We start from the raw sequence: 128,569 nt of genomic DNA on the forward strand, positions 1-128,569 counted from the left end.
AGCGGCTGGGGCCTGAAATTTACCGAATGCGAGATGAATAGGAGTCCAGTCATTTCTATCAACAACGCAACCGAGTTCAGGAATCTTTTCCCTCTGTGCCTTAACGAGCTCCAAATTGTCGTACACCACAGCCAAGTGTAAATTGTTCCGAGTTTCCAGATTTTTTTTTCAAGTATCCATGTTAAGATATCCAGCCGTTTCTTCTCAATCGCACTGTAAACCATATATCTGGCGTAAACATTGCCAAAATCAGGAGGAATAAAGTTCAAGTTTTCTTTAACCGTTTAGCAAACTTGTTGATGTGTTTGCACCATTTGGATTTTGCGTGTAATCCCCATAGTGACAATATGGCAGTCAATGAGACTAACAGGATAATAGAGAATAGGGTGGGCGGCTGAGATAAATTGAGAAAGAGTGCAGGACCGGCGTTGACAGGCTAAAGATGTGCTGATTCCGTTGATTCTTACAGCGGTTAACGAGCACAAAATCCTGCGCAAAAGTAACCTAATCCCCAGAAGCTAGACATTGGTTTATACAGTATTGGGCTCCTAAGAATCAAAGGGTTCCTGGAAGCGCCCAATACGCTTATCGCGTTAGAATAGCTGCATATCTGTTCGAGACGTTCATCACCAGGAATATGCGGTCGGTGACATAGGAAGGCTTACGATGCCCGATTATATTTGGTTATTTTTTTAGCAACACTGCCATCGATTTTCCACTCTCTCTGTTTACAAGCAAGATACAACCGTGACACGATAGTTATTTCTGATTTAATTTTTTCTTGCCGTAATGAGATATTGTCAATCTATGGGCCAGGGACGAGAAAAATTTAATAAAACGCATGACGTGATGTAAAACAGATTTTAACAAAAATTCAAAAATTGAAGAGAGTTAAGATTTGAAAGCTACTTTGAGCGCATCCGTCGACTATCATCACATATGCCGCAAAGAGCCTAGCATTGCAACGTTGGCATTTCCTCAACACTGAAGACGGCGTTCTGGCATATGCTGGCGTCAAACAAAACTACGGCACCATCCTGCCTAGCTCCGAAGGCAACTCGTACGAATATGTATCGGGGACGAGGGAGTCAAACATCTGAATGAGGTATGGTACAACACTTGTGTCTTTGCAAAAGGTAGAAAATGCACACGGTAAGTAAGAAATTCTTCAAATCCTTGAAAAGACGCGTGAACTGGCGAGATATCTTATTCCTGTCGGTATTAGTTGCAAGACAGCTTTCTTATAAGACCAAGGGCAAGAATCTCGGAGAACCGATATTTCCTGGCTTACTACTATGATTCACGCCTTATATATTAACGTTTCTAGCTTTGAATCACGCACACAAGACATTCGTCTTCTCAGATGATACCTACTTTCACATAAGACATCATGGGCGTGTATTCGAAATTGACTTGGGTACCACTTACTCTCGCATAGGGGTATTTCGCATTGATCAGCTTGAACACATTGCAAATAAGCAGGGAAGCCGTATCACCCCTTCATTGGTCGCCATCCAGGGCAGTCAGTGCCTGATTGGGGACGCTGCAAATTGCCTACTTCCGATGAACACACAGAACACAGTTTTCGATGCCAAGCGTCTCATCAGCCGACGCTTTCATGACCCCGAGGTCTAGGCTGATATGCAGCACTGGCCTTTTCACTTTATCAACCAAGACTCGAATCCCGTTGTGGAGGTCGACTTCAAAGGTACGACTAGGCATTTCACGTCCGAAGAGATCTCTTCCATGATTCTTGCCAAGCTTCGTGATGCCGGGAAGGCTTATCTGGGTGAATCTGTTACCGACGCCGTGATAACAGTCCCTGCGTCTTTCAACGACTCCCAGCGGCAGACAACGAAAGACACCAGGCTCATTGCTGGCCTCAACATCCTCCGAATCTTGAACGAGCCCACTGCCGCAGCGGTCGCCTATGGCATCAGCAAAGAAATACCTGAAGAGCACCAGGTTCTGGTTTCGATATGGGCGGTGAAACTCTCGACGTGTCGCTCTTAGCGATCAAAGACGGAATTTTTGCGGTTCAGGCCACCGCTGGTGGTACTCACCTTGGTGGCAAGGACTTTGACATTTGCCTCGTAAATCACTTTGCCCGCGAGTTCCAGCGTCAGCACAACAGGGACCTGACTACCGATTCCCAGGCCCTGCAGCGCCTCCGCATGGCCTGTGAGCGCGCCAAGCAATCATCGACATCGACTCCCTTCTTGACGGGATTGATTTGAACACCTTCCTCACTTGCAAACATTTTGAGACTCTCTGCCATGAGGCTTGTCGAGCAAGTCCTCCAGGACGCAAAGACTGACAAGCAATTCGTCCATGAGATTGCTCTGGTCGGCGGCTGAATGCGGATCCCCAAGATACCGGCGCTAATTTCCGACTTCTTCCCAAAAGAGGCAAACCAATCTGCGAACTCCGATGAGGCCGTCACACATGGTGCCACTGTCTAGGCTGCTATAGTGTCCGGCGAATCCTCTCAATCAACCAAGAGCATTCAACTTCTTTAGGTCTCTTCATTATTCCTCTTCATTAAAATAGCAGACAGGGACAAACCTCTGAACAAGCTTAGCATTACAAGTCCCGCGACGAGATCTGTGACTTCTCCCCACACCCAGTCCAGTATATTGATACAGGTTTTCGGAGGCGAGTAGTCCCGTGCCAAAGACAGCGGATTGCTTGGTAACTTTGGACTCCGTGGACAAACCAAAGCATGGTTGGGTGCAGCCCATATTGGAGTCATCTTTACTGTGGATGCCGACGGTGATCACGGTATCTGACGACAAGGGCCGTCTGAATATGAAGGATGTTGGACGCATGCTTCTAGGGGCTAAGAAGTGTAAAGAGGACGACGAGGCTGAGATTGTCCGTCTCCAAGCCATGCGTAGCCTCAAGTCCCATTCCTATGCTTTTAACAGCGCCATCACTGCGGGAAAGTCACCCAGGTCCAACGAACGAAAAAAACTCAAGCCAAGATCTTCGAGACCATAAGTTGGCTTAGTACAAACCAGACTGCTGGGCGAGATACGTTGGCATTGATGCAAAAGAAATTACAAGACATGGTCATTGAATTGAGCTTTCCTCTCTTGCAGTAGGTAGAAATATAGCTCTATGCACCCATCAACCAACCCCCAAACTGGCTTGGGTTTTCTTTGCAAACCTGGCTCTTATTATGTTTTCTTGTAACTTTCCTTATCCCGTAAATTGAGAGACATTTGTAGAGAGGTGACAATCTTTTCTGTTCTCGTGGGACCATAGAGTAATCATAAGAACATTATGGGTCGTTGGACATGTTAGAGATGGCGCTATGTGGGGTATAGTTCGCAAATAGTAACTTAAGCTTTCCGCCTCAAAACAGTGCTGATAACTTATAACAGACAAAGCAATGGAGCTCATGGTTTCTTTTCCGAAAAGTGCTTATTGCTGTTGAGATTTATGGTGGCCGGCCATGGTTTATGCCATGAATGAGCCATGACGGCAACCGCAGTGATTCATCACCTGGGAAATCTAATTAGGACTAGCTTAAGGCAGAGTTTTTTTGGTATATAAGGAGGTTCTCATACAAATGAGAATCTCCAGACTTAAACACCTCGGTAATCTATTGTTAGATTATCTATATTGTACGGTCGTACCGGTCATCATTCCTACTTGCCTCGTAGCTTTTTAACAATTGCAGCAATTGACTCTTTCATCGCTCTTCTACGTACATGGCTATCCTTTCATCCTTCCGGGTTTCCAGGCAATATTTTTATCAGCTATTGTGGTGATATATTCTCATCCACCCATCGAAGATTCACTTTAACACTAGAGAATATGTCAAACCCGGGTTCGTTGCTGGAATAACCACCTATGATTACAGGTGTCCACGAATGTATGAACAGGTCTAAGCGGCACGGCACCTTGTAGCGCAGACGCCGGTAATAGAGAAGAAATCATCCCTTCAGACAACTGGGTCGGCACCGGATCATCAATTTTAATCTCGCTTAGGGTTAGAGCACCCCCAGCTAGAATGCAGATGAAGATGACCAGGATGATAAAGTCAATAAAGCGATGTCGTAAAATCTGAAGCTCCCAGTATCCCTCGGCCTCGAGGTCAGGATGAACGCTACTTTTTACTTAGCAAGGCTACCGAACATGCTCGGAGGCTCCTACTCACATGTTCATCTAGATCTTTTGATTGAGCTAGGGTTGTGTCTAAAGCAATAATGGTCCAAGCTAGTCCCAACGTCCGCCCATCAAGATCAGGTCCTTTCTGTGCTGGAGTTATTTGGAACCAAAGGAGATCGCACTTTGTGGGTGGTTGTTTCTTGATGTTCGAATTTGAAGTGCGAGAAATCTGGGAAGCTGCACCGATGGCCCTTATATATATCCGTTGCATACGGTTCGTATGACAGACCACGGTCGGCAACACTGGCCCGTGAAACCACAATAATACCATTACAGAGAAAACTAGACATCAAAGCAGCTCTAGCTTTTTACCAAACCGTATTTCATCAGTGTCGGGTGGGCCATCTCCAACCAGTAAAGGGCAAGCTTCACGGAGTGGCTGTAAAAGTGACAAAGAAAATGAGACGTCGCCCTTGTAGCCTGGTATACTTTCCAATTAGGAGGCCGACCAGATAATTTTGATTGCCTACACTTGCAACATGATGGAAGAAGCCCATGTCTCAGCACAATAGCTACTTGATTACAATTACTAAAGACTTTTACTTTGCTCCGATCATAACTTCCACAGGGGTGTGCAGCCATGACCCATTGCGATGATGTAGGCTCTGACATTTTTACATTATATGTTGTGAATGCATGTGAATTTGTCCACAGCCAAGTCTAGCTCCATCTTTGCTCGTTAAACTTTTCAGGGTCTATATGAGCAACGAGCTACAGTTTTCAAGCGGGCTTTGAACCGAGAAAATGGGGTAATAGCATACAGTTCTGTAAATTAGTGAGACGTGCATCTCCAGAGGAGCATGTGCCCTTCAGGGGGCATCCAGGCTGTTTGATTGCTCTCTGATAATGGCTTTTATCGCTACTAGAGAATGACAAAAACTAATGGAATAGTGCACGAGTCTGTCAGCCTGGGTAAAGGATGGGTTGCAGGCGAGAACGATTCAAACTAACTTTTGATCCCGGAGCGATTGTTGATAGCGCTAGAAAGATCCCAAAGGCATCGAAAGAAACCCAAATCTTGGTAAATGAACTTCAAATAGTTCTCCAAAGTTATCCAGTATGGCTCCCAGGGAGCCAGATGCTTGCTTCTGTATACCTTTCAATAAACCTCTTGTATCAAATAACTTACTGCAATCGCCTCCACCAACATGGAAGGGCAATGTGAAAGCGCGATGGTGAAGAAGTTGTGCGCATGTTCCCGCCCTCCATGATGCGTGATAATCTTTCCGCTGTGACACTCAGTAAGAGTAACCAAAGTGGCAGGTAGGGGTTTCAATACCAAATTCACATTTTCTGTTGATCAGAACGATGTGTGATATTTGATTTTTCCGTTGTCTCTCCATCTCCTGTCTACTGGCTATACACCTCTCGAGGTTTTTCATATCCTCCAGCGACTGGCAATGAATGGCGAAACGGCGGTTCCAAAACTCGAGGTTCTTAAAATAAGATGTATGATCGCATCGGTGGCAACATCATTATATGGGCCTGCGAAAAGCGCCGCGTGCACGGCCTGCACGAGTTTCTTCAATTCTTGCTGCTGAACTTGGTCCATCCACCCAGAAAACGTCGGAAAATTAATATCACTGAATCTGCTAGAAACTAAAATTTTATGAAATCACGGAACAGGAAATACAGAAAAAAGAAACAACTGGATGGGGAAGTGAGCCAGGCTCAGGGGTATCGACTTCCATGTAAGTCTTTTGAGGGGGCGGGAGAGATGTCACGTATTGGATATATAGCATATGAAAATTCACTCTTACCTCAGTCTCACGGTTATTCGATCACGATTGGCTCAATAAACTACCACCATGTTCTTGTCTACTGTCATGCTAGGACTTTGGTCACAAAGCCAGCTTATCATCCAGACCTGAGTTGGCGATGGATCGTCTTCAGCAGTTCAGTATTATGATTGGTTGTGTCGAACGATGAAGTCCAAAGACGTAAACGTTGCCAATGTGTCCAAATTTTGAAAGTCTGTTCTAAATTTAGGGGCGCACTACATCCTGGAATGGGTCTTGGGCTCTTTCAACAGGAGGATCATATATTTACCACGATGGATGGAAAGTATTTTCTGCCAGAGCACATCCTATTCAAGTAATATGGAGCCTGAAGTGTCACTTTGGCAATTAAAATTGTTTCTTCGACGGCTATCTCGGACACCGCAGCAGCCACTTTCATTTAAGAGTAACAAGACAAAATGCGTAAGTCCAGTCTCGACTCCTCCACTCTACTGTTGGCTACGTCATCCTGATTCGCTCTCAGTCAACCATTCTGGTATCAATGAAGGAACGACTGGTTGTGATGGGAGAAAGGCAACGAATGCAGACCACCCACAGATACGATGCTCTTACGTGCCATATCAATTGTCTGTACCAATTATTTACCCAAGTACAGGATATTGGCTTCCTTCTTGACTTGGCAGACCATATTCATCATGCTGTAGGCACATCAAGATCGGAAAAGGTTCTTGCATATATGAACAACACAAAACTTCTTGGTCGCGTGTTAAATTACCTTGAGCGAAGGCTGAGTCTGACGAGTCACAACAACTTCATATCTGAATTGCAAGAAGCTTGCCTCAAAATTTATGTTTGGCTCAATCGGATCGAGAATATTGTGCCTATAAGCGATGAAGCGCTGCTCAAATTCTTGGATAATCACATTGGTTGGGCAATTTACCAGAATATACAGAGTGCAAAGGTTGTGTTAGTCACGGCTGGGCTTGCAGAACCCAAAGACTTTGAATCCTAGAAGGTGGTATCTTCCGAACATCGCAAAGTGGAAGACCAGCCTGACATGCTTCATTATAGTACACTACATCGACGAGCCTCTCACGATGAGGTGAGGACACAAGAAAAGGTTTGGGGTTCTGATTTTGTCTTCTTTGAGAATTTCCATACATAAGAGTTTCAAAATAATACCTTCATAGTCAAAGTATCTGACATGGGCAGTTTGCTGGCTTTTCATCTCACCTATCAGATCACTGACAGTTGTAATCCCACATTGTTCAACGTGATCGTAACACTACAGCTAAAGATACATGAATTATTCTGATACTTGCACGTGCTCAAAATTTATCATTGGTAAGCCCATGTATCGAGGTGTTATGATCATTTGTGCTGCAGATGCTTACCGGCCGCGGGGGAGATAGGAATAAAACCCCGAAGATAGCTAAAGAGGGGGGATCAGTTTAACGGACTCTACATCGCATTGGTAATGAATCTCTGAGAGCAAATGATGGGTCATGCTCTTATCTACAGCATGCTCTCTTTAACGGCCCAATCACTACCTGTCGCCTGATTTTCTTGGACGTCAGTTCTCATTTAAATCAGCTTGATGGCCGTGCATGGACAGAAAAAATGCATGTACGCCCTTTAGTGATGCTAGGCAGACGTTTCTTACAAGTCTGTGTTATGTGTATCCTGCAGAAAGGTGCCAGCCTAATCTTGGGTCTTGTTCCAGGAGTCATTTGCGATCTCCTCTACTCTAAGATGTCACGGTGACCTACCTAGATAGATATTAACAGGCTTTCCCAACACACTGGCTCAGATGGAGAATGTCAGGATGGCGTGCGATATCCATTGGGGCAAAGGGCTAGCTTCTTGTGGGTCAGACCGCAGACATCCACGCAAATCCACTATGATCTTCTCGTTGGTGGATAGCCGTTGGATATTGGGTCAGTGACACAAGAAGATGCACATATATATAAACATGTGATGTACCCCCTCGATGTTCAAAATCTTTCCTTGGGCATACTCCTGCAAACGCGTGCGTATTTGTCCCAACGATCCTCAGCGAAGGCCGAGGAACGACCAACTCCAAGATGTCATCCAGACGCTGCAAAAGCAACCAGTCTGCTTCTTCAATCAGTAGTTTCTCGTGTGAGGCTTCTGAGATATGTGGAAAAAAAGACATTTTTAGCAGCCGGCCACCCCTCAACTCCCTGTCCTCGCCAGGTCTCACACAACGGCCGATAATCAAAACAGAGCCAGGGGAAGCAAAACAGGCCCGGAAGCAGCCCACGCATAAGGCACCGGTCGAAAGTGCGCAACCGTTCGTCCCGAAATGGCTTCAGAAGAGTGGGGGAGGCCAGGGATCCATTCCTGGTGTAGGTGGTCAGACCCATTGAACAAACTCATATCGCTTACGCTCAGCCAAGCATTTCATCCTCGTGGCCACTTCCCCATCGTCTCCATTTACTCAATGGGAGGGTCCAGATGTGATGGGGAACTCAACGGGGATAGCAGATATTTTTGAGTATATCAGGGAGCAGTTAGGTGTATTCTGGATGGAGTGGGTGGAACTTCATATCACTGGATTCTCTCCCTCGCAATTTCCACCGCGTCCTATCTGGGGACGAGTTGATACGTTTCATGAGGACGTTCGTTCGCATCAAATGGGGTGTGATGATCTGGGTGCCGTGCGGGATGGGATCTTGCGCCGCAATATGGTCTACAATACACCATATCTCCAAGTGATTATTCGGGTTCGCCCGCCACGGTTGATGTGGTTGGCTCCCAATACAGTTCCAAATGAGCCGCTAGGCGTCTAGCAGTATCTGATCTCTTGTAAAATTGCAATGTTCCTTCCGTATTCTTCGGTTCGTTTGCCGCCCGACCGCTTCGCATACACGAAGTTCATTCAGTCGCTGTGGGGGTTTAGCAAGAACGTCTCTCCTACCTATTCCCGAACTTGTCCCCTACCCGTGGGTATTGTTCACAAGTTCTTGTGCCCACTTGGCTTCCTTCACAAATTAGGTAATTTGCTTGGATGATAACTAATAATATGGCCATGCATATTCTACATGGTAGCCCTACATGCGGTTCAGAACCTGAGTTGAGGCATACAGCAGTGTTCATTCGGTGAAAAAGCCATGATAGCAGTTCAGATTATTTGAAAGCAAAAATATACATTATCTTTTGCCACTTTGTGGAAATGGGGGCAGAGGTTGGATGATTTAAATTGGCCAGTTGGCTGGCGATAGGCCAATTCAGAAACCAATACTTCAAAACTGATAGTTCAATAAATCTAACATGAAGCGCAAAGTGAGGATGGTAGCTGAAAGTATCCATTCATGAATCTACAAAGCCACTTCCTGCAATGGGGTTGGAAGTGTGATCGTGCAGAACTGGCCAGTTGACTCGTCCTGGGAAACCGATCTCCAAAAAATCACGGAAATAAATTACTACATTGTACCACAGGGTTAGAATAATAGCTCATAATATTGGTTAACAATTACACAAAGCCCCGTCTTGTAATTGAGTTCGACATGCGATCGTGCAGAACTGGCCAGTTGATTGGAGGAGGAAATCCCCGCATCAAAACTAACATTGAAGTAAATTGGAACCTGGAAACGGTCGAGTATCCAAAGTAACGGTCAGTCCAAGTATCGCATGGGTCATAGCGTAAGATCTTCTGGCTTCACTTGGGACTGACCTGTTTTATCGACAGTCTCGTATCGACGGTCCGAAGCGAGAGAGCAAGGAGCCTCGTGCCTCTCTGCGTCCGACCCATCTCCTTCGACAATACCCAATGAGACGTGGGTACCTTGGAGGCTCAACTTGTTTCATTGCACATGTCATACATGGTCGGAGCCTCGGGCAAATAATTTCTAAAACCAGGCGTTCGGGACCAGGGCTTGTAACCACAACATGTGGGATGCCGTTGCCTGGAAATGCCATCAGGATGATTGATTGAGCTTCAGCGTGTCTGCGAAGAAATCGAGGTTGGAATGGAATGCCCTGACTGTACACTCGACTTGATAAGTTTCTTTGTTGACAGTGGGGGAATTGCGACTTTGTTTGTGTACTAGGTTACATCTTGCATCCCTGGCCCCAAACGCACCGTTCAAAAGTGGCACATGATGAGACGCCCACTTTTGGTCTATTACAATCTTTCCACTGACAAGCTAGGTTTGTGAATGCCACGGGCGGCACCGAGACCATGGTCTATGCTCTTCAACGTCAATCCAACTTTGGTTCAATGCTCATGTGCCGGAGACGTTGAGAAGCGCACACCACTCCACTCATGTGCTGGGGTCGTCCTACACTGCCAAAATGCCTATTATGAGCATATGCACAAGGAAGAAAATGTGTGATAATGTAGCCAAGCCAGGATGTTTCTCCGTATGTGAAGGCTCGACAGCCTGCGTGTTCCAAATTTGGAGCGCTAATAGGAAAGACCCGGTCCAAACGTTTACTGGTTGGGAGGAAAAGTGATGACTCGAAGAGATATCATCATGCAGTAATTATGCCAATCTTTTTTTACTGAAGAACGTTTACATCAGATTCGTCAGAGAGTAGAAGCTACAGTAGCAGATAGATTATGTCAGGTGAAGCTGGACACTGAATGAAAAATGAGGAAATTTTGAACTACGAACAGCGCGCCGGGGGAAAGATCACCAATAGAGTCAGTGGCTCAGAACCTACGCATGTCGCCCACCTTATCGCGACAGTCCTTTTGGAGAAGTGGCCGGTGTGCTACCGGAGCGACCGTCGGCATTGAGCCCCGGGGTCAAGAGCGCCAAGTATACTTGATGGAGCCCGCCCCTTATTATCTGCGTCGGATCAAAATGCTTTTTCTTTAACAGCAAATACCGCAAAGTCTCCCAAACCTGCAACATACATTGGCCTTTCCGGAAAGAAATATTATGTTTCTGGATGTGCGTTAGTACCGATGCTTTGAAAGTGTGCACAAAAGGCAGAATTTACCCGAAGCCACGCTGTTTGGACCGTCAATTTCGAGGGATCCAGCTCTCTGCACTCCATTTCGTTGCAAAATCGATGAACAAGCCCAAATCCCTGGAACATCTCCCAATCTGTAGCTGGTGACTGGGGATGGAAAACCCACTCTGCCAACCTCGTGCAGATTTTGACCAGGTTTCTATCGCTATCTCTACTGTCGCTATGCTGTACCGGGACTGGTTTGGATCTTAAATAATCTTTGAGGTAGGGGATCTCATCATTGGCAGGGAAAAGCCCCGAAAGCGATGGCGGAAGTGGCACCAGGCCGAAGAATCTTTTCAACAATAGCCAAAAGTCATGTTCATTAATGCACCTGGGTTTTGAAACGTTGCACAGTCGATTGTATCCCGAAAACAACTTTCTGATACCCCGCGTCATGCGGAAGGACGAGAATGGGAGAGACAATGGGAGGGACGCGAAGACACTGCGCTGCGATCGTCCTAGAGCTGTGGCCTCTACCCTGCAGTACATCCGCATTGATGTCTTGCTGTACCGTGACGAGCTACGGTGGCTTTTGGTCTTGTATCTACGTGCTGTTGTAAGTAGTGGCCGACTCTCAGACTCGTTTCCAGCATCGTCGCATTCCAGAGGCGCTTCCGTATCTGGAAAGCATGGCTGGCATAGATCTTGAAGCTCAATTTCATCCGCAAACACGCCGTGGATATTATCTGCTAGAGTAATAGCATTCCAAGATGAGGGGAAGCCTTCTTGGTCGTCTTGAGATTCGAATGACCGTAATTGCCATGCGGAATTTGGCGTGAGTGGCAGAGGCTTACTTCGGCAGCCCTCCAGTATACTGAAGTTCTCCGCGCCGACTTTGACTTTGCTTCTGGATGGGGACTGGGCACTGAGCCGTTGGGGTTCTTGATGAGTGTGCAAGCCGTCGCCTTTCCTTTGGCGGAGGCTGGCTGAAACGAACAACTCCTTTGTTGGCATCATCGGGGTCAACGATGTTGATGGCATATAATTGCCAATGCTCTCGGCTGACAGATTTTAAGATGTTTTCGTGTGGCGTTCTAGTAAGAATGATACCATAGAATCCTCACGCTGAGCCGTGACTAAAAGCCACGATACCTCGGTTTACTTAAGCCGTTAGAAAGCTGATGCCTGGCTTGGCTCTCGCTGGCAACCACCAGGCTATTTAATTTTGGGACTTCCAAGTATGGCGAGGAGTCATTCAAGAAAATCCATCCCGAGGCAGGCACGGAGGTGACAAAATACGATATAATTGGGAGGACAAATAGAGTTGCGCTGGGGTAGGGTTTGTGCCTTTGAGTAGCTGTGTGGCTATATTAGGCCCTGGAGCTAAAGCCAGGTTTATCATGCTCGTGAAAAAGCAACACCACTGAAGGGTTCTCGGTCCAAAACCGGCTGTTGAACAATTATTGACTTCCCACCGCTGATGAATTTGGCGAGTATAGAGCACCTTGTGACTAGTATGAGGGACGGAAGCGGAGGCAGAAGCTCGACAGCAATCCTTTCAAAGATTGCTTGGATCTAGGTAATTCTTGTTTGAATCGAGGAAGATATTGATTGTCACGTAGAGTAGGCCGAGGCAGGAGACTGTTTTTATCATACCACTTTGTTGAGTGAGGACAGGCACGAATGAGAAGATGCTGTGGATTGAATCTGCCTGCTCTAGGTGTGTACCTCAGATCCTAACTTCAAGCAGGCCTTTTAAGCAGGCCCTTTAAGCAGGCCCTTCAAGTATGCCTTCAGATAAATAGGCCCTCGGATGAAAGTGCTAAGCTGTTTCGTTCAGTTTAGTTCGCGAATATAGAAGTATAATAGGGTTGATATATAGGTATAGTGAATCAACACGGAAAGTATAACGGACTACAGGGCTGCAGCATCCCTGCCATTCAATTTACTTGTCTTGCCATTCTACGCAAGCTTCCTCGAAAAACCTGTCAATACTGGATCCATCCCAAAACGGATGCCCCGTGTTTATTAGCCCCGTCAGATATTGCTGGATTTCTCCCAATCCGCGTTTCATGAATCCAATGACATTTCCTTCTGCGTGAAGCTTTAGCATGCGGCCGCGATGAGTATACGAGATGAACTCCACACGAGCATGCCTGTCCGGTCCTGGCCTCCGTGTCTGTTTTAGGGCAGAATGCTGTAACAGTAAAGATTTCAGGACATGCCAGATCTGAAGCATGTGCTCTGTTTCCGCCGGCTGAATGTCACGGTACTGAGAAAGGAGGGCGCCAGGCGTGTTAGTTAAGAATTTCAGAGCAATAAGAGAAACGAAGAGAAGGAATTGGAGACGCCGAACAGACAATGACTAGGGAATATTTACCTGAAACCATCGGAGCTGGTCCTCCTTGTTTGCTGCATCGAGATTGCTCCTCTCATTTATTGCACATCTGGCTTTTGAACCGCATGCTTCCACAAAGTCCCACAAAAGCCCGAATCCCCGGTTTATATTGTGACTGGCATTGTCATCCAGCCTCAGGCCACGCAGTCGCCCTCGATCAAGGTTCAGCCGATACGGAGAATCAACAATGAAATTCCTTAACCAAGCACATGTGGCAGTTGGATATCTCTCGCCATCGACCATCATATCCGGGAGCGGCTGTGAAGCCAAGTAATGTCGAACCCGACGCAGCCTGTCATTGTTGAGAAGATGGGACAGACCCATCAAATCAAATCCGAAGAACATGCACAACAGTCTCTGCTCAGACAGCTGCTCCGGGCTTGGCAAACTTGGCTGGCGAAAGGGCTTGGGAGATGGACGAGGGAAGCTCTGAGCGGCGATTTGAGGCTGTGCTGAGGATAGCCGGGGCCGATGGTAACGGTCGGCATTCGCTGGCCCGAGTGGTGCTTGACGGTCATCAGCAGGAGGGTAGAATGGCTCCAGAGGAAGAGGCTTGTTTTTCTGATCGTGGTCTTCGCTGACACTGGACTCTGCCAAGCGTCCGAAACATGAATGAATTTGGAGATTGGGCTGGGACTTCAAAGAAAAAACTACATTAGGCTTGTGGTGATTGACACGCTCGGATGGATGCTGTGAATCCCTTGACTATTCCAAGCTAGCGGTGAGCTTAGCTGCTCTAGCTCGAGAAGATAATCCTGTTGCATGTTAGAGTATTGCTACTTTTCTTTGAGAGCCATGTCTGACAAAGTTACGAAGTTAAGGATCGCATTTGTTGCAGAACTGCCTAAACGAATCTAAATGTGGAATGTGAACCACCAGAATTGGAAATGACACGTCCAGTTTAGCCTACAGTAGAGCATGCTCTCTTCGGTAAGGAATGGTTACGGAGGTGATTGTAATTGTAAGGTGCCGGTCAAGCCCCCTGGACAATATCTCTGAATATCGCTTGCATGTCTCGACCGAGCGTGGTTTGTCTGGTGACAGAACCGCCACCTCCGCTTCACCAGTCCTGAATCCGCGCAGCCAGACAAAAGACAGACAAAAGACAGACAAAAGACAGACAAAAGACAGACAAAAGACTGACAAAAGACTGACAAAAGACTGACAAAAGACTGACAAAAGACTGACAAAAGCACTACGCGCATATGGATAAGTATTTGGTAACATTGACGCCCCATTCCTTTTTCCTCATGCAGGCTTCGATCCAAACCAGTCTCCGCCCAATATATGGCCATGCGATAGGCGCACTGGTCAACCAAAAGACTACAAGTACTGAAGAAAGCCCACAAGTAAGTTACTGTCCATAAGCAGATTTCACGAGAGCATTTGACTCACTGAACATGTGGACTTCAAGGCTCTCACGTAGTCCAGTGACGAGACGTTTGTGGGCTATGTGTGTTGCTTCTACACGAGCTATTATTACCTTGTGAGAGAGTTATTGTAGTAAGTAGTTGTATGGGCCAAACCTCACGATAATGTACTATCATTTTCTGCTCCATGCCGTTCTTCTTTTAAGCTTAATTAGGAAAGTGTCAGAAAATAGCTGCTATTGTTAACGTGGCAATGACCTGTCTCGATATATTCGCGTAACCGAAGATCACAGTAGCCACATAATACTTAGCTAACAAATTTCCGACCAGAATTCATTCGTTTTACCCGCTCCTCAAGGCTATGGTAGCTACCAAATCTAACAAATCGGAGAAGCTCTATGATTAGCTCACCATCAGGAAACTCTTTCACCCTTGCCAATATCCGTCAATAAATCGTTAGGAGAACGAAAGAGTTGCGTGGGAGTAGCAAGCCAAATTGATCACCAGGATAGGCTGAACGGGCTCGTCCAGCCTGCGCATATTCCGGATTAACTGCCAACCACAGTGCTTGATAGTGCCCTCAAAACGTATGGTGGGAATTACACTAGCAGCATACCTATTGAGTCTTGAAAATACAGTGCAGTGTAGCAAAAGACTAGGCTGGTGAAACCAAATATGCAGAGACGGATTATTGCAGATGGCGTTTTATTTAGTTCTTGAAAGATTCGATATGCTTCTTTTGGCATGCTTTTTGTGACCGCGCTGCTCCTCTGCGGTTTATTTCCTGGTTTAATTGCTCCACGCCCACAAGCAGCTGAGAGGACAGGACAGTATCATATTATGCTCTGGGAAACCAGGCGAGGGCTTTGACTATCACTGTAGCAGCTCCAGTGAGGCAGCACTACGCCCCCCGAGATCTATTTTTGCTGCACTTTCACGGCAGATGGCAGATACAAAAGAACTACAAAATACCTTTTCAAATAATACTCATCATGAGCCTAGTGGAGACAATCAGGTTGCCTACTCAATGTCAGACAGCTCTTTCTATCTGAACGGTCTTCACACATGCGCTGTGATTCTGTGGATTCATAGCCCAGCAAAAGAAATGCTTCCATTCAAAGTAGCCTATGTCACACTTTTGATGGCTTATTTTCTGGTCTTGTAGCCAGTCAGGGATCTGAAGCGCACGCCAGATAAAACTCCCGTTGCTCATGAATCATACTGGGCACGCCAGAGGGACAGTCAAGCACCAGGACTCTACGCGATGTTCATATAACAATCGTCTATATTTATGATGTCCGGCTTCTCTAGCCGTGGGATTTCTGTAATAGCTGACTCTCATGAGAACCCCAATCTGATCCCACCTTGAGCCCTTTGTGACCTTCAACCAATCATGTATGTGACTACACAGGTCGAGTAGCCCGGTCACACTAGGTCTCCAAAAGCCTGACTAGAGCATTTTTTTCGGTCGTTACCGCAAAGTGCCCCAGCATCTGGACGTGTGGCAGAAGTCCACGTACTGGGTTCCAAGCCTCAACCGCCAGCGTCAAATACCACAAGTGAGCGAAACGGCGAGTCGCGGCACTTTGGTTTGTCGAAATCATCCATTGAAAAAAGACCCGAGAGTCGATGCTTACCCGGGTACTCTTGGACAGTGTGAAAACTGCTTTCTGAGAAAGAGCCGCGGGTGGTTCTTGAGATCGGTGTTGGACAGCAGCATGACCTGCTGTCTGCCGATTTACCAGCCACATCGAGGCCGGCGCTCCGCTTGAAGGCCATACGGACATGCTTGCCGTTTGGCCTCGCAGCTTTCTTCGATGTGGACGCAATCTTTCCAGGCGAATTTGGCGTTCTCAGATCAAGACTGTGCTTGAGAGAGGGCCAGGTCGGCCGAGTCTCTAGCTCGGAAAAGGTCCTCTCGTCCCGAATTGCAGCCTTGGTGGGCGGGTCTCCTTTGACCATGGTAGCGAGAACAGGGACGGAGGAGCGTCAAAGACGGAGAGGGATTGAGAAGAGGCAATGATCTGGGAAAGTATATGGTGTGATCACAATCGATTTGGATGGCCTCTTTTATATTCGCGAAGACTGTCCTCAGCATGGTCCGTTCTCCTAGTCTAGATATTGTCCATTGTTATTAAGATCGAGACACATGATTGATATCTAGCCCCACCGGACAATCTCATTCTTTGTACTTCCAAAAGGTACCACGGTGGCCGTCCTTTCCGTCTTCAAGCCCCATGCCCTTTTTCTTTCGTAAAGACCAAGTCAAGCATGATCATCCGGTACATAAATCGATATCAATGAGAGTGCAATTGCTGCTTGTGCAATTTTCACCATTTCTTAGTCTGTCCAGCTTTCTGCAAAGAAGTGGCAAAGGTCGCCTATCACAGATTGAACTATTCTTTGTGACAGCTCGGGTCACTAGCGATGTTCGCCTTCCTGGAAGTATCCGCAAGAATTAGCAAAGATATGCCAGGCAGGCTGCGTTCCATTCTGTGTTAGGGTGTTAGGGTGTCAGGGTTTCGGGTTTCGGGTTTCGGGTATCGGGTTTCGGGTTTCCGAGACAAGCCCAACCCCAACCCTAAGCCCTAAATGTAATCCAGGCCAACTAGTCACCTGAGCTCTTTCACTGTCCAGAAAGCAGTATGGCGATGAGAAGCTATTGTCTAAAATTTATGCGGGGATTATACCATATCAACTGGGAAGGGGGCCGCATTGAGATGGGTGTCTGAATCGTGTTTGTCCCAGCGACCGGGACTCAGTTTGGTTCTGCCACACGTTGCTGTCTAGATCCGAGCAGGTTCTTTGTTATCACATACAAAAAGCACATGAACAGCCCCAGGATTGCCCAGCAAGGCCATAGGTCACGACACCACCAGCGCATCAAGTGAAGCCACACTGTCCTGGCCACGATGTTAGGCCCTTAGACTGTGCCGCGCACTGATCAAGCATAAGGTGCTCGTGAATGGGGCGTCGGCTAGAAGGGCGCGGCGTTGTTGAGCACCATTGCGTGTTTCTACTGGCAGTTTGAACTTTCCTGCTGCCATTCTGCCTGACACTTTCCAAATCCATACCGCTCCCTCGTAATGCACGAGCGCAATGCCTACTTCAATCTATATCACAAGACTGCATCTCGTTCCGGCTGGGATCAAGCATGTACCTATCAATTGGCAACCCTGGCACGTTGTCACGTTCTACAAACCAGGCCCGCTGTCGGTTAGCGCAGAACCTCCACACTATTACGAAATACCGAGTGACTCAAGCTTTACAAGATCCATTTAACGATTGTCTTGCAAACTCTTTAATAACTTGCTCCAAATGCATAAGAACAAACGTGAAACTTCCCTGATCATGATGTATGGGTTCTGTGAGGACATAGCTCCAAGTCTCGTCCTGCAATAGGAAGTGGCCGCCTGGCTCGCCAATTATGGGCAATGCTGTTGTTCACTAACCGGGATCTTTGCAAAAGCATGTGGTATTGGTGTGGTGTCTGTTGCGGAGAAAATTACACTTGAAGTACTCCGATGCGACACACGAGGCGCTTGCACCTGATTTTCTACGTCTAGTCTGTCAATTCAGGTCCGAGTCCAAAGCACGGCCAATCGCCACCATGGGCTGCCTGCATGGACAACGAGGAACAGCATCGCAATAATCCGTCATCCGGCGATACATAGGTCCCGTGCGACAGCAAAAATCGCAATCACAATACCGCAGAGAAATTCAAAATCTGCAGTTGCAATATGTTATACTAGCTAGGTCAGTACGGTATCTTTGTTCGTAATGATACCATGTGTTGGGCGGCGGATGAGCCCACACCTTCCCCACCACCCAACTGTAATGAAGCTCTTCCTGAAGCATTGATCGAAACCCGCGCGCTTCCCATAGCGGTATTGACCTTAGCCTCGCCATCCAGCGTGTGAAGTGCGACATTTCTAGACAAAAATGGTCCCGCGCCACTCTGACAGCCAACTCCTTCAACTCACCCATCAAGGCGAATCTTGGATCTTGAAATAGCATGCGAATGACTCGCAAAGAAACGCTTCCCCAGTTCTTGTATGCTCTTTTAACGAAGTGGCGTCGTGCGTGGGTCAATATTGCAAGATCTCTGCGCCTCATTCCATACCAATACATCTCAATATCCAACTTGACCCGTCGATGCACGTAGCCTGTAAATGCATCAGGAAAGTAACACTGGGAAGTCTGATACAATTTGGAGTAAATGGCGTTGTCGCGAAACGTTTCCTTGCGTCTCTGACCTTTTTTTCCCCTCCGGTTCCGTTTCTTCACGCGAGCCACCATAATTCGAGCATTCATAGTGACCTGCGTGGCTTTGAGACTTTATAATGGGCTAGAAACATCATTCAAAGTAAACTTGCCAAATTTGAAAGCCCGAGGTAGAGTAATTTCTCTTGTCATCTCTTTTTTCCAGTGCTTCATACTGTCTATTCCCAGCGCTAAGTTTGCGACACTTGGGCCAATGAACCTGGTGGCTTTTGCAGTAATCGGCTGTCCCTTCATAGAGAAGCACCGCATCATGTCCTATACAAGCGTGTTGACTTTGCAAATCTAATGCGCGGCTTCCCTGAGAGGTTCCCTGCTGGTCTGCAGCCGGGCTCTCAATTACGGCAAGTCGGTAAATTGTGGGCTTCAGTAATGGGTCAGGTCTACAAAGTAGAATGGCCGTGCACCGATCTTTGGCACATTCCAGATTTGGGGCAAGAACCTGTGGAAGATGTAGGACAGGCTATACCGCAGAAAGAAACCATTGGCTGTAGTAGTCATGCTACTGCAATACGGCTAGTAGATGATATGTCCGTCCTTCTATGATCGCTCACAATATAGGTACACTAGCAACATCCAGTCAACATGTCCAACTCCTCAAGTAAAGGAAAAGATTCAGAAGTAAGAAAAGAAAAGAGACAGAAGAGAACGAGGGCACAAAACACGAAAAAGCCAAATTTGAGCATGGATCTCAGCAGCTACCTCGAGGCTTCAGGTCACCACACTGCGTTGACCTCGCCCAGACGTGTTTGCACAATGACTCTCTATATATCATAATCCACACTCATTACCCCGGCTGCCTCTAACGCATCGTCCACGGCGGACGTGTATAGTTTGGCATTTTCGAAGTGCACAACGCCATCCCACATCAGGCGATAGGTGGAGCCTCTGACATAGCAAATCAATGTCTCCTGTTTCCAGGCTCCAAATGGATTGTGTCCTCCTGTCTCCGAAAAAAGCGGCTCCGCAATCGGCTCAACATGCTCGTAAGTTCTCCTGTCTAAGCAAAATGTGGCCAGATGTCGGCGCAATCCCTCCACAGCAGGGTCTCCTATCAGGGATCCTTCGTAGAACACCATGATGCACCAGTGGTTCATCGGCCTGAAGAAGCCCCCAACGACACGAAAAGAGCTTTTTCCTTTCAACCCGTCGAATGCTGCTGATTGTTCCACCAGTAGCGGGACGCTGTCTCGCTCATTGCCCTCCCCGAGGAATCCTACCAAGACGACCGTGGATTGAATCATGAAAAAGGCAGCAGTCTGCACAGCTTCAAAATGGTAGCCAATGTTTTGATCTCGTACCAGCAATGTTGACTGGATATGCGGATTGAATTTATTTATAGCTGTAAGCAAGACAAGGAAGGAATGAAAGTCGGCTCTGTCAAAATGCCTCTTTCATAAGGTACATCTGCGTATTCTTTCATGATCCATGACTAATTCTGTACTGCGCTACGGTTTTAGTCTAAATGTAAAGAAGCACTAAATGGGGTAGGCAAGCGCGACCGGAATTTGAACTAGCGCGGGTTGGGCTTAAGGTATCCGTCGCAATCCGCCGCGGCATAAACTTGCAGGTTCACCAGCTAGTGGACAGGATTCCTTGGGGCAATTCTTTTTTCTCTCTGTGCGAAATCCTTCGTACAATGCGCAGCATAATACCGCACCATTATGAGAGTCGTCACAGGAAGGCTGTTCTATGAGGGATAGGAGCTATTCAAGGTTTATTTTCCTTATGCATAAAAAATGCAGTCTCGAAATTTGGGCGCGTTCGGAATTCATGCGGCACTTTTTCCCATGCGTCTGTAAAAGAAATTTTGTAGAACTCGAAGGGAGGGTCGCGCCATGGAACCCCTCTTATCGAGCCATCAAAGAGATGACGGCTCTTTGGATCATGTGTATCTCGTCTGTATTCGGACCATCCTTGGGTTGAATGCAGCCTCTTGGTTCTTGGAAATTTGCGGATCGACATAGTCAGCATTCGGGATCAAGCTAAGCAAGGGACACGTGTTCTACATGCCTGATTCTGGTCGATGAGCTGGTCCAAATGGCTGCTGCACCTTTTGCAGATTCTCGGGGCTCTGGTGGTGGGATTGGGAATGGTTCCAAGCAATTATGTTGACCAAATATCCAATAGCCCACAATAGACAGCAGTCACAATTGTATTGGGCACTGTAAGACAGCGTGACATCTTTCCGTAGGCAGTAACATGCCCTCGATGAGATATAAATGACAGCACAAGGCATTGAAGTATGAGGCATAAGCCCTACGCGGCAATATGTCGCTGCCTGTCCTTGCCGCTACGGCCCACTACTCGGTCGTCCTCATTATCTATATGCATATACCACTTATCATATAAATGGGGGCAGTCATTCAGACATTGAGGTCTAGGGCCTTGGAGAGCATTAGTTTTCGAAGTATGATTGAGTAAACAGGTGTGGTTTATCTTGGAGTCAGTTGCTCTACTTGACTGAGCGCATCTGGCCAAGTGTGGACTCTTCGCTTATTGATATAAACAAATGAATGGCTTGAACATGGTGGCATCTATTGGAAATATAATTATCCAAAACTAATGGAAATGTAGACTCAATTATTTGAAAAACGCTGACTGAGCTTGTGATCTGAGTAGCACCAAGCTGAGCAAGGAGCAGTGGATTGAAGCCATCCACGCGCTACTAAGATACATGTCTCTTTTATATCTTTTGCTTTTACTCTTTCCTGGATCATTTTCAATTTCAACCTAGATTGGCCGACAAGCCGACTTTATGCTTCGGTTTCTGGCATGTTGACATAGCACTGGAGCTGGTGTCGTGTAATCAATGGGGCAGTTAGATCCCTACTTTGATACGCGAGTACTTCCTAACCATCGTCTCATACAAAACTTTGTCTAACATTTACCACCCAGTTTGAATCAGACAGTCAACATCGGTCTAGAAGCCCGTGAGGCCAGCTGAGTCTTTGTAGATATACTGATAGCTTAGCAATCATGATAATTTTGAACTTTCGGTTTTGGAGAGTACCAAATCAGCTGGTGTGCATTAATGGCAAATCTGCAGCAATCTTGAGCTGTTCTTACTAGGATATGAGCAAAGTTGGGATATGTCTTCCAGCTGATGTTTCATATGTGGCCACCCAGTTGCAAAGCCAATGGCTTAGCGACCGCTGCTTTTTCTATTTGAAAGGCACTCCGCGCGTCCAGATTGTTCTAGGTGCAGGATGGCCATCATGAGACCCAGTTCCCGAGCTAGACTAAACCGAGTTATTCCCATCGCAGCATTGTCCTTTCCCGTCGCCGTGTTGATTTGCCTGGCAATTGTATTTGTCGGCTGCACGTCGCCATTTACGCCATTCAACTTGTACTTTATGAAGGTACACACTACCACTCTACAGGCTGCGGTGAAATATTGACTTCAATAATCAGGTAGATCTGAACAACTTCCCACAGATCGCTAATGCCGCGGCTCGACGTTCACCGGATACTGTCGGTATGGGCTCTGTGAATGTCACGTATGCAATGCAACAGTTTTCTAGAAATGCAAGAGAAGAGGCACGAAAGCATCTGCATCTAGCAAGGGGCGCAGCGACCATCGTTAGTCAAGTAAGTGATACTCTCGACACATTGCTCAACGACATCAAAGCAGATCTGCCCAGGTACTATCACGTTGGCCTCCTAAGTTACTGCGAAGGCCGAGACAATATCATCAATCGATGTTCCGATCCAAGCACTTCGTTCGTATTCAACCTGCGAGATATAGTTAGGTCTCTCACCGGAGAGATTAACGGGCTGTCAGCGAGTGGCGGAGAGGTCTATCTCTCAGGAAATCTACGCAGCTCACGAGCCATCATCTGCATATATATATCAGCCTATGTGGCAGCATTCTTGACATTGGTCTTTGGCATCAAAAGAATATTTATTTCTCGTGGAAGTGCATTGCTGGTGATCTCATCCCTTGTAAGTTCGCACCAGTCAGCGAGACACCGGCTCTACTAATTGGCGTAGATTACGACGATTCTACTCACCGTTGCAACTTCATGGTCAATCAGTCTATACTATGTCTACACGCAGCACATTCAGGACGTTTTGGGGAAATATGGTGCGCAGGCCAGTCTCGGAACTCACACTATAATTTCCACATGTATGGCAGTTGCCTTTTCTCTTGTATCAATTGGAATGAATATCTGGGTCACTCAGCTAAAGTAAGGCAGCCATTGGAGCGAAGTCCGAGCAGAGCGCAAGCAATAGTTAGCAAGTCGGACATATCTGACACTTCAGGCATACGACTGCACCAGCTGCTTTGAACTGCTCTTACTGGACAGTCAGTCTGGGGTGTGCCGATATCATTGGAATGATGGGAAAGCACATTAGGAAAGTTTATGGTGCTGTATTAGACGGATAGTGCAATGTTGTTTAGCAGTAAAGTATTAGGAACATCAACCATAGAATCACACTCAACGCTTCAAATTCTTCTATATGAGAAAAATGGAAGGGAGGGAGGGCTTTTGTCTGTATTTGCAACGATTTCTGAATGTGAAGCTATACTCACCACGAGGCAAGTTAAGCAAAGCCAAACGCAGTCCACCACATTCCTTTCCGAGGACACTTAACCAAAGTCCCTCGTCGTTACAAGAATGCGATAAACAGCCAACCCGTATGACTTATCATTGGGTTTGCACTTGGCCATGGTACAAATAATTGATTCGGGAGATACACGCCGTCTTGGCCCGTGGGTAGCGCTACGCAGGCGAAACTATACAGCGGACTCGATACTAGGAACAAAGTACGTCTGGCACGAGCTTACCCCTTGAAACTGGTCTTTAGACTTGTAGGTATAAGCTTGTTCACCTTTGATATCAGGGATGAGTACCACAGACCGAGGCTCCAAAGATTGCCAGCAAGCCAGGTGTATCTGAGCCTACGTCAGATGCTGAGATGAGACCCGCTGAAGCCTTCGCCCGCAGTGAGCTTGTTTTGTTCTCTTTCACAATGATGCTACGAAAAAAGTCAAGCTTGTACAAAGTGTGAAGCAGGGTTAGGCGGTCCCGGGAGAGATGATCCTCAGTTAATCCAGTCGACACACGTGATATTACCAGCCCTAACCGGCAGTTGCTTGATGAACCCGACTCAGAGAAATAGACATCACAGCAGTAACAAGACCTCTTGGATGCAATGTAGCTAATTAATCATCAGAGAAGATTACCAGCGTCTTGTTTTCTCTCGCATTTCTCTGTACCGCAAGTCCGGGAAAGTTCTATGCTAATTTGAGGACGATAGCTGTTTCGCAGCCCTTGGGATACTTATTTGCAGGTAAACAGTTCATTTCTCATATCTGCAACAGAATGCCTCCAACAAAGAGCGATTGTGGCAAATCCTTTTGCTGTCCGTCATGATGATTGCAGCTGTGCATATGAACTAGGGGTTGAGCTTTTCGGTCAGACTTATTGAGCTATTAACAGACCTATGCGACGTATCTTACTGTATAAAATACAAAGAAAATGCAGGTCGCAAGTTTTCCTGTTCCAGAATGGCAGTAGTATCTCATTTCACTGGTGCTGATAGGGCAGCAGCAGCAAGTGACAGTCAGTTTGAATGGGGACGTGACCTGCCGCGGTGGTTTTGATCAATAGCTGCGACTCTATTCAGTTTGATAGGTGTATTTATCACTAGCAGCCAGTTTATGCAGCAGAGCTTACGCGAAAGTCATCAAACAATGCCGTTGGATGCTAGCCCTCGCCCAATTAAGTGAAAACAGCCAATGAATTTTATCAGGCTGTGCGCGATTACACTAACAGAGATAATACTAGGAAACGTACCCCAGACACGATATATTCTCTTTGTTCTCAGTGACAAGCAGATGCCTGATAGCCAAAGTCATAGTTTAAATGTAGAACGCGGAGAACTTATCATGATGATCTTGTTTAACAGTAAGAAACCAAGTACCTGACTGCGAATCTAATGATGACTGCTCATCTAATGAATCCAGTTGCGTCCGCGCGTATTCTTCAAGTAAATAATGTGAGGGATAGTGGTCTCCGGGGAAATTTCGCCGTATCTAACTATATCCCGACATTTCATTTGGAGTAAAGGAGAGATCTAATAGAATTTCCATGACACACTTATCAAGCTCTGGGAATAGACAATAGTACCCAACAAAACTCTAACACAACTGCTGGGCTAACATCTCCGAGATTGCACCAGTCAGGGAGGCCAGTGTGAGTACAATTTGCTCCTTCAGGAGTTATCATTCCGTTTCTCATTTCTCATTTCTCATTATGAGGTGCTGGCACTGTTACTCGTTCAATGTTCCGGAACATAGTGGCTCACCAGCGGTGAGCCTCGACAAAGGCTCAGCCCTCACATGCTCAGCCCTCACATGCTCAGCCCTCACATGCTCAGCCCTCACATGCTCAGCCCTCACACCCAAATCGGATGCTCTAGATTACTGGGTGATTTGGTCTTTGGTGGCTTATCTTCCATTTGTAAATTGTGGAGCTGCTCGCAAGGGCAATCTTGGCGGGTATATTGTCTAGCAGTGCCGCGAGAGCGTAGCCAGATGACGGCAGCATAGCAGACAATCTGTGACACAGCCAAAGCTAGCGCAGCTATCACCATGTTGCTGATCGTCAGGTCGTAGGCGAGATGTATTGCAAGGTTCAATACTCCGAAGAGGCCCGCCGTGAGACATAGTCTAATATCCGGAGTCAGCAACCCAGAATGATACTTTTCTAGGATAGCCGACCGTACCTGTTCCCTAGAAGTAATATTCGTGACCTGAGCCCCGTGAACGGAAGCATGAACAAAGGCAGAAAGCCACATGCGGCACATGCAAAAGCAGCACCAATGCTGGCATTCTCCTTGCTCAGATTGTTGGCCAAAGAGCCTTGCAACACCGGCGGGAAGAGGAGGAAGCTGCATCATAGTCAGTAGTGAAGAGAGATCGGGGAGGTCGCGCTCCGCCTACCTTGTGAGGAAGAGCCCTGGTGGTAAGAAATTGGCCGTTTTCCAGAACCACTGGCCACAAACTACACGCAATCTGTCTCCTTGCTCTATACTTTTAACCATTTTGTCGCCGTCTGAACCTCCGTACCAGGTGTTCATCGTCGGCAATATCGTTTACTTGGTAGAGTCACAACCTGTAAAACTATAGAGGAAGAGAAGAAACCAACTATTTTTTAAGTTTGAAACAGCAAGGGATGAGTAGGACTGCCAAGTCGCGCTTGTGCTTGTAGGTGACAAGTTTAGCTTTTCATCATTAGAACTGGACCGATCTTCGTTGCCTAATTCGGTTGATAGCAGCCTACCCTTTGCCATGTGAGCCCTGAGTCTAGGTTATTTACTCAAACCCAAGCTGAGACACTACACTTCACCTGCCGCCACCTACTCACTTGCCGGTTTATTTCAACATTTCTGTCAAATTCCCTCTATTCAATAAACTTCTTCATTGACATAACCAGCCATCTTTTTGACGAAAGCATTAGCTACATCTGCGTTTGTGTTTTATTTCATCTCTCTTTGCGTGTTTTTCCGTAACTGAATCGATTGTATTGCCCTGTCAGCTTCTGCCCTCCGCTTGGATGGTATATCTTTTTTCGTTGGAATTTTGAATAAAGAAAACGTCTCCTAAAATACTAAGACTTCAGGGAGAAAAGTGACGGTGCAACCGTTGTTTGGTTCATCTCCTTTCCTCACCCCCGTGGTCATGTTTAATGCCTGACATACAGCTCCTCTTATAACGACACTCGGTCAGCGCTGCTCTGACATATCTCAACCTTCGATTCATTTAGTTTGCATTACATGTCTGGGTTTTCATGATGCTACGCACATTGCGGGGCGCCTCACGAACAATAGGCTTCACCATAGTACTTGCACTTCTCTTCTTTCAGACAAAAATTATTCTATGTGATCGATCTTCAGCAACAAGGCTTGATCTCGGGAATTCCCATCACGGGAAAGGCCAAGATGCCGTGGATTGGTCGCGATTTGCGTACTCGCAATATGCCACCAACACTGCTTACTTGTGCAACTCAGTCATGATTTTTGAGACTTTACATCGCTTGCACAGTAAAGCTGATCGGCTCTTAATGTACCCGTTGAGTTTTTCGGCTGATGAGAATGAAAACGGGACGGAGAGCCGATTACTTCGCAAAGCCCGGGATGAATATAATGTGAAGCTAGTGCCTGTACGCGTCCAAACGGGAAACAGAGAAGACCGTACGTGATGTCTTGTTTGAACTTGAGAGACCAAATGAACTAACACAATCTAAGCTACGTGGTCGAAAAGCTTTACAAAACTCCTCGCTTTTAATCAGACGCAATATAGTCGCGTTCTTAGCTTAGACTCGGATGTTACCATGTTACAAGTATGTATACGATGAAGCATGGATCGTAGCTTTCCAAGATTGTATCACTGACGTTCGGCAATCTAGCATATGGACGAATTGTTCTTTTTGCCTCCATGTCCTTTGGCCTTCCCTCGAGCTTACTGGCTGGATCCTGATCATCGCGTTATGACCAGCTATCTTATGATAATTGAGCCTTCTGAGCTCGAGTTTGACCGCATCGTAACTGCTACTGCAACATCACAAACATCAGACTATGACATGGAGATCGTGAATGCCATCTACAGAGACCATGCGCTCATCATTCCCCACCGACCCTATACCCTCTTGACAGGAGAGTTCCGTGAGGTTGTCCACGCCAAGTATCTTGGGAGTTCACGCGAAGTTTGGAATCCTCAAAAGGCTCTTATGGAAGCAAAGACCGTCCATTTCTCCGACTGGCCGGTTCCAAAGGTCCGTATCCCTTTGGGCCTTTTGCTGTGCCCAAGAGATTATTCGAGTTCATCCTGCTGATAGACCCTGTATAGCCTTGGGTTGATTTCCCTTCCAACGCTATGAATGAGCACAAGCCTTCTTGCCATTGGAACGTAACAAGCGGTGGAGATGATGACTGTCGCGACCGCGATTATTGGCTTGGAATCTACTTTGATTTCAACAACAGAAGAAAGGTATGTGGCTTTGCTGCGGCGCTGTTTGAAGCATCAGCTGACCGATTCAGAATGTCTGCGGTGACATTTAGTAGGTCGAACGACGTTGATCACGCTAGTGTTTTCTTGATCCTGTATTATTCTGTAGATCTAGCGGGCTACCCAATTCCGATCCAGGCAACAATGCTTGTGACATTTTGCCCTGAGCTCTGGCTTGATTGACCGGCTCAGTATCTGTCAAGGTGATTTCGCCCGTAGCGTGGTTCTTGTTTTAGACAGTTTCAAATCGCCCGTTGCCTATCGTACCTATGGAAGCGGCGGTCCTAGGTATCCCAGAGAACCCAGGCGCCCTTCAGCTTTCCGCCGATCTCAATGCTTAGTGTCTTTCTATGAAAGTATTTGAATTTGGAAATAAGCAGAGGTGTAATTAGTGAACATCAATACTGTGTTGAAACTATTCTACGTACTGGAAATGGTCCATCCTCGTTTAAGGTGCTCACTGCTTTATTTTCCAGGACCCGCTCTTTGTTGGTGCTGATTCTTTTCTTACTTCTCTCAGTTGCCATTCGTCTCTTGTTCAATACCTTCTATCTCTCAGATATCAACTTGCGAATCAATGAAGGGTTGCAGAGTCTGCACACAGCCATATAAAGCAGCATGTACAAAAGCACATCGACCAAGCTCATCTTGTAGATTGGGACCAGCAAGTTCCACAGGGATGGTGAACCACAACGTTTTCAATGAAGAACGTGGGACCAGCGAGTCAAGCTATAGCACTTTGGATCACACTAGCGGCCGAGTATATTCCTAGGGAGATAATTATTCGGGAGGCCTCAAATGGCAGGCGCGACTATGCGGGGTTAATCTACAGAGGTAGGCTTACACTACCTCCAGGCCATTAGGCTTTGGCAGAGCAAGCCAGATTCTTCCGTAAATGGGCCTGAAGAATTGGAGTTCCAAAAGGATCAGATCAAATAGGAGACAGATAGTTACTCAGTGCTCAGCTAAGAGGACATCTGATCAGTCTCATCAACCAGGAGAGCCATATAGCTCGAGTCCTGTGCAACAGACTGTTTAATTTCGGTGGCGAGACAGATTTGATTATATATATGGTGCCGAAGTCCAAGGCTCCTAATTCAAACTCTTCCGATCCTCATGACAAGATAGTTGGGTTGTTGGATACGTGTGTATAGACTCGGAGAATTTCACACGACAAGAGCACGTAACACCCGGCGCAAGCCGTCGTAATCGGGCTCTTGGCCGAACCCAAGCCGTTTCACCGAGCGAAGGAATTTGCACAGAGGTTCCAATCCACCGCAAAGCTCCTTGGTCGTGATAGCGGATTTCTTCGCAAACATCAGATCTTTGGTCTCGGCAGGGAGGTGTTGCCAGGGGAGTTGTCCACGAACAAGATACACCAGGACATAACCAAGAGACTCCATATCGTCGCGCCGCGACACTGAATGACCACGATGACTGTTCAGACTGGCGAAAACAGGCGATCCTACCATTTGAGTGGCTTGCCAGGGCGCATGCCTGTGGGCCGTGGTGCCCCGATACCTTTCAGCAACGGAAAAATCGATCAGCAGCACTCGCTCTCGAAACCGATCATACACAATATTTCCAGGTTGAACATCCCGATGTATAAAGTTCCTGTTGTGTATAAGTTGCAGCGCACAGATCATCTGATCTCCAATGCTCACAACCTCCTCCAGGGAGAAGAAAAGTCCGCTGCTCGCCAGTCGAGGTCTTCCCAATCTATGGTGCATGGTCTTGTAGAGACTTGGGCCCAGCTGCTCCATAATCAAATAGCATCGATATCTATTCTCACCTCTGTATCTGTATCTTTCACGGCAGTAGTCATGGACAATCGGGATACCTTCACCGCGGCCCAGCTCTTGGAAAACACTGTATTCGTGGTTCAGTGTGTTGCCTTTAGCACTAGATGACCAGGGGATCCGTTGCTTTTTGATGGCGACTTTCTCCTGGGTGCAGTGGTTGGTCCCTAGTGATAATCAACATGGGTGAAAGTGCGGGACGAGGGGCCGATGTTTCTACCCACCTAGATAGACATCGGCAACGCTTCCTTTGCCTAGTTCCCGTCCAGGTAAGCAGTCGAACGACCACTGGGCGTTCAGTCTTTTGATCTGCAAATTCGTGAGATCAATGCCTTCTTGGTATGATGCTTCTTGCTTTTACCAAGATTGGACCGACCTTTGTTGACAGAGACATCCCTTAATGTGCAGGTAGAGTTGATTGTGAAGGGTATTCAGCCACGATAACTAGGCCTTGGGTCACGCCGGGCGAGTAGCCAGCGGGGGATTGCGCACCAGTGGAGAAGGGGAATCTGAAGACTCGGGATATTTGGCGAGAATCACTCAGACGGGGTGTTTTGACCACATACCAGGCTTTAGGGAACTGAGTTATGATGACGTTGCTCCCATAGTTCGGCGCAAGGATTTCGCTATGCACCACGTCAACCCCGCTTTATCGTGCGCCTACCAGGTACGGAACGAGGAATGGACGAGCCGCTGCAATATAGCCCTTTCTTTGAACAGTCTCTGCTTATGGATCGATATCACTTTCCTTTGAATTATGGGTGGCTCACATCCCGAGCATCTAGGCTTTTACGGCTGGCGCAATCGGCCTTGGGAATGCCATGGTCTTATGCTCAGACGGCTTCACAGTATTTCATTTTAGTGACCCTAAAAGCACATCGGAATATAATGAGCCTCATGTAGTGCTTTGCAGACGTGGGTACCAGGACGAGAAATGGCATGGGATGGGACACCGCCGGATGCATATGACGGATGAACCATGTCGGCAACGTATCTTGGAAACGTTGTCTAACGTAATATCTAGAGATTTTCACATGCATTAACCCCCTTCTTGTGTCCTCAGTTTCTACGCGCCAGCTTATTACCAAGCGAGCAATTTAAGGAAGCTCCTGATTTCTTATTCCGTTTACTGTCAAAAATTCCAAAAGGCTAGTAGTATTTAGGCGATCCCAGGCCAATATAAGCGAGATTTCGTCAAAATGTGAAAGATGCCGAGTACATCACTTATCATGGAAACAATTGATCCTATAAGTTACACACTTTTTTTAAGCTGATAAACAAACGTATGCAATGCCCCCCTCCGCCCTATCTCTCAGCACATCCGCCGTCATTTCTTTCCCCTGCCCTGCCAAGTCTTCTGTCCTCCCTCTTTCTTCACGTGCAGAAAGTACTGTTCTCGTTGCCGACGCTGTTGTTGCTTTCACTGGTTCCACCTCTCTCTCCGTTGCTAATCTCAGCTTGAAACATTGTCGACATGAGGCCGACCAGTGTGGCTTTTGCACTTGGGTCCTCCAAACTACTCCTCATGCGAGGCTTATAAGATATTAGCGTCTAGAAGCGTACGATCAAAGAGGCTTTCATACGTATAAGTCTCTGGCACAGTTCATGATAAATTCGCTTAGCACTTCGTCAATGAGCGCGGAGCTGATTGGATAATGGCCCTGATCGAACATGGGCCTGGCCGAGAATCCAGAGGTGCTGTAGGTAGGACCCTGCGGGAACATGTTATCCATGCCCCCAAACCCGTCAGGCATAAGTTCATCCTGGCTACCCTGTTGTGCAGTCTGGCCTTGGGTGGAGTTTCGCGTCGTGTACGGCGGAGACAGTCCTTGCTGTTGGGCTTGCCTTGGTGTATGCCTGTCAGTGTTGTCATACAGCGGCTGTTGGCTACCATCTGCACTCGCCCTTGTTTGTCGTCCAGCCATTGCGGTATATTGTAGTAAAAAGAGGTGGTAAGTAAAAATTGGATCGTGCCGTCACTTTATAGCACGACATTTACTTTCTCGTCCTTCCCCGATAAAAGCGAAGTCTTCTGAATGGATAAACCAGGGTCTGCGTACATTCGTACTAACGGTGGTTTAGCGCGCTTTCTGCATTAGCTCCATGACAGGGATGCTAGGCGGGGACTGAATGACATGAAATCCAGGCTCTTCCCAGCAGCCTCTCTCATGGTCGTAAGAGGCATAATAAGTCAAGGATCGATTTTTGAAAGACCCTATTGCGATAACGTCATTGCTTTGGTAGAATTTGATCAATATCAAGACATATCATCTCTCATTGTCCTCTATTCACGCAAAAACTAAAAAAAACCGACCACCTCCTCCAGTGATAGGCTCGGAAAGGTATTCGCTACTCTGCTACTATCGGGCAAAAGAGCTGAAATTGGAACTGTCTCTAGACTCCTGCTTAGCCGTGCCCAGACCTGGCCAACGACCTTGGCTCAACACCTCCAACCGATTATATATTGTGGCGAACTGACTGGGTCTCAATTCAAGCAATTTTAAGACATGTACTTTTGGTTGCACTTTTGATATAACCCACAGTCTACCGGTGCTCTCCTCCGCCTGCTTTACTATCCAGAGCATGAGAGACAGACAGAATGTGCTCGGTTGTCTGAGAGCTGAGTGGTAGAAAAAAAAGCAATAAAAAAAGCAATAAAAAAGAAACAAATAAAAAGAAACAAATAAAAAAAGAAACAAATAAAAAAGAAACAAATAAAAAAGAAACAAATAAAAAAGAAACAAATAAAAAAGAAACAAATAAAAAAGAAACAAATAAAAAAGAAACAAATAAAAAAGAAACAAATAAAAAAGAAACAAATAAAAAAGAAACAAATAAAAAAGAAACAAATAAAAAGAAACAAATAAAAAAGAAACAAATAAAAAAGAAACAAATAAAAAAGAAACAAATAAAAAAGAAACAAATAAAAAGAAACAAATAAAAAGAAACAAATTGCTATTAAAGAATGACAAAAAAACAGGAAAAAAAAGTAATAACTTACCTACCCCTGACACGGAATAAGCCAATTTTTTTCCTTCGCGGTGTAATCGCGGCAGTGCAGTCAACGTGCAGAAAGGGTTCGGTCAGATCGTGGGGCTAAGTCCCCACCATTCCGATTGGGTGACGGAGGTAATTGGATCTGACAGCGCTGGTCCTGCAAGGAAGATACAACATTCGCAGTTTGCTTTGAGGAGATTCGATCATCGTTCGCAGCTGAGCTTACGCAGGCCCTCGATCACAATGCAGAGGATACAAGAACAAGAAAAATCTGTAATCTGAGACAATCTTCCTTCCGCCTACACAGGGATTTCAGCGCGAAAACCCATGCTCCCTTGAAAGGTTGCCCAATGGCATGTCACAATTACGGTAGGGTACGCTTGGACCGCCATGGAACGCGGCTATTCTACCGCTAGCGACTCAACGCTTAACCCGTAATTGCAAAGAGCAACGTTCATGCGCCTGCCCTATCTCCCTTATGGAAACAACGCTGCCTGGTAGATCAGGAATATGGACTGCCCGTGTGGAGCGATCCACCTTTTGTTCAAGGACAATACCGAGCCCAGCCGTGTGCGTCTATTATCAACCAATGTCTTCCGCTTCAGCCGATGTAGCATTATCTACGTATGGAAGAAGAAGAAGAAGAAGAAGCTTAGAGGGCTAATAGACATAATCGGATATATGACGGCGCTATTCGTATAAGGCCCACCTTTCATCGACGAAGAAATAAGAATCCTAGGTCAACTTCAGGAGTGTACACCGATAACCTAGGCTCACTATGTGCGATCGTCCCTTTCCTTCCCCGATGTGGTACGTGTTCGAGTAACATGGCGCGGCAATCATAAGGGAACGTTTCGGACTGAAAAACTCCTTCGCCAACTCGCTTTAGTTGCTTGAGCCGAGCTCGGTGACCAGCCGAGAGCAAGAACGAGACAAGACTTCCCTGGCCCCGTTGAGGCATGTGCAACCTTGGGTTCCTGCCGATCATCTTATGTTTGCGACCTCGATGCTATATCCACTAATCTAAGACTAATCAACCGGAAGACAAGCAAGAGACGAGAGCTAAATACGAAAGAGTGGCCAGTCTACTGGCTGAATGTATAGATTATCACAGTCGACTACACAAGCCACCCGCCTTTTTATTATGTCTCGTGATTTTCCTTAAATTCCATGTTATTCGGATGATTTTACTGGATGGTACCAATATATTTTTTATCCAATCACTAAGCGCCATTCGCACCGATCTGTGATTTTTGCCCCGCCCATATCTCCCGATACCATTGCTCACAATAAAAACAAGTACGATAGTATAGCTGCACGAACTAATGCCAAGAAATTGCCCTTAGGTTGGCTCTCCAATTTGTCTGTGCTATTGACGATATGTTTAGTCCAACGCGCGTTGTTTTCCAGAAGAAGTCACTTGCTTTAACGTCACAGACCACAATCTCGACTGTGAATGCGCGGCATAACGGCCGGCACAACGGCCGACAACGGCTAGTACGCTGCGCATCAGCCTCCGCCCAGACTTATTCCGAAGACAAGGAAAACAAATATTTTTGTTTCTTATGAATAGCCACTACAATATCAAAAGCAAGAACTTAATCTGCAATCTCATGTGCTTTGCTAATTGGTATACGAGCCTGTCAACATCTTACGGGACTCGATCAGAGATTTACAGGCCCTATATATATTTAGAGTAGTCTCTCTCGGAGCTTCCAAATACGTCACAAAAGAAAGGGAAAGCTCTCCCCCCGAATCGCCCCATTGCCATATAGATGTGCGGGAATAATTACCTTCGCATTTCCTTCCACACATACCCTTACCTTTTCGGATTCCAGAAGAGTCCAGATCCCCTTATTCTCATGGCCAAGTGGATATTCGCCTGTCGCTACTGCCGCCTAAAGTGTGGTTAGTGTTATGTCTCCGAAATATCGCACTGGCGGTCAAGCAGGGAAATTGCCCCCGGAAGTGATGCGCCGCGGGCTTTGCGGACTATGCAACCCCGAGAGAAGATCAAATAACGAACTATCTCTCAAAAATAAGTAGTATCGAGGCTGCGCTTGCTGGTTTAGCGCCGAAGAGAAAGCTATCAAATGGGGTATGTCACCATCAAAAGTACAGATATGGGACTTCCGATTCGGCGGCTGGGCCAGCACGAAAGGTCTCTCTACCCCATCACTTTCTTCTTTTGCTCTTTTCCCTTCTTTTCCAATCAAAATTCGACTATCATTGGCCGACAGCTCTGAAATCCATGACAGGACAGTCGTGCATACCGGTCCACCCTAGCGTGAAATACATTGTCGATCCTAGCATTAATTGCACGTGCTCAAGCTGATATCGCTATAGGTAAAAGATAAATCATCAACCTGCATGATGTTGGGTCATTCTCCACACAAGCTTTCGAATCCCCATCAAATGAGAGCCGGTTATTCGGAGTCATGACAGATGCAAGCGGCATGGGGAACAGGGTCAGATGAAACTACTCGCCTCTATGAAGTCAACTGCTTGGGTAAAACCGGCTATCGGCAGATACTTAGCTGTCTTCCGTACACAGGACGAGGCGCTGCAGAAGCTGGTGGGTCGGCGAGATCGACCAGGCACGAGCCTCCATCGTCCTTGTTTTGCTTCCCCGCTCCTTCACTACTTCGCGAACATACAATGAATGCCAACTCTTCGACCGCGACCCCTGAATAGCGGGGCTTGACCTTGCTACTAGCTCTAAATGATTGGCCATTATGTGAAGCAACAAGATACAATAAACACGGGTGTGATGTGCATATCGATGATCTGAGTCACGCGACATGAAAGGACGAGAGGAGCTTAGCGGCTCTGGCCGGGGGAAAACCTATGTCCGCGCGGGCTAGACCGTTCTCTGAGCGCACAGAAGAGACCCACTGCATCTAGTTAAAGCCGTACCAAACATTGAGTCATGCATCAGATGCTAATTCGTATTGGGCAAACGGCCGAGTCATCATCGCATTTGCTTCCGCATCAGCTTTACATCCGCGTTCTGCGACCAGTGTGCTTAATGTGCAGTTCTCGACCAAGAAAATACGGGTATGCCAAATTAATGATGATTTTACTGACTGCAAGTAATGCACTAGGCGAACGCGTGTGGCGGAATTTGCCGCTCGTGCACGCGGGAGACGGTACAACGGAGAAATCAATCAAGCACGGGCATATTTGATATTGTAAATCATTTTTTTGATCTAATTTTTATTTTTTGCTTTCCGTATCATTTATCCGAGCTACACCATTGAAGCCGTTGTTTCAAGCTGATTTCAGGCCCCATCTCCTGCGTACAGCGAAGATGCATGCCCAGTATTCTTCGGATATCGCCAGCCCCCTGTCGCATCTCATCCTATGTACAGAAGACTTGCCGGTGGCTGGTTCCTCCCATGTAGTTTCGTTTTGGCAAAGCAATTTCATCCGAGAGTGTTACCTATGCTGCTTGCATCAATGCTAGCTCCCAATGACAGACCTTTTTTTTTTTTTTTTTTTTTTTAAAAAAAAAGGGGTTGAAAGCTTGTGTGGAGACTGGTTCCACATCATCCACATTGCTATTCTATCTTGGGCTACGGCAATCTTAGTCAGAACCAGGGTCATTGGTCAAAGATTCGGCAATAAATTTCCAACTAGGGTGTTCCCGGCATATGCCTTTCCCGTCGTGGTTCTCATTCTTGTTAAACCATCAGGAACAGGCAATGAATTGCACTCTGGGAACCGGAGGACTGTGGACCCTAAATCCGCCGTGGATGAACAATGCACCCAAGCGATGCGGGTCAGGGCCGATCGAGAGTTTCCCATCATTAAGATCGACTATGCAGCAAGTAAAAAATAATGCATGCAGGTCAGGCGGGCCAATCTACTTCTTCAAAGCCAGCATTTGTGTCGTACCTAGTAAGTCGTGAGTAGCCGGTACAATGGGCATAGGGTTTTAGGGCTTAGGGCTTGAGGTGGTCCTATGAGGGCACGAGTTTCCATGAGAGCTTCGCGAGAATTCCCCTGAATGTTTTGGACAAATTAGGAATTTCTCTCATGCAGTCAACTAATAAGAATCGACGACGGTTGATGAACAGGAGAAAAAAATACCCCAGTCCCTGCGGGCCCTGCGGGCCCTGCGGGCCCTGCGGTCGCCGAATGTCCCACGTCTGTGCTTTTCAGCAAAACCCACTTGGTATCTTTCACTCGGCACTAACCCAGCAAGCACGGCCCCGATACTACTTTTCTGTAAGGAATGATTTGTGACAGGATGAGGAATTGATGAACTGGCTGGTACTGAAAATGTCCAATAGAATCTGATGATTGCTTGATTGAAGGTGTTAAGATCGGTCGAGTGACCCCTGGAGCTACTGTCCGTGCTATGGCGTGTTTGACACCGTATCCGAATCTGGCCCGAATACCATACAAATACCTGGGGAAATTGGGTGAGCGATGAACAAGCCCATCCCAAAAGGTCATAGCGGTGCTTTACCGCTTTCGCGGTATGTCAATTTGTTCCGTAATCTCTCCTCGAGGCTACACAATCTGCAAAGCAAAGCACGTAGCGTATTTCCTACTACCCTGTAAATGAAATAAACCCGCGCTGCTTTCCCACACACGGCTCCATTTTAGTACTTTGTTTCCTCGAGCCCACAGGAAAATGTTCTCACCTGCCCGACTGCCTGCTTCAAGTGGAAATGGCTGTTTGCGTTATTGGATACTAGGTACGAGGTACAGTTGGGAATGTATGTAGGCCGAAATGATCAGTTTTCGGAAATTCAAAGGTCATTGTGGCTGAGAAATGACTCGGAAGACTCCAACGGCCGGACCGCTTTCTCTGTCCCCGAGGACTTAATTTATATGTTTTCACTGGTCCATTGCCCTTACAGTCAATAGCCCCACCTCCCCGTTATGCTAGTTCAGGGCAAAAATCGACCTGCTCTATCGGTCAGGACCAATCCTAGTAAAGATAATTACGAGACGAGAGACTTCAATTCATCGAGAGGGTGCCTATTAAGTTGCTCCTTCACATCTGATTCAGTAGATCAGCTTTAGCTGCGGTCGCCTTCGATCGGCGGATGCAGCCTTAGAGTGTCTAGGGTCTAGGGCTTAGGGCGCTTATGATTGGATACAGGCTTAGGGTGAGCCCAGGGATGAGGTAATAGCCTTTGGAAAATCCGAACGTGGCTTGCGAAGATCTATAGACTAATTGCTCCATGCTTTCACACAACTATATTGGCTTACAATCGAGTGAGGTCGAACGGCAGAGGCTTAGGGCTTAGGCAGAGGCATACGATGACAAATGGCCCGGATTGTTTTTTTTTGTAGCATGTGGGCCTTCCCACCGTTGCGAAGACAAACACAGCCGAGGACTCTTTCGCAGTAGACAAGGAGACCGAGGTTATTATATACCAATAAAATAGCAATGCAACTCCGAATCCGTCTCGCCATGTCTCGCCATCCCACAGCACATTGCGGCTCACATCCAGTTACTTTCCAAACCTTGTCTTGAACATGACCTTGTTTCTTGACTAGTGGTCAGCTGTTCATCTGGTGCAGGCAGCGGCACTCATGTATCCACGCCAAAATCCCGAGGGACCACAAAAAAGAACTTATGGAGAAGTCGGTTCTAGAATCGATTTTCTTGGCCGTGATGCCCCGTACCAGATAAGCCTATTGTTTGGTCATCGATCTGGCTGGGCCTTTGGCCCGAAATATGCCGGGTGAGATGGTCGATGAGAGATAGATCTTGAACAAGGCTAAGCATTGGGCGGAGCAAGTCAAAGAACGGACAAGTGGAACATACTGGAACTCAGTACCTTCTGGGCTTCTCGCTGTATGATTTGAGACAGTCCTCGGAGTCCACATGAAGCAATTTGCTGTAGTAGGACGGTCAAACGGGAAGACGTAGGCAATTCTCTACTTTTCGTAACCTTCTTTCTTGGATCCCTGCTTTTGGTATTCCAGCTGCCTGTCCTGACATCTGACAAACGCATTATAGACCGAGCTCTCGATTGGCCGCGACATCTGCGTTTTGAAATGCACCGAGGACACATAACGATAAGGACTCGATAGGCACCTCTTCTGTTATTTCGCTTTATTCGCCACGGGCCCTTCGAGGCTTGCAGCAGCACCACACCTCCCATCCTTGATGGCATTCTGAAAAAAAAAAAAAAATCATCGATGCTTTATAAATTCCTTCGATGCACGCCATTGTGTGCTCAATTTTGCGCAAAGTGGAAATTGGATTCAGGGACGGTCTAAATCCAGCCTACGTTATCTCCGAAAATAGAGCCCGCCGACTCTCGACCCCCAACATGGGCATCAACTAACCTTGGCCGTCATAATCGAGCAAGAGTCGGATGACTTTTGAATAAGCTCTGGACAGACCGCGCTGATGAAATAGTTCACAGATATAGGTCTGAAACGCACGCAGCAACGACCACTTGACTGTTGAAAGCCATGCGAGAATTAGGAAAAAAAAGACATGGAAGAAATGTTCACTAAAGGGAGGCACATGATTCGCCCATAGTATACATGTACATGTACATTACTGTAGCAAGTAGAGTCGTACTCGATCTCATAAGCCACCTTGATGGATGACATCTTATTGCCTGTCACAGTTCAAGGGTTCTTGATCTGTTCCTTGCGCTTGCGGGACGCGTCATATCACGTCACGTGGAGTATGCATGACATTCAGATAGATAGTGTAGGAACGTGAATCACGTGATCATAGACTGGCCGGGAGAGGGTTGGTTCGTGGTGCAGACAACGCCTCCACACTACCAAACAATTACGATCACCTCACGCCTTGATGGCTCACACGCGCAGTGAGGAAGCGCCAACGGAAGTTTTGATTACGATCGATATCGGAACAACCACGGTCAAGGCTTTTGTTTCCGAGAATCCCGACTCCCCCGATTCGATCGACTACCCCTTGGAGTTCCGGTCGAGCGATGATGCGGACAGGAAGAAAACCACCACCGAACTGGATACAACCCTAGCTTTTTCGGAAGACGGACAAAACTGCATTTTCGGTCCCGATGGCCTATCGTACTCCGGGGCTCACATCTTCCGGGACTGGAAACTCGGCGCCATGGGCTTCGAACCGTACGCCCATTCGCTAGCAAAGTCCTTTGAGTTGCTTCAAGCATCAGCTCCACAACTAGGACCTGTCAATCTTGCCAGCCTTTACCGGAAGCTTCTCTCACATATCTCGGATACAGTCAAAGGGCATCTCCACCAAAAGTACGGTGGTAACTTTGACGCGATAAGATGCTATCTCACATATCCGGTCAGCTGCAGTGAGTCATTGAGGCTTCTTCTTCTTCAAGAGCCTTCTGCTGTCGGAATGGAAGTCGTGGGGGCCGTTTCGGAGGCCATGGCGGCTGCCTATTATTTCGTCAAATGCAAAAGAGGCATCAATCTGCCACGCGGCGCGAAACTATTCATTGACTTCGGTGGCGCCACTGTTGTAGGTTCTTCTCGGCCACCCGTTTTTGACGTATTTACTAACATCTTGACCAGGATGGCGTGGTAGTATATGAGGATAGCACGGGCCAGATAAAGCAGGCATGCCCCAGCCGTGGTCTGCGCCCTCATTGACGAAGTACAAGCCGGATGGATTGCTGAACGTTGAATAGGATTTACCGGTGGAGGACAAATGTTCAACCAATTCGCACGCGACTGGCTTACGAAACAATGCCCTGATTGGAATGCGCTGTACAGCGATATTCAATGGACTCTCAACATATCTTCCCACATCGATCGATTCAAACGCACATTTAATGGCAAATCGAGCCACAACCTTTATGATGGAAAAGGCTGTATCGTCACTATCCCCTCGTGAGTGCTTCTTTCCATCTGGGAGACCCCAATGTCTTCAATACTTTCCAGCCATGCATTAAGTTCATTATGAACAAAGCTCATGAGTTAATTTGTCTTCTACAGGCAGATCATTGCAGAATTTTTCGAGCCTTTAATTGCTGGAGGCGTGGGGCTAGCCAAAGAACTGTGTAAGAGTGCGATGTCTGCTGGTCACTTCGTTAGTGCTGTAGTGGTCTGCGGTGGTGTAGGGGGGAATGGCTGGTTCTTTGAGGAGCTATCCCGGAGAATACTTGATGAGACTGGCATCGCAATATGCAGGCGAATGCCGGAGTAGGTTGACAATGATCTGCGCTCGTCGAAAACATGCTAACACTGACTACCACCCCTTTAGGCCTGAAGCTATAGCGCATGGAGCGCTGTGCTATGCTCGCAGCCCTATCGTTGAAGAGTGTGTTGTAACACGTCATCTGGGCCTGTCCTACGATGGGGACTATACAAGAAGTGGGAAGCCTCTGAAGCTTGGAATGTGGCACAAGGGCATTGGATGGATTCTTCGCGAGGTAGGTTTCAATTTCACGAAAGGCAGGTTGCCAGCGTTTTGGCTGATTACACGCAGGGTCAAGATCCTAATCAGTTACCAGGTTGTCTGCGATTCACGAAAATGATCCAACCTAATTCGACGGATGAAGGTGATCACATAATTGAAACGGAAATGTACGTCCCCCCCGCCAACTTGAAATCATTTGGCAAGTACATTCGAAAAAACAGGCTCATCGAATGGGACTGCAATATAACATATCCGGCCACGGAACGAATTCTCGCCCGATTGTCCCGCCTGGGGAAATTTTATGGAAAGCTTCCGCACAAAGAAATGTTTCCGCTTGGGACTGAGACGGAGGAGTCCGAATTTGAATTTCAACTTACTCTAGAGGCTGATAAACAGCTCTTAAAGGCCTTCTTTTCTGTCAAGCTCGGGAACGGGCAATTCTTCCCTCTGGAAGAAGTACGTTATGTTCCTCTATCGTTAGTTCCCAGATCAGAGTATATGAATCCTTGTGTCCAATATGGTCAAGGTTTCGCAAATCAGAGCTGGGAGGAGGATCAAGCACCAAGTCATGGGCCGCAGCGCCTTGATTCTGTTGTGTCTCTCCCAGTCTCTCGGGACAGTCGTGATTTATCAACGCCGCGGGCACACAGTGGACCTGCCATTGTCGTACCACAGAGTCCTGTGCAGTCCGAAAGTGCTGCGTCTACCGCCACGCACGTTTCGATTCTGCCTCATCGTCAACAAGTAATACGGCGGCCTGGCGTGGGACCGTATTCGCAGCCAACATTCTCACCGAGCGACCATGCGAATACGAAGAGAACCGCTGTACTATTGAATCAAAAGTACGGTCCGTTCCGACAGGGCAACCCTGGTCTTGTGTCTTAACCTCGATGAGAAATACTTTGAAATTCAAGATTGAGCGTCGTGTGTAATTGCTCGTGGCGCCATTTAGCTGATTTGATGGCTCGGCTCCACCCAAGGCCAGGCAGGTCAAGGCCATCTTTCTTCAGTCCGGTTAGGCAGGACTATCTGAGAGTGGCATAATGTATGGGTAAACCCTCACGATGGATAGCACAGCAATCAAACGCATTACTTGTAATAGCCAGTGTCAATGCAGATGTCTTCTCATTTAAATCAGTGAACCAATGGCATCAGTAGTTGTGTTAGGGATTGGGACTTGGCTCTTTGAATTGAAGACCAATTCATCGCACAGAATACGTGACATTCCGTTATCAGCATACTGGTCAGCCTTTCTAGAGTGCCGTCGGTCTGGCCAAAGCTCAGTCTACTTCAATTCTAGAAAGTCTTGAAAACTGCCACAAATCCTTTTCATCTTAAAGTGGCTGATTGGTGCACTGCTTTCTCTTTCTGCAGTTGCTGCGCCACCATTAACGACCCAAATAAATACCACAATGCGCAACTGGAACGAATACTGTGGTAGATCGCACCACTTCAAGCATACGAACCGCATGAGCACGATGTTGATCGAACTAGAAGCAATGATTGAAGCAAAGTGATTTTCGACAAGCCGTGCCTGATATCCAGTTTGTCGCATGGTTGGGCTGAGTCATTGTCTTTTGGAGTTTCTAGGACAAATTCCAGTGCAGTATATGCCTTCTACTTCTACATCGTAAGTTCTAATTAAGGGTTGCGATAGGGAAATGTTTACAATCTACGCAGGGTTCCCGTCTCGTAGCTCTCTGGTGCAAATACTGCTGGCCAGGTATGAACGCGTCGCTTAAGCATGGCTGACAAATAATAAGTATATACAAGTCATCAAGTACCTACTTCGCAACGTTCAAGAATCGGACCAGGGATATACCACTACATGGGATCCGTGTAAGCCACGTTCTGTGTGTCATCTATGATGTTATCCTGAGGCCAGGAAGCTCGCACGTACGGAGCAAAATCTTCTAGATTACCCGGATTAGTGACGTTCTTATGTTGCCTCCGTAGCGCCGCGGAGAGCTCTTGGTTTCGGCAAAATCCGAGATTATATCAAAGTTCATCACCCAGAGTGCTTTCTCGACGTAATGGCCACCAATTGGTATACCAGAGTACAATATGGAACTGCTCTATGCACAAATGTCAATGAAGGCTGGTGATTTCTTCAAATTCCTCGTCTGGACCGCCGTTCGCTTATCGTATTCAGATTCAGCAGCAGAGATGCACTATCAGTTCTTTGAGAGTCAGCCCGACTTGTCAATCTTGACTGCAACTCAAACTGCCGCCTGATCGTTGTGAGCTCCCAAACTATAGCCGTAAAGGCTCCATACAGAACTAGCTCGGCAAAGAGAATATTCTATAGTAGGGATCATCTAGGTGACATAAAGTACGTCTTTCTCTGCGTGAAATGTAAGCGTAAGCCATGCTGGCCATTTATAACATTCAAGCGAAAGGAGGATCTCGAGCGATGCTTACACACACACACACACACACACACAAAATTTATTAACGCCCGGCGGCTCAGCCGATACGGCAACTATCTCTGATCTACTATACATGTCATAATATATATAGAACTGTGTCTCCTGAGAGCCCATGCATAAATCCTTGCCATATATGTCATTTCCAGCAAGCAGTGTCGCAGCGGATTCTCGTGAGTTAGTAATTTTGTTATTAGGCTGGCTTGAAGGCGCTTCTCCAAGTGTTCAACATCCTATTTTCGGCAGCTGAAGCGCGTCTAGCATCTGTGACACGAGGTGGTTGGTGGGTTAGATCGGAAAAAAGGGTGATTTATGTTCGTCGGCATGGTTAGGTGGCCTCGAGTCGGCCCGTGGCGATGGCGAATCGTATTGAGGCTCGTACCGCCTCTAAGTTCGGCGTCCACTTCTGATCATCGGAAGGGGACTTTCCTCCTAGGAAGAAGGATATATTTCCTCGGTGGCTGTTGGTGCATTGTCAAGGATATAGATGAGGCATACGCGCTAAACCGAAGACGCGGACCCACATGGCGCATCTGGGTTCCCCTGGACGCGAGGAAGCTATCTTGCTTTTGCTTCCTCGCGCTACGTCTTGTATCTAGAGTCGACTATACCTTTTGTTAATATGACCATTTATTGAAAAGACACGCTCCTCATCAACAGATACGTGATACCCTCACATGCATTGTAGTAGTTCCGTCCGGTGCGCCGTCCATTTTTGACATCGAAATAGGAATTGTTCGACGGTCTCTCTCGCTTGTCCACACGCACACTATCCGTGTCTGCTACTTTGATTCGAAAGAAATATCCATTGAGTCGTGCCATGCCGGTTTGGAGTTGAGCCAGCACGCTCGCTTCTTTCCACGATAATCGGTCATACAGCTGCGGGGTGTGTTTACCAGGGAGTGCTGCATCAACTCGTTTTGCGTGTCTCCCTATGTTCCCTGGCAGGTCATTGCTGGGGACTGCACGGGACCGTGCGATATTCAGTGTTGTTGACTTCATTCTCGGGACGCGCGCTTGCGGGCGAGCATCTTCTTGTGTCGCGGCTCTGGCCTGTTCTTTCGCCAGACCCCGCAGTTTATTGTCTTCGCTCGTTGGTATCCACCGGATATTGATCTGGGTTCCGTTTCTCCGTAGCTTTCTACAGTTGGCAGACGAATTCCTGGCCTGACTGTTGTCGGGGATTCCTTAGTGTCAGAGCCGCCGCTTTCAAGTATTGATTTGTATTACTAAGTTCGGCACGCTGAATTATACATTGTAGAGGTGGAAGTATGTCTATCTACATAGATTCTCTACCTTGCATCCCCTTCGATCCTCATCCGCATCCTTCACAGGGCACAGCCAGTTCCGCAAGTCAACACCAGTTTGCACCTGAAGCCTACTTCCATAGCGACCTCGAAGACTCCATCCTCGATAGTCATCTTCAAAATCCTATTCTCTCAGTAGACTGACACGCGCGTCCGTCCTCTCGAGCCATTTAGAAAGTGTCATATCTGCAGTCCGCCCACCCAGTCTTCCGTCGCTTCCATTATATGCTGCGCCCCACAGATTGTCAAGTCCGTTTCGCGCTACCTTGTGAGATCTCTCTGACAAGGCTGACCGTATCTCGCAGGAGTTTGCCCAGTTGTATCCTCGCTGTATCCGGAACAGCCAAGCAACACAGTGTTGTCCCTCCTACTAGCCAAAGTATCTCATCGTTCTCTGTGTGGGTTCAAGCATGCTGAGTCGTGCTGTGTCGTTCGTGGTTTTGCTTTTGGCTCTGTCGTTTGTGTATCCTCAGACCCAGCGATATTCTCCTGTCAACAGAGCAGCCCGAGAGCACCCCAAGGGTGTCCTATCCCACGACCCTTGTGTCCACTGATTGTAGGATCGGTTTCGCAATCGTGTGTCGGGTGGTTTTCAAAGTGTTCCCTTGTCGCCTGTGCGTCGGGTCAGGGCCCCTGACCCCTGAGATCTCGCTCCCGCCGTAGCCCTAGCCAGCGGACGGTGCTGGCCAGTGGTGACTCTTCTTTGCTCTGCAAATACATCTCAGGCAAGGCATTTACAGGTTTCATGTCGGCACCACGTGGAGGTGAGAGTCTTCGCCAGCCATAATAGGGTACAAAGGCGATACGATACCGATTTATGCACGCACTATGCACATGTTTTGTGATGACCAAGGAGCGAACACACGCTTTCATGTCCACTCGCAGGTCGATATTCCCTCTAAGTCACAAATCCGTCCCAGATTTGAGGACCATACTTTGAACACCCAAGCTACGATGCTTTGAAACAATCTGCAAAGGCGTGTCGGTTGCCGAACCCCCCCTCTCCTCTACCCAAATCTGAGCCCCGAGAATAGTGTGGCCTAGCAAGGATAGCAAGACTGCTGGGACGGAAGTCTGAAAAGATAAACTAAGTGGCTAAGTTAACAGAGAACGGAGGTACAGTAGTGTGAAATCGAAAGCGGATCTGCGCCGAAAGTAGCTTGAGAAGGAAAAGCATGACCATGTGTCAATTTGGAGCGGCCAATATGTATAATAAAGGGCGGCTTATCGAACGATTCTAATCTCCAAGGAGCAGAGTTTCCCGTGGGGCCGTACATGAACGAGCAGAATAAAATCGTGATCAGTTACAGCGGTAACTGAAGAGACAGGAGACAGGAAATGTTCATCAAACAGAGCGAAAGCTAAAAAAACTTATCTCATTATCTTGTCTTAAAGCGACTACGGTAGGCCGGCTCAAGGGGAGACGCATTCTCCAGTTCAGATGTGACAAAAGCCGACATCCCTTCCTTACCATGGCTAGATAGCAAGTATTGAGAGCCCCTAACAGATCAATCTGATGCTTTAGTGGGACGAGGATCTATCAAAGGTTCGTGGACCTCACCAGTGGGCTAGAAGCAATTATCTACTGGATTATGCACGTGGAGCCCAAATGCGATATTTGCTTTCTAAAGAAGAGAGCAACGTGGCTGCGCCAGCCAAAAGTTGCGGGAAAATTCAGCCTTCAGCCAATATTTCATTTGTATAAAAGTTGTTAGTTCAGTGACGAAGCAATAAGATGTCTCGGCTGCTGGTTGACAGGCCCTTGTCTGAAAGATCCCCCGCTGTCACGTCTTGCTCTGGATCAAAGCTCACTTAACGGTAGCACGACAGTCGACATCTAAGTTTGGACTATTCCCTTGCTGTTAAGATTTTGACTTTTCCGTTCTGTCTTCGGCTGATCCGTGTGTGGTTTGTGTTTGCAAACCAATTATTTTCCTTTCTTTCCTCTGCCATAAAATCTTCTCGGACGAACAGTTTCCGGGTCTGGAATTGGCTTGTACTCCTCTCCCGACCCCTTCTTTCCGCCATTCCTCGACGAAATCGAGGTCATAATGCCATGGCGGTCGGTGATACTCAGCACTGGCATCACCTCGCCAAAGACCTTTCTGGAGGTAATTCGGCCAAAGCACCGAGGCGTATGCCTTTGCCTAGCAAATAAAAGCTCAACTAGCTGTACATTAGAAGCAGTCGACAGCCCAGGTGGCTTCAGTACGTACCTCAAGAGCCGTTTTGACTGCTTTATCGATGGCACCACTTTGAAGATCCGTGGGCTCCTCCGTGAGACTGCGGGTGACATTCAATGCTGCTGCAAGGAGATCAACACGAGCATTGATATGCGATGGCAGCATCCACGGACGCCGTCACTCTCACAAAATGTATCGATGCAGTGGGAGCATGGCCCCTTGGATTCTCCAATCAAGTCTGTAGCGAGCCGGACCAGTGCTTCGTTTGTCCTGGCCCAGCCTCCAAGTTCGTCGGGCTCGATATGACAGATCGCCCCTAGGCTTGCATGAGTACAGGACTGGTGAAATCATGGCCCGCTACCTACCAATCTTCACAACGCCATTGTTTGATATCAGGCTGCTTTGCAGATTGAGCTTGGTATGGTGCAGCCCTCGAAATGCCAAAATTTCAGTTTCAGTCAGGACCTGTCCCAAGTCAGTCAAGTAAGCTTTGTGAAGGGATGTATTCAAGAGTACCTGGTTGACAACTGACCAAATTGCATGGTGACAGAGCATGTTGGGCCATTACTTCCTGCCCAAGACTATGTCTGCCAGAGTCATAGACGCGTGCTCGGACACGGTAAAGAAGGACATCTGATCTACATGAAGAAAGACTTGAATCGGCATAAGCAGATGCTTCATTTGATGTTGGTCCAACTTCCAGGATCTGAATCTTCCCATCAGCTTCTCAATTGCATGCAATGATTTCCCTATGAATTGCGCTCGGTACTTTCGGAATCCATGCAGCCTCGTATCATTCTGAGTTGCATAATGTCCTGTTTTTACCTGACTTGTCACCGTCCGCAAGATGACGGTGGTCATCACATCTAAGCGGGAATTGAATCTGAGGCGATAATGGATGGCTGGATTTCCCTGTGAGACCTTAGGCTGATATGTTGCCGGTTTTAGAACCAAAGGTCGCAAAGTGGCCGGCATAGTATGATTATCTGTGTTTCAAACAAAGAGGTAGAGACTTTCCAGGAACAGTGTCTAAATCTGCAAAGAAGAAAAGTGAAATAAAAATCACACATGCCAAAGGCTACGTGTGCCACCGGGAATGATCCAAAGGGTTATTCCATAGCCATGTGGCTATGGAATAGCTGGAAAATGTTTATTGCAGGTCACCACATTATGATGTAGCATACGGTCCTGGGATAAAGATGAGACTGAATTGACTAGAACTCAATACGAACCGTGTTATCAGATCATGCCGAGCTGGTGATAGCTCTCTCTCAGATGAAAGACGGATGTTGATAGGAGTAAACAAGTGACACGACATTCTGTTTACTTCCCATAGCAGCAGACGATTAGGATATGGCACGAAATACTGTCAGCCGATCTGTAATTCCACACTCTATAGACCCTTAGTCTAGTGCCCTATGCCACGATACCAACCAAGCACAGCAAGGACCTATTGCAGAGTATCCCAGCTTCCCAATTTCTTCCGTAAGCAGCACCTACGGTATGTGGTCTACGGGGCAAGGAAAAGAATGCTGCCCAGGATATCGCCCATCTCGCCCACGATCATGATCTATTAAACTCATGCCTCTGTCCTCCTCACTCCTAATCAGCTCCTCGCCAGAAAAAATGGCGAAAGAAAGAACGGAGTAATCATTGGGTTGAACATGTGCTTAAGTGATTCTAGGGAGGCGTAAAGGAGGGTGACACGAGGGCGAGCGCAGTCCGCCTGTTGGTAGAAAGTCTCAGAAGCAGTAATGACGAATAGCTCACGAAGCCTTGCAGAATTGACAGGGGGAGGGTGGAAATCAAAATGGGATCTTGGCAAGATATCTTGGGATGTATCACCTGTAAAATATGTACAGTACCGGCCTTCTCTTGATAGACTGCAACATGCTCTTCGCTGTTTTGTGTTTTTAGAGTTTATATCCTGGGGAGCTCCGCACCTTCCTTGCATATGCTGCCTCTTATTTTGGGGTCTCAGAATTTGAGCAGATATGCTTGTGATTACCAGTCACGGACGGTAACACTTTGGGAATAGATCCTCCAATGTGCCAAGCTACTTCTGTTTTCCTCACCTTGATAGGATTCAATGTTTCTCTATATTTGAGGTCTGTTCCAGATGACATCTGTAGAGAGCTCAAATCTATTGAACTTGAGACTGTCGTCTACAGACTGCCTCGGTCTCAAAATCAAATTCCGCAGTGGAAAATCGCTCATTTTGTTACCAATGTCAGGTGAAAGCAACGTAAGCTTATCAAGCCGTGAGAAGCAGCCCTTCAGAAGAACAGCCCTAACGTAGCGTGGAGCCTGAGTCTCCATACATCAGCTCATATCAAAGCTAATTGTGTTGGATCGGAAAATAGCGGCGAGTGCACTCAGCCAGCAGGCAGCCGACTTTTCATTTATCTACTCTCTTGCTTGATTGCTTTTATACCGGTTTAATGATCTAGCAATCGACCAACGCCAGTTTGATTCCTAAGCCACGTTTCAGAAGCCATGCTTTGAGCCATGCGGGATCAAGTGGTTATTTCCGGTGTGGACGCTCTCATAAGGCCGCGGGACGGATGGAAAGGACAGAGACTTGTCCACCAGGATCTGATACTGACACCTTTTTGGTGGCTTCAATGCTCGAAAATGCCCAGGGATCAAGCTGTCCCAGTAGTGAAATGGCTGTTGATCAGCTGGACTGGCCTTTCCATTCCACGCTTCGCGCTCCTGTCCTACGCCTTTTCGTAACAAAGGTAACATCTGATCATCAAACCCCCTGTTGAATCCAACTTCGTACGAGTCATCACCCTCTAAGATCATCCTCATATAATATGGGCCTTGTAGAGAAATGGTCAATTATAACATAATATAATGTCTGGAAACCAATGAGAATACCTTTTTGTGCTCCAGCTCCATGGATCTGAAAGTAGTACAAAGTTCCGAAGCAGTGAGCGAGCTCAACGGACTCTGGTAGCGGGGCCACTGTACTCAAATTGGGTCAACGAGGGACTCGGAGGCCACCAAATTCTCATTGTACAAACTTTCACGAAGGCCTAGAATAATTGCCCAACGAGATCCTTCCCAGTCCAGATAGGACAACAAGTCCATCTTTTCCAGCCTAGTGTCCAGGGTTTTGATACCGTGTGGTCCTCCAAGGGCTTCAAGATATCCCCTAGTTGTATTTGGCGGCCCATAGTTGACGTGCGCCTCTCCCATGGTCAAAGCTACTGTAGCGAGGGCTTTGGGAAGTGATTGGGAGATCTGACCCAAAAGCCCTTTCGTCCAGCAGCCAGCAAGGCATCGGGCCGCCGTCTCCACTTCGAAGATGCGGCCTTGCCTCGCGCAGCCGCCATGAGCATTCTCATTGGGGCCGACAATCATGTACCCGGTATAAAATCCACTGGGAATCGGCAGCTGCGAACCGGCACTTGCGATCCATTGGTCTCGAGCCCAAATCTGGGAACGACTGCCTAAAAGCACTGTACTTAATCTGGGTGTACATATGATGCGAAGGGTCAGCGCTGAGACAAAATGTCCATCATTTTTCGATGAGAAACTTAGCTGGCACATGTTCGTGACAACCCATCTGGCAATGCGATGAATCTGGGCTGGTGCATAGTCTGTCTTTCCCAAATGGTATGCAATTAATGGCGACAGAGCTCGCTGATTCACATCGTCTGGGTCTGAGCATTGAAATTCTTTTACGATGAGCGCACCCTTACTTCCCTTTGCAAGAGAGTAAAAGTGCCCCTCGCAGTAGAGAGACCATGCAGAATGGACTTGGCCTCTCAAGAGACGAGACCACCTCTCTGGAGCACCAACCAAGTAGACATCATGCAGTTCCTTCTGCCTCGTGACATTGAAGATGCCTTCGGGACCTTCCAAAAGCCTATGGAATTGGACATGGCGCTTTGCAAGTAAGGTGAGATTGGAGACACGGAACAGAGAGCTGGGTACTTGGCGAAGATATGCTGCCCCCGGTAGTGTAGCAAGCCCACCAATGGGCATCTCGTAGATGTGCCTGGTGATGGGCTCCGGGATTTCATCCAGGATGTCGGCGTTTGTGGGGCCAGTGAAAATTCGTTCCATGAGTGAGCGAGGGCGTTTGAAGAACATGCTGTTTTCTTTCGTTCAGAGGGTATGAGACTGAGAGGACTTGAGGATTGAAATTGGAAAAGAACGGCGGCGAGTGATAATATGGGCGCGAAGATCGTCTGTGAGAAGGTCTTGCCCGTATTAATGGCCGTCAATCTCGCCCAGTATCCTGAAACTCAACCTTGCTCTACTATCAGTGAATCATATTGACAAAGTCAAGACAAATGGGAGATATTCAATGATATTTACTGTGGAGCTGTCTCATCGTGTAATGTGCATCCATCCGCAGTGGTTTCCTTTATTTCCTGCCCTTTAATAGGATAATGTGGAAACACTTCAGATGACCGCCTTGAGACTGCAGCAAAGCATCAGCGCTTTCAAAATCTCTCTGTCCTCTTGTATGCAAAATGACGTTTGGTTGTGTGTATGTTTCACCGGTGGAATCTCCCCCGCAGGCATTGAATAAATCTTTCCAGCCACGAAACTCAACATTTGACAATGTCAAAGAGTCTTACATCATTGACTTGCAACCATAAGTTGTTTGCGCGGTACTATATGAACAGTATTCGCTGTGAATTTGCAATAGCTAGTAAACCAGCAGTTATAACTATCTTCGACAATTAATTCCACCAGTCCATGTAGCTACAAAAGATTTCCTGCGTGGAAACTAGACGGGAAAGCATCCACGAAGACCAGAGGGTAGGTCGCTTGTCAAGGCGCAAAGGTGATAATTTTGGTAGGATGTTACACGTAGAGCCAAGAAAGCTATACCCAAAATTTTGCGCCAAATATGCAATGCCTCATCGGTCGCTCTGTACTGTACTACTGGGGCCCAAAAGAGGATTGTGCAAATATAAATCAGGCAGCGTGTCACCCTTAGGAGCCCTGCCATTTAAAAGCAATGCATACAAGTGAAGATCTATGATTTCAATCAAGCTTCCTATCTCTGCCTTGAAGAATATCATTCAACATGCATACTGCACACATCTTGCTCTTCCTGGTTACACTTGGCGTAGTGTCTGCCGAGTTCAGCTATCCAGAATTAACGCACGATTGTAACATTGTGAATATCAAGAATCATAAATCAAATACTGTCTTGGAATGCAAATGCAAGACGGAATCTGGCGAGTTGACTTCTTGCCAGGCTACTCTGGGTGATTTCCTTGTTAATGATTACGACAAACTTCAACCTGAGTTCAAGTATATACAGCCCCAGTATCGCCCAAAGCACAAATGAAAACTAACTAGTTGTTTGCTACAGTGGAGCGGCAAGCGCCACCTGTACTAAACCAAGCTTGTTTGAACCTGCAACGTTACTCAGTGCCGACTGCGGTGGGGAGGCTGTATCCTTCATCGGCCTCGGTAAGTGAAGGCCCTTTCTATGCTACCCTCAGAAGATTTGACGATTATTTGCTTTTCCTAGATGAAATCTGCGATGTCGATAGCAGTGAAAAACTATCATGTGGAGAACAAACGGGAACAGGGAGTTCAACAACGACGTCTTCCACCACTGAAAGCTCCTCCATGACCCCTTTATCGACCCAACAGGCCGCATCCGCTTCAGGTAACTCCAAAAAATCTTCTGTTAGTTCATACTCCTGTACAGAGCACACTTCCGTTAAACCAGGGTCAACTTCAGCCCCGGATGTGATGACTACCTCGGCAGCTAGGTCAGCTTCCACAGACACTGCTGGAAGCTGTGGTAGTGTTGAAAGACGGATGAGGATCATGAACCGATAATTCACCGAGGAACTACAACATCTCTTCGAGGCTGCTGAGAGCTTGCTTGTCACTATAATCTCTGGAGAAGTTTGAGGCGTACTTCGTGTAAAGGCTTGCTTTACTTCTGCGCTCGCAAGTTTCTTTTCTCCTTTTCTTTTTTCCTTTTCTTTGAGGGGGGATTGCAACTCCACCCTTTTGTGGGATTTCCATATCAAAATTACTGCTTTGAGTCACCTGGATCATGCAATAGACACGCGTAGCTTAATACGATTAAGATATGGAACATACCTTACTATGATATGCCTAAATGACTATTTCAAGGCACGGAGAGAAAGTGACTGTGACTAGTTACCAGCTAGATTGATCAAGAACTTACTGCAGAATACAAGATTTCCCTTGTGGCATATGCTATGAATTATTCATATGCCGAATGTCCTGTGCCTGATCCGATTGAAAGGGAAAAGCATGCAAACAGCCCAAGCCCAAATTGTCATTCATGCGCCAGGCAATATATTTCAGAGAATACTCATCGGTGGTAACTGACCCAAGCTTGGCGAGTTAGCTGGGCGCTCCGTCTTGATCAAAAATAAGTGATGTCAGCCCGTCTCACAGCGGCATTGGCTTTGCTGCATAATGGCTCATTTTCAGTTCCAGGCACCAAAAGATGTTCTTGAAGAGTCGATGAAATGGTCCTCCGCGAGCATATCAGTACTGATCAAATTGTCAGTGATAGAAAATTAGTACAGTGTCTACGGATTTATTGAAATATGCTGTGGTTATCTTCGGCGTTCTCAAAATTCCAGTGCGTTTCTGATGATTCCTCGCAATAAAGTGATTCAAGAAAGATGATACAGTTTTCCCTTTCAAGTGACAGATAACATTTGATTCTGGCTGTAGACGGTTTGAAGTAGAAATGAAGACTTGTCAAGCCAATCCAATGTACGACATTTGTGTTGGCAGGTACCGTCAAACAACATGAATATACAAGAACCAATGCATATCTCGGCTACCATAATGGTGCCTTCAATTATCTGCCTCCTTTTTCATATAATTTAGCCTGTAACATCCGGGTGATTGGAGCCCCTTCCAAGCTGGCTGTTTGGACTGCTAACACGATCTCGACCATAGCCTCGGTCCACTTTGTATCATTTCCCTTTCATCACATAAGACTCCCACAGAACAAGATCCTAAGCTAGAAGGAGTTGTATGAAACCCTCAAGTCCGTTTAGGCAACGATTTTGAGCCACTGTGGTACATAAATAAAATTGTTAAATCGACAAACCTCATTTCCAATGTACTTCAAATTCCATTTTCAACACACGCAAGGCTTGGAGGTGCTCTCTTTCCTTCTGGTACTCGTCGCTTCGGCGGTAGGAATAGCCGTGAGCCGTCCCACTATTTGAGGAATACTAGTAGGAATATCAGCAGAATCAAGACAAGTGACATCTATTAGGAGGTTGTTCTGCTTATGCTATCTGTTAGGGCTGTAGATGAGGGTGTGGCCTTATGACTTTCAGTCGGCAGCGTACTGTCCGTTACGATTTTTCTCTCTAGGCTCCTCGGGATAAAGTGGGACCCATGGTGACGAATGTGTCTTAGGGTATAATGGCTATGTCCGACCGCAGCCATTATGGGGCGTATTAGAATAAGAATAAACAGGGCTCCCTTCATAGCGTTTTGAGATGAGAGTATGCACGTATATCATATCTAGAGTGTCAGACCATGCATTATATACCCTTGGTGAGCTAGATCTTGCTCTTTCGATAAAATGTTTCAATACATTTGGCTCAGAAATAACACACGGAAAGGGCTTTACCTGACACTTTCAGTGGTCTAAGAATAGTACATATTACAGATGTTGCAAAATCTAGGAATTTTGAGACTGTATGAGGAGATAAACAACGGGTAGTCTACTTTTGAACTAAGGTAGCCCATAGGAATTACACTTTGATATCGAGCAAATTTCTGCGAACAGAGAAAGAGTAAAGCGATTGAATATATTAAGCGTTACAGATTCAAAGCAATCTACTAGAACCCAAAATTTATTTGCGTACTGGATTAAGACCGTTTGCTTTGAAATGTACCAAGATCAATGGTTCTATCTCCTTGTGTGACTCTATCGTTCTTTCAACCACTGCATGAGATCTGACATAGGGATCAATTCGAACCAAAAACTAAGCAATTTGGCTTAAAGAATATATGAGTGCACCATACTAAATGCGACGGCCCACAACTGTGGTGGAACCAGCACCTTTCTAGAACAGGCAAACATTGACCCGTCTACTAACGTATGTATACTGTAACGAGCGGATAACCGTGGCGAAATATTGGAGAGGTACTTCCCTCAAGGACCCTAAAGTTCCCACCATCTTGTGTAGTCAGTTCGTCAAACTCACCGAACGTTCATTTAGCCATATTCTCCTTACGACAATTAAGTCGCTATCAAAATTACATCTGACAAGCGGGGCTGTGACAACGGGGAATCTTGACTCCGTGAAACTCCGTTGGATCGCGAATATGTCGCACATACCTATTAGATACCTTGGACTCCTTTCTACTCTACTTTCTATACAAAGTAAGCATAGAGAACTCGCTAAAGCAGTAAAACTTATATATCATCATATCAAACTATCTGGAAATCCGCGTCCATCATGTGCGCGTCGGTACTTATTCCAATTTACTTTACGAGTCAGGTACAACGTCATTGAACAGCAATGTACTGCGATATTTCAGTACATTACCGCATCTTCGGAGATACCGTGATGTAACAAAAGTATTTGGTCGTGGATACTTTGGGCCGCTGACCCACTTTTCATTACTGCCGGCCAAAACTCTCCCGAATTCATGCAATTCAATAGCTAGTATGCCATTCATCATACTAAAAGACATCGGAAACCCGATGAGACATTGCACCTAAAAGATCTTTGAATATCTCGGTACTTCCATAGCATTTTAATGACTGATCCATTAATCGCGAGGTTGGGATGCCTAAGTAGAATAGGCGGTCTAGAAGGCGGTAGGACAGAAGGTGGGAACCCTCAGCACTGTACGACCAGCCAAATACTGTTGTTACACCACTGTACCTTGATCCGCCAGATCCAAATATGGCACATGTAACTGCAGAAGCAGCTTCTCTATGCTTATTTTGCTTGGAAAATGGAGTAGAAAGGAGAATGAGATATCTGCAACGTAACGTATGTATGAGGTGGCGAAATAAGGCGGTGTGACGAAACTGCATGATAGTACTTCGAGCACATCTAAATCATTCTTTATCAAATTAATCTCTGAGCATTTGAAGAAAGCCCAAGGATTTCACTGCGCCTCTAATAGTGTCTAGAATTTCATTATATATCGCCAATACGGCGCGCTGGCCTGACTTCCTTGACATGAACAACGGTCAACGAAAAACAACAATTTACCGCGGGACTAGGATCAATGCCCATTACGCCACCACAGACATATAAAAAGTATGATTTATTCATTGAAGTGCGTATTACGGAAGCCTATAGCGATAATGCCAGCAAAACTGTCAATTATTAGCCAGGTCGTGGAAGAAATTGACTCCCCAACTTTGATCGAGGGTACCCGAGCCGTGGTTGACCAACAGAGCCAAATTTGGACTCCGGAATTAAGGTATTTCCGTAACACCTGATTACAATACGGTATTGATAGTGACATTCCTGTGACAACCTATCGTAACCCCTGTGTAACAGATGCACGAGCCCGATCGCATGAAGTACTCAGAACCAAACTTCAGAGACAAAGGTTCCACGCAACATAGTGGATAGACATCAATATTGATAGTATGATTCAATAATGACTGCCTGAAATTATACGTAATGTAAAAATTAGACATTATGGACCCCTGTGACGCTGGAGCGAGAAATGATTCTTGTTCCGCAGTGTATCTTCTATTCCGGTAGACGGCTGTTCGCGAAGCCACCTCTTTATCAACTCGATGTATTATTGACCTAACAATAAATAGCATTCAATTAGAGAGGCAGAGGGTAATACACACATATTTTCATATGATAATAGTTCTATTTGACGAATCTATCTCCAATTGTGTTGCAGGTATCTATGAGGGGTTTCGCCACACCGCCTTATTTCGGCACCTCATGTACACGTTAGGTGTGACATATTCGCGATCCAATGGAGTTTCGATGGGTCAAGTTTCGTCGTTGTCACAGCCCAGGTTATTGGACTGAATCTTGATATTGATTTGATTATAGTAAATATCAGATGGCCAAATGAACGCCTGATGGGTTTGATGAACTGACTACACAAGATGGTAGATAATTCCGGGTTGTTGAGGGAAGTACCTCTGCAATATTTCGCCACAGCTACTCCGCTCGTTACGGTATGCATACGTTATCTGGTTTATTTTTATGGTGCTGATGCCTTTGATATAGTTGGGCAAACGATAGCGCAATGGAGCTCCGAAGTACTGTGAGTCTAGTGGCTCCAATCGCTTTCTCATTCTTGTTATATTCGGGAGGGCCTGCGATTTGTTTCCAACCACGACTCCGTCATACCCTAGTACCTTGCTCAGGCTCTTTGTCCTACACTGTTGGAACAGTATGCGGGCTCTCTTTTGGGTATTCAGTACCACCGAGTTGGAAGAATAGAGGAAACAAACGGCCATGCAAGTGTTACGCATCAAGTTTTTCACGGAGCGCTATAATCACATACAACGCAAGCGTGCTTTAAGCTAAGAGCAATAAATTTTGTATCGTCCTATAAGGACCTAAATGACCGCACCTCAACATGAGTAATCCAAAATACCCACACATAGCAACTGAAGCCATTACGTGCTCCTTCACTCCCCAGTGTTGCCCGTCAGAATGTCATTCTTCGTTATCGAGTCTCTCGAACGAGATAATTGTGATGATATTTCTCAGTGCCTTGAAGGTCAATCTTGTACGTGCGTCCAGAAGAATCGCGACAGTCGTATCGTGAGAGGGGGCGTATGATGTTTTTATGGTGCAAGCGCTTTGAAATAACCCACAGGAGTGCTTCAGGTCGCGGCACTCTGCCAGTGAATCCTTTTTTACGACATCGAGTGTATCAAACGAGATGATCATGACTGCTCCAGGCTTTAATCGGAGCTTCAATGGATTGCTTATCGCCCTTTGGCGATCGCAGATCAGAGAAAACTATAGAAAAAGGTCATGGCTTGTCACTGGTTCAACATTCATCAGTTGGAACGGGTTTTACCGAAGTCGCTAGCACTGACGCTGGATGTTACCGTACAGTAGTTTTCGAAATCAGTTATACCTCCCAACTCACATGACTTGATTGTCGGAAATTAATTCCGAGATCTGTAAGTTCTGATTGGATCTCACTATTGACCTCCGCTTTCCAGACCGCTTGCTCAAATAGTTTCTGTAAGTTACAGTACAATGATGAGACATCGTGGGACATAGGCAATGCCACGCTGAGACGATGACTCGGCCAAACAAATTCAGTCACGGTTTTTCCATTACTACAGAGCGGTGATCCAAAAAGGACTAGCGTCTATTGGCTTTATTTTCCGGCAATCAAGTTGGAAGAGTGTGAAAGTATAGCTAATTTCGAACATTTCTGTATGGCAAGAACATCTCCAATTCCTCTCGACAGGGGTGCAGCGGAGGGTGTGAAGCAGTGCCTCCACAGTTGAAGATTTACGAGCAATTCAGATCCACACAAGCGACGATTCTCCAAAGCCACTCCGTATCATTGACCATGTTGTCATCGAAACCAAATATTGCTCCAGAGCATGGTCGACGTCACATCATCCGATATGTTCGTCTCTTTTCGTTTCCCAACAAGGCATCACACGACTTGTGGTCAAATGAAAACGTTAGTCTCCTCTTTACCCTATGCCGGGCGTTTGGCAAGAGGTTCGCCGTGCATGGTTTTTATGCCATACGACAGGAGATCCTCGCTCCACCAGGAAATAGCTTGCTTGCAGGGTATTGATGATGCTTTAGCATTGGGCTACCCCCTAGTCCTTTGCTACCTACTGAATATTAGAGAGAATTTTCGCTCTATGGGAATCTGTGGTGTTATCCACATATGGACCGTTCTCTTGGGGATGGAGAACCTTGGTTGTAGTTGTGATCAATTCTGAAAGAGCAAAATCTGGCGCCATGGCCATCTCCCGAAATTTCAGAGGACGTCGTGCCGCCACAATGATGTTCAAGATTTTTTTGACTGGATCCATTGGTCTGTATTAGCGATGGCATGCTAGTAGAATTCATTAAGGTTTGTATTATTCTACCACTCCTCAAATGCTACGTCCTTGCAGCATTGGGGAAAGGCACGAGTTAATTTTATCTTTCTCACTCCACCTATTCAACACGATACAGATTTCCGTACAGCATCACGTTAGCTCAAATCACTACAAAGCCTTATTACTCGCAGCTACGTAATTATGCGCGGACTATTTCTTTGTAAATTCAGTCTCAACGCTCCTGCTAGAAGTTTGACGGCATCTTTTTGAACGCTCCAATCTCCAATCGTCACAAACAGCTTAAGCTGGGGTGGCGTAGAGGATCTCCTCACAATCTTTGTGACTTGAAGCGACGTTGTATTCCCCCTCCGGACTAGTATAGATATCGCAAACATAAAGAAGTCCGAGCCCACAACGGGTTTTCTACTTGCCACCCTCACTTAGTATCGTCCGCTTCCCCTCCGTTTTATCTCTTGCTATCTCATACACGATCACAATGCGGAATTTGGCCTTGCCAGTACTCTCAATTTTTATCCAAGGTCTCTGTCTACTGGTCGCCTCGGAGAGGTCTTTTTCTCCCTCCAATCAGACTGGGTCCTCCTGCCAGGCAAGGCTGGTTGAGGTGACAGCTGAGCGGGGGATCACTCACCTGGCTAGAGACATAATTACTATCACACTGACCTCAACCTCAACCGACTCGACCGACTGTACATGCACGGAGACAGCATTAAACTCACCATCTAATACCGAAGAGTTCCAAACAACAAGCTCACTACCAGCAAGCTCCTCTTCACAAGCCACAGTGTCGCGTACCAGCACTGACGTCCATTTCACCTCGACGGACACCTTCGTCACAAGAACTGTCCCCGCTTCTTCCAAGACATCTTTAGATCACATAACCACCGTAACAGACTGGAGGGATACCACGGTAGTGAGCTTTATCACAGTCACTGCTGACCCTCCTACTCCTGTGCATAGCCAATCTTTTACGTCAGATATAAGCACCAGCGCGGCGGTTAGTGCGACAAGTGACCCCGCGCAGGGTTTTAGCGTATCAACTCAGTATACTACGGTTACGGTCTTTGATCCTAGCTATTCGACACTATGGGTGACTACAGCACTGACAAGCGAAACAACAACCAGCCAGTCAATTTGGTCATCATCTAGCGAGGTGCTCACTATGACCGACAGTGGTGCCCTCTTACCGTCCTCAGCAAGCTATAGCCAAAGTTCGAATACCATGATATCGACAAGCGCAACATCGACAACCATGATGTTACATACGAGTGCGACCAGTAGCTCGCAAGTGGACATATCGGCGACAAGTAAATCAAGTGCGTCGAGTGATTTCGCGTCGGATGTAAGCACTGGCTCCATCACAAGCACAGAAGAGATCCCCACTTCGGACCCAAGCGCCTCAATTCAATACATCACAGTCACAGTTCACGGGACTAGCTACGCAACAAGTTGGACAAGCGATACGGGGGTCATACAACCCACTCGGACGTCTTCCAGTGACTCATCCACCTTTTCATTGAGCATGAGCTCTGTCGAAAATTCAGCACTCCTGGTGTCCGGCACCATCGCCGTAGTATATACGGACGCTACCCAGAGCCCAAAGGAGGGTCTATCAATGACAATTTTGGCCATTTATACGAGCGATGCGGTGTCTTTTTCATCTCTACAGCTATCTCCACGTCCCAGTGACCGCCACGACAACCCCACAGAAGGAGAACTCGACTCTGCCGTCCGCACCACGTCCATTCTCAACGATACAGCATATACAACCACCGTCAGCACTCAAGCCGTCACTCAATCTAACACGGAAAGTGTCGGAGTATTTGCCAATCGAAGTTCAACCGATCAATTGGCACAGTCAACGATAAGTTCAAGAGTCCAGTCTTCAACCCAACCGCTCGTGACTCTAGCCAATCCTGTGTCTATATCCGCAGACTCCAGCGAAGAACAGGCTCAAACTGATGATAAAAGTGCGGTGTTATCTTCAGCAACGGGTTTCTTCAGTAAGTGTAGATCTGGGGGAAACGGAACTGCAGAGATTAATGTGATTAGAGCCATCACTTTCGATCTGTCCCACCAGAGTCAGCAATCCAACATATACACCGGTATCTTTACCGCCTCGCGACTTCACCTGGGGCTGCCCGCCCCATTTTCTTTGTAGCCCATCTAAGAAAACTGCTCACGGAGAATGCAACTTCGAGGCTGGACCACCGGCCGAAAACTATTTTTGTGCGCCTGAGCAGTGTATCCCGAGCCCACCGCTGCCCAATACTTCATCCCAAAACTTGATGGACTCCTCCGGCCAAATCCAGATCCGATACACAGTGGCCCCGGGATTCATCAACTTAAGCCCTCTCCAATTCGGCCTTGGGTATGATATTTTCGAGTTTCCCCAGCCGCGTGCAAATAGCCAACGAGAGTGGGCAGTCAAGATTCCAGGAAAGTGCTATGAATCGTGTAACAATGCAATGGAGGCTGCCGAGTCCATTACCAAGACGCAGGAGCTATGTTCCCCGTGGTCTCCATTCCAAGTGTCCCATCGCGCGTGCAAATCGTGCGTAGAGTCCGGCTCGGGAGTGCGCACTTCAAGTTCAGCTCTTCCCGAATTCCAACAATTTCTGTTCTATTGTGAGGAATCAGCCAGCGTCACGTTAAAAAAACAACCGCCTTCAGCAACATACAGCAGAGGGAAAACTTCATCGCCTATGTCTTCGACTAGACATACTGTGAAATCGAATCCCACGCATACCGTCAGCACCGCGGCGTATGTTTTCTCTCATGCAAAGTCTGGGTCTATCTCACGCATTGTGTCGACTTCTTCCTGTCTTCCGTCACCGACAACATCGCACTGGATTTACACGGGTGAGGCCTCCTGGCGCTACTCGGCACTTCCCCTCTGGGAAATCACGGTTGTATTCCTACTCTGTCTTTGGTGTATCCTTTAAACCTCGAGTACTTTTAATCTCAGCTTACTGTCTGGAACCAAGGCTCATCCACTCCCTCACACCGTCCGTACGTATGAGCCTGAATCAATGATTCTCTGTATATCGGCGATGTCCAAATAAGGATTATAATGCAGCGTATGCGCTCAACCACCCTGTCTGGACGTAGCATCCATTTTCAAAATAAGAGTCTATCATATCAAGTAAATCGATTAGAGCGGATGATGTACATCATTGTAATATTTTCTTACTTGATTCGTTTATAAAGGAGTGCTTATTCCCAAATGTTTAGATGATATCGTAGTACAGTAAGCATGACACATACTTAATATGAAATGATCTTCGTCCCGTAGCAGTCAGGTGCTGTACATTATATACGAAAACCTTTAATACTCAACGGATTCAAATGTCAATGTGGTCGCCCTTGTCATTATAATAAAGATCCAAAAGGTACAACTTCAATTCTGTCTCAAATCCCACCTCTATCCACATTATTATGAGCCTAAAAGCGATATTCGAGTCTGCTTAAATGCTACGCTGGAGCCAATTATCTACAACGTTTAGTCGAAATAAAAGATCTATACCCACTCTTCCTCATAGCGTCTAGGGACATCTATCACCGCTCATGCCAAACCGATCATGGATGCCCTGCTTCAGGTCCTGTCAACTCACAACATCAAGTCAAGTGTTTCTGATATTGCCTTTGTTGCCATTAGTGCCGCTACTAGCGCCCTCCAAAAAGATTTCTATGAATATATGCAACCCCTTGAGCCTTTCATGGTTTTCAACAACTAAACGGGTCCTGCGATTTCCTCTGTGCCATAGGCCCTAGCAGTGATATTTTTGCGCTTTGAACAAGGAAGTTTAGTCCTCCTGCCCTGGTGTCTTAGATTTTCATGTAAAAGCCCTGCCCAACTCTCTTAGAAATCTTGTGCCGGTATACGAACTATAGGCGATTTTGCCCAGGCTATGGGTCCTGCGTTCAATACTTCACTGGATGCCGTCGGTCAAGCGCTTCAGGAAATTTCCTCAGTTGTTACTACGCCTAACCTGCCTCCTAAATTGGCGGAATATGTTATTGCTATTCGCATGGGTATCTTGGATGCTTGGGATGGTATCATTCTTTCGTGCAAGGATGACTCCGACGTTGATTAGCTCCAGCCCTTCATTGAGCCTATCTTCCAGCTATTACGTGTCATCTCTGTAGAAATCAATCATGAGGAGGGTCGAATGAGGCCCTCGATGAATGTAATAGAGTAGATCCATGGCATCACCAACCATCTTCGGTGTTTGTTTATATAGACGCAGTGATCTTGCAGAAGCCTTTCCTAAAGGAGAGCTTGTGGCCAGTTTTCGTAACGTCTGGATTTTGCTCCTGGTTCAAAAGACTCGCACAGCTTGCCAGTACAGTCAGTGGACCATTGACATTGCTCGCTCGAGTTTTGTGCAGATTAAGCACCAGATCAAGTTTAGTGAAGATGCCGCTTGAAATAAGTGCTCACCGATTTCCTGCTGTACCATTCATGGGAGAGCGGAGTGTCTCTCGCCAAATTTTTTACTCTTGCCATTGGAGTCCAAATAAATGGTATGTCAGTCATGGAAGCATCGTTTTTGCGAACCAGACGTCGAGTTTGTTGAGCTGCTTTTTTCCTTGGTGTATTTCATAGATAGCGATATACTGCTTACTCCATCACTCTGGCCTACCTCTAGCAATAAATTACTTATCATTGCTTTTTTCCATGTCTCCCCCGCTTTGACCTTAAGAAACTAATCACCGTTGTACCTTGCATCATTCTTTCACAAATTGAACCATCTATAAGTCTTCACAGGCTCTTGCATGTATTCAGAAGATTTTTCGGTCCTCGTTTTGCCACAGCAATCTGCCATCTTCCCTGTGAAAGCAGTGGCTCTCTGCTCTCTGCAACCTCAAATACCTGATGGAGCTATCTAAACAATGTCATCAATGTCACACTATCCAAGGTCTCTATCGCATTGTGATATTAGGGTAAGTTATTTAACAGTCGATAAAAAGAGAAAAGAAAAAGTCGCTTCACGGGTTACCAAGTCACTTTTATGACTCCAAATGGTTTGTGCCATTCGTGGAGTCGGTGTTTTTTGACTCCTCCAGCACCAAGACATTATCGGTGCTCTCGCTTGAGGTGCGGAGATATTGGAAGTCATCGTACAATTGGCAACTTGGAGAGCGTTGTGATAATAATGTTCCAAATATCTTTGGGTGTTAACAATTCTATTCATGATCTGGAGGAGTAAATAAGATGTGACCTATTCAATCCGTCGGCTGCTACTGTACCATGACGAAGGCTTTTTGATAGCTAGTCTGTGATGATTCAAATTTTGGCATAGTCCCATTGGAGCATTTGCTCTCAGTGAGCGACGACTCTGTGTACGAGTAGATATTGGAGCTGGCTGAGATTGAATTGACCTGACATTCAAATCTGCTATAATCTTGATTTGATTTCCTTCTTCGAGATTATATCTGAGTCACAGCCAACGGAATCTGCTAGCAGTTATTCCGCTTACAGCCCCTGCTTAGAACATATCTGGACATCAATGCCCCAAAAACATGATTTGAACAAGCTCTCTAAGCTTCTGCCACTCAGAATTGCAGCAGATTGCTTCGCTTAGACCTTATTCTTGTTGAAGTGAGCAGCTTACAATGTATATCTCCCTCTTCCAGTATGGAATACCATACAGAAGGGGCACCGATTAAAATGCAAATTATTGTATGATGGACCAACATGAGCCGAGGGTTCAAATGAAACGAGGTTTTGGCCCTTATTCAGAATTGCCAAGCTTGTTCCTAGTCAGCTCCCAGTCAGAATAGACAAAGAAGAGCCAGAGTGAACAACCGAAAATAACACAGAAATCAGCAATTGAAGCCCTCAGTCAGTGCTTTATCTGATGAGTCCTATATACAGATGAAATGCTGTAGAGGTTCAACAGAAGTAAATTTTGAGCTAAATGTGCAACGGGCAGTATATACAGATAGACGATGTGGGCCAGCGTGAACCCGCCTCTATATGCTTGGCGGTAGATTTATATGTACAGAGACTGATGGTTATTCGGATTGCGGGGTATGACAAGAAAGATGGGACGGGGAACCGTTTTGGTCCGCTATTGGAATCGTAGTGATAATATACCCTCCAATATTCTGTGATAAGCTCGACCTTGTTGGAGTAGCGATGAATGCAAGTGCCTCTGGGTCTCATTTCTTCGCGGAAGGGGCGGCATGATATTTGGCGCGGCTGGTTTCCTCGTTTTGCTATAGTGACGTTGCATATGCTTGCCACCTTTCCGGTCCTCTTGTTTGATATTTGCATAATGAGGTATAAATTGTTCTCTGCTTGATGAGAACATTCGAACTCTTTGGTCTCACGGTCCCGAACGAAAAGAAATGTATCTTGATTAAGTATACTCAACTCGTGAATCTTTTTCATCAAGCCATCATGTCTTTTCTTGAATATGACAGTTCTGTCTCTGGCATTGATGATTTGAATGATCTTGCGAGGGAAATTCTCCATTCTGGTCATCATGGTAATCGGTTTTTTGGACAAAGAAAATGGTCTATATCGGAAAAGTTGTCGCAGCCTGCTTGCCCTTCTGTTTAAAGTAGAAACACCCGTTTCGGGCTACAGAGTCGGCTTGCTTCTGGGAAACGACAAGCCTCCCTTCTTCTTGAAGAAGTTTGTCTTGATTGCCTTACGCTGGTCTTGAAGCATCAACATGGAGCCAAGCTACATACCATGCCCGATTCTGTGAAGTTTCTTCCAAGTGAACATAAACACAAGGAAAAGTGGTTCTTTTCAAATGTCGTATCGTCGAGAATACTCAAAATCTCGCCTCAATCCCAGATTCATACGCAAGTCCTCAAACGCATTGAAGGGTTCACGACGTCACGTGCGCCTACCGCCGATCAAGGGTCCATACCACAACCGGCTTCAGCGGCCCCATGCTAACTTGAGTGTATTTATACCAGGTTGGCTTAGCCTTACTTAGCAGTGAGTTGAACACCCGTTATTTAATAATACATGAGATATAACTCAAGGGAGCTAATGGGATGAAACTACTCCCGTGAAAAAAAGGGTCCAAAAAAGGTCAAAAGAAAGAAAATGTAAGGTATGGGGAACGACATTCCCTTGATTCAAATCCAAATGGTAGGGCTATGTTCATATAAATAGCGGAGTCAAGGAAGGGGACAACGACGGGGATAGAGAGTTACGATACAAGTCGAAAAAGCCTTAGTACAAAATTGCTGAGTTGACAAAGATTGCTATGAGCTGGAATGGCATTGTTGCGATTGATGAGCACGTGAGAAGAATCTTTGATGGTACATTTTCAGAGGAAACGGAAACCGAGTTCAGTAAACCTATAAAAAAAAAAGCGCGTGCTTTGAGGGGATGGATATGTATCGCTGACATCATTTTTTTGCGGCGAACTTTAAGTTTGATTTAACACACGCTATACTAGAGTTATTTTAGTAAGCGAGATGTCTAACTTGACTATAGGTTAAGACAAAGATCTCGAAGATCGTGCATTTGTTGGCACCGGCCAATTTGTCTCGAATCGGGAGAACTAAGCATCAGATATTAGGTCTCGGAGCAAATCTGTTCCATCACGATTGACTTAAAAAGTCTTTTTAGAACTAAATGGAATTTTCAAAGCTACAGCCTCATCTAGCTTTTCTCTGAGACGCATGTTTGGCTCCCTCTTCCTCGATAAATATTCGTTCGAGTCCCCTTTGCAGCCAGGGCGGAGGGTATTGTGTTCGTGTATGACGCCAGCATATGTAATTATATTGAGCTTTTTCTGGAGTCTTACGCTAAACGGCGTCACATATAAGCTAACCTTGGTGATGTGCTATATCCAGCGTAGTGTAGATGATGTGAATTATGTTGTAGTTGCGTCGACCTTTCAAGATAGCAACAGTTTCAGTTTTCCAGGTATGAGATCGTGTCTCACAGTCATTTCTCGACTCGATTACCAGGAAATATGAGTTATCTTCTTTACTCCCAATTTCAATTCATATTTCAGCCCTCAGCAATCAGGTTCGGTCCTCTTGCTCATTGTCATGGTACGATTGGGGATTTTGATTTAAATGAAATCCATCATTGACAATTTAGCTTGAGTTAGCTAGACCTAAGTCAGTCTCGATATTGAGCGGATTCAAGAATCTGGAGAATCGTCTCATGGCCTCGTTCTCGCGCAACCTTTAGGTGTCATCCGTACCTGGAGGTCCCTACAGTTGATATGAACGGCTTCTTTGCGACAACTGAAAGTTGGACTTTTGGACCATACCCATTTTCTGCGACAAGGAGCAAGAGAGTTCTCCCAAAATAGTCCCATAGGTCACTAAACTTGACAACATTACGGAGCTCCATTGCACCAGGGCTGGCAACACTTCTGAGGTTTGCACACCCATTTGACCAACTAACGTTATATTATATGCATCGGTCAGGGTACTTCAAATCAAGGAAAATGGGGGTTAGCGTTGTAAAAACCTTCCCAGAGCGTGGTCATATCAATATTGCGGCGGTCTAAGTCCTCTTAATTACAGAGATATTAGTATGGAAATTGGTGAATTTCTGCATAACCCACAAAGTCGATATTCAGTCCGGCCCAGCTCTCGACTAGAGTCTATCATATCCTTGACATGGCTTTTCAAGACACTATGTATACGTAGCCCGATCCATCATGAGCCGGGGGTTGGGCTTCATGAAATTTCGGCACATTGCACTATACGAGACCTGGGAAGTGGTACTGTCACCTGCCACTTTTCGGTAACTATTGACTTTCATATACCTTAATGGCATCTAGACAACAAGCATCAAAATTTTTTGGAAAACGGTTCGGTATTGGTTTCCAAAATAGCAAATAGTGTCTTACGGCAAAATATCTTCTCAGCTGATGGCCCTTTGATGGATACGAAAGCTGACCTAAAGGCTAGGGAAGAATTAAGATAGCAAGATGGATTTGGTATGTTAAATTCGAGACCTTGAGACAGGGACAGCACTCTGGGAACACGAGCTATTTACTTTCACCGGCCTCACTAGATATCTATTTTAGAGCAAGCATCGCGCAGCAGTATGATCTGGATCCTATAGCAATACCTAGCCATATTATGGTCCGTACTCTGTATAAACTATAGCCCTACATTGTTCTCAGCAGTGGAACACACCTAATAACAATATATTCGACGTGGCCTACCTTTACTACGATAGAGACCTGACTGCATCTACATTAAGGCCTATCGTCTCTTCCTATCGACGTCTAATTGTCCTCTCTGTGAAGCCATTATTATCGTTGAAAAAAGTGAGTCTAAATGCTGCCCTTCATGAAGCGATCAAAGTAAGCCCGGTATTGCATGTATTTAATTGCAGCAAGATTTTTTAAGTGTCCTCTTTTATGCAGGTCATGAAAACTGTTAAAAGTGTAATCAGTCCGACTACGGAATACTTACTTTTCCAAGGGCATTTCTCTGCCTGAAACGACGGAAATTCGCACAAAAAGACATGGAAATATGAACAGACAGGGAGTACATGGCAAACTTCGAGCGAGCATGGGCATATTGTAAGTTGATGTTGCAAATTAAAAGCGATTGGGTTTCCGGTCTTCCAATTTTGCTGCGCCTCCCAGTGCGATGGAAAATGAAAAGTCCCTCACTTTCTCGCGGTGACATTTACCTCTAATTGGTTCGCCGCGTTGCCGGAGGCTCTTGGCCTACGTCGTCTGTGAGGCTGGGTACTGCCTAGAGAGCACCTGCTTAGCGCTAGTTTGGCCGCTTACAACATAACTACCACAGCTTGATGCTTTTCGCCCGCGGTGTGTGGTCAGCACCCACTGCGTCAGACGGGACCGGGGGCGTAGGGTAAAATGGTGGCTGTACCTCATTTAATAGTGAGTCACCCATCACTTTGAGTAATTCTTACCAAATACCCGAGTTATTATAATGGTATAAATGCTTGGTTGATGTCCTATCAAGCTGGTAGAAACCGTGCTTCATGATTTCTTTCTGTTATTGCCCCTACAATCACTACACCGACTCGTCCTTCCCGAGAACGACTTATATAATGAAGGATCCCTTTGGGTACTTCTCTGGGCGGTCCGACCACCTGGTCGACACAATAGACAATACAGTTGACTCGAGCACGATCGCGGACGGCAGTACCGGCTACGGGAATATAGCCACTCCAAGCACCACAACAGACACTCACGATTTGCCGCTTGACTGTGGGCACGCCGCGAACGCTAGTCTCCAGAACCGGCCGGTTAGCAGTGTAGCCTTGCACCATCCCACCGGGATGCCACTCTCGTCAGAGCCCACAGTCCTGCTCGCCGAGATGCAGAATGCCGCCGAAGACGTATCGCAGCTCGTTGGGCGATTCGGCTTCCAAATGGCCGGAACGCTCCAGCGACCCCACATAAAGGCGGCGCTCTTCGCAGACCACAGCCTGCTCCGGTTGCCGAGCTTGCGATACGCTGACAGGTGAAGCTGTCAGCTCATAAAGCGCTTCGAGAAGCCGATCAGCTTCAATGACGAGGCCCCACTGCTGTGGTGGCTATGGGACGCGCTGCTTGAGTGGTACACACCTTCATTCGGCTCGAGAGGCAGCACGCTCGATTTCACGCCCGCCCGTAGAACCGACATCTTCCTACCTTACACGATCAGCATCAAACTCTGGTCCACCGGGGACGGCGTAGATTGCATGGAGCTGACCGCGGCGTACGGCGGTGACTTCATGGAGCGGCGCATGTTCGACGCGCCCATCGCGAGATTCCACTTCCCAGAGACGGGTTTCGACAGGACTACAGCCGTCCTATCCATTGATCAACCCCCCTACAATAAGGACGGCTGCTTCAAGGATGCGTTCGACTATCTCATGCCGCGCTCGGGGAACATCTGGCGCAGCGCCATGAACATCTTCCCGGCGGAAGAGAAGCGCCTGGTCCAAGCTGTCGCCAAGACTTGTAAGGCCAACGACGACTATATGTACATGTCAGAGGATAATAACTCGCAGTGTGAGAAACTGATACAGCGCTTCCCGCCAGTGGCTAGAAAATTCATCGAGGATGGAGGACTTGTGGGAAAGAAGCACGGGCCATACAGCAGGAGTGCCAATGGCCCTCCAGGCCCCAAGGATTAGTCCGCTGGATAAGTTGTCGGGCGTCGGTAACAAAAGGCATAGTAATGTTCAGTCAACTCCGAAAGGATAAACCTCCTTTGTTCCGAAAGGAAAAAGCTCATACTGAGTATCAAATACTTTCATATTTTTTATTAAAAAAAAAAGGTCCGACCCGAACTACTTATAGTTCATGCCAGGCTGATTCAGCCTGGTGTACTTGTTCCGCGTACCGAGTCGCTGCGCTCCATGCTATCTTCTTTTCTTGTTTGAAACACAAACAGACACCACCTTGGGTTAATTCTATAGAATTATCAGTACACTTTGTGAACGTATATTTAACTCAACTATTTCGTAACTAAGGGCTTCGCCCCCCAGGCAGAGCCTGGGGCCCCCCAAGTTTTTCCCATCAACACTTGATGTTGTAGATATTGAAATGGGATATGCTCGATGGCAGTCTGGTCAAAACAGACGGGTCGACAAATGGTGGCAAGAAAACCCAACAACAAGTCAGGTCTGTGAGCTCTAGACAGATGATGCCTATCAGGAATAATCAGATGCTATATCAAGGAGTATAATGATCATAGATCTTGAATCAGGAAATGAGTGGCATTCTTGAAACTGTCTATCCTTCTCTACAGTCGTAGATTGCCCATAACCCTTCCTAGAGGATATCACTGCCTGAGGCAGTAATCATACAAATCTCGTGATTTTCCCACTACACTATATATATTCACTTAAGTACTCAAATCCTTCCGAAAAGTCACACTCCGTTGTATCCAATAAACGATGTTCTGATGTAGTAAAATCTTCTTTCAAAGTTAACATTTTGATGTTAATTATGATCGCAACATGCGCTTAACTTACAAGTAATCGAACATTTTGTTCGTTTGCAATTTGACTTCTTTCAAATCCTTCCAGGGTATATTGGGTGACTATGCCCCCATAGTCAACCTCAAAGGTCCTGTTCCATCCTGTTCCATCCTGCACTGTCATACAAAATCACGTACGGATTTCGGTCGTACAAGTGATATTCAATTGTTTCTTGAAAAGAATGCTCGTAGAGACATGTGCTGTCCGCGTGAATGTCGGGACATTCGATTCTTATAGGCCGCGGCGGTCTCTTGCCGCGGAACTCAAACACATACCTCATGGTGTAGTAATCCGAGATTCCATCCGGAATGCATATTAACACCCACTCTGGGTTTCCCAGAGCTTCCATGTTGTTCATCAACGCGCGCTGCGCTTTGAGTAAAGTAGATTCAGCTTCATCTTCAGCTTTCAACCTTGTTGACGTAACCGTGTAACTGGCCGAAGCACATGTTGTGTGCTTACTGAGCCTTTGCAATAGCGACGCCATTGCTTCAAGTATGAGGCGCAAAATTTAAATATTTATTTGCGACAGGAGCACCTTTATTTAAAGGTGTGATGTATAATCTAGGGCGGGAACACCCGGCCTATTTATAATTCCTGCTGTATTCAGCCTGGAATTATCATGTGATTATTTCTACCGAAATCTGCGACACTGGCGTAAGCAGGTATGCTCACTATTCTCACGTGTTCTCACGTGAGTTTTACATGTGTTGGCAGTATCTGCCAAGAATTACTGCTTCTGGTAATTATACCAGACTCACAGGCTCATGCCAAGAATTCCTTCTTTCGTCAGCGGTCAGTGTCTGACCGCCCCTATAGGGATGGCAGTACGCTGCCGGTACGCTACCGCGTATTTTTTGCCCACAAGGGCAATTTGATTGGCTGCAATCCTGCAGCCGCCTTTCCGTTAGTCTCGCATATCGCTCGTTCAATTTGCTGCCGCTAAAGCGCCAGTACCCTTCGGGTAAGTACGCTCACCTCTGCTTCGCTGGCCGTACGGCCGCCCCACTTCGTGGGGGGGTCCCTCCCGCTTACTGGCGGGTCCCTCCCGTATCCAAAATTCACCTAATCGGGGAATTACGTCGAGACTCAGGCTCGACTTTTTGGGGCAATGTTATAATAGAGAGTGGGGCACTCTCTTCCAAAAAGTCTTCCAATCATATTCTTGTCGGAACATTAGGGGGGAGGGCATTCCTGCTGCCGGCAATCCCTATTTTTAGATCGGAAGAAGTACATTTTTGAACTGGGAGCTGGCCCTCAAATTTGGACGCGACAGATCATCCAAGTTGGGCTAATGTAAGAAACCGTCACAGCACATCACGGGTAAACTTTCCTCTAATAAACTTTGTGCAATATTTCATGTCAGGTACATACCAAGGCATGAAGGAGGAGGAGCCCCAGAGGTTTCGTATGGTAATAATTAGATGAAGTTGGCCAAAGTAGTGAAGAACAGCTTAGCTTTCGTTGGTTATGGAGCGAATATGGAACTGATGAGAATTTGTGGGGCTAGGTCTGGACGTTGTCACAGCCAATGTGAATGAAGATCTGATATATAATGGCTGTTGCGCAAGGTACTTCGTTGATATTTCGGCACGGTTACTCTGCTCGCTACGGTACTGTATACATGCTTTAGTATATACTTGAGTCAAAAAAAGGTATGAACTGAACTAAAACCTTCAGCATGAAATGGGCCTCTTATCTGAATCTTAATAATACGTTCTGGCCAGCTGGTACACTAGTCCTTCAATATTGAGAGATGGTCCCGCCTCTTGGCTTTCAATTTTGACTGTTTGATCATTTGTTGTCTATTATGGGCACTGTGCATGTAGTTTCTTTATAAATGGAAAGGATAACCGACGATAATTATTTGCTATCTGACATACGTGGTCCGTCGGCCTTTCAGATGAGGAGATCATCGAATAGAGAGCTTCAACTTAGATCAAAAGAAGGAAAAAACCAAGAGGATATGGGTAGCCAATCAGCTATTTTCATGACGACTACACTCCAGCAGGAGCGTATTCGATGATACTGCAAAACCTCAAATATGAGGATTGAGCAAGGTACTTTTAGCCATCAGGCCACAATAGATTAGTTCATAAACCTATCGAGGATTAGCATCTCATCAGCTATATAGTCATGCACTCCGGATAAAGAACCTACATACCAAGCAGCAATAGCAATAATCAGATACATCATCATAAGCAAGACACCCTCAAGCCAGTGAGACTTGCCGTCCGAAATGAGGTAGTTTACAAGCAGGACAGCTACAAAGAGGACGACGATTTGGAAAGCTTGGAAGTTGAGCGTCTGTTGTCGTTAGTATTAATCCTTATATCCCAGAGGATTTATCAAGATGATAATGAGGGCTCGCGATGAGTACGTACCATGTCTTCAACCTCCATGATCCAGCCAATAACGACAATCAGAGGCAGAACTAGTAGCGCAATTTGCATGCTTGATCCCACGGCTACACCTATTGCAAGGTCCATTTTATCCTTGCAAGCAACTGTCACGGCGGTAGCGTGCTCTACTGCATTGCCGACGATGGGAAGAAGAATCAGCCCAACAAACGTCTCACCAATGCTACCAGTGGCGGTGAGTGCATCGATGGAGCTAACCATGAACTCTGCACAGAAGGCTACAAGCGTAGTTGAAACGCCTAGCGTAATCAATGCGACCAGGATGGTCAGCTGTGGCTGCTCAGGCTCGTTATGTGGGTCTTGCATCTGGATTTGGCGCACGCTTCCACCCATGAGTACAGCAGAAATTCTGGCCACCTGAGCGATTCCGCGCCTCGTGTCGCCTCGGTGAATCTTTTTGTGGCGTCTTTCGACTTTGCGTCCAGGGCGGCTGTATATGTCGACGTGGGATTTCAGGTGGAAGAACAGGTAGCAACCGTAAGTGATCAGGAGAAGAATGCTGATTCCTCGGGAAAGACTGGCGGTTTTGTCCACGTCGGTGGTGGTGGGCCATATACAGAAGGCAGTGGGGATGATCAAGCTACTCACGGCAAATGCGAGCATACTCGCTGCGGTCTGTGCGACAGTGATATTAAAATGCTGTTCGACACGATCGATACCACCAAAGAAGAAACACATTCCCAAAACAAGCAGCAGGTTCGAGAGCATGCTTCCAATCAGCGAAGTCTGCACGATCTGAACATTTCCCTTGGCCAGCGCGATAATAGCAACGATCAACTCTACCGCATTTCCAAAGGAGGCATTCAACAATCCTCCAATTGCCTCGCCCGTTCGCAGAGCGAGTTCTTCGGTCGCATAACTCAGCATCGCGGCCAGTGGGATAATCGCAATGAAGTTAACGACGAAGATGGCAATTGGATTTCCCTTGACAACGTGCAACGAAATACCAGCCGGCGCAGCGAGAACAAGCACATTGATCCAGGAATTCAGAATCGTAGCCCGCAACTGACTCGCAACAGTAAACTTTGGCTGTTTTTTCGCATCACCAGCTCTTGTTCCAGTTTCTTCAATATACGCGGCGCGTGGGAAGTTGACCACCTTGCTCGGAGTCGATGGAACACCATGGCTGTACTCATCAGTGCCAGCAGAATTGCCAGGAGATATATCTCCGCGATAACGACTGCTGAGATCGTGGTTGGAATCGCATATTCTCTTAGAATTTTCCTGGGACTCGACGTCGGTGAGATGGGCATGCGAGACTGCACTGTGCCAGGTGTTTGCTAAAGTAGCATTATCAGTATCACATGAAACGTATATGAGAATGTCAAATGAGAGGAGATACTGCAGGGGACTGACACATCATAGTAGGGGATTTGCGCGTTGCTATTGAAATGGAAGACTTGCAAGAATATTATTCAGTACTTAAAGCCTATGTGGGGGCGCAGCAGAGCTCAAGTGTCGGTCGTGAGAGGAATTCATCCGATGGCCGGGGTTGCTGCTGCGGTTGAACGCCTTGTACGTTCCAGAACCTGCGCCTCTCTTCTTCGTAGCAGCTGCATAAAGAAATGGCCACGGGCTCAAACATGGCGACAAAGTGACAGTCGTAATCCTGAAGGCACAGCCCCAGACCTGCAAGTGAGCGAAAGGCTGTCCCGAAGATTCAGCGCAAGAGCCAAGCTGGCGAAAAGGAGACTCCTGTCCCACAACCGGTTTGTGCTGAGGTTATTATCACGAGTAACAAAATGAAAAAAATTGATATTCTTCCGGGGTATGCTTACTCTTTCTAATGCTAGTATTGCGAACCCAAAGCTAGACTATCGTTCCTGCTTGCATCATCGAGGCTATGATATCTCGGAATAAACTAAAATATTGTGGCTACTAGTCTTGCTGTTGTGGTTGTGATACAGGTCTCAATGAGGCCAAGTGGGGACTAGCACATGTCTGTTCCAACAAAGCCCGCGCTTTCGAGGCATGCCAGAGCAACAGTGATCACAAATACTTGGATGAAGTGATACAATCATCGCGCCTGGTACAGTAGTAGTAGTAGTAGAATGCCCTGAAACGAAGGAACGGAGTGGAAGGGGTTACCAACCCCACGGCTTCGCAACGCCGACGTTGACGCTGCCAAAAACGCAGCGACAGACACACACCCTACCCTCCCGCCAAGCCTCTCTCTCATTGGTCATGGTTGGATCCCAGGTCACGTTTCTTCCTTCTCGTGTTCGCTTGCCTCTTTTGTCTCTCTGCTTTCTGATCATCGTGCTTTGCATGCTTTGCCAGGATCATCCCTGTATCTTATGCCGTACACCCTTTCAGTCCGCTATCACAATAATATGCCTATGCCAGTGCTGCTTCCTCGACATTCAGACTGTCTGCTGCTCTCTTCTTGCTATTCGCCTGTCATTCCGCCTCGCCTACGTAGCCCTAATCTACACCGATACTTTCGCGTGCCTCCAGCACTTTCTTTTACTTCTATGCTTTTATTCTACAACTTTGGGCCTTCCACGTTCACTGCTGCCTTTCAAGAATTTCCGTATCCAAATATGTTACTCGTTTTACTATCTGTGCTCTGTAAATATTACCGTCTCCATTGTATACCGCCACGTCTTTGTTATTCTTCATTCTCATATGCCCTGATGCCCCGCCTGCCATACAAGTATTCGTATTGACACCTCAGCAGCTTGTCATTGTTAAACCATGATGCCATATAGTAAATGGAATGACCTATTCTTTATTGTATGCCCTTGGAAGTAATCTGCACGTAAAAAGATAGAGAACCATAGACGACACTAGGAGCTCACATAGATATCTTTGTTCACCTTCTTAATGTCATTCTAGATGGTCACTCCTCATTTGTCTACAAACACGGACTATATTTCCTCTTGTCCAAGTTGTCGGGCTCTATGCGCAGCTGCACAGTCGTCCAAATGCTTTCTCAAGATCCTTTTAAAATCCGCATTGGGTAGTGCCCCGTGATCACCTTCAAGAACAAAATATGTCATACCATCGGTTCCCTGAGTTGGGGCTTCCATTCTACCAACGACATCTTCTCTGGAGGCGACAGCCACAAGAGACATTTTTCCAGCCTCAAAAATCGGGGCAAGGTTTGACGTCAATCCAGTAAAAACAGTCCCATTATATCCTTTAATAAATTGTCGTTGAGGCTCATTCAGTGAAGATTGCAATGCATCAGGAATTAGTTGACTACCGCAGCTCGGGAACGGATTCCAAGGACGAAGGAGTCTCCAGATCAATCCACGGATACCAGCCGGATTTATTTTCTCGATGCTTTGGAACGCCATATATAACACGTCCGAGTCGCTTGTGGAGGGGGAGCATGAGTCAAGAAAGGCACCAAACGACCGCCCAAAGCCAATGATGTTCCAATCAACAAAAGTTCTTGGAAGTTTATCGATTGGACCTGCGCTTGTCTTGATGACATTATCATTTTTGACCACTGTACGTGGATTGAATCTCTCCCACTCGATGTTTGGTGAAGTCAGGAAGTCCCGTTCCAAAGTATCTGGGATCGCACGAAGCCACGCCTCCAGAAGCGCATCATTCCTGCCTATCATAGGTGAAGACCTATCTTCATCAAAATGGCCATACCCAGGGGGGTTCACCAGCATCAGATGAACATGCGGCCCGAAGTGCTGCCAGAAATCTGACATGAGGGCTCCAACCGCGCGAGTATTTCCTGGATATCCCACAATCAATTGCTGGACGTCGGACTGCTGGAGCGGCGGTACATAGTAGGCTCTCACTTCTGAGAAGGGGGTTTTGAAGGAGAAAAGCACTGGTTTTCGACCATCAAGGTCAAGGTCCCAGTATTCTGGGCGTGGCTTATATCCGCCCAGATAGGAGGGAGCACCAAAGCAAGGTGGCAAGATAACAGCAGCGACAACCCGTCCTAGCAGGAATGAGGCATTCGCTAGGAAACGTTGGTATGAAACAGCTATGAGCAGCCCGGTTAAACAGCAATATAGGAGCGATCGAAAAAGAGTTGCTTCCATTCTTGGTGTATGGAACCCAATAAATGTAATAGTCGGAAACGTCGGAAGGGACACGAGGTGTTGTGGTAATGGTTTCCTGATGTTCAGCGCAAGCACACCAAGCTCCTAAGAGCAGATATTAAATAAATGTTTATATGTTGGTCACACAGAGATCCTTGTTTATTTCGCCTGTTATGCCAAATTTACGAAACAGAACAAGCCTCTAAGCTCGCTTTCGAATTGGAAGAGAATTTTGTCCGTATGATCCGACGGTCGATAGGCTGGCTATGTATGCCCTTTTATGCCAAAAACGAATCTGCCTCGCACGTGACTGCCTTGAGGCTTGGCACGATAAGTGGACGTGGACACTAAGTGACGTGACCGCCTATTTTAAAATATTGTAATGATTGAGGCGGTGGCATTGGCCGGACTCCTTATGTCTATGGACGTCCGGCCCATGCGTCTACTGCCTCCTCCGAGGCGCACCAATCCAATTTTGAACCTAGTGTGAGCATATTGAGATATGGAGCGGTAACTTACCACATGACTTATAGAAGAATCGCCTCTTAGGCTACATAAGGGCATATTCTTGTTATGCCGCGAAGTTGGAACTTCGGCCCATGTATTTAATGATATAATGTCAAAGGAAAGCCAGGGATACAGCTGTACTCTAACAGACATAACGCTTGTCCCATTACGTGAAACAACATGAGTGTCGATCGGAACATGGAAGTAGGTCTACAAATCCTGCCAGAATTAGACTAGACACTGGCTCGTTTGTGTAGAGCTAGGTCGTGTATTGCTGCTCAACAGCTTATTAAATGACAAAGTCTGCCACGCCAGTCTGTTGCTATTGAGGTTATGTTTCCATACTACTACATGTACCTACATCAGATAATGTGGAATTTCATTTTTTGGATTGAAATATTTGCCTGGCATATGAAGACACTAAGGCCTGAATTTTGTTGCATCGTATTATTTTAATTGGTGGGAAGTTCTCCAGTAATATTTAATATAGTCGAACACTACATCACGAAGGGTACGGGCAATGCTAGATGGAACTCGACATATGTCACGCGATTGCTTGGAGGTACACCACAAGGTGGCACGGCAGGGCCCTATGCTTTTGATAAAACTGTGGAAATACATCACATATAATAGTTTCGGGTGTTCTTAAGCCCTCGCCAAACTAAGTGGGCTTTGCTGTATTTTTAATCTGACCTGGGAGGCCGTCTTGGCCCTCAAGATGCCGACGAGGCCACGACAGCGGGCTATGATAGATGGCCCTCACCGTTATTTGGTAGAGCTTATTGTATTTCCTGCTTCCACTTGCTGCCGAGCCATAGCCCCGAAAATTATTTAAGATGAATTGATACTAAATTAAAACTATTTCCCTCGCATCTCATCAATTATTTATTAACGGTTAAAACTCCAAGCGTACTGTACTGTATGTCTTTGGCTTATGAACCTTTTTTGGAATCGTCTACATTTGAGACTTAAGATCAGCTAGTGATATCTCACAGTAGTATTTAATGTTATTTACTTGCACTCCCAACTGGACTGCTGAGTCTTGCCACAAATCACCCATGCGAAGATTTAACCGATTTTTCAAGCAGCGATGCAGGTTCAACAAGATACTCCCTCTTTCATCTACAATGAACAAATTACAAAGGAAACGTCCAATCAAAGCGATAAATCTATTATACGCCAGTAGTGATGATATTGCTCCCGCGCAGGTCGCCCATTTTGTGATTGAGATTATGAGCGCTTTGTGTGCGGAAAGAGGTGAGCTTCGCATTTGTCCTGAACAGGTGAGTGTTGGAAACCACCGAGACTGGAATCTAGGTCTTATTGAAAGCTATACGGGGACTCAGCCTCAATCTCAATCTAGATCAAACTCTATTGGGGGGTTGCAGTCTGAAGCAACGCACCAGTGGAATTTGCTCGTGCTCCAAGATCTTCTCAAGGGGTACATTGAACGTTCACGCCTCCGACTTCGGCGAAGGCGGACATCATACAAAGATCTTCTTTGGCTGATTTGCCTCATTGAAATGAGCTTGTCTATCCGTTGGTCCAATGCATCTACAAGGGATTGTTTGGAAAATCTATACTGGCTAAAATTGGAATGGTCCCAGGTCAACTGAGCTGCGCCCAAGGTATGCGGGTTGTGGGTGGCATTTAATCTAAATTTTGCATTCTCGTCGGTTCTTGACCGATGTTGAAAGTTGGTATCAAAAAAAAGCTAACTTGGATGAAACCCGCTAAGATTGAGTCTTGGAAAGAATATAGAATTTTCAATACTTGCATAAGAAAGCATACAGGAGAAGTTTGACGAACAGGCTGAGAGAAGCAAGGGCATATTATATATCGGAAATTGAGTAACAGATGCGAAAAGTAAAAGTATTAGTTTGTAACTATTCTAGCCTCTTAGAATTCGACAATGTGACCTTCATCATGGTTCTGAAAGAAATAAAACCTCTGCAAACCTTTTCTTGCTAAGATACATGAACATTGAAAGGATAAGTGGACGTTTTTCAAGTGGCAAGAGTGTGAAAATATAACTGATATGGAATGTTATTGTACTACGCTGCCCCAGTGAGCTCGCTTTGAGCAACAGTCCTTACGGGGCTACAGTAATGGCATGATGAATCTATACCTGCTCGTGGTCTCCACTTGACACCAGTTATCGACCATGCCCAGATTGCCTGGTATAATCCACTACGAGACAATGGCTCTCATCCGCATCTTATCTGCCATTCAGATGATGGCAAGAACAATTCTTGATGCACAAGCACGTGAGATACTAACTCACCCTCATCTGTGCTATTATGCACAAAGTACCAGCGCTAGACTGCAAACCCTGTCCCCAACATGGAGCGCCCTACTTCGAGCCCCAGAAGATGCAGCAATCGTGGATCGTTCGCCCGGACCTGATATCAAAAGCTGAAAACTACTTCAACAATTTAAACAATTGGCTCAGCCCCGAAGTCCACTATAACCGAAGCGGGCCGTGACTACACTGGCCGCAGCGGATATCGCAGTATGCTGGGACAGCTCGGAAAGACACTCCGTTCTGGGCGCCGTAGCAGCCGTTGCTGAATGTTTCACTGGGAACGATCAACAGCAAACAAGTGCAGGCTGGGACCAAGGAGCGATGGTCTTTTCACGCTGCTGAGCTCATTGGGATTATGTACGCCATCAAATAGATCGCTCTCCGACACTGGAAGCTTCCTTTACACGGATGAAATCTGCCACTATCCTCAGGGACAGTAATTTGGTGGTACAAACAGTACAACATCCTCAGAAGAAGTCGGGACAGCGAATCGCCTATACCATGCTACAAGAAGCCGGGAATATTAGATCTCCGGACATCGCAAAATTGCTTGGAACAAAACCGCGGATTTGCTGAATTAAAGATGCGCACGAGGGGTGAAAGTTCAATCCTAAAGCCTTCAGTTTGAGGTTGACAGGCATCGATCGGGCACTCGACACATGATCCAGCTCCGATGGAAAAGGAATAGTGGTCATTTGTTCGTCAAATATACGTACAAGGAAGTGACATACTCACGTAAACCCAAAGTATTTGGCCTGAAAGGCAGGCTGCGAGCAAGAAAGTATTTGGTTGGGGTTTCCTCCCGTGCAGCCAGGTTTTTTTTCTCACTTTGCCGTTACGCTTGAGTAGAAATCGGTGATTACAATGCAGTCTCAAAGAGATCGTCAATTCATCACGCAATACACTTGACTCGATGGTCAGTCACGCTGGTCTCTTTGAACAAAGCAGTCGGACTTAATCTGGCCGACTCTGCCACTAGCTACTATCCAAGCATCAAAAGCAAAAGCATGGCTGCCTTTCCCAGTTCCTCCCAGATCTCCGCTCAGGTGACACACCGAGGGCAGTGACACGTTGTATCTGAAAAGGGCGCGAGCGACGACAAGTGCCAGTTCTAGCAATGCTAGATTCATTCCCGCACAGCGGCGGCGGCCATCTCCAAATGACTTGAAGAGGTCCAACTTCAATCGTTCCCCATCAGCTGATATCCACCTTTCTGGCAGAAATTCGTCTTGCCTCTCAAAAATGGCCCGATTTCGGTTGTAGGAGCTGAGAGAGACGCCCACGTGTGTATTCTTCCGGACAAAATAGCCATCTATTGTGGTCATTTCAGCGTGTACCACGCGGGGCGACAAGTTGGAAACGGCTGGAACCAGCCGCATAGCCTCTCGAATACATGCTTGCAGGTAGATGCACTTTGCTAGCTTGGAACCTGAGATCTCGCTTTCATCTTTGAACTCGCTACGCAAACTCTTGGTCAGCTTGTCGAGGGCCTTTCGGTTATGATAAAGGTAGAAAAAAATAGCAGCCATTGTTGTTGACGTCGTATCGGAGCCTAAAGCGGGCTTTAGTTAGCAATCTCAAGTATGGCCCAGTACATACAGGATTCATGCCAGCCGTACCTGCCGCTAGTAGCAAAACACTTTCGGTCCATATACTCTTCTTGTCGTATTTGAAGTCACTTTTCTTGTTTTCGGCTTTGCAGAAGAATGCGAAAAGGTCGTCATTTTTTGCTGCTGCTGCGATGTGTCTAATGGATTTGTCCCGCATCCACTGACCCAGTTTGACAATGGACCTAAAACTGGGTACAAAGTAGTGTAGGTAAATCAGACATCTAGACTTGGGCTGTACCATGCACTGTTTTCTCTCGGTGAGCGAAGTCAATCAGCATGTGTAAACACAGACGTACGGTCATAGCCCATCGAGACATGATTCTGTAGGCCGCCATTATCCAGCGAAGCTCCGCAGACTTCAGCATATTGAACGAGTCATGGTAAAGGAGGTCACTGATTATATCCAATGAAAGCCAATTACACAGTTCCTGCAAATCTTGGCCGGGTGCCCCAAGAAGGTCAACAAAATGGTCAATATAAGGCTTCATTCGGTCTTCATTGCGACACATCGTGTGCGAAGAAAACATGGTCGAGATTGTCTGGTGCTTAAACCTATGCTCTTCGTCATTTACCGTACTCAGGATGTTCGGGGCAGAGGTATCGACACTCAAGCACTTCCAAATATCCGGCTTGCCTATCACCCCAGGCTTAGCTGTGTAGATATCTTGCAGGCTTTCGAGGCTTTCGAAAGACAGCTCGTTTGGGCCAGAGCGGTAAACAGGTCCTGCGATACCGACATGAGCGAGGGTTATGTGCATGAGGTTATTCTTACTTCTCACCATATCGATCGTGACAGAGCCGATTATGGGTGTGCAGAGTGCCCCTCCATGCATAGAATGCCGGGTACCAACGGGTAGCAGCTGCAAGCCAGGGTCCTGGATGATGTGACAAAGGATGGAGAAAAATCCTTCGAATGGCAGTAGCCAACACCTTCACTACGTTAGTAGGCGTTCGACAACACGATAGTTGAGCACACGTACGTATAAAAGCCACATAGTGAGAGATAGACTCAACACCATGGAGAGCGAAATACTGTATGTCCCAGCAGCTATATGATGTTCAAGAAAAGCCATCTGTGCGGAATTATAGCACTCAGGACGTTGGCACCAGATTGATGTCAGGCAATTCAAGGTATTTAAGCAATCATAATTAGACTTTTTCTTTAAAATATTTTGAGGAAGGCTGGGAGATCAAAAGCTTTTTTTTTCATCGGTGCCTTTGCGTTGCGTATAGCATGTGTTTTCTGGGTGCTGCTCTAACACAATAACAGGCAATAGTTATGTCAATATAGCATACGGATAATTGAGCAAATTATTGCTAAGGGTCCTGAAAATTATAATTCGGACCCGACTATTATTTGTGTAATAATGCAGCATAGAGTATATCCAAAGAACAAAAGGCCCAACGCCTTCTGCCAATCGCTATTAGTCTAGAAGCAATTGGAATAAATCAACAGAACGAACCAGATTCTGTTGCTAAGAAAGTACAGCCTCAACCCCCAAATACTTTATTCAAAAGGTTCGACTTTGGTACGAAGCCTTGGAGAGACCGGAAGCGGTAGAGGATTTAGCCATAGGAAGCATCATGTAGCCTATCTCTGGAGTACAACGTGCCAGTCTCGGAGTGAATCCGTATTTAAAAGATTTTGGCTATGACTGTATGAGTTTAAGATGTTATTATGCATCGCATATTGTGTTTCTCGACTAGTTTGTTGCAATGGATGAAATTAATTCAAGTAGCCCAAATGAGGACCTGAAGCTTTTATCGTTGCCTCACATTATCGTAAGAAGTGTACGAGTCAGGTTAGCTACGGTGGGACATACCAGGCTGGTCTTCTAGCTCACGAAGCTTGAACTATATAGACTGTGATCTAGTTACCAGTCTTTAAACAGACACGGGCTACTTGCCCTTGTTCCTGACTCCCCGACCCCAGGGCACGGAGGATATCTCTTACAATGACATTGAGGACATGAGCCAGGCAGCGGATGTAGCTGTCAAAGCCTCTATAAGGTGATGCTATCATTGCGTCTCTCATCCCCAACCGGTCGGAAAGAGAGAGAAAAAAACCCATGTCCCTGGCTCCTGCAATCCCATCGCGACGAACGCAGATTTCCCGCTCTGGATATTTTTGATTAATCAGCCAAGCAAGTGTGCCCTGCAATCGGTCAGAAATCAAACTTTCAATTAATGGACCTGTAAAGTAATCCATCAATTTGTGAAACGCATGATATAGATGCTGGAACAGAAAGATCGCACTTCAAACGTATGATTGCGAAGTTCAGGTCAATATCACAATGGAAAGGGCGCGGATTCCGATCAATGCTCCAGGAAGAGCTTCAACACAGTTGGGTAGTGGGAGGGGTATGGGCTCATCTGCCGCCCAACACGCGGTATCATTACGAACAAAGATACAGTACTGACCTGACTAGTATGAAACATTGCAACTGCAAATTTCGAGCCTATCTACGGTATTGTGGTTGCGGTTCTGACTGCCGTACGGGACCTGTGTAGCGCCAGATGACAGATTTATTACAATGCTTGCTCTCTTTGTCCATGCAGGAGGCCCATGGCGACGGTCGGTAGTGCTTTGGTCTTCGACCGGAGTAGGTAGACTAGACGCAGAAGTGCAGGCGCAAGCACCTCGGAGAAGCTTCAGTCTCCTTTGGAGTATTTCAACTAAATCCCTCCGTAACAGACACCACACCATTACCACGTGCTTTGGCAAAGCCCCCTCTAAGTGAAAAGCAACACTGCTCATAAATTGGCGGACCTGGCGGCCACTTCCTATCACAGAAGGAACCTTTGGGACGATTTCCTCTCGAAGTCTATACATCGTGACGGGAGAAAATCCTCGATTATCATCATATATCTGTCGCATGCATGTTATTGAGGAGCTTGCAAAGTCAGTCGCCAAATGGTGGATTTACGAAGCTTGTATAGCTCGCCATTTCATGATATAGTGTCAGGCAGAATAGCAGAAAGGAAGTTCGATTTGCCAGTAAGAACACGCAATACTGCTCAAACACACGGCGCCATTCAAGCTGACGCCCCATCTGCAGGCACCTTATGCTTGGTCAGTGCACGGTACCGGCTGAGTGAGGACCTACGTCGCGGTCAGAATGCTACGGTTTTCACTTGATGAGCTGTTGGTGCCATTACGTATGGCACTACCAGGCGACCCTGGGACTGATCATGTGCTTTTTGTATGTGATAACAAAGAATCTGCCCGGATCCGGACAGCAAGGTATAGCGGCACCAAACTGAGTCCCTATTGCTGGGACAAACACAATTCAGACACCCGTCATAATACTGCTCACCTCCCACTCAATGTTGTATAAACCCCAGAATAGATGTCAAAGAGTAGCATCTCATTTCCATACCGCTTTTTGAACGGTGAAAGAGCTCAGGTGACAGTAGCTAGCCTGGAAATCACATAGGGTTTTAGGGTTTATTCTTAGACCTAATCCCTAAAGCCCTGAAACCCTAAAGCCCTAATACAAAAAGAAACGCAGTGCTGCCCAGTATATCATTGGTATTTGTTACGCATACTTCAGGAAAGACAGGATAGCGGGTAGCCCGAGCTGTCGACAAAGAGTGGTCTAATCTTTGATAGACGAAATTTGCCATTTCGTTGCAGAAAGCTAGAAAGACTAAACTTAGGAAATTATGTAAAATTGCTTAGTTAGTAAATACACTTTCTTTATATGTATAGTAGAGAAGTCAGGCTCGATATGGTCCTTACAAAAATGAGAAGGTTATGGTTCCAGGGAACTGAAAGAACGACTGCCGTGATATCTTGTAGAGTTACAAAGAATGAAGATCAGTTGTCTCTACCTTCGTAGCAATAGAAAATATCTAGCCTAGGGAAATGAAACATGCCGAGCACAGATAGTTTTTCGGGAATCTAAAAGAAGCCATCCAAATACATCGCTCTCACACCCATACATTCCCAAATCATTGCCTTTTCCCTATACGTCTCTGTCTTTCATGCTCCCCCGTACCGTTGGTCAATCAGCGGAAGTGTGTTCTGTATTGTAAAGCCCTGAAATCAAGCTGTGCTACACAGGGGCTATAGTACAGCGGTACTGTACGCTAAAGAGAGTTAAGGAGAGCTTGCCCGAGAATGAGCGTCGTAGATGCGCCCTCCCCTAGCAGCTGATCCGTCATCTCAAAGCCGAGGCGGCAGCGGTGAGGCCATGAGTCTGCTCGTTAGTGGCCAAAGACATGTATGCCTGCACACACGTTACCCCTGATATGCTTGCCCTACTTACTCGGTATTGTCTCATGGTAATTTGGTTTTAACGTCGAATTTTCCTTCGCGCCTAATATCATTGCCTTAGGTGAATAGTTCAAGTCACTATCTTTCTGCGGTTGAGTACCTCGGCAATCACTTTGTTGCGGGTCTAGCGAACCCCTTGATATTGCATCGCAGCTTCTTTGCGACGTTCATTTGTTTCTCTACCCTTATTTCAGCAACCCAGCCCTTTGGTATTCTTCATCTCGTCTCCATCATCTACTCCTCCTGTGCTTCATATTTAGCGCAGCCCAGATATCTCGGGAGAAGGATCATGCCAGGAGCAGAACTCAAAAAGCGGCAAGTGTCGAAAGTCAATATGAGTATAACGAACGACCTTGTAAACCAGCCAAAGGCTAAAGCGCGAACCGCAACGTGGCAGGAGATTTCTGAATGGCAGTTTGACAACAAATATATCCTCAGTGGCTATAGGCCAGCGAAAGCAGACTATCTGGGGATCTTTACCAGTCTGACCTTTTTGCACAACGAATCTTGCAATGTGTACACTCATCTGGTCGGGGCTCTGCTCCTACCACTCGTTACAACTGCCCTCTTGCGTTACCTGGCCGAACCCAAATTTCTCAATGTCTCGTCTATGGACTACGCTATGTTTGGAATCTACTTCTGGTGTGCGGAGACTTGTTTGGTCCTTAGCGCAATTTACCACCTGATGCAACCCCACTCGCATCACGTAGAACAGTTCTGGCATGGAATGGATCTGCTTGGTATTGTCATTGCGACAGTTGGCACTTTCTCTTCCGGCATCTACTATGTATTCTTCTGTGAAGCTAGCTTGCAAAAATTGCACTGGGCTCTTGTGAGTCTTTCCGAGCGATCGTCGCCACTAACTCACCCTACCCTCCTGGCAGCCGGGTCCAATCCAATGATACACTGACGTGTATTTCAGATCTTGACCACGGGCACTGTCACCGGTGTTCTTATCTCGAATCCCTTGCTTAAAACGCCGCGCTGGCGTAAGGTGAAAGTGGGCACCTTCATTATTTTTGGAGCTTCATCGTTTATACCCCTACTGCATGGAGTTCAGCGATACGGGCTCGAATATATGCTTCAATACTCAGGAATTAAATGGTATCTGCTCGAGCTTACTTTCTATTTCACCGGAGTCAGCCTATACGCGGTACGTCTGCACGCTCACCGCGTGTTCTATTCCTAGAAAAACGAGAATTCTGACGAACATCTGCAGTTCCGAATTCCGGAGCGTTTGGCACCGGGTAAATTTGATATTTGGGGAAGCTCGCACCAGATCTTTCACGTCACTATCTTATGCGCAATGTGCACACACGAGATTGCTCTCCTGCAAGGTTTCACAACCTGTCATACACTGGATGTGTGTCAGCTTGAGGGTGTCCATTGAGCAGTATGAAGCTGTTACTAAGATTTGACTGCTCAAATTGCGAGACATGCGTTCTATAAGCATTTGCAGTCGTGAATCATTTGTACTACGGATAGGGTAGCTGCTAAAGTCGCATAATCGCGTACAACGAGAAAAGGAATCTGAATTGAGAATTCCCACAATACAGGGATAGTTCACCTTTTGTTTAAGGTTGGGGCAGTGGGATCTCGTGGGACCCATTGGGGGAACCTAGATTGAATGTGGCCATGAGTCTTCATGGAAACTCGGTCCCCCCTTGCTCTGGGTGCCGATGTGTCTGCTCTTTAGACGCTGATAAGAATTCAGCACTAGATTGTTGGTGAGGTGCTCAGTCTGTCCGATGCGCGAACACCAAAGTCGCCTAGAAAATATGCGTCAACTTCAAAAAGCGCTGCGAGGACAAACGACAGGCACGTCCGTAAGGCCCCGAAGTGGAGCGCCGGCCTCCATGTGGCCGGTAAACGGCGAATAGCAGGTCATGCTGCTGCCCAACACCGCTTTCACGAACTATCCACTGCTCTTTACCAGAAAATTCACTTTAAACTTCACAGGAGCACCCGGGTAAGCTCTGACTCTCCGCTCTTTTTTTCAATGGACGACGAGAAACCAAAGTGCCGCGACTCGACATTTTGCTCGTTTGGTATCTGACGCAATGGGTTGAGGTTTGGAAGCCATATTTGTCGACCCTGGAGCACTTTGCGGTAGTGACCTAAAGAAAAGCCCTAGTCAGCCTTCGGCTACCTAATTTTACAAGACCACTAGATCTATCTAGCCACTTGCATGATTTGCTAGGCGTAGGGGGCTCACGGTGGAATTAGACTAGGGTTTCCATGATAGTCAGCTATTACATAAGTTCCCACGGCTGAAGAAGCCGGCCGCCATTCAAAGAGATGATTTTCAAATAAAAATTACATAGAGTTATGGCTGCCTGACTTGATCCGTCTGGTCTGCGCTGTATATTTGCTGAGCACCAAAAATTCTGTCTGGCGTCTGTGCGCTGTAGATCCCTGACTGGCTATAAGATCAGAAAAAATGCTATCAAAAGCGTGAGACAAACTACTTTTCATGAAAGTATTCCTTGTGCTGGGCTATGAATCCACAATATGGAAGCGCATGTAAGGAGACCGTTCAGGTAGAAAGAGCCATCCGACATTAACTAACGTTAGCCCACCTAATTTTCTCCACTAGGCTCATGACGGAAGGTATTGAAAGTGTACCTTCTAATTCTTTTACGTCTACTTGAAAGTGCGGCAAGATAAGAACGCATGGGGCAAAGTGCTCTGCTTTAGTCAAAGCGAGGTTATTGCAAGCCCCACTGGAGCTGCTGAAGTGATAGTCAGAGCCCTCGCCTGGTTTCACAGAGCATACATAATATGAAACATTCTGTCCTCGCAGCTGCTTGCAGACGTGGATCAAGTAGGTCAGAAAGCGAAATAAAGAGAAGCACCGCGGTCAAAAAAAGCATGCCAGAAAAAGAGTGCCAAAAAAAGCATGTCAAATATTTCGAGAAATGAAGAAAAAGCTTTCTGCATCAGTCCACCTATGCGCTTTCATTCCCACCAGTCAACTTCTTTTTGTTACAATCCACTGAATTATCAAACTAGACTAGATTATGCTGCTTGTGTAGCTCCCCCAATTCGTTCTGAGGGCACTGTCATGCACGTGGGTTGTCTTTCCAGCCAGGGACTTGCGCATGCTGGGCAGGCTCTTTCAGTCTATCCTGGTGATCCGATTGAGTTGCTTAGCCGACGCAACTATCTCGTAACGATCCTTGTTGGCAGAATCCTGGGATGATGAGCGTTTCCCCCGCCTTTGTTCGATCTTCGTAGTTCTGTTCCTGAACTTGGGCTTAGACTACTCATTCTGCATAATCTGCGATGTTCCCGTCGCCTTGAGAAGCGGGTAGACGGAATGATTCCTGGTTTTACATTTTGTTAGGTAAATATTTTGTGGCTACTGTGATCTTCTGTTACGCGAAAATATCCAGATAGGTAATTGTCATGTTACCAATAGCAGCAGTTCTCTGGCTTTTTCCTAGACAAGCTTTAGAATAAGGCCAACTGCAGGTGTTGCTAAATATTCGTCAGGCTTGGGGCTATACATCCAGTAACTGCACGAGACAAATTCGCGTGCAGCTTTTCTCTCCTGCAAAATAAGTCTCTTATAAAACCTTTTTAGATTGGACAGAAGCAACATGCATAGCCCTCTAACTTCTCGTCGTTAGGCTGCATGAGAGCCTTGAGGTGCACGTGCTCAGTATTTCGAAAATTCTGTGATGATGAACGCCTTATAGACAAATCCCTTGTCTTCATGGGATGGTCATAATGGAGGAGCATTACGAAAAACACAGATCCATGATAAAATTGTACGATATATACCTGCAAATCATTACGATAAGTTTCGGTGTAACTTTCAAAGTCATAACCTTAGTATGTAATCAAAGTGTCACTCACCTAGCCCATTACGCTTATGCTTTTATGCCAACTCTGCGGAATTTTCGATCAGCACCGAACATCTGGGGCTTCATTGCTACAATACCAGTCTCGTACGATCGAGGAGACTTCGGATGCTGATGGCATTTGGTTGGAAATCTCTATTTTGCCATGAAACCTAAACTTCTATCACCATTTGTCCTTCTCCGCTACGTGATCAGAACCATAACCATGGGGATGGAACGAGCTGACATTCAATCGCATGCTAAGAAGCCTCTGTTCGGTAAATTTATTTCCGGGACTGATAAAAAGCGCAGAGGCAGTGACCACCGTGTTTACATCACCGGTGTCTTTGTCCAGTATCTCAATTGACCCCTACATCTCAATCTTCCGCCCATTGACTTTTTTTGGCCAGGCTTCTAGCAACTCTGCATCCGGCGGTACCGGTCGTTGATAACTGAGCGTCAGGCTTGCAGTGACCGCAGGTTTACAACAGTCCGCAAAAAGCTGATCGAGCAGAAACGCTTGGTACCCCCCGTGGAGCTTCCCTGGGTAGTAGCAAGCACCCTGGCTAGGAGACAAGGCAATTGCTGCGCGGGCCTTGTTTCCAACCTTACTCGGTTGCAGTGTGGGAGAATATCCCTGGAGAAGTATATTTTGTATTCCAGGTGTCACAGCGGGGGCATCGAGGGAGCTATGGAGTCTGTCATTGGGACTATTGCGATGAAACGGTGTCTGCGACTTATACTTATCCTAGGCTTGTCAAAGGTCAGGCTAGGTGAACAAGAAGAGTGATCACCTTCTTTCCTATGCCCACGAAGAGAATTTTCCGAGCACGGAGCTGGAAGCGTGATCCATTCCATAGCATGTAAAAAAGGCGCTGGACCTTTCCTTTGTCTTCTATGTATGCAGAGCGGGGATGGGGGTACATGGCAAACTCTGGGAACTTTGCAATCTTGAAAGAATATCTCTTGGGTGAAAAGAGGACTTGGACTGATACATATGCGACGAGGTCCTGCACCATTCATCCAGTGTGAGCGGGTCTGAAGTGGATTCTTTTGTAATTGATAACATATTAACAAGTGGTAGAAAAAGCAGCAACCATGTTCACAGTCACAAATCTAACCCCTGGTAGCTCGACCACATGCTATAGACTAAAGAGCTTCCGCCAATATATCCGGTTATTTTAATGAATGCCCTCGATATGGCCTAGGGCTAGGCCAGCCTTGCCGCCTAATGACCTGATCTTCTTTGTAACCCATGTATTTCATGTGATGGTCTAGCCTCGGGTTACGTCTCGGCGACCTGCCAACAGAAGTATTTAATAGAGACAATCTCCTTTCTCCGAGCACCATCTAACTCGATTCTAACACTTCTTGTGAATCTTTACACTATTGAACATTCTACCAGGAATTTACCGGTATCTTCACTCTCTACCATGGCAAAGCGGGATATTTACGCAAAGAGCGACCTGAAAGTGACGGTTCTGGAGGAGCCGCAAACTCCATCATCGTGTACTACCCTGCAGTCCCCATTATCTTGCACCACCCTTGGCTCCAGTGACCCCACCAAATACTGGAATGATCACTTTGCACAGCACCCAGCCAAAGTCACCACACAGGTTTTGGACTATAGCGCGCGCCACTGGGGCAGTGCCAAAAAGATCCTCGCTTCTCTCGTTGCTATTGCGTCGTTTTTTGTCATGTAAGTTGAAGTAATTGCAGCAAGATCTTCCGCTAAAGTTGAAATCCAGTACCCTGGCGACTTCAATCTACATTGGGGGCATTTCAGAGATTAGAGTCGAGTTCCACGTTGGATCTACACTGGCGATCTCACCGGTTACCCTGTACGCTATTGGGTTTACAATTGGTCCTCTTCTTTCATCAGCACTATCAGAGGAATTTGGAAGGCAGTGGGCATTGAAAGGCTCTCTGCTCCTACACCTCGTCTTCACCATCGTTGGTGCTACGGCGTCAAACTTTCGAACAATGGCGGTCTCTCGTGCCCTTTGTGGAATTCTGGGCTCTCCGCTAGTGACAATCCTTGTGGGGGTTCTGAATGATATATGGAAACTGCCTGAAGACCGCCTGGCCGTACCGATCTTCTTCCTGTATGGACTTGGAGGTATTGCGGCACCAACCGTGGGGCCCATCATCGGAGAGTCCATTGTGGGCTTTGGTGGATGGCGATGGACCTTCTGGCTGATAACCGCACTAGACGCTGTCTGCTTCCTCGCGGCACTTACAATAGGCGAAACCTACGAGCCAGAAGTGCGGAGGAAGGCGCTCGGTCTCCCTCGATGTAAATGGCGGAAGGTCCTGGGCCCCGCTTTGCGACGCCCATTTCATATGCTGTGGGTGGAACCTATCATTTTCCCCACGACCTCCATCACAGTGGCAGGTCAAGTCGTGCTTTTCGTCCTATACGCAGCGTTTCCGATCATGTTGAAAGAGGTTTACGGATTTTCTTCCTATCAGACCGGGTTAGCCTTCTTACCCCAACTAGTAGCCGGCGTTCTGGCTTTCCTTCTTTTGGCTTTCATCGAGGAGAGAAGACGAGCCACAGTGGAAGACGAGCCAGAGTTCATTCTTGTTGGGGGTAAGCTGGCTGGTACTGCGATGTGGACTTCTCTTATAATGTAAGCTTTGGATTGTGATTTTCCTTGCCTTGTCAAGAAGCTTGATTCAGGAAACATGCAAAACCTCCTTTGCAACGCGGCATATGTTGACATGTTGATAGACTTGCCTGGCTGCCACGTCACGATGTTCATTGCGCCTGGGCTCTTCTAGCATCCGCAGTTTTCGGTTTCGGGTTTGCATTGTCACAGGTACGGTATTTCCCGGTCTTGCATGATCATGACTGATGCATTCTACGAACAGCTAGTTTATGCTCGCTACAAAAATGAGGTCTATGGTGCCGAGCTTGGAGCTTCTGTTCTCGCCATTGACGTGGCTATGCGATATGGGGTGTCCTCTGTATTTCCGTTGTTTACCATTCAGTTCGTGGAACGTGTCGGGTTTCACTGGGTAATGTCTGTATTCGCAGCTATCCATCTCAGTCTATGGACTGTTCCGTGGGCTCTGCAAAAGCACGGTGCTGCGCTCCGGCAGAAAAGCCGCTACGTAAATTGTCGCTCACATACGTCTGAAGACGTTATAGACGGCAAGCTGGCGGCATGATGCCATCAGAGTCGTCACAACAGACGGACACGACATCTCTCTTCTAGTAAGAAATAAGTTTTTTGATTATCGTGGGCTTCATGGCGGACGCTTTTCTTTTTGAATCTGAATGTTGTGACCAGCTTGCATCCCGGCTCAGTAGGTCTTGCCTTCTGAAGTCTATGAATTTATATTCAATTTGGTGTCTGTAGAGTAGCAGAAAGCCCTGTCGCTCGTGGATACGGGTATTAGTACATTTTGGTCGGTCAGAGGCTTCATTTCTCATGTTAATGGAGGAGCACCACACACGGCGCAACACTGCTGCTGTTTGACCTTTGCCATCCAACCACGATAAGCTATACTGGCTGTTTCGTGTGATGTATTCTGGCTCATTTGACCCGGATCGTTTTGGAAGACTTAGATAAGCCTAACGGTCGTATGAGGTAAAAGACTAACAGACTAGTTTACGGCGACTTCTGCAGTGAATCATCGATATTCGGGAAAGAATGAGCCATTCATCATTCATAAGCTCAATAGTATTTACTTTGATTCACTGTTACTACATACACCTTCAAAAATAGACCAGGTTCTTTGGGTAGATATGCGAATCCTCGAGGTCGGGGTACACAGTCCTCGTAGAGCTTGACACTTTTAGTTATACTCACATATCAAAGTAGGGATCTAACTACCCCATTGATTACACGACACCAGCTCCAGTGCTATGTCAACATGCCAGAAACCGAAGCATAAAGTCGGCTTCTCGGCCAATCTAGATTTGAAATTGAAAAGGATCCAGGAAAAAGTAAAAGCAAAAGACATTAAAAAAACATGCATCTTAGTAGCGCGTGGATGGCTTCATTCCACTGCTCCTTGCTCAGGTTGGTGCTACTCAGATCCCAAGCTCAGTCAGCGTTTTTCAAATAATTGAGTCTACATTTCCATTGGTTTTGGATATTCATGGGTGTCACCATGTTCAAACCATTCAATTGCTTATATCAATAAGTGAAGAGTTGAGTGGAACCACCACACTTGGCCAGATGCGCTAAGTCAAGTAGAGCAACTGACTCCAAGATAAACCAAACCTGTTTACTCAATCAAACTTCGAAGACTAATGCTCTCCAAGGCCCTAGACTTCAGTGTCTGAATGACCGCTCCCATTTATATGATGGTAAGTGGTATATGCATATAGATATAGAGGACAACCGAGTAATTGGCCGCCGCAGCAGGGACAGGCAGCCATATACTGCCGCGTATTGCTCATGCCTCATACTTCAATGCCTTTTACTGTCATTTATGTCTCATCTAGGGCATGTAGAACACGTGTTCCTTGCTTAGCTTGATCCCGAATGCTGACTATGTCGATCCGCAAATTTTCAAGAACCAAGAGACTGCATTTAGCCCATGGGTGGTCTGAATACAGACGAGATACACATGATCCAAAGAGCCGTCATCTCTTTGATAGCTCGATAAGAGGCGTTCCATGGCGCGACCCTCCCTTCGAGGCCTAAAAAATTCCTTTTACAGACGCATGGGAGAAAGTGCCGCATGAATTCCGAACGCGCCCAAATTTCGAGACTGCATTTTTTATGCATAAGGAAAATAAACCTTGAATAGCTCCTATCCCTCATAGAACAGCCTTCCTGTGACGACTCTCATAATGGTGCGATATTATGCTGCGCATTGTACGAAGGATTTCGCACAGAGAGAAAAAAGAATTACCCCAAGGAATCCTGTCCACTAGCTGGTGAACCTGCAAGTTTATGCCGCGGCGGATTGCGACGGATACAAGCCCAACCCGCGCTTGTTCAAATTCCGGTCGCGCTTGCCTACCCCATTTAGTTCTTCTTTACATTTAGACTCAAACCGTAGCGCAGTACAAATTAGTCATAGATAATGAAAGCATACGCAGATATACCTTATGAAAGAGGCATTTCGACAGAGCCGACTTTCATTCCTTCCTTGTCTTGCTTACAGCTATAAATAAATTCAATCCGCATATCCAGTCAACATTGCTGGTACGAGATCAAAACATTGGCTACCATTTTGAAGCTGTGCAGACTGCTGCCTTTTTCATGATTCAATCCACGGTCGTCTTGGTAGGATTCCTCGGGGAGGGCAATGAGCGAGACAGCGTCCCGCTACTGGTGGAACAATCAGCAGCATTCGACGGGTTGAAAGGAAAAAGCTCTTTTCGTGTCGTTGGGGGCTTCTTCAGGCCGATGAACCACTGGTGCATCATGGTGTTCTACGAAGGATCCCTGATAGGAGACCCTGCTGTGGAGGGATTGCGCCGACATCTGGCCACATTTTGCTTAGACAGGAGAACTTACGAGCATGTTGAGCCGATTGCGGAGCCGCTTTTTTCGGAGACAGGAGGACACAATCCATTTGGAGCCTGGAAACAGGAGACATTGATTTGCTATGTCAGAGGCTCCACCTATCGCCTGATGTGGGATGGCGTTGTGCACTTCGAAAATGCCAAACTATACACGTCCGCCGTGGACGATGCGTTAGAGGCAGCCGGGGTAATGAGTGTGGATTATGATATATAGAGAGTCATTGTGCAAACACGTCTGGGCGAGGTCAACGCAGTGTGGTGACCTGAAGCCTCGAGGTAGCTGCTGAGATCCATGCTCAAATTTGGCTTTTTCGTGTTTTGTGCCCTCGTTCTCTTCTGTCTCTTTTCTTTTCTTACTTCTGAATCTTTTCCTTTACTTGAGGAGTTGGACATGTTGACTGGATGTTGCTAGTGTACCTATATTGTGAGCGATCATAGAAGGACGGACATATCATCTACTAGCCGTATTGCAGTAGCATGACTACTACAGCCAATGGTTTCTTTCTGCGGTATAGCCTGTCCTACATCTTCCACAGGTTCTTGCCCCAAATCTGGAATGTGCCAAAGATCGGTGCACGGCCATTCTACTTTGTAGACCTGACCCATTACTGAAGCCCACAATTTACCGACTTGCCGTAATTGAGAGCCCGGCTGCAGACCAGCAGGGAACCTCTCAGGGAAGCCGCGCATTAGATTTGCAAAGTCAACACGCTTGTATAGGACATGATGCGGTGCTTCTCTATGAAGGGACAGCCGATTACTGCAAAAGCCACCAGGTTCATTGGCCCAAGTGTCGCAAACTTAGCGCTGGGAATAGACAGTATGAAGCACTGGAAAAAAGAGATGACAAGAGAAATTACTCTACCTCGGGCTTTCAAATTTGGCAAGTTTACTTTGAATGATGTTTCTAGCCCATTATAAAGTCTCAAAGCCACGCAGGTCACTATGAATGCTCGAATTATGGTGGCTCGCGTGAAGAAACGGAACCGGAGGGGAAAAAAAGGTCAGAGACGCAAGGAAACGTTTCGCGACAACGCCATTTACTCCAAATTGTATCAGACTTCCCAGTGTTACTTTCCTGATGCATTTACAGGCTACGTGCATCGACGGGTCAAGTTGGATATTGAGATGTATTGGTATGGAATGAGGCGCAGAGATCTTGCAATATTGACCCACGCACGACGCCACTTCGTTAAAAGAGCATACAAGAACTGGGGAAGCGTTTCTTTGCGAGTCATTCGCATGCTATTTCAAGATCCAAGATTCGCCTTGATGGGTGAGTTGAAGGAGTTGGCTGTCAGAGTGGCGCGGGACCATTTTTGTCTAGAAATGTCGCACTTCACACGCTGGATGGCGAGGCTAAGGTCAATACCGCTATGGGAAGCGCGCGGGTTTCGATCAATGCTTCAGGAAGAGCTTCATTACAGTTGGGTGGTGGGGAAGGTGTGGGCTCATCCGCCGCCCAACACATGGTATCATTACGAACAAAGATACCGTACTGACCTAGCTAGTATAACATATTGCAACTGCAGATTTTGAATTTCTCTGCGGTATTGTGATTGCGATTTTTGCTGTCGCACGGGACCTATGTATCGCCGGATGACGGATTATTGCGATGCTGTTCCTCGTTGTCCATGCAGGCAGCCCATGGTGGCGATTGGCCGTGCTTTGGACTCGGACCTGAATTGACAGACTAGACGTAGAAAATCAGGTGCAAGCGCCTCGTGTGTCGCATCGGAGTACTTCAAGTGTAATTTTCTCCGCAACAGACACCACACCAATACCACATGCTTTTGCAAAGATCCCGGTTAGTGAACAACAGCATTGCCCATAATTGGCGAGCCAGGCGGCCACTTCCTATTGCAGGACGAGACTTGGAGCTATGTCCTCACAGAACCCATACATCATGATCAGGGAAGTTTCACGTTTGTTCTTATGCATTTGGAGCAAGTTATTAAAGAGTTTGCAAGACAATCGTTAAATGGATCTTGTAAAGCTTGAGTCACTCGGTATTTCGTAATAGTGTGGAGGTTCTGCGCTAACCGACAGCGGGCCTGGTTTGTAGAACGTGACAACGTGCCAGGGTTGCCAATTGATAGGTACATGCTTGATCCCAGCCGGAACGAGATGCAGTCTTGTGATATAGATTGAAGTAGGCATTGCGCTCGTGCATTACGAGGGAGCGGTATGGATTTGGAAAGTGTCAGGCAGAATGGCAGCAGGAAAGTTCAAACTGCCAGTAGAAACACGCAATGGTGCTCAACAACGCCGCGCCCTTCTAGCCGACGCCCCATTCACGAGCACCTTATGCTTGATCAGTGCGCGGCACAGTCTAAGGGCCTAACATCGTGGCCAGGACAGTGTGGCTTCACTTGATGCGCTGGTGGTGTCGTGACCTATGGCCTTGCTGGGCAATCCTGGGGCTGTTCATGTGCTTTTTGTATGTGATAACAAAGAACCTGCTCGGATCTAGACAGCAACGTGTGGCAGAACCAAACTGAGTCCCGGTCGCTGGGACAAACACGATTCAGACACCCATCTCAATGCGGCCCCCTTCCCAGTTGATATGGTATAATCCCCGCATAAATTTTAGACAATAGCTTCTCATCGCCATACTGCTTTCTGGACAGTGAAAGAGCTCAGGTGACTAGTTGGCCTGGATTACATTTAGGGCTTAGGGTTGGGGTTGGGCTTGTCTCGGAAACCCGAAACCCGATACCCGAAACCCGAAACCCGAAACCCTGACACCCTAACACCCTAACACAGAATGGAACGCAGCCTGCCTGGCATATCTTTGCTAATTCTTGCGGATACTTCCAGGAAGGCGAACATCGCTAGTGACCCGAGCTGTCACAAAGAATAGTTCAATCTGTGATAGGCGACCTTTGCCACTTCTTTGCAGAAAGCTGGACAGACTAAGAAATGGTGAAAATTGCACAAGCAGCAATTGCACTCTCATTGATATCGATTTATGTACCGGATGATCATGCTTGACTTGGTCTTTACGAAAGAAAAAGGGCATGGGGCTTGAAGACGGAAAGGACGGCCACCGTGGTACCTTTTGGAAGTACAAAGAATGAGATTGTCCGGTGGGGCTAGATATCAATCATGTGTCTCGATCTTAATAACAATGGACAATATCTAGACTAGGAGAACGGACCATGCTGAGGACAGTCTTCGCGAATATAAAAGAGGCCATCCAAATCGATTGTGATCACACCATATACTTTCCCAGATCATTGCCTCTTCTCAATCCCTCTCCGTCTTTGACGCTCCTCCGTCCCTGTTCTCGCTACCATGGTCAAAGGAGACCCGCCCACCAAGGCTGCAATTCGGGACGAGAGGACCTTTTCCGAGCTAGAGACTCGGCCGACCTGGCCCTCTCTCAAGCACAGTCTTGATCTGAGAACGCCAAATTCGCCTGGAAAGATTGCGTCCACATCGAAGAAAGCTGCGAGGCCAAACGGCAAGCATGTCCGTATGGCCTTCAAGCGGAGCGCCGGCCTCGATGTGGCTGGTAAATCGGCAGACAGCAGGTCATGCTGCTGTCCAACACCGATCTCAAGAACCACCCGCGGCTCTTTCTCAGAAAGCAGTTTTCACACTGTCCAAGAGTACCCGGGTAAGCATCGACTCTCGGGTCTTTTTTCAATGGATGATTTCGACAAACCAAAGTGCCGCGACTCGCCGTTTCGCTCACTTGTGGTATTTGACGCTGGCGGTTGAGGCTTGGAACCCAGTACGTGGACTTCTGCCACACGTCCAGATGCTGGGGCACTTTGCGGTAACGACCGAAAAAAATGCTCTAGTCAGGCTTTTGGAGACCTAGTGTGACCGGGCTACTCGACCTGTGTAGTCACATACATGATTGGTTGAAGGTCACAAAGGGCTCAAGGTGGGATCAGATTGGGGTTCTCATGAGAGTCAGCTATTACAGAAATCCCACGGCTAGAGAAGCCGGACATCATAAATATAGACGATTGTTATATGAACATCGCGTAGAGTCCTGGTGCTTGACTGTCCCTCTGGCGTGCCCAGTATGATTCATGAGCAACGGGAGTTTTATCTGGCGTGCGCTTCAGATCCCTGACTGGCTACAAGACCAGAAAATAAGCCATCAAAAGTGTGACATAGGCTACTTTGAATGGAAGCATTTCTTTTGCTGGGCTATGAATCCACAGAATCACAGCGCATGTGTGAAGACCGTTCAGATAGAAAGAGCTGTCTGACATTGAGTAGGCAACCTGATTGTCTCCACTAGGCTCATGATGAGTATTATTTGAAAAGGTATTTTGTAGTTCTTTTGTATCTGCCATCTGCCGTGAAAGTGCAGCAAAAATAGATCTCGGGGGGCGTAGTGCTGCCTCACTGGAGCTGCTACAGTGATAGTCAAAGCCCTCGCCTGGTTTCCCAGAGCATAATATGATACTGTCCTGTCCTCTCAGCTGCTTGTGGGCATGGAGCAATTAAACCAGGAAATAAACCGCAGAGGAGCAGCGCGGTCACAAAAAGCATGCCAAAAGAAGCATATCGAATCTTTCAAGAACTAAATAAAACGCCATCTGCAATAATCCGTCTCTGCATATTTGGTTTCACCAGCCTAGTCTTTTGCTACACTGCACTGTATTTTCAAGACTCAATAGGTATGCTGCTAGTGTAATTCCCACCATACGTTTTGAGGGCACTATCAAGCACTGTGGTTGGCAGTTAATCCGGAATATGCGCAGGCTGGACGAGCCCGTTCAGCCTATCCTGGTGATCAATTTGGCTTGCTACTCCCACGCAACTCTTTCGTTCTCCTAACGATTTATTGACGGATATTGGCAAGGGTGAAAGAGTTTCCTGATGGTGAGCTAATCATAGAGCTTCTCCGATTTGTTAGATTTGGTAGCTACCATAGCCTTGAGGAGCGGGTAAAACGAATGAATTCTGGTCGGAAATTTGTTAGCTAAGTATTATGTGGCTACTGTGATCTTCGGTTACGCGAATATATCGAGACAGGTCATTGCCACGTTAACAATAGCAGCTATTTTCTGACACTTTCCTAATTAAGCTTAAAAGAAGAACGGCATGGAGCAGAAAATGATAGTACATTATCGTGAGGTTTGGCCCATACAACTACTTACTACAATAACTCTCTCACAAGGTAATAATAGCTCGTGTAGAAGCAACACACATAGCCCACAAACGTCTCGTCACTGGACTACGTGAGAGCCTTGAAGTCCACATGTTCAGTGAGTCAAATGCTCTCGTGAAATCTGCTTATGGACAGTAACTTACTTGTGGGCTTTCTTCAGTACTTGTAGTCTTTTGGTTGACCAGTGCGCCTATCGCATGGCCATATATTGGGCGGAGACTGGTTTGGATCGAAGCCTGCATGAGGAAAAAGGAATGGGGCGTCAATGTTACCAAATACTTATCCATATGCGCGTAGTGCTTTTGTCAGTCTTTTGTCAGTCTTTTGTCAGTCTTTTGTCAGTCTTTTGTCAGTCTTTTGTCTGTCTTTTGTCTGTCTTTTGTCTGTCTTTTGTCTGTCTTTTGTCTGTCTTTTGTCTGTCTTTTGTCTGGCTGCGCGGATTCAGGACTGGTGAAGCGGAGGTGGCGGTTCTGTCACCAGACAAACCACGCTCGGTCGAGACATGCAAGCGATATTCAGAGATATTGTCCAGGGGGCTTGACCGGCACCTTACAATTACAATCACCTCCGTAACCATTCCTTACCGAAGAGAGCATGCTCTACTGTAGGCTAAACTGGACGTGTCATTTCCAATTCTGGTGGTTCACATTCCACATTTAGATTCGTTTAGGCAGTTCTGCAACAAATGCGATCCTTAACTTCGTAACTTTGTCAGACATGGCTCTCAAAGAAAAGTAGCAATACTCTAACATGCAACAGGATCATCTTCTCGAGCTAGAGCAGCTAAGCTCACCGCTAGCTTGGAATAGTCAAGGGATTCACAGCCCAATCCTGGCAAACAAAAAGGCTGGCCAACACACAGTAGATGACTGGGTCTCTGAAGACCGCTACGTAGACTCCTGCACTGTGCTGGATACGTACGACTGGAAACCACTTCCCCCGCGGCCCCTTGATCCGAACAGAGGTAGTCACCGCACGTCTGCAGATTATCCATCCGAGCGTGTCAATCACCACAAGCCTAATGTAGTTTTTTCTTTGAAGTCCCAGCCCAATCTCCAAATTCATTCATGTTTCGGACGCTTGGCAGAGTCCAGTGTCAGCGAAGACCACGATCAGAAAAACAAGCCTCTTCCTCTGGAGCCATTCTACCCTCCTGCTGATGACCGTCAAGCACCACTCGGGCCAGCGAATGCCGACCGTTACCATCGGCCCCGGCTATCCTCAGCACAGCCTCAAATCGCCGCTCAGAGCTTCCCTCGTCCATCTCCCAAGCCCTTTCGCCAGCCAAGTTTGCCAAGCCCGGAGCAGCTGTCTGAGCAGAGACTGTTGTGCATGTTCTTCGGATTTGATTTGATGGGTCTGTCCCATCTTCTCAACAATGACAGGCTGCGTCGGGTTCGACATTACTTGGCTTCACAGCCGCTCCCGGATATGATGGTCGATGGCGAGAGATATCCAACTGCCACATGTGCTTGGTTAAGGAATTTCATTGTTGATTCTCCGTATCGGCTGAACCTTGATCGAGGGCGACTGCGTGGCCTGAGGCTGGATGACAATGCCAGTCACAATATAAACCGGGGATTCGGGCTTTTGTGGGACTTTGTGGAAGCATGCGGTTCAAAAGCCAGGTGTGCAATAAATGAGGGGGGCAATCTCGATGCAGTAAACAAGGAGGACCAGCTCCGATGGTTTCAGGTAAGTGTTCCCTAGTCATTGTCTGTTCGGCGTCTCCAATTCCTTCTCTTCATTTCTGTCATTGCTCTGAAATTCTTGACTAACACGCCTGGCGCCCTCCTTTCTCAGTACCGTGACATTCAGCCGGCGGAAACAGAACACATGCTCCAGATCTGGCATGTCCTGAAATCTTTACTGTTACAGCATTCTGCCCTAAAACAGACACGGAGGCCAGGACCGGACAGGCATGCTCGTGTGGAGTTCATCTCGTATACTCATCGCGGCCGCATGCTAAAGCTTCACGCAGAAGGAAATGTCATTGGATTCATGAAACGCGGATTGGGAGAAATCCAGCAATATCTCACGGGGCTAATAAACACGGGGCATCCGTTTTGGGATGGATCCAGTATTGACAGGTTTTTCGAGGAAGCTTGCGTAGAATGGCAAGACAAGTAAATTGAATGGCAGGGATGCTGCAGCCCTGTAGTCCGTTATACTTTCCGTGTTGATTCACTATACCTATATATCAACCCTATTATACTTCTATATTCGCGAACTAAACTGAACGAAACAGCTTAGCACTTTCATCCGAGGGCCTATTTATCTGAAGGCATACTTGAAGGGCCTGCTTAAAGGGCCTGCTTAAAAGGCCTGCTTGAAGTTAGGATCTGAGGTACACACCTAGAGCAGGCAGATTCAATCCACAGCATCTTCTCATTCGTGCCTGTCCTCACTCAACAAAGTGGTATGATAAAAACAGTCTCCTGCCTCGGCCTACTCTACGTGACAATCAATATCTTCCTCGATTCAAACAAGAATTACCTAGATCCAAGCAATCTTTGAAAGGATTGCTGTCGAGCTTCTGCCTCCGCTTCCGTCCCTCATACTAGTCACAAGGTGCTCTATACTCGCCAAATTCATCAGCGGTGGGAAGTCAATAATTGTTCAACAGCCGGTTTTGGACCGAGAACCCTTCAGTGGTGTTGCTTTTTCACGAGCATGATAAACCTGGCTTTAGCTCCAGGGCCTAATATAGCCACACAGCTACTCAAAGGCACAAACCCTACCCCAGCGCAACTCTATTTGTCCTCCCAATTATATCGTATTTTGTCACCTCCGTGCCTGCCTCGGGATGGATTTTCTTGAATGACTCCTCGCCATACTTGGAAGTCCCAAAATTAAATAGCCTGGTGGTTGCCAGCGAGAGCCAAGCCAGGCATCAGCTTTCTAACGGCTTAAGTAAACCGAGGTATCGTGGCTTTTAGTCACGGCTCAGCGTGAGGATTCTATGGTATCATTCTTACTAGAACGCCACACGAAAACATCTTAAAATCTGTCAGCCGAGAGCATTGGCAATTATATGCCATCAACATCGTTGACCCCGATGATGCCAACAAAGGAGTTGTTCGTTTCAGCCAGCCTCCGCCAAAGGAAAGGCGACGGCTTGCACACTCATCAAGAACCCCAACGGCTCAGTGCCCAGTCCCCATCCAGAAGCAAAGTCAAAGTCGGCGCGGAGAACTTCAGTATACTGGAGGGCTGCCGAAGTAAGCCTCTGCCACTCACGCCAAATTCCGCATGGCAATTACGGTCATTCGAATCTCAAGACGACCAAGAAGGCTTCCCCTCATCTTGGAATGCTATTACTCTAGCAGATAATATCCACGGCGTGTTTGCGGATGAAATTGAGCTTCAAGATCTATGCCAGCCATGCTTTCCAGATACGGAAGCGCCTCTGGAATGCGACGATGCTGGAAACGAGTCTGAGAGTCGGCCACTACTTACAACAGCACGTAGATACAAGACCAAAAGCCACCGTAGCTCGTCACGGTACAGCAAGACATCAATGCGGATGTACTGCAGGGTAGAGGCCACAGCTCTAGGACGATCGCAGCGCAGTGTCTTCGCGTCCCTCCCATTGTCTCTCCCATTCTCGTCCTTCCGCATGACGCGGGGTATCAGAAAGTTGTTTTCGGGATACAATCGACTGTGCAACGTTTCAAAACCCAGGTGCATTAATGAACATGACTTTTGGCTATTGTTGAAAAGATTCTTCGGCCTGGTGCCACTTCCGCCATCGCTTTCGGGGCTTTTCCCTGCCAATGATGAGATCCCCTACCTCAAAGATTATTTAAGATCCAAACCAGTCCCGGTACAGCATAGCGACAGTAGAGATAGCGATAGAAACCTGGTCAAAATCTGCACGAGGTTGGCAGAGTGGGTTTTCCATCCCCAGTCACCAGCTACAGATTGGGAGATGTTCCAGGGATTTGGGCTTGTTCATCGATTTTGCAACGAAATGGAGTGCAGAGAGCTGGATCCCTCGAAATTGACGGTCCAAACAGCGTGGCTTCGGGTAAATTCTGCCTTTTGTGCACACTTTCAAAGCATCGGTACTAACGCACATCCAGAAACATAATATTTCTTTCCGGAAAGGCCAATGTATGTTGCAGGTTTGGGAGACTTTGCGGTATTTGCTGTTAAAGAAAAAGCATTTTGATCCGACGCAGATAATAAGGGGCGGGCTCCATCAAGTATACTTGGCGCTCTTGACCCCGGGGCTCAATGCCGACGGTCGCTCCGGTAGCACACCGGCCACTTCTCCAAAAGGACTGTCGCGATAAGGTGGGCGACATGCGTAGGTTCTGAGCCACTGACTCTATTGGTGATCTTTCCCCCGGCGCGCTGTTCGTAGTTCAAAATTTCCTCATTTTTCATTCAGTGTCCAGCTTCACCTGACATAATCTATCTGCTACTGTAGCTTCTACTCTCTGACGAATCTGATGTAAACGTTCTTCAGTAAAAAAAGATTGGCATAATTACTGCATGATGATATCTCTTCGAGTCATCACTTTTCCTCCCAACCAGTAAACGTTTGGACCGGGTCTTTCCTATTAGCGCTCCAAATTTGGAACACGCAGGCTGTCGAGCCTTCACATACGGAGAAACATCCTGGCTTGGCTACATTATCACACATTTTCTTCCTTGTGCATATGCTCATAATAGGCATTTTGGCAGTGTAGGACGACCCCAGCACATGAGTGGAGTGGTGTGCGCTTCTCAACGTCTCCGGCACATGAGCATTGAACCAAAGTTGGATTGACGTTGAAGAGCATAGACCATGGTCTCGGTGCCGCCCGTGGCATTCACAAACCTAGCTTGTCAGTGGAAAGATTGTAATAGACCAAAAGTGGGCGTCTCATCATGTGCCACTTTTGAACGGTGCGTTTGGGGCCAGGGATGCAAGATGTAACCTAGTACACAAACAAAGTCGCAATTCCCCCACTGTCAACAAAGAAACTTATCAAGTCGAGTGTACAGTCAGGGCATTCCATTCCAACCTCGATTTCTTCGCAGACACGCTGAAGCTCAATCAATCATCCTGATGGCATTTCCAGGCAACGGCATCCCACATGTTGTGGTTACAAGCCCTGGTCCCGAACGCCTGGTTTTAGAAATTATTTGCCCGAGGCTCCGACCATGTATGACATGTGCAATGAAACAAGTTGAGCCTCCAAGGTACCCACGTCTCATTGGGTATTGTCGAAGGAGATGGGTCGGACGCAGAGAGGCACGAGGCTCCTTGCTCTCTCGCTTCGGACCGTCGATACGAGACTGTCGATAAAACAGGTCAGTCCCAAGTGAAGCCAGAAGATCTTACGCTATGACCCATGCGATACTTGGACTGACCGTTACTTTGGATACTCGACCGTTTCCAGGTTCCAATTTACTTCAATGTTAGTTTTGATGCGGGGATTTCCTCCTCCAATCAACTGGCCAGTTCTGCACGATCGCATGTCGAACTCAATTACAAGACGGGGCTTTGTGTAATTGTTAACCAATATTATGAGCTATTATTCTAACCCTGTGGTACAATGTAGTAATTTATTTCCGTGATTTTTTGGAGATCGGTTTCCCAGGACGAGTCAACTGGCCAGTTCTGCACGATCACACTTCCAACCCCATTGCAGGAAGTGGCTTTGTAGATTCATGAATGGATACTTTCAGCTACCATCCTCACTTTGCGCTTCATGTTAGATTTATTGAACTATCAGTTTTGAAGTATTGGTTTCTGAATTGGCCTATCGCCAGCCAACTGGCCAATTTAAATCATCCAACCTCTGCCCCCATTTCCACAAAGTGGCAAAAGATAATGTATATTTTTGCTTTCAAATAATCTGAACTGCTATCATGGCTTTTTCACCGAATGAACACTGCTGTATGCCTCAACTCAGGTTCTGAACCGCATGTAGGGCTACCATGTAGAATATGCATGGCCATATTATTAGTCATCATCCAAGCAAATTACCTAATTTGTGAAGGAAGCCAAGTGGGCACAAGAACTTGTGAACAATACCCACGGGTAGGGGACAAGTTCGGGAATAGGTAGGAGAGACGTTCTTGCTAAACCCCCACAGCGACTGAATGAACTTCGTGTATGCGAAGCGGTCGGGCGGCAAACGAACCGAAGAATACGGAAGGAACATTGCAATTTTACAAGAGATCAGATACTGCTAGACGCCTAGCGGCTCATTTGGAACTGTATTGGGAGCCAACCACATCAACCGTGGCGGGCGAACCCGAATAATCACTTGGAGATATGGTGTATTGTAGACCATATTGCGGCGCAAGATCCCATCCCGCACGGCACCCAGATCATCACGCCCCATTTGATGCGAACAAAAATCCTCATGAAATGTATCAACTCGTCCCCAGATAGGACGCGGTGGAAAGTGCGAGGGAGAGAATCCAGTGATATGAAGTTCCACCCACTCCATCCAGAATACACCTAACTGCTCCCTGATATACTCAAAAATATCTGCTATCCCCGTTGAGACCCCCATCACATCTGGACCCTCCCATTGAGTAAATGGAGACGATGGGGAGGTGGCCACGAGGATGAAATGCTTGGCTGAGCGTAAGCGATATGAGTTTGTTCAATGGGTCTGACCACCTACACCAGGAATGGATCCCTGACCTCCCCCGCTCTTCTGAAGCCATTTCGGGACGAACGGTTGCGCACTTACGACCGGTGCCTTATGCGTGGGCTGCATCCGGGCCTGTTGTGCTTCCCCTGGCTCTTCTTTGATTACCGGCCGTTGGGTGAGACCTGGCGAGGACCGGGAGTTGACGGGTGGCCGGCTGCTGAAAATATCTTTTTTTCCACATATCTCAGAAGCCTCACATGAGAGACTACTGATGGGAGAAGCAGACTGGTTGCTTTTGCAGCATGTGGATGGCATCTTGGAGGTGGTCGTTCCTTGGCCTTCGCTGAGGATCCTTGGCACAAATACGCATGCGTATACAGGAGTATGCCCAAGGAAATATTTTTGAACATCATGGGGGCTACGTCACATGTTTATATACATGTACATATTTCGTGTCACTGACTCAATACCCAACGGCTATCCACCAACGCGAAGATCATAGTGGATTTGCTGGGGCATGTCTCAGTTTTCAATTCATAATGTCTGAGGTCAGACCCACAAGAAGCTAGTCCTTTGGCTCAACGGATATTGCCCGCAATCCTCGCATTCTCCACCTGGGTCGGTATGCTGGGAAAACTTGTGGATGCTTATCTGGGTAGGTCACCGAAACATATAGAAGATGACGAGATCGCAGATGACACCCAAGCAGAATTTTCAATCAAACTGCTGATACCATAGAATTTTCGATCTCTGCGAGAGATTTTCTGGTATTGAATTGTACTCAGATGACCGACAGACCGAGCGAAACTCTACTCCTGAGTCGTAGAGCAAGTATATCAGGGTAACACTTCCGGCTTATTGCATTTTAGTAACCCGTCAATATCACTATATTCGGGTCACGGAGGCTAGGTCTAAATTGAATGACCCAAATAGCAAACCAGCATGCCCATTTTCTCGTTTACTTTTGTTATTTATGTCATGCAGTCATTGTTATACGATCAACCTTTTGTACTTAACATGTTATTGAATTCAGCCAGTCTATCGAGGTATCCGGCTACACGCGGTCTTATCAGGCCATATTCATATGTGCTAGACACGCTATTGATTGAAATCAGGATCGAAGGACTATCCATGAAGCTCTGTCTGACTACCGGCAGTGCTCCGAAATTTATCAAAACGATAGTGTGATTAAAGAAAAAGGTGAGTTAAGTTTCAGCCCTTTCGACAATCTCTCAATTGCCAAACCCTTCTAGAATCACTCAAAACATCAACTACCAATAATACTCTTCTCCCCTTGCCCTCAGTGGATATTATGCATAAGCCAACCTCCGCGCGAAATTCACCAGTCTCGCGACTTCGGACGCAATCGATACAGTACCACAGTTGAAATCCTCAACGTCATGTCCCTCTTAAACCGAGGCTGGTGACAACCAAGTCAGGCTATAACTTATCATCACTGAAAGCTATATCTTGATTAAAGATGCATTAGACGATTTCAGCATTTTCGGCCAGGCTATATCAACTTCAAATGTAAGCGCCGCTAACCATAATCTGTATTGAGCCCAATCATTACCTATAGGTCACTGAGGCTATCCTTCACGAGGTATTGCTGGATCAAGTTGCCTCTATGTTGATATACAGTCACGTAGAGACCCCAGTCCTGCAATATGCACTGACCGCCAAAATCCTCGACATTAACCTAAGTTCCATCTGGTGTCCAGGAATGGATTCCTGGCCACTTTCATCAATCTTGTGTTAGTTTGTACCAAGTTTTGTCGTCTTAAATCCTATCACTCTCTCTGCTCCGCTTAGAATGAAACTGATTTTCAAGGACACCCTACGCAACGAGAGCCTCGATCTTTGCAGATTATACAAGGCTATACCTGGAAATTTCCACCAAAAACGGTAACAATGCACATGAAGACAAAACCTTTGTGGGCAAAATCCTGAGCTTGCTTGGAACCATGATCTAAAATATTCCTAGAAAGACTAGGGTAATTTTTCATCCTTGCGAGGTTGTATTTGGGCTTATAGACTCCTGATCTAGACGTAGCTCAGGAAGCTGAGGGTCATTACATAAAGCAACATCTTCTTACTAATTCAAAACAATCCTCTGAATAGCAAAAGAAGATCTTTTAAAACCAACGATTCTTGATGTTTACATCATCTTTTCTTTAAGCTAATAGTTCCGAGGCCCAGGCGCTAAATAAATTTCAGAATTACACCACATTAGAATGACAACGGCAAACACTACAGCAATGATTCTTTTTGAAATTTACACCAATCGATTAAATAGTTCCGTAATGCTTTGGCATGTTATCTTACCTCAAGACTCATTTTCACTTTACAATTGCACGATCCGCGTCTCTCTCCCATACGACTATCGCAGAATCATTCCTGTTTTGCACATGGTCTGCAAGTGTCAGTAGTGTGGTTTCTGCTTGCTGATACCAAGAAACTTACACAGCAAATGCTATTCGGCCAGTATGAGCAAAGAGCCCCTTCATACTATCGTTAAATCGTTTACCAAGGAATAGGAGGCATTCTGGATTCTCCAATTTTGTATGAGTAAAGCTGTGCTAGGACTTCTGTTAGTCAAAACCATACGCCAAGGGGGGCACAGTATCACTGTACGATCATGACGCAATTGCTACTTGACAAAGGATTGATAAGACTGACCCGTAAACCTCATCGAGACGGCAAATTTGCGTTCAAATAGCGTCTCCGGAAAATTCACGTTGGTAGCACGCAAGTGTAAGGCAAAATCCTGGCATAACTGAATCAGAGCGTTGGAGCGGCGTTAGATATAGCAGTGTGAAGGCGTGCTCACCTCATGCTCTTATGAAACATCACAGCACAAGCATAAATTTATAAGCGAGCTCTAAATGTATATAAATTGTCCTTTTTCCAGGGATAGGAGATCAGTTTTGGTTTTAACTATTTACTTTTCATATCTGCATTGATTTCTAATCGAGCCCTAGAATTGACATATCAAAGAGTCAATCGCAAAGGCTTTCAGAATGACGCGACAAAAAGAGTATCCCATGATGCAACCCCATTCTCCTCAAATTGATGCCCCATCATCCCCCAACAGTGCTACCAGCAGCACAATCAACAGTCTCACAAGTGAAAAGACACTGGTATCCTTTACCCCAGTTGCAGATATCCAGCCTGAGGCCTGCGCCAGTTCAGCACACAGTGCTCGCCACTGGGCCGTTAGCCGAAAAGTTGCAGTGTCTCTGGGCGCCATAACGTGTTTTTTGGTAGTGTGAGCTTCCTTTTTCACTTGCTCGCTACCGATCCATGCTCTGACAGTTGTGAGTTGATAGCACATTGACGACTTCAATCTATATCGCAAGTATACCTGGAATTATGGCTGAGTTCCAGGTGGGCAGGACCCTGGCAATTCTACCGGTCACGCTGTATGCTCTAGGATTTGCCATCGGTCCCATGTGCACATCTGCCCTTTCTGAGGAATTCGGAAGACAATATGTTTACAAGATATCTCTTTTACTACATTTCGCCTTTACACTATGGGGGGGGTTTGCACGAAATTTCTGTACCATCGCTGTATGTCGAGCGATATCGGGCCTCGTCGGGTCTCCCTCGGTTAGTGTCTTTGCTGGGGTCCTCAATGATCTGTGGCAGATGCCCGAAGATAGACTGGGTGTTCCTCTGTTTGTGTTGTATGGCTTAGGCGGCGCGGCAGCCCCAGAGATTGGACCAGTCATAGGAGAGGCTGTTGTCGCCGTGTATGGTTGGCGATCTTCATTTTGGCTGACGGCGATCCTCGTTGGGGCATGTATTCTTGGTATGATTTGCGTACCAGAGACCTTCGAGCCTGAAATCCTACGAAAAAAGCTCAAGCTTCCAAGGCGCGACCCACGGAAAGCGTTAGCACCTGCATTTTTGCGCCCAATCCATTTGCTCTGGGCCGAGCCTATCGTGCTTCCGACCGCCGCCATCGTCACAATGAGCCAGATTGTCATTTTTATTCTCTATGCAGGATACCCCGTCATCTTGGAACGGACATATCAATTTTCCCCATACCAAGTGGGGTTGGCATTCTTGCCAATCTTGGTTGGGACATTGCTGGCAGCACCGGTGCTATCCATGGTAGATAGGCGTAAGCGTCGTCTGAATCGTTCGGTTCCCGAGGACAATCTCCCCGGGGCCATGCTAGCAGCCATATTGCTGCCAATCAGTCTTCTCTGGTAAGATGCATAGCGATCACTGTTTCTTGCTTGCCACACTAACCGAAGGCATCTAGGCTGGCATGGACCGCTCGCCCAATGGTCCATTGGATTTGCCCTCTCCTTGCGGGTATCCCGTACGGACTAGGATTTGCCTTGTCCCAGGTAGAATTTTCTCCAAGTCATTAAATGTGTCGCTACTGATCAAAATAACTTATTATAGCTCTCTTACCCTTTGTACAAGAACGAAGTTTACGGTGCCGAGCTTGGAGCGTCTGCAATCGCCGTTGACGTAGCTATGCGGTACCTTTTCTCGTCTGTCTTTCCATTATTCACTATTGATCTTATCGACTCTATCGGGTTTGACTGGACAATGACGGCCTGTGCAGTGGTCATGATGGTGCTCACCCCCGTCCCATGGTTGCTGCAGAAGTTCGGTGCTCAGTTACGGAGCCGAAGTCGATATGCTAAGAAGGTTCCTATTATGACTGGACAGCAAAATGAGTCACGGGAAGCTACGCGAGGAGATGATGGAACAGTCTTTTCTGCTCCTTACTCTCCTGTATGAAACCGCAAGGTCATCATGATGAAATTACAAGTCCACAGGAATTAGACGCACAGCGGCAATCAGCACTGCACAGAGATGAAGGCTTGTTGAAGAATTATTCAATTGGAAGCTACGACAGGCTGAGATTAAGAGACTTCGAATCTGTCTGATAGAAGAAGATCATAATGTTGATGGATTTATCATCTACGTGCTGCAGAGGTCCCACTCCGGATAAGACTTAACGAGAAATTGAGGCTATAAGAGAACAATGTTCGGAATCTACGGTGGCAATCGGATATGCTAGCTAGATCAGTGCAGTATCCTTGTTCGTGATCATACTTGTGTTTGGCGGATGTGGAAAATCCTGCCCGTGGGACCCAGCTATATTTAAGCTCTTTATGAATTCAGTATTGACCGAGAGTCGCGCTCTTTCCATAGTTGAATCGAAGTTAAACTCACGGAGATGTGGTTAGCCTGCGCTTTTATCCCCAAAAATTATTACGAGCCGTCCGGACAGCAAAGCCCTTTAATTCACCCTCAAAAGCAAATCTTGAATTATGAAATAACATGTGGATGAATTACTTGTCTGGAGAAAATTATATATGAACTTTTGACGATGTGGCGTCCGGTGTGGGTTTGTGCCTCCACGTCTCTACATCCCAGCCCATACCACTACATTTCAATATAAAGCTCAACATGCTGATGTATACCACCTGGTAATGCAGAAGTGGCCCAATCACTTTTTTTCGATCGCTTTCGACACTGTCTTCACTGTCGTTCTATTTGTTGAGACATTAATTGCCATCGCCACGGCATTGACTTGGTCTTAGAACATACATGTCTTTGGTCTAGACACAAAATAGAAATATTTCTGTGAACCTAAGAGAGCTCTCAACATGTTTGAGTGTACATATTATTTCATTTTCGTGATCGGATGAGTCACCTACTCCCGGCGATAGGCGTGGATATGCTGTAGCAACGTGCAGTCGGTATTTTGCTTTTATGCTCGCACCGTCACACCTTCAAAGCTTATGAGGAGGTCCTTTATTTGAAGGCCTTAATTTAAAAACAATGAAGTAAAAATGAAAATACATGAGAACAAGGACATAGGAGCGTGGGAGCTAAGCTCTATCTATACGTACCGTGTTCATGCCATGCGCATCGATACAATCAACAAAATCAACTAAGAACTGCTATCAGAAAAAAAGGGCAAACTCATTCAAGCATTTTGGCTAGATGGAGCGTTTTCCATCACTGGGGATAGTAGCATAGCCTATATTACTCCATTGATGCGTAGGATTTTCGGTCATGCAGCAAAATCGAAAATCATCGAAAAGCTATTTTAATAGAGCAGGTTTTCGAAACAAAAAGTCTCTGAGCCTATATATGTATTTATGTCTTCTGCAGTCACTGGGCTGATGTTACAAGAACACCGAGGAGCTAAATTTACTGAACACTGTCTTATGGGCTAAGGTGGACTAGCTACAGGAACTCTTCGCTGTGCTTCAATTTTTGACTCATTACGGCAACCAGAGTCAGAATTTTGACTCATGAGCCGAGAATTCCACTTAGGTGGTCCTGAGGAGATTATTCGTCTGCTGAACCCATCGTGTCATGTGAAAGTGTCAGCTAAAGGGGTCAGTATATTTGATTGGGAAATAAGTTAGCAAGATAAAATACGTATGCATCAAGTTATGCTTTTTAAGTATCACATTTCATCATCGTGGTCTTGTTTTCCTGGATTTATTGTTCGTCTCACACTGCGCGAGAGCGTAGAAGCTCATTAAGTCTTCAAAAGTATACATGCTTGGTGGCCGAAGAGAGGCTGCTAAGTCCTTCTGGCAGTGATCAAAGCTGTATTCGAGTCAGGGGTTTGAGTTTACCATTCTTTTGACGAAAGTGATATATAAAGCAGCTACAGAGGTCTTACCGTCCCTAGCTCCGGAACTGCGGTATCCTAGTACCACCAAACTAGATCAGGTAATGTATTGATTAGTGACTTGAGTATTTGTCGGGTTGAAATGAACGTCTGTGACAATTGGCTCATACACTAGATCTCGCGCAAAAGTCTTTAGCTTGATAGAAAGGGGGCATATCCCTGCTTTGCGCGAATTGAAGCAATATAACGGCATATGGTGTATTTAAGATTGTATTCAGTAGGAATAAGAGGTATTTTACCAGACTTTTTTGGTATTGGCAACGAATGAATGCATTATCTGCAGTACATGCGCTTATTTGACCGGATATTATCTGGACTGTGCCGCGAGAACCTCACAAGCACGGCTCTATAAGAAGAAAGAAGAACCCAGACTGGCCAGTTCGCAGCCATCATTGAACTGCCAACACTGAGACTTGCGCCCTGATCCTGAAAGTACCTTTAATTATTTTCTACGTTTTCTTCTGTTTCTGCCACTCCTACCATGCCCGACCGTGTTTTGAAGATACTGATGCTACATGGTCAGTCAATGGGACACTCCGCTGAAAGATCGATTCTGATAAAGAAGACTAGGGCATGAACAATCAGCCCAAATATTCGAGCCCAAAACCAGATATATCAGGAGGGCATTTCACGTGTTCGCTAGTGACAGAGACATCACCTTCGAGTTTCAATACTTGTCAGGCAGACTGCCAGCTTACCCCGATAGGAATGAAGATAGCTACCGATGGGTCTGGGGATATGGTAATCCTAGTGATGGTGAAATCAAGAAGATAGACCTATCTATTGAACATATACTCGACACTCTCGATCGTGATGGTCCGTTCGTGGGCATTGTCGGTTTCTCATCCGGCGCTGCTATGGCAGCGATCATTACATCTTTACTCGAGAAAAGGCGAAGTATCTGCGGCATTACTTGGAAGGTGAATTAGCCCCAAGGGTAATCTATCTGATGTACGATGAGATATATTGACCAGCCATCTTGTTTAGGCGCATCATCCCAGCCTCAGCTTTTCCGTTTGTCTCAGCGGGTTTGTATTGGGACCGCTGTACGAGCAGATCTACACACCATTTATTTCTACACCAACGTTGCTCGCTATCGGCTCCTACGATCCAGTCATTTTACCCGCTCAGACCAGGGAACTGGCAGCTCAATGCCAGAATGCGAAGGTTTTTGAATTTCCTGGAATCCACTATGTGCCGCAGAGCAAAGAATTCCTACAGTTTTGTGTATCCCTCGCCCACTTTTTGGACGACGTACTAGACCCTCCACGGGTTGAACTATCAGCATCTCCTGGAGAGAAGCATGATACGGCTTTACAGACTGGACAGTGTTTGAGGTATCTTTGATAAACCTCGACCTTGACTTTGGTGTACGCAGAAAAGAGGACGGTGTGATGATATAAATACATTTCCTTCCGAGGGCATGGGATTTGAGTACATTTCCTTTCGAGGTAATGGAATTTAGAATACAATTTCTGTATATCGACAATCGAATTCTATTGGCATACATAAGATGCTCTGTATATAGGTTCACGGGAAGAGATCATTTAGCTTTGTATCTTGCAGGGTCAATAAACAAGGCCGATATCTGTTAACCTTGCAGTGCGGAGATCTCAACTCATTGTTTGAGAACATAATACAATAGATTGCTTTACGCGAAAATTAAAGATGAAATGAATAAAACGATATTTCAGCAAGGACACGCTCTGCCACAAATGGATGTAACATCAAATCAGCTGGTAATTTTCACAAACATTTTCAGCTGGACATCTTTAGTGAGCCAAGCGAGAATTGGGACGGCCTTTTTTATATACAGCCGCTGACATCAATTACTGACATAAGTGCAAGGCAAAGTTCCTAATAGATTGGCTCCAGTCGTTTGGAGTGTGGAAGCGCTGATCTAAATGATCGTATATGCGACCTATTATCCCCGATATCTTCTTCCGGTGACATTTTGCTGGTAGAAACCGACAATGTAGTAAATTTCAAGCGTAGATATAGTGTTGAATATACGACTGACCCTTGGGGGGGGGGGGGGGGGAGATATACCGACGGCGACATGGAGGCCGTGGTGACCCTTCAAGACAAAAAGTGCATCAAATGAGCTACAGTTAGTAGTTGTATCCATTATTGAAGACAAAACAAGAAAGCTCAGCTATTATCAAGAGGTCTCCGTGGACAATCCAAGACCATTTAACTGGATTGATGAGAATTGGTGCTTATGCGCTCGGTCAGTTCAACTGAGTTGGAGGGAAAGCAAGCTTGGAGGGGAAACTTGGTAATCAGGAGACATCTTGAATTTGTAGATTGTTCAGGCTTTCTGGATATAATTATTCAATGCGAAAGCCAAGAAGTGGCGAGGGAAAAAATTGATACGAAGGATCATATCACCTGTTGCGCGCACGCAATAAGAGGCGCCAGGAGTAATAGTCTCACAGTTGACTTGATGATTAGAGTTGGGCCAATAACATAATTCCCTTGCTATCACCTCGCACTATATATATATTGAAATGGGAGATGCTCGATGGCAGTCTGGTCAAAACAGACGGGTCGACATATGGTGGCAAGAAAACCCAACAAGTCAGGTTAGGAACTCCAGGCAAATGAGTCTTAACAGTGATAATCGGATGCTATATCAAGGAGCATAATGATCATCAACCTTCAATCAGGAAATGAGTGGCATTGTTGTAACTGTCCATCCTTCTCTACAGTCGTAGGTTGCCCATAACCCTTCCTCGAGGATATCACTGCCTGAGGCAGTAATCACACAAGTGTCGTGATTTCCCCACTACAATATGTACATTCTGACCGTGAAGGTAATGAGTAGGTATTCGTGATAGGCTGAGTCACTACAAATTGTTGACGATACTGCAACGCGAATATTAACCATTAATATTGATGCTTGCGCTATCCGCTCCCGGAAAAATTTCTATCCCCATGATTCCTTAAAGTATGCGCAGAAGATCCAGTTCCCTGTCGCGGCGTGTGATAACACTACCCCAATGAAAGACATTTGCTGGTAGATATACTGTACATATAGCCACCTTTACTACAGTACCACTGCTCATACATAACTCATACCGCGGTAATAGAATAACGCATACAATAAAGATTCGAAGTGAAATGCAGGCTCCTCCTGCTCCAGGTTAAGATATAAGTGGCTTTGATTCAAGTAAGTTCTTGTCCTGTGCTCCCAGCCCTTCTCATATGATTTCGGTCACCGTTTTATTTAACATAAATGCTGATTGATTTTGAATCATGCGTTGAAGGAGAAGTGGAGTAAGAACGAACAAAATCCGTTTCTGCTTTACTTTCAGGGTAGACTTTGGCGTCTTATTCACTACGATCTAAGAATTCTTATTCTGTATGGCAATATTAACCAGATACATGGTCTCGGACGTGATACGGCTTTTTCTTTCGTGTTTCGTTGTCACCAACTGCATAAAGCATTCTGAACCGAGTAATGCCTTTGACTGACCTGGTCCTACGGAAGTGGACTTTCGGCAGGTTGCTGGGCGGCTGTGCCTGCTTGTCTCACAATAGCCTAGAGCGTTCTTAATACAGTAGCAGAATCAGAAGTTACCACTTCTGTGGAAGATTAGTCATGACAGAAATGTGGAGGCGAGAGTCTTCTAGGGGTCAGTTGAATTCCGCAGCTGATCATGTTTCAAGTCTGGGTATGAGCCCGATCAAGAGTTTATTGCTGTCTCAAGGTTGATGAGCCATCATTGAAGAATAAGAGCTTAGCGCAGAGTCTCTATGGTACGCAATAAAAGCGCCACGTTGGTTCTTGGTAAGGTGCGTCGTCGCTCAAAATCCGTAGATTTTGCCGTTCGCTCTCACCCATAACCCATAGTTGGGGGGGGGGGGGGGGGACCTTTGCTCCGATTATAACCCCAGTAATCCTTGCCTAGATGTTGGAGCCGACCCATTGTTCATCTCATCATTTCTGACAATTTCCACGCTTTGTTCGATACTATAACGAGGCGCCTATTTTCGGGGACAATGAGGGGAACATTGATCACTAGTGTTGATTTTTCACCATACTAAGAGCGACACCAATATGTGACTGATTCTTAGTTTGATTAAATGGGCTTCAGTTTTGGTAGCTAAATAATACTCAAGATCTATGGGCAAGGTTGAATGAAGCCCAGTCATATTTCATCTAGCCGGCCCCTTCCTTTCTCTGACACCTGGCTAGGAAGACGAGCATTTTTGGTTTTGTGCTAGGGTACTCACTTGGGGTCGCGGTGCATCATTGACCCGTCATAAATGGGGTATACGCACGCTGGAGCAGAATCCGACTACATGGAGGGAAGAGCCAGCAGTTATTACCATATTCCCCGCTCAAACGAATGCGTCTTGCGCATTACGTGATGCAGTTCCCTGATTATTCCATTCTATGAACATAAAAGACAGCCAGCTTATCTTTCTAATTTGAAGCATGCTACTATTTAAACTTATATGTCAACATGAAGACAAGAACGTGTGGGGCCCTGAAGTGTACCTTGGCTGTAGAAGTATTTCCGTTCAATACCATGGCGTGATAATTAAGTGATACAGCTCTTTGCTGAGGATTCTCATATATAAATGGTTTCCTCCTGCGTTTTTCTGCAAGAAAAAAAGTCTTAACTATCACAGAGATGGATATGCCTGGAAGACGCCGTGGTTCGAATCCTAAGCAACCCGATGCCCCGTTAGCTCAAGTGAGTCGAGCCTTTTCAACATGTGAGCCGACAAAGAAATTCTCAAGGTACGTACAAAAAATGAGAACCGGGAACATTTGGGGTTTAACATTCTAAGCGCGGACGTGTTGAAAAGCGACCTGGGCTGACTCCATGTAGACCTGTGTCCTCGGGCTGGCAAGCACAATCTTCAATGTCACACCTGAACCTCCGGCCTTTCTACCCGCAATCAGTGCCGGAAAGCCATTTACCGTCATTACGCGACATACTAGGAAATTGGATTCCTGAGCGCAGCCTGACCTACGGGGCCAGAATACGACGTGACTTGGTGCGCACAAATGGTACACAAGAACATAAAACCTAGAACATGATTGGAAATCATTTTGCTCTCGGCTAGGGATAGCCACTATAACTAGAATTAGGGGTCACATATTTCTTTACCACAATACAGTATCTTTCGCCAATCAATTTACCAAGCAATTGCCCAGACCTGTGACGCTGATATAGTGCAATTTACGGCATCTGGAACATGGCATACTCTTTCTAATTAATTTACAAAATCGCGATGATAAACAGTGGAGATTCCATGTGTACACAAGTTTCGGAACAGGGAGTTTGGGTTTTTAATTGTCATACTATATCGCTGCATCAAGTCAAACAAATTTTTGAGCGAACGGATTTTGTACTCGCATATCCACCTCTCTCCCACTATGGGGATAGTCCTTTTGCTTCTATCCCAATTCCGAGCAAAAAGTAAGTCGAAGGGCTACAATTTTCCGTAGAGACTTGTATGTTTGGTTGTTTCCTGCTGACCAGGGATTCTTTCTCTCCCTGGATATAATACTTCAAAGTAGAGCCTGTTTCGGTCTTTGCTGATGGCTAAAGAGCTGGTTTCAATGGCGCAGAATTATGGGACAAACCGGTCCAAAAGCAAAGATATCTTGGGGCAATCTCGATCATCTCGTCTTGTTCCCACAAGCCCTGCTTAGGCATAGCACAATGGTCTTTGTAAGTAAACAAAACAATTAAGCCGACCAAATGAGTCTTGCTTCTGCTCTATTGTGCCCTGGTCACATCACACTATCAAATATTGTGTTAAAAATTCCTAGCCGTTGATATAATTCCTGCTACATCACAACTTCAAAGTGCGCATTTACTTACCCAGTCGATGTCGGCCAAAGTCATCTCTAGCGAGCAAAAATCAAACATTGCTGCTGATAATCACCTTTTGGCTTCATTTTATTTAGAATGAGAACACCGGATGAGTTCAGCTCCCTATGCATATTGCATAACTCCTCCAAATCATCATTTTGGAAACAAACCTTTTGAGATTCATTACTGATAGAAGCTGTAAAAGCGCTCAAACTACAGCAGCTAGTTAGATGTTTAACGAGGCAGGCAGTCGATCTAGCGTGAAGAGTTTGCTTAAGAGTTATGTTTGACTTTTGTGTAATTTACATCCGTTAGAGCAATTTGCTCATTCGCTACCGTCGACATACTGGATTTTTTATTGCAAATTTCGAAACTAATATAAGTAGTAAAGTATATCAAGTGAGACCTACTTCTCCACAATCCCGAGCTGTTTGTATTGCAAACTGAGCCGTCGCAATATGATCCAGCATTCCAGATATCGAATTTTGGAGGCTGTCACCCCAGTTTCATCAAAAGTATCGATGAATCCATCAATGACGGACTTGACAGACTGTAGACAGATTGTCTGCGTTAGATACTTGCGTTGTAGCAATTTTCCTCTCAATGCCTGCTCGAACCAGCGGAAGTAATTTTCAAGAAAGCTGCTGAGAGCTAGAAAATTCCAGTGTACAACTGTATGATCACGAGCATAACCGAGCTTCGGGAAGGAAGATATTCTCTGCATGTTTTCCATTGGCTTTTGTAACGAGAGCCCGAGATCAAACCCCTCATCTTCCAATTTGATTCTCTCTGGATAAATCCAACATTGAAAAGGGTCACTCTTCAGGTTTTCTATGGAGGTGACAATGAAGTTTAGCACAAACAACGGACTCCAGGTACACTTTTTTGTCATCCATACATCTATGGCTAAGGTTGAAGGCCTTTTGAGACTTCTGTTACCATGCTCATGACAGGTAAAAAGAGATGAGACCCTGAATCGAGATAGTCTCATTTTACTTATGATCATGGTGCATCAGCCACATAAAAGTGCTGGCGGGAGAACAAGTCTATGGACATAGTAACACTTGTACTTTTATATGCTTGCTTCTCATCTCGGCTACTTTCCAACTTTTTAATAAACACATCCAAACTTAGATAATGGCAAATACTTCAAATGAGCGACACGAGAATCAGATCAAAGAATTCTTAATCTAAAGCCGTATTCCTACATTCGTGCACAAAGTATTCAAGAATGATCACAGTCAATATCAGTGACTGACTGATACAGTGGAAAAGTACTGTTCCCAAAATGCCTTGATAATGCTTGCCTTCGAGTCTGTTTTTGTCCTTCTAATCCTTTATCATGCCCAAGTAATTACGAACACTGAATGCCAATGCCCCAACAGAGAGGCCATGGTATCCTTCTACTATGTAAAAACGCGCCATGGAGGACCAAAAAGGTTACACATCAACAGTAAAAGTCAACGGTAAAGAGCTGAGAATGCTTGTTTTTCCTCTGATTTGCTTTCATTTAAGATTCGTCCTGCTAAGACTCAAGTCAGACACGCACAGATAAATGCTTCTTTCTGAGATAGTAACCGCTGCTGCTTTAGGCTCTTTTGTCCTCTATCTTACTTCCTTTACTTTCTTTTTCTTTTCCTTTCTTCGGGGTCGATATACGACGCAGAACAGCAAAAGCACCCCAAGGATGCATGCTCGGCGACAATCCCGCGCACTGTAGACGTGCGATCAAAGTTAATATATATTTTTCTTTGGAAAGAGATAGAAGATAGACTCCATGAAGTTTAAGCAGCGCAAATCTTTCAATATGGAAATTGAGGTTTTGACAATTAACCATTAGTCCACGAGATCCTTTTGAAATTTGTATCAGGCTTTGCTGCTATTTTATTACGCTAATCAAAGACAGAAAACACAGATGAACCCGCAGCTGCTCCAAAGATATATGATCGCACAGCGCATGGTCGTCCGCCCTCGCTACGACAAGCTTCTCTCACGCTTTTTTTTAATGTCAAAATTGAGTTTATGTTGATATTCCTCGGGGCCATTTGTTTGAAACTCCGCCTGGCTTAGTATTTATTGCATATCTACTTCGATCTGTAGTTTGATTTTCGTTCTTGTAATTCATTCCCCACTTATGACTACCATTCTCACTATCTTATAATAGAGCCATGATGTCAGTACTAACCAATCCAATCGCAGGTGCAATTTAGTACTTCTGATCATGTATCTTGGCAGAGCTCTATCATGACGAGTCAACCCGACGGAACGAAAGAGTCTGCTATGCATTCCGCAGCTTCTTAGTGCATTCAGACTGTGCAGCCGAAAAAATAAGACGTGCGCTGTATCGTCAAACATTTGCTTCAAAGCAATGCACATGTCAATGCATCTCCTACCCCTTTCAATGGTCGAACAGCCCCCAAGTTCCCGCAAAACAGGGCCACTTTGAGATAGTGAAGCTACTTGGAGCCAAGGTTAATGCTCCGTTCGCACCTATGAATGGTCGGTCTGCCCTTCAAGCTGCAGTAAACCAGAGCAATCTTGACATAGAACGCATGCTTCTCTCTGTACCTCGGCTTGCGCTCTACCTTAGCCAGAATGCCTGGGAGCTACAGTACAAATCAATTCACTCACTCACTCACTCACTTACTCCGGTACTTTACTCATAGTAGTGCCCGAGCGTGATACTAACTGAGAACGAGGTCTGGAGGATCCTTGAAGATACAGCACGAAACGTTATGAAGCCTTGGTTCCTTGAAAGAATTGGATTTCCGATTATGCTTTAATGCCTTACACGAACTTTGCGATGCTTTGTCGTGCACATTCAATTCAATAGTACGTATAGGTCAGTAATTTTTCGCTAAGCATCAAATGTATTAGAGGTGATCCCAAGCTACTTTTCACCACTCGTACTTGTGCTGAGTGAGAAAGCTTTCAGGGGGCCAAGAAATACACACACACACACACACACGCACAATTTATTCCGAATGGGCAAGTATCACTGATCTACTAATGTTGGCCAAATATATATGCCGTATCTTCTCGTAGCCCACGTATGGTAACTCTCAGTATGTGTCTTTTCAGCTGTCAATATTATAAAGGGTCCTCGTGGGTTAGTAATTTTGCTGGCAGGCTGGCTTGAAGGTGCTTCTTCAAGTTTTCAACATCCCATCCTCGGCAATTGAAGCTCAGCTACCGTTTTTGGCGCAAGGTGACTGGCCTAGGTTATTTTTGAGAGGAAGGGTGTCATGTGTGTTGGTTGACATAATTGAAAGGCGTCGAGTCGGCCCGTGGCAATTGCGAGCCGCATTGAAGATCGTACCGTTTCTACATTCGGCGTCAAACTTTGATCATCGAAGGGCTATTTTCCGCTCAGGAAGAAATATATGTTGCGTCACTGAGTATGGATAGATTGCAGTAAGTCCGTTCGATATGTGGTCCACTTCCGACATCGAAAGAAAAAAGCTCTATGGTCTCTCTTACGCGTCCACATGCACACTTTGCGACATTGATTAAATAAATATAAGTTATCCATTGAGCCTAATCTTGCCAGCCCGGAGTCAGGCCAGCACGCTCGCTTCGTTCCACGATGATCAATCATACAGCTGCCGGGTATGCTTTCATGAGAGTGCTGCATCCACTTGTTTGGAATATCTTCCTACATTCTCTGGCAAGCCTTTACCAGTCGTTGCTTTGAATTGTGCGATATTCAGGGAGGTCGACTTCACTCTGGGTATCTGTGTTTGTGGGGTAACACCCTCTTCGCTCGTGACTCTGGCCCATTCTTTCGCCAGGCCCAGTCGTTCATTGTCACCGCTGGCAGGGACCCAACCGATACTGATTCAGTTTCCGCGTCTCGGTAGTCTTTCCGCGTCTCCGTAGTCTCCTTATCAGTTTAAATATCTGGTAGATGTGCTCTTGGCATGACTGTTGTTGGGATTTCCTTAAAAGGAGTACCGGCGTTTTGTTGCTTGTGGCAGCGTGACTCGGTACTGCTTCAATCCTACCAGCGTACTCAACCCGTGTGTCATCGCCGCCAGCTACCCGGAGTATGAGCTCTGTTATTTTTTTGAGCCCAGCGTAACAGAGATAGCGTTCGGCTTCAATTTTTGATCAGGAGGTGGCTGCTCCTCCATCGTCACTCCGAATCCTACCAGCTCGTTCCGTGCCAAACTGCTGAACACAATCTGTACAGATCTACCTGCTTCGGTCTGTGTCGTTGGGATTATATCAAAGTCAGTCCCCAAGCGTTTCTTTCACGGGTCTAACGTTGATGGTGTCCAGTGATTTTATCTTGATATTCTGACGAACTGAGGGAGTGGTCAAATACCACTAGGACCCTTCGGGACAGGCTTATTCATCGTTCACCCAATTCCCCCTAGTATTTGTACGGTATTCCGGGCACATTCGGAAGTACGGTGTTGTAACACGCCGAAGCTTATTTAGTATAGTCCCCTGAGATTGTTCAACCGATCCTAACACCTACAATCAATCATCTGATTCTATTGGACATCTTCAGTACTAGCCAGTACATCAATTCCTCATCCTGACATATTCCTCAGCGCGTCTCCTACTTGAAACAACAGCGGATCGTGGTACTGTATCTTCTGAAATTCTTGCCCGCCCTTTATTCATGCGTCCACATCTTCACAGTCCGTCTCCAAAATCGGTGTTGGGTAATGGCGATGTTGGCCTCCACCTCTACTACGCTGGTTGCAATGTGAGAAATGTCCCGATTATTCCTCGTGGTCCTACCCTTTGGACTCGGTTAATCGGCCCAATGGCTTTATCTTTGCAAGCGTGTATCCATACATTGGAAGCAAAGTCCACCACGGGGCCACGATCAAAATGAATAGCTGCCGTGTTGTCGCTAGGGATGGGCTTTGAATTCGTCGAAGCTCCATCCCTGCCTCCAGTCCTTTTGGAAGCCGTCCTCGCGATACGTTCCTTGTACTTGAGTCTAGTTTCCATCAGGGCGCCTCTTGATATGGAGTTTGGGCTCAACAGTTTGTCCCTTGGTATTAAAAAGGCTCCTGGTTTAATTTGTCAGCTTTGGGGGCGAAGTGTATGATAGGCGGTTTTCTCTGCTCGAAAGCATCACCGCTTCTCCTTTCCCAGTTCAGCGGCTCGCTATAGTTTTTTCAATACCTTCCTGGCTCTTCTGCGCAGTTAGCCCGGTCCACCATGCAGTAAAATCATCCATGAAAGCAATCGCCCCACCTTGGCTGTCGACCCGTCATTGTACGAGACCTAAGAAATACACGTAGATTGGAACCACTGCTCACTTCATCAGCAGTACATCCATTTTTTTGTATTCCTGGGCGATGATATGTTTCCTCAGTAATTGTTTTTAGTGAACTATTAATATCAATAACTACCTCATAATTTATGCGGAAAACTCAATGTCCGCCTTCCACAGACAACTTTATATACCAAAGCAAGTTAACCCAGTCTCTCAGGCCTACAGTATCAGCTCTTTCTCTCGCGTTCAAGTTTTGAGCCACCCATCAAGGCTTCCACATCACCGCAACCGGCAGATCACATTGCCGATATTTTTCTTACGCCTCTTGCCATGAACGATCAACGTATTACGAAAACCCCATTTCGACCCAAAAAGCATGCACAGACAGAATTGCCATCGGGTGCACCGTTGAAAATCGTCAGGTCTGACAGCGGCAGGGCCTTGTGTTTTCAACTACTATAATACCTATGGCGATTCTCCGTTGTAACTTTAATTATTTGTAAATAATATTCAAGACGCTCACATAATGCTATGTGAGCTGGGCCGATCTGATATCGAACGCGTGTAGTCCACAGTCTTCCGACAAGAAATGTGCCGCTGACCTGGGATCCCACCACGGATATCCCTTCTCTTTTTTAGCCTCGATCAATTTATGCATATAGCGATCTTTCTGTGTAAGAGACGCGTTCTAGAGTCCCAAAACTATTCCTCAAAAAACTCTATCAGCTCTGTATTTGACTAATTATCCGTGTGAAGTAATATCACGCCGGAGTAAAGTGTGCTATTTCCGGACGAAACCGGTCACTATCTATCCCGCCTCCCAGAAAACTGCATAATATCTATAATTTGACAGCCAACAAATGGAACATAGCAGATATGCGGAATATGTCGTAATATTAATAAAAGAAATGATAGTTACGTTCAAATGGAGCATTTCGGCAATCTGGATGTCAGAAGTATCAGGACCATAAATGTCATTTGACCATCATTTCATACACAGAAGCTATTTGACCAGAATTTGTCAAAATATCGCGTCAGTCACGCTTTAAAAACTTTGATGACGCCCGCTGTAAGTCAATACGCCCGCTGTAAGTCAATACGCCCGCTGTAAGTCAATTTGTAATTGAAGCCATCAATTTTTGAAATATTTGCTCAAGTGAAGCTTTGTACCATCATTGCGGTTTACGAAGTTTGTGTTTTCTCGTAGGCCGTCGTTTTTTTTTCCTGTTTGTACATTCAGTTCCAAAAGGGATCTTGATTTCTATATACTAGCACGTCTTAAGCACAAGCACTTGGTTGCCCCTGCTCCCTCTTACAGCTTCGTACTCAAGAGCAGAAATGGTGAATCACTCGTCTTTTCAATAGCTCTCTATATGCTGTTTCTGTAGGCAATGAATGCTGCCGAATACACTCATAAAAAGTTCAGCAATATACATCTGCTTACAATAACTGGACTGAGTACACAAGAACTATAGTGGACAAATAGGATTAATTCAAGGGCGACAAATTCCCATCTCTCAAGCACCAGCTTTCGAAGTCTTTATCCGTACAATTACGATGAATTTGGGAATATATACTGTTAGCTCACTGGATGAGATGGCCGGAAAGCTGCCCAGTCAATTCAGTGAAGTGAGAACCGACCCCTGGGAACAGCTTTGGGTCTCACCTGAAGTTGAGATAAAGTCGGTGCTTTGGCGTTACAATTATCAGAGTCACTACAGCTCGAGGAATCGGTAGGGGTTATTGGTACTGGGAAAACTCGCCGGATCCCTGATGATGTCGTACTTACACGCATTCCAGGTGGAATGGGTTCACGTACAGATCTTCGTTTATATAATAGGTCGGATGGTAATTGGGAGATTGAGGTTCTGAATAATGTACTTGTTTGATAAATTCTGTCTGGTCGATTTATGCCAGAATTCCCCGAAAGACTAGTGTGAGCTGGCTGGCTTTCTGGAACGGATGGTTGTTCTGATGCTTTCACTCCTGGTTCACCATGCACTTCCCTGGAGCAAACTGGGGCATTGCCATGAGGTGTTTCATATTGACGCTTCGGGTTGCCTGCGGCCCTTTGAATTGGGGGCTCACCTTCCTTTGTCTGATCCTGATCACGTCCGCAGCATTGGTAGGGTCTCAGGCTGGGTTTTCTTCTCCTGAAAGACTCATGAGCCCTGTTATCGGGCGGTCTGGACCGCTTATCTCTCGGGATATTTCCTTTTTGCGCGGGCATAGAACTTGATTTAGAAGCGAATCTCCCGCTTTCATGCATCTCACGGAACCTTTGTTTCATTTTCTGCTGCTGTGCTGAATTTGGCCACCTTGTCTCGGAGAACGGTTTTGTATTGCTTTCTTGGGACCAATTCCTCCTTGGGTTGGAAGGAGTTGCCGAGTCTTTATGTTTGCTGGAGTAGAGTAGCTTTTCATCATATGCAGCGCGAGTTTCTGGATACTTTAAAACATCAAATGCGTCGTTGATAGCCGCACATGTATCAGTGGCATTGATGTCCCGGTTTCTGTCAGGATGGTATTCCAAGACTACAAATCAACATCTACTTTTGATGACTCGTTGATCTGCTTGCTTACCTTTTTTTTTGTGGGCCATTTTTATGTCTTTGGGCGATGCATCAGGTAAAACCCCAAGAACTTCATAAAAGCTTGGCATCCTATCTGGCTGCGGAGAAGAGTCCAATTGAGATGAGACACCCTGCGCTCAGTTGGCCTGTTCAAAATGCATGTTGACATCCAGTATTTGAAGAGAATTGAATACTTAATTTAGTCGATTTCGAAGACCCATTTCTGGGGTGCTCTGCAAATTTGGGGTGAATTGTGGGTTCTAGGATTAGAGGCTAATCTATAATTCAATATTCGGCCTTAGTTAGCCCCAAAAGGTTGATGGACATCATCAAAGAAAAAAGAAAGAATCACCGCATTCTGTTCGTGAGATCTGCGGGCAGAATTTCTGAATTAGTGACCAGCTTGAATTCTTCTAATGTGATTTTGCGAACATCCTGTTTAATTGTCAGACAGACTGTGTAGTCATCGAAAAAATATATCGCGTAAAGCTGGATACTGTCAAGCTCTTTCCCTGCAATTTCTGCCGCGGATGGGCTGAAGTAGCCAAATGGTACATATTTCGACGACCGGATTCAGGCAGGACGTGGAGCCAATCCAAGAAAAAGTGAAAAATCTCACCCAAGACACCTACCCCCCCTTTCATGTCTTAATTAATTTCCTCAATGCCGCAGAAGCGATCCGCTCGGGAATCTAAACATTGAAATGATTATTCTGCCTAGTTTAACACTCCGTGTTTAGTAAGGTATCGTCAGGAATCATCTGGATTTTGTCTAGTTTTAGAGATTGACTCGCGGCCGTTTGCTAATTCACACAAATATATTTCCACATCAATCAACGTATCCCTGTCAACAATTACTCGTAAGTTCTAGAGCAGAATGGGAGATTGTGTGTACATCAACGAATCAACAAAACATATCAGATTTCAGTTCACCTCGGCAGTCATTCCGAGAGATAAACCTGTGTCGAGGTGGCGGCCCCTTTCTTTATCCCATGGCAAACTGAAAGCTCTAAATATCAGTAATCATAAGTGAATTAGAGAACTGAGTACGAGTTCACAGTAAAATGAA

The 128,569-nt window shown here is 46.3% G+C and overlaps 22 protein-coding genes across 22 annotated transcripts; 13 read left to right on the forward strand and 9 right to left on the reverse strand.

The window, feature by feature from the left end:
* Nucleotides 1–1,641: 1,641 nt before the first annotated feature.
* On the forward strand, nucleotides 1,642–2,237 carry N7511_008486 (heat shock protein 70; the record flags this gene model as incomplete). The annotated part of the gene is given in 2 exon segments (XM_057130863.1): nucleotides 1,642–2,002; nucleotides 2,014–2,237. 2 exon segments carry the CDS (start codon nucleotides 1,642–1,644, stop codon nucleotides 2,235–2,237), a joined length of 585 nt encoding a protein of 194 aa, XP_056981594.1.
* A 39-nt stretch (nucleotides 2,238–2,276) lies between these two features.
* Nucleotides 2,277–3,000, forward strand: N7511_008487 (molecular chaperone Hsp70; the record flags this gene model as incomplete). The annotated part of the gene is given in 4 exon segments (XM_057130864.1): nucleotides 2,277–2,345; nucleotides 2,373–2,456; nucleotides 2,520–2,626; nucleotides 2,646–3,000. 4 exon segments carry the CDS (start codon nucleotides 2,277–2,279, stop codon nucleotides 2,998–3,000), a joined length of 615 nt encoding a protein of 204 aa, XP_056981595.1.
* An 8,295-nt stretch (nucleotides 3,001–11,295) lies between these two features.
* Nucleotides 11,296–11,599, forward strand: N7511_008488 (uncharacterized protein; the record flags this gene model as incomplete). Its single annotated transcript, XM_057130865.1, has 2 exons — nucleotides 11,296–11,457; nucleotides 11,492–11,599. The coding sequence occupies 2 exons, from the start codon at nucleotides 11,296–11,298 to the stop codon at nucleotides 11,597–11,599; spliced, it is 270 nt and encodes an 89-aa protein (XP_056981596.1).
* A 4,543-nt stretch (nucleotides 11,600–16,142) lies between these two features.
* On the reverse strand, nucleotides 16,143–16,571 carry N7511_008489 (uncharacterized protein; the record flags this gene model as incomplete). Its single annotated transcript, XM_057130866.1, has 3 exons — nucleotides 16,143–16,193; nucleotides 16,247–16,302; nucleotides 16,352–16,571. The coding sequence occupies 3 exons, from the start codon at nucleotides 16,569–16,571 to the stop codon at nucleotides 16,143–16,145; spliced, it is 327 nt and encodes a 108-aa protein (XP_056981597.1).
* A 3,083-nt stretch (nucleotides 16,572–19,654) lies between these two features.
* On the reverse strand, nucleotides 19,655–20,134 carry N7511_008490 (uncharacterized protein; the record flags this gene model as incomplete). The annotated part of the gene is made up of 1 exon (XM_057130867.1): nucleotides 19,655–20,134. One exon carries the CDS (start codon nucleotides 20,132–20,134, stop codon nucleotides 19,655–19,657), a length of 480 nt encoding a protein of 159 aa, XP_056981598.1.
* Nucleotides 20,135–26,665: 6,531 nt separating this feature from the next.
* Nucleotides 26,666–28,089, forward strand: N7511_008491 (uncharacterized protein; the record flags this gene model as incomplete). The annotated part of the gene is made up of 5 exons (XM_057130868.1): nucleotides 26,666–27,092; nucleotides 27,147–27,241; nucleotides 27,308–27,673; nucleotides 27,748–27,958; nucleotides 28,022–28,089. Coding segments are annotated over 5 exons (1,167 nt in total), but the record flags the coding sequence as incomplete, so codon positions are not given.
* Nucleotides 28,090–29,072: 983 nt separating this feature from the next.
* On the reverse strand, nucleotides 29,073–30,099 carry N7511_008492 (uncharacterized protein; the record flags this gene model as incomplete). Its single annotated transcript, XM_057130869.1, has 3 exons — nucleotides 29,073–29,872; nucleotides 29,930–30,014; nucleotides 30,082–30,099. 3 exons carry the CDS (start codon nucleotides 30,097–30,099, stop codon nucleotides 29,073–29,075), a joined length of 903 nt encoding a protein of 300 aa, XP_056981600.1.
* Nucleotides 30,100–31,079: 980 nt separating this feature from the next.
* Nucleotides 31,080–31,630, reverse strand: N7511_008493 (uncharacterized protein; the record flags this gene model as incomplete). Its single annotated transcript, XM_057130870.1, has 2 exons — nucleotides 31,080–31,238; nucleotides 31,289–31,630. 2 exons carry the CDS (start codon nucleotides 31,628–31,630, stop codon nucleotides 31,080–31,082), a joined length of 501 nt encoding a protein of 166 aa, XP_056981601.1.
* Nucleotides 31,631–39,498: 7,868 nt separating this feature from the next.
* Nucleotides 39,499–40,845, forward strand: N7511_008494 (uncharacterized protein; the record flags this gene model as incomplete). Its single annotated transcript, XM_057130871.1, has 4 exons — nucleotides 39,499–40,158; nucleotides 40,212–40,272; nucleotides 40,328–40,529; nucleotides 40,635–40,845. The coding sequence occupies 4 exons, from the start codon at nucleotides 39,499–39,501 to the stop codon at nucleotides 40,843–40,845; spliced, it is 1,134 nt and encodes a 377-aa protein (XP_056981602.1).
* A 9,105-nt stretch (nucleotides 40,846–49,950) lies between these two features.
* Nucleotides 49,951–51,051, reverse strand: N7511_008495 (uncharacterized protein; the record flags this gene model as incomplete). Its single annotated transcript, XM_057130872.1, has 1 exon — nucleotides 49,951–51,051. One exon carries the CDS (start codon nucleotides 51,049–51,051, stop codon nucleotides 49,951–49,953), a length of 1,101 nt encoding a protein of 366 aa, XP_056981603.1.
* A 17,990-nt stretch (nucleotides 51,052–69,041) lies between these two features.
* On the forward strand, nucleotides 69,042–70,115 carry N7511_008496 (uncharacterized protein; the record flags this gene model as incomplete). Its single annotated transcript, XM_057130873.1, has 2 exons — nucleotides 69,042–69,332; nucleotides 69,471–70,115. The coding sequence occupies 2 exons, from the start codon at nucleotides 69,042–69,044 to the stop codon at nucleotides 70,113–70,115; spliced, it is 936 nt and encodes a 311-aa protein (XP_056981604.1).
* Nucleotides 70,116–73,052: 2,937 nt separating this feature from the next.
* N7511_008497 (uncharacterized protein) lies at nucleotides 73,053–74,747 on the reverse strand (the record flags this gene model as incomplete). The annotated part of the gene is made up of 4 exons (XM_057130874.1): nucleotides 73,053–73,065; nucleotides 73,129–73,271; nucleotides 73,349–74,664; nucleotides 74,741–74,747. The coding sequence occupies 4 exons, from the start codon at nucleotides 74,745–74,747 to the stop codon at nucleotides 73,053–73,055; spliced, it is 1,479 nt and encodes a 492-aa protein (XP_056981605.1).
* Nucleotides 74,748–76,254: 1,507 nt separating this feature from the next.
* On the reverse strand, nucleotides 76,255–77,397 carry N7511_008498 (uncharacterized protein; the record flags this gene model as incomplete). The annotated part of the gene is made up of 1 exon (XM_057130875.1): nucleotides 76,255–77,397. One exon carries the CDS (start codon nucleotides 77,395–77,397, stop codon nucleotides 76,255–76,257), a length of 1,143 nt encoding a protein of 380 aa, XP_056981606.1.
* A 3,729-nt stretch (nucleotides 77,398–81,126) lies between these two features.
* On the reverse strand, nucleotides 81,127–82,577 carry N7511_008499 (cytochrome P450 monooxygenase; the record flags this gene model as incomplete). Its single annotated transcript, XM_057130876.1, has 3 exons — nucleotides 81,127–81,761; nucleotides 81,829–82,063; nucleotides 82,116–82,577. The coding sequence occupies 3 exons, from the start codon at nucleotides 82,575–82,577 to the stop codon at nucleotides 81,127–81,129; spliced, it is 1,332 nt and encodes a 443-aa protein (XP_056981607.1).
* A 3,855-nt stretch (nucleotides 82,578–86,432) lies between these two features.
* On the forward strand, nucleotides 86,433–87,488 carry N7511_008500 (hemolysin III family protein; the record flags this gene model as incomplete). The annotated part of the gene is made up of 3 exons (XM_057130877.1): nucleotides 86,433–86,930; nucleotides 87,021–87,251; nucleotides 87,318–87,488. 3 exons carry the CDS (start codon nucleotides 86,433–86,435, stop codon nucleotides 87,486–87,488), a joined length of 900 nt encoding a protein of 299 aa, XP_056981608.1.
* Nucleotides 87,489–91,376: 3,888 nt separating this feature from the next.
* Nucleotides 91,377–93,117, forward strand: N7511_008501 (MFS general substrate transporter; the record flags this gene model as incomplete). Its single annotated transcript, XM_057130878.1, has 4 exons — nucleotides 91,377–91,642; nucleotides 91,692–92,576; nucleotides 92,678–92,765; nucleotides 92,818–93,117. 4 exons carry the CDS (start codon nucleotides 91,377–91,379, stop codon nucleotides 93,115–93,117), a joined length of 1,539 nt encoding a protein of 512 aa, XP_056981609.1.
* Nucleotides 93,118–95,168: 2,051 nt separating this feature from the next.
* N7511_008502 (uncharacterized protein) lies at nucleotides 95,169–95,648 on the forward strand (the record flags this gene model as incomplete). The annotated part of the gene is made up of 1 exon (XM_057130879.1): nucleotides 95,169–95,648. One exon carries the CDS (start codon nucleotides 95,169–95,171, stop codon nucleotides 95,646–95,648), a length of 480 nt encoding a protein of 159 aa, XP_056981610.1.
* A 3,083-nt stretch (nucleotides 95,649–98,731) lies between these two features.
* N7511_008503 (uncharacterized protein) lies at nucleotides 98,732–99,160 on the forward strand (the record flags this gene model as incomplete). The annotated part of the gene is made up of 3 exons (XM_057130880.1): nucleotides 98,732–98,951; nucleotides 99,001–99,056; nucleotides 99,110–99,160. The coding sequence occupies 3 exons, from the start codon at nucleotides 98,732–98,734 to the stop codon at nucleotides 99,158–99,160; spliced, it is 327 nt and encodes a 108-aa protein (XP_056981611.1).
* A 2,161-nt stretch (nucleotides 99,161–101,321) lies between these two features.
* Nucleotides 101,322–102,281, forward strand: N7511_008504 (uncharacterized protein; the record flags this gene model as incomplete). Its single annotated transcript, XM_057130881.1, has 1 exon — nucleotides 101,322–102,281. The coding sequence occupies one exon, from the start codon at nucleotides 101,322–101,324 to the stop codon at nucleotides 102,279–102,281; it is 960 nt and encodes a 319-aa protein (XP_056981612.1).
* Nucleotides 102,282–103,888: 1,607 nt separating this feature from the next.
* On the reverse strand, nucleotides 103,889–104,192 carry N7511_008505 (uncharacterized protein; the record flags this gene model as incomplete). Its single annotated transcript, XM_057130882.1, has 2 exons — nucleotides 103,889–103,996; nucleotides 104,031–104,192. 2 exons carry the CDS (start codon nucleotides 104,190–104,192, stop codon nucleotides 103,889–103,891), a joined length of 270 nt encoding a protein of 89 aa, XP_056981613.1.
* A 6,001-nt stretch (nucleotides 104,193–110,193) lies between these two features.
* Nucleotides 110,194–111,934, forward strand: N7511_008506 (MFS general substrate transporter; the record flags this gene model as incomplete). Its single annotated transcript, XM_057130883.1, has 4 exons — nucleotides 110,194–110,441; nucleotides 110,503–111,387; nucleotides 111,444–111,531; nucleotides 111,590–111,934. 4 exons carry the CDS (start codon nucleotides 110,194–110,196, stop codon nucleotides 111,932–111,934), a joined length of 1,566 nt encoding a protein of 521 aa, XP_056981614.1.
* A 2,625-nt stretch (nucleotides 111,935–114,559) lies between these two features.
* Nucleotides 114,560–115,199, forward strand: N7511_008507 (uncharacterized protein; the record flags this gene model as incomplete). Its single annotated transcript, XM_057130884.1, has 2 exons — nucleotides 114,560–114,772; nucleotides 114,840–115,199. Coding segments are annotated over 2 exons (573 nt in total), but the record flags the coding sequence as incomplete, so codon positions are not given.
* Nucleotides 115,200–128,569: the final 13,370 nt, after the last annotated feature.

Source organism: Penicillium nucicola (genome assembly GCF_028828085.1).
Source record: "Penicillium nucicola strain IBT 29836 chromosome Unknown utg000009l, whole genome shotgun sequence".
NCBI classification, from domain to species: domain Eukaryota; kingdom Fungi; phylum Ascomycota; class Eurotiomycetes; order Eurotiales; family Aspergillaceae; genus Penicillium; species Penicillium nucicola.